The sequence below is a fragment of the Lutra lutra genome, chromosome 2 (assembly GCF_902655055.1).
Source record: "Lutra lutra chromosome 2, mLutLut1.2, whole genome shotgun sequence".
Classification (NCBI taxonomy): Eukaryota; Metazoa; Chordata; class Mammalia; order Carnivora; family Mustelidae; genus Lutra; species Lutra lutra.
Window position 1 is genome coordinate 118,399,394 of NC_062279.1, and position 103,684 is coordinate 118,503,077.

The 103,684-nt window shown below is 36.7% G+C and overlaps 2 protein-coding genes across 4 annotated transcripts; one reads left to right on the forward strand and one right to left on the reverse strand.

The window, feature by feature from the left end:
* Positions 1–13,900: 13,900 nt before the first annotated feature.
* USP53 (ubiquitin specific peptidase 53) lies at positions 13,901–79,804 on the forward strand. Of its 3 annotated transcripts, XM_047718323.1 has the most exons (16): positions 13,901–14,184; positions 25,597–26,266; positions 37,771–37,863; positions 41,910–42,044; positions 44,869–44,982; positions 45,126–45,208; positions 47,839–47,944; positions 48,760–48,906; positions 49,733–49,882; positions 60,468–60,630; positions 61,627–61,776; positions 63,284–63,430; positions 64,710–65,445; positions 66,547–66,623; positions 75,167–75,269; positions 76,210–79,804. In XM_047718323.1, the coding sequence occupies exons 2-16, from the start codon at positions 26,123–26,125 to the stop codon at positions 77,195–77,197; spliced, it is 3,336 nt and encodes a 1,111-aa protein (XP_047574279.1). In that variant the 5' UTR covers positions 13,901–14,184; positions 25,597–26,122; the 3' UTR covers positions 77,198–79,804. The 3 variants fall into 3 exon arrangements, with proteins under 3 accessions (XP_047574279.1, XP_047574281.1, XP_047574282.1); XM_047718325.1 differs by lacking the exon at positions 25,597–26,266 and having other exon boundaries at positions 13,902–14,184; XM_047718326.1 differs by lacking the exons at positions 25,597–26,266; positions 44,869–44,982; positions 45,126–45,208 and having other exon boundaries at positions 13,902–14,184.
* A 1,785-nt stretch (positions 79,805–81,589) lies between these two features.
* On the reverse strand, positions 81,590–84,098 carry C2H4orf3 (chromosome 2 C4orf3 homolog). The gene is made up of 2 exons (XM_047718335.1): positions 83,788–84,098; positions 81,590–82,286 (listed from the first exon to the last, which is right to left on the reverse strand). Coding segments are annotated over exons 1-2 (207 nt in total). The 5' UTR covers positions 83,994–84,098; the 3' UTR covers positions 81,590–82,285.
* Positions 84,099–103,684: the final 19,586 nt, after the last annotated feature.

The following is a 103,684-nucleotide window of genomic DNA, read 5'->3' on the forward strand; positions in this document are numbered from 1 at the left end:
ATGGACTACTAAATGCCAGGCAGTGTACTCACGGTTTTCTAAAGACTCCTTAACATATATTTGTCATTTTTTATTTGAATAATTATCCTGCAAGGAAGGTATAATAAATAATCTCAATTTTATATAAGAACATTGAGCCCTGGAGAACTAAGGTGATTTGCTTAATTCTCGCACAAAGTTTTGGTAAGTCTGGCTCTAAAAATATATGCTCTTGTCATTGTTTATCTTCTCTTTCAGAATAAAATTCAGCCTTAAGCTATTTTTTTACATTAGACAAAATAATGATAAATCTCCTTTATCTTAACTTGAGGCAAATACAGCTATAAACTGGACAATTTCAGAATTATCCTCCAAAGTCACTCAGGCACTCATGATCACAGGAGGCTGTGCTGCTAGGATGTGTTGAACGTGAACTCAATAAAACCAGCAATATGTATGTTTAATATTGAAATGTGAGGACCATGAAGGCAAACTCTGATTAAATTTGCTCATTTCTGGTCAGCATCATGCATCCTTTTTTTTTTTTTTTTTTTTTAAGATTTTATTTATTTATTTGACAGAGAGATCACAAGCAGGCAGAGAGGCAGGCAGAGAGAGGAGGAAGCAGGCTCCCCGCTGAGCAGAGAGCCCGATGCGGGGCTCGATCCCAGGACTCGGAGACCATGACCCGAGCTGAAGGCAGCGGCTTAACCCACTGAGCCACCCAGGCGCCCCTCATGCATCCTTTTGATCTGCGTAATCTTCCTTTTCTTTCCCCTGCAGAGGTGAAGGAGGAAAGAAGAGGAAAGAAAGGAAAAGAATGCATGACACTAAGAAATCTTAAGGTTGCAAGAAGTCATCTAGTGTGATAATACACCAAAGCCATTCCTTTAAAGGAAAATATTTTCTACTTCTCAAAACTTTAGATGAGGGGCGCCTGGTGGCTCAGTGGGTTAGAGCTTCTGCCTTTGGCTCGGGTCGTGATCTCAGAGTCCTGGGATCGAGCCCCACATCGGGCCCTCTGCTCAGTGGGGAGCCTGTGTTCCCCTTTCTCTCTGCCTGCCTCTCTGCCTGCCTCTCTGCCTACTTGTGATTTCTGTCTGTCAAATAAATAAAATTAAAAAAAAAAAACCCACAAAACTTTAGATGGAACTCTCTCCCTTTCCATTATACCGTTCAACAGACTTCCGGATCATGAAATTATATCTCCTATTTTATGTAAGCCAATTTCCTAATGATCAGCTGGCCAATTGTTCTCTAGATAATAACTAGAGCAGGCGCCTGGGTGGCTCAGTGGGTTAAGCCTCTGCCTTCAGCTCAGGTCATGTCTCAGGGTCCTGGGATCGAGGCCCGCATTGGGCTCTCTGCTCGGCAGGGAGCTTGCTTCCTCCTCTCTCTCTCTCTGCCTGCTTCTCTGCCTACTTGTGATCTCTCTCTCTCTGTGTCAAATAAATAAATAAAATCGTTAAAAAAATTAGATAACTAGAGCTACACTAATAACTAGAGCTATGGTTAAAAAGACCATTCTTGGCTTTTAATTCTACTCCCTTCAACCATTTCTCAAAGTTAGGATTTTCCATTTCTTAACTCACTATTCAAAAGCACTTGATAATTAAAAATTACTAATTACTGGTCATTAAAGAATCAAGGCAAATATAAACAATAATTTTGAGTCTAAGTGACCATTTATTGAATCCATTTAAACTTTTACATTTTCTAAATAGATCCATTTATAAATGTTTTAGCAGCTTGGAGATGGAGGGGGGGCAATTATTCTTGCAAAGGCTAATGTGGAGCAAAATGTCCAGTCATGAGTATGAAAAGAACATCCTGAACTTTCCAACTCGGGGCACAGCTGTACCAGCAGACTTATTAATTCTGGAATTTCCTCACTCTGCTGCTTATGCAAGATAAAACTTACATGACATCATTGCAGTTTCTCAGCCTCAACTGCTTTTTATTAAGCTTAGGAAAGTATTGCTTTGAATGTTGCTTTTCTTATGAAAAATACTTTCGACCTCCACATGCTCTATTCTGTAGGAAGAAGGGCAGTTCGCTTTCTATGAAAGGTGGAAGAATGCCAGCTTTCGCCCAAAGAACAAGCAAGGGCAATCTACTGATCAAAGCACTTCACCAACGTATCAAAGATTCTTTGGGAAATTATAATACTTTAAAAAGTTAGACTTTCCATAACTAAGGAAAAAAAAAATAAGTAACATTGTGTAAAGATTTCCAGGGCTGAAGCTGAAGCTGGAGTGTTTATTAGATAAAGAACCGGGTGTGTCTCTATTTGAATTCCTTAGATAGAAGGGCTGAATTTTAACTCAGGACAGAAATTTTTTTCTGCTTTCTCAATAAATGTGAGGTCAACAGGAAGATTTGGTATGTATGGGCAGACATGGGCGAAATAAGAATTTTAAGAGGTTATAGTTCAGAACTAAAAAGAATGTGCTTATTTTTCTGTACTGTGTTACATTTTGAAACACATTTCAGTGACAGCTGAAGGGGATGGAGATGTGTCAGGAAATAGGACCGGAAAAAGTCAGAAGGAAAAAAGATAAATTCAATGTCATACCCTATTTTAAAACTGCTGATTAAAGAGCTAGTATAGAAGCTGCAGGACTAGCAAAATAAATATAAATGAAAGGGGCAAAAAAGGAATGCCAGAATTAAGCAGTCTGAAAAGAAAGAAATACAGGCTAGCCTGCACAGGAATTAATTATTCCTGTTATTTTGTTATTTTGTGTTATTTTGTGCTTTCTGCAGGTTTTTCTTCATACCTTTTGAAGTAGTTCAGATTCTACCTGTGCACAATTGTCTAATGTGAATTGCCCCCAAACAGATACTCTCAGCACATCTTCTGTATCATTACTTACTTACAGATAACGTAAAAGCTGTTGTTTGGAAGGTGCCAGCTGGCTGCTGGTCTACTACAAATCAGCGATGTAATCTCAAGCAATTCACTTCACTCTGTCAGTCTTCTCCAATTCTTTATGTGGCTCAAGTGCTACCTCTGCCTGAGACCTTCCCTGACCACCCTTATTTCAGAACATATATTTCTAACACATTATTGTGTGTTTTTTTTTTTAAGATTTTATTTATTTATTTGAGAGAGAGAGTGCACGCACAAGTAGGGGTAAGGGGGAGAATCCCAAACAGCCTCCACACCCAGCATGGAGTCCAAGGCAAGGCTTGATCTCACAACCCTGAGAGCATGACCCCAGTTGAAATCAAGAGTCAGACACTTAACCAACTGAGCGATCCAGGTACCCAATTATTGTGCTTTTTTAAAACTCACGCTTATTATTCTCTAACACAATGTGTTAGTCTGGGTCCTCTGAGAAGCAGATGTCAAGATGGGGTTAAATCTGAAAATATTAGGAAAAATGCCCTCAAAAGTGAAAAAGATGAAGGAATCTAGAGGTCTAGGAAAGCCAAGAGACTTCAAACAGAAGTGCACTACTTGTTCCACACTACCATGCAGTTGAGGGAAGATGCAGTGCAGCTGTTGGAGGATCCTTGAGCCAAAGTCACCTGTAGGAGAGGCCCTGTGCTTCCCTGAAACAGTTCCACCTTAGTGTCCCTGTCATGGTCAGTCACTGGCTGGGAGTAGACTGTGGAAGGCAGCCTAGGCCTAAAGGAAGTGATGGAGGTCACAGTGCACCAGCACTGGGGCCCTTGGTCACTAATATTGTTGGAGATCTGCAAGGAGCATTCTTAGGGCCCACCAAAATAATACATGTACTTGTTTCTTCCTTGTTCATCTAGCCCACCAGAATAAATGTTCTCCCAGGGCAGAAACTTTGCCCTTTTTTATTAATTGATCTATCCTCTGTGCCTGGTACACAGTAAAGAACAATAAAAATGTGTTAGATGAATAAATGTATCTGAATTATGGGGATAATATTAGTTGCCATCTTAAAAATAATTGCATTATAAAGTATACTACCCCATATATAGTAAGTCCTCAATAAATGTTGTTATGAATATAATAAAAATATAACAACATCATGTAGTAAGATATCAAAGACACTTAGAACTAAGCTAGATTAGAGGTTATATTGAAAATTCTTTGGGATAAATACACTTTGCTCTGATTTGGAACAAACATGTTGGAGCAAGGAATTTATTAAATATAGACATAGAAAAACTAAACTGACTACCTTTTTAGGATAAGCATTAGCATTAACTTCGTTCTTCAGACTCAAAACTGCAGTTAGGATAGCCTTTTTAGGATCTTGTTAGAACAGTCTTATTTCCTGTGAGCTTTCACATATTTTGTATGTCATTTAAGAAATTTTTCTCAGGGCGCCTGGGTGGCTCAGTGGGTTAAGCCGCTGCCTTCGGCTCAGGTCATGATCTCAGGGTCCTGGGATCGAGTCCCGCATCGGGCTCTCTGCTCAGCAGGGAGCCTGCTTCCCTCTCTCTCTCTCTCTGCCTGCCTCTCTGTCTACTTGTGATCTCTCTCTGTCAAATAAATAATAAAATCTTTAAAAAAAAAAAAAAGAAATTTTTCTCATAGTACTTGGGCTCTACTTAATGTCACACCCCGGAATGAGAGCCAGCTTGGAACCCACAGTCAGAACAGAGCCACATGGCTCATGACTCAGCAGGACCCACGTTCTCCCAGCCCACCTTGTGCTGACATAAGCCAAGGGGCCTGCATAACGACGGTGTGGGACTTACAGGTTTTCGCAGATAACTTACAGGTTTTTAGAGCCATCCTAAAATGAGCTCCCAAACCAGCCATTTCTTGTAGAAACTCAGACACCAAGTGGGTGGGTCAGCTGGGCTCTGGTCTTCTGGTCTTCTCTGGTTTCAATCTAAGTGTGTTCCAAATCCTCTCCAGGGCCATTCTCCGCATGAAGAAGGTGATGGCAAAATTAGGCCGTGCCACTCTCTGTTATATCTATTATAAAACATGTGCTGCTGAAAATTTTTACTCGAAAATTCCTTGTAAAAGTCAGCAATTTCTTCTGCATACAATGTCTCTTTTTTGCTCTGATTCCGCTTCAGTTCCCAGGCCTTTAGCTTTTAGTCTTGAGTGAATAAATTCTTCTTTTTTCTTATGAAAAGCCAAATTCTGTTTTGCACAGAACTGTTGGGTTACAGCCTTCTGTTTTTTGTCTTAGTTCTCTTAGCTTTTATTCCAATGGTGATTCAATTTTCAGGGACGTCCAAGAGAACAAATCAAAGGTTTGCATTTTTATCTGGGATTCCTATCCAATCATGGCAAGATGTTCTTGGCAGAATCTTGAAACCCTGCTGTGTGTCATGCTTGCCTTCAGGGGTGGAGGGGTAAGCTGACAGCTGGGAACCAGTGAAGTGCTGAAGAAAGGAAGGAGAAAAGTCCTCTTTGGGGCAGCAAGGCCGCCATGCTCTGGGGGCAGCCTGCTGCTTAGGAATTTGTAAAAATTGACATGTTGGATACTTTGCTTGATCAGTGTACCTACCTCTTCAGAAAACCCATCGCACAATCAGAACGGAGTTTCCATGGAACTGATTGCTACATAACCCTTCCTTTTTTTTTCTCCAAATAAAATAATTTTTCATTTAAATTCCTGTTTGGAATGTTTCAAATCAAGGAGCATAATGGCCCTGGGGCACCTGGCTGGTTCAGTCCTAGAGCCAGCAACTCTTGATCTTGGGGTTGTGAGTTTGAGCCCCATGTTGGTATAGAGATTATTAAAAAAATAAATAAAAAAAAGCTATATTGCCCCTAGATTCTAATGTTTTGGTAAAAATATCTCTAGAGTATGGTGAATAAAAACAATCACTCCCATATCCTTTTAGGGCAGGGTGGGGAGGGGGGAAGATGAGGGGTGGAGGGTGTCCTGCCTTGCTTAAAGAAAGTAGGCATCTGGAGTTCATATCCAGGGAAAGGAGTTGATCCCTCTATGAGCTGATGCTAAAATAATGAAAAACTCACCTAAATGTAATCTACCTGAAATAACCTTTTCTTCTTTTCCACCTTACCCGGTAAAAGCAGGCAGGAATACCTTCCAATTTCCACTCTCAAGCTTAATTTTAAAAATTCACTTTCTAATATCCATTTTACCTTAATTCTACCCATGTGAAAAATTGAGGCTAATGAAGATTCTACAACAGAGCTGATTTGCCTTAGGTCCCAGGCTTCCTTTATAAGGCTCTGTTCTGGGCCATGCAGCATTCCAGGCTTGGCACCTGTTTTGAAACATAAAGTCAAATGTGAACATGAGCCACATTTATTTAAGAAAAATATTCTTGGGGCGCCTGGGTGGCTCAGCGGGTTAAGCCTGTGCCTTCAGATCAAGTCATGATCTCAGGGTTCTGGGATTGAGCCCTGCATCGCATCTGGCACTCTGCTCAGCAGGGAGCCTGCTTCCCCCTCTCCCTCTGCCTGCTTCTCTGCCTACTTGTGATCTCTCTCTCTCTCTCTGTCAAATAAATAAATAAAATCTTAAAAAAAAAAAGAAAAATATTCTTTACTTCTCAGACATAGAAAGAACAGTGGACATAGTATATGATTACAGTCACTTTTCTCACAAACTCATCAAAATAATAAAAAACACATTAAACTTATAAAGTTACCAAACTTATTTAGATAGAGACTGAATGTATGTGTCTCTTCTAAAATTCATATGCTAATATCCTTACCCTCAATGCCATAGTATTAGCAGGTGGTACCTCTGGGAGGTGATTGGATCATGACGGTGTAGCCCTCATGAATGGAATTAGTGCCCTTATAAAAAAGACATCAAAGCACTCCCTAACCTCTTTCCCCACATAAGTACACAGTGAGATAGCTGTCTATGAATCAGGAAGTGGGCTCTCACCAGACACTGAATTTGCTGGCACCTTGATCTTAGACTTCCCAGCTCCCAGAACTGTAAGAAGTAAATTTCTGTTGTTTATAAACTACCCAGTCTATGATATTCTGTTATAGTAGTCTAAACATACCAAGACACATAGAAACAGAAAAATCATATTTTTAGATGCATAGATGTATACACGTACATATATGGTTAATGATCATAATTATCAAAATTATTTGACTATGCTATTTGTACAATTCCATACCCTGATGTTTACTTAAGTGTTCTCTTGTTAGCATAGCAAGGACATTAACATTTTAGATATAATAAGAACAAGTAAAGAATAAGTTATTATTTTCCAAATATAATCCACCAGGACTATGTTAATAGCATAACAAAATACTCTCTTTGGTTTAAATAAACAATCATCAAAGAATCAAAGAACTTTAGATACAATCTTGAAATATTCTAGATTAATTCCCTCATTTACAGAATGGAAATTTAGAGGAGTTCAGAAACTAGCCCAATCTCATAATGCACATCTAAAATTAGGACACCAGAATTCTGCTTCTGATCTCACATTCCTTCCACTATCTTATTCTCTCTCTCCTATCTCAGTTGAGAACACAGTTGTCCACATAGACACAAGCTGCACACCTTCTAGTGGTATACTGTAAATATGATCTCATATTTATCTATAATTATATGGATATAGCCTTATATAATTTGCACATCTCATTTATCAACCATAGTTTTAATCACAGCTGTAAATAGGGGTAATGTTAGCAAAATGTGGAGCCAAAGAATAATGGCCTTTTTATAATGTTAGGAAGTTTTTAGTCAGCAAAAAATTGTTAATGTGATAATATCAAACCAAAATGAATATTTTTTCTAACTGGAAGGGAGTAAATTTCTATACTATATTGAAGGGGGAACTGCTCCTATTAAAAACCTCTTGTTCACGTCTTTCAAACTATAGTTTTGTTCTGTTAGGGGATCTAGAAAATCAATTTCATTGGTTATGATCAAAAGATTTTCATATGAGGGGTGCCTGGGTGGCTCAGTGGGTTGGGACTCTGCCTTCGGCTCAGGTCATGATCTCCGGGTCCTGGGATGGAGCCCTGCTTTGGGCTCTCTGCTTGGCGGGGAGCCTGTTTCCCCCTCTCTCTGCCTGCCTCTCTGCCTACTTGTGATCTCGCTCTCTATCAAATAAATAAAATTAAAAAAAAAGATTTTCATATGAAATAGAAAAGAATAAAACATGAGAGTGCATCACTCACAGTCATAATATTGTTTTAAGAAACTAATGATTTTGTTCTATACATGTCCATGTTAACTGGATCATAGTGTAAAATATACTGCTTTTTCTGGGTTGCAGCCTACAATGTTTGAAGGCTACTCTTCTACCTACTGCTAGCTGCTGTTTGAAATGGAAAGGTCAGCACAGTTTTTAGCAACTGAAATGACTTTTCTTCATCACGTTAAAACTGTTATAACTAATTCTATAAAGAGTTATTCAGAATAAAAAGAATTTGAAACAGTAACAGGACAAAACTTGTAGAAAACAATTTAATCAGAAAACTTTGATTTTAAAATGTACAAAGTCTAGGGTGCCTGGGTGGCTCAGTCCATGGAGTGGTTAAGCTTCTGACTTCAGCTTAGGTCATGATCCCAGGGTCTTGGGATTGAGCCCTGAGTCTGGCTCCAAGCTCAGTGGGAAGTCAGCTTCTCCCTCTTTCTCTGCCCCTCCCCCTGCTCATATTCTCTCTCTCGAATACATAAATAAAATCTTTAAAAAAAATAAAATGTAACAAATCTTTAACATGCATTCCTGGGATATTATTTCCCAAGAATTAGATTGTTTTCTCCCAGCACAATTTCAGTTTCAGGACTTGTTTTACAGATAAGAAAAAGAAAGACTCAAGAACACTAATAGTTGAGAATTAGAAACAAATTCAGTCCTTTAGAATTTCTGCTTTATACATACCTATAATTCTTTGAAGTATTTCTATCACTAAATATTTTCCAATAGTTTTATTACTCTATTAAAAGGTGTTGTATTTCCCTCTTTTCTTTTGACTGTGAAGTGAATTTCAATAAGGAAGTTCAACTTGAAAACACTGGTGCCCTGAATATTTTTGTCATCTTTACAAAGAAAAGTGCTCTCCAGGGCAACTTCCTTTGGGCTCAGTGCTTCAGCCAATATGCTATGAGCAAAAGATATGGTGTTATTCTACTATTGTATTTCTTAAAGAACTACTTTAAAAACAAGTCAATCCAAGATGTAAAGTCGTGTGTGTGTGTGTGTGTGTGTGTGTGTGTGTGTGTGTGTGCATGGCTTAGATTTGTTAGTTTCCCAGGGGTGAGAAAATAAGTTTGATAAATTCCCAAACATCTTAGTATTTTTCATCAAGTCAAAGTACTACTATAGATATCACAATTCAGAAAAAGAAAATCTTTACTTGTGAAATGCTCTCGATGACTTCCTTATGTTCTCCTTCCCTTGTCTTTCACAAGGGTACAAAGATGCCAAGTATGTTTATCACCAATGCTTGAAAATAGAAGAAATTTCATTGTACTTTAAGACACAAAAGACTATTATCTCTTATGAAACCTCAGACTATTTCAGGGAAAGTATTTCACACAGGCCAATTCCAAGTGTTTCAGAATTGGGTTTCAATTCTGGTTCTACTTAGCATCCAGCACAAACTTGGGTAACTTTACTTCCCTGAACTTAAGTTTTCTCACCTATACATTGAGAGACTTTAACAAACTAATCTCTAAGATCCTTTCCATCTCTAAGATTTTAAAAAACCTTATATGTAAAACATGTTATAAAACTTGTTTTATAAAAAAATTGAAGGGAAAGAATATTTATATACAAATCATAATTGGGCTAATTGAAAAAAATCTGTTTTTATTTTTGGGTGTCATATTTTTTCAGAAGTTGACAGCAAAAGTACATCCTGAGCTCAATTCACAGATGGTATATGAAGCCTGTTACTGCATTTTCCAGAGACATGTTGATAAGTCCATTGTCAGTGAACATAGATAAGAGCCTCCTTAGATGAAGGCCCACACGGGGAAAAACAATTTTAGGTGATGACAGAAAAATGTTTTCCTGTTACCAATAACTTAAATATCATATCCACTTTTGATTTCAGATCAGAGCCAAACAAGTTTAAGCTACAGGTTTGTGCATATTTTTGTTCTTTTGCTCTCTCTCATTCTTTACATTCTAATTGTATTTTAATTTCTCATAGCTCTGATTTGTCTTTTTACTTTTATTTTGTCACTATTTTATGCTATTTGTTTGAATTCACTTTATTATTATTATTCAGAATTCACTTTAAATACTTCTTTTAGGATGATGTGAATTATTATGAATGAATGGATTGATTAGCTTAATATTTACTAAGCCTTCAAAAAATTGTTGGGAGAGAACTGAGTATTTTTGGCTTGAAAAAACAAAAATATTTTCCCAGTGAAGTAGTGTCTTATAGAAAAGTGAATATAGATTTCTGTTGTTACAAAGAAAGAAATAAGACCAGTATGTGGAAATTACTGATAGATTTCAATTCATTGTGATGAAAATTTCTTAAGTTAGTTTTAAAAAGGAATAGGCTGTACCACGAACATCAAGTTTTCTACCATGTCACCATATTTGAACAGAACTTGGACAACCACTGGTAGGGATAATCCTTCAGTGAGTGGGAGGCTGGATCAGATGTAATCTAAAGCCTTCCACATCTTTGAGATTGTAGTAAAATACATAGTACTGCAAGAAAAACAATATATAGGTTCTTATAGCATCACATTGTCATTGATGACAACAGTATTGGTAATCATAACAATAGCACTAATGGCTGTAATAATACATTATAGGACTTGCTTTTATCAAAAGATATCATATGTAAGTATCAAAAGATATCATATGTAAGTATTATTTCTCATCACAGTTTTACAGACAAGAAAATTAGAATGTTTCAAAGTGAAATAACATACAAGAATAATGAAATTGCCTAAGCTGACAATAACTCAGCAAAAATTAAGGTCACTGGCTAGTCACTAGCTGTGGTTAACTAATAGATGTTGAATATAGTATAGTAAAGGCTTAGAAAGATTGGGATGTATGGCTAGTAAAGTTTTGATTAAGGAAGAGCTGGTTATGATGCTAAGGATATTGAATTTGACCTTCTGGTGTTTAACAAAATGTTATGCTGCAGAGCTTTAAGAAGTCTGGTAAACACTCAACTCCTGAATTTCCTATCTTAGAAGAGCCTAGAGGACTTTCAGGGATTCTCTTCTCTACCTCACTTCCTCCCATATCTGCATTATTCTTTCAGACCAACTACTCTAAATGGCAACGTGCATTGCCACAAGCAGCTCTGAGGTCCCATCTACAGCTTTACAATCAGAGAGAAGATCCAATATGAAACTGCTCTGAAAGGATGCTGATTAGCTTGAGTCACCCATACACCAATCACTGGGCCAGTAAAGGGTGAAATACTCCACTTGGAGTTATGCCCACCCTATGGCTAAGTTATTATTAAAACCTGTGGGTGTGTTATTATTAAAAGCAGGAAGACATTCCTACCTACAAAGTTTTCTGGGTGGGATACGTAGTACAACGTCAATTTCCCTTTTTCCCATCTGTTGGCTTCAGCCTGCCTTTTTGATGCTTAACTTATGACCTATTACAAGCCTATAATTTAAAACTCAGTACTTAGATATGCCAAGAACTGGTAGAAAGTTTGAACTTAGAGGATTAAAAAGTGTTCAGTCAGGGTTTAGTCAAATTCTCGAGCGGGGTGAAATAAAGGGCACTCTTCTGTAATCTCTAAATGAGGAGAGGAGATATTATGAGTCTATTATCCACAGTTCAAATTATTTTTCAAGAGTGGAGAGAGGGGTTGCCTTGTCAGTTACATTTGCAAATAAATAATTACTGTACAATATAATTTTTATAATAGAAATACGCCCAAAAAAGGTGAAGGAAAGGCAAAGCTGTCTTGGAAAATCATGAAAGGTTCCATAAAGGAGGTAAGTTTTCAATTCAACTGAGACCCAAAGGATCCTGAAAGAACGTGGTAGGATCACAGAAAAGCAAGGAGTTCAGTGTGGCTAGTGTGGAGTAAATGGGCAAGAATGGCAAAAGATAACAGTCTGAAGCAAGATCATGAAAGGCCTTATTGGTGATGGGAAGCCCCTGAAAAAATCTTTGCAGAGGAATATCGTGATCATATTTTCATGTTAGAAAAATTAATAGAACGTAGGTTGGAGTGGAGTGGGAAAGAACAAAAGGTATTGCAATTGTCCAAGAGAGATGAGTCAGGAGAGGTGCTAATTACTTGATGGACCGACAGTGAGAGTAAACATTGAAGAGGAGTGGATCTGAGGGATACTTAAGGAGATGAGTCAATAGAATTAGGATAGAGGAAGTTAAGGAAGTGTAATATAGGGGTACTCCTGGATTTCTGTCTTGGGTAACTGGGTACCATTATCTGAAATAGGGAATGAAAATGGGCTAGTTTCCAGATAGGTGGGGAGCGTTATGGTATTGGGAATAGGGAATGTTGAAGATAGCAGGATCAATTTAGTACCTATTTAAGATATCTGTGGGCTATTCAAATGAAGACGTTGTTGCTTAAAAGTCTAACCTGAAGATATACATCTGGGAGTCCTTGGTGCACTGGGACACCTGGTAGCTAAGTCCCTGATGGAAAAGAGATTGTTTAAGGATACAAGAGGAGTAATGTAAGACAACAAAAGAAAATGGAGAGCTTAGGAACACAGAGGGCCTTAAAAAAATATTTAAAGTGTATCAGAGATGTAGTTGCAGAACCAAGAAATAGTGGTACTAGGGAAACCGAAAGGAGAGTTAATAGCGTTGTTGTTTTTTTAAAAATTTTATTTATTTATTTGACAGAGAAGACAAGTAGGCAGAGAGGCAGGCAGAGAGACGGGGAAGCAGGCTCCCTGCCGAGCAGAGAACCTGATGCGGGGTTTGATCCCAGGACCCTGAGATCACCTGAATTGAAGGCAGAGGCTTAACCAGCCACCCAGGCGTCCCCAGTGTTGTTTTTTAATGAATTTTCCCCCCCTCTTCCTTCAGAAGTTTTGAATTTCTTGAAGGAAGAAATTATGTCTTAACTTTCACTATGTTTTCTTTAGTGCTTAATTCAGTCAAGGGAATATAGTGAGTGCTCAATAAATTCATTCATTCAGTCTCAAGCAAAATGCACCTATATCAATATAAAATGTTTCTTCATTCTAATTCTTCAAATAAACTTATAGTTGCCTATGAGTTTACTTACATCAACTTTCATAACCTGTATGGTCTACCTGCCTCAGCTTTGAAATGAGTTTCAAAATTTTATTACTTATTGAGAAGGATCTTTGATACTAAAGATGGCAGTGGGGTTTTTTTAACTTCTATTTAAAAAAAAAAAAACAATATATTACCAAAGTTTAGCCCAATTTCGAAGCAGTAGCTTGTAACTTAAAGCTTGTTCTGAAGCAGAGTAAGGAGACAGCCAAATTCTTCTTACCACAATTAACTATTAACCGAGTCAACACGTTTATCCAGGCTTTCGCTTTATTTAAAGTCACGACACAAACAGTTGGGCAATATACATTCATGCCAATGGAAGCCATTTAACTGTAAGCAAACGATAACGATTCACAGAAAGCTAAAAGAAATTGCATACCCACATGCGATTTGGAAGCCAAGCCGTACAGGTTGTTTTTTCTCCGGTCACAATACTTAACCCAGTCCTTCGTGGGTCCGCGTTCCTGAGAAAATACCGAATATACTGACCAAGAGCACCGGAATAATCTCCTCCACTCAGGAGACCTATCCCCTCCTTTCCTCTACAACACACAAGTAAGCCACACGCACCTTCTCCAAGAGCTGTCTTAACACTCTGCTCTTGCCTTAGGGGTAACTTCAAGCTCCTGCTCTCGCGGGATCTCACGCCTTGGAGTAAGTCAACTGGATGGCGCGCCCAATCGAACCCCCGCGGGAATACAGCTCTCCAGGTCCGGAAAGCCGGGAAATCGCGTGTGGGGCGGGGTTAGCTCGGCGAGCGTGAAGGCGGGGCCTTTCCCGAGGAGGCGGGTCGGGTCTCCTGGGACCTGTTGATCGCAGGTGTCACTGCCCTGACTGGCCCTTGGGTGTTGGGGCGTGTGCGCATGCTCCGTGCGCAGGGTCGAGTTCTGGGTGGCGAGACCAGACTCCTCTGCTTCAGTTCCCGGTGAACCTCGGCTGCGGTGGCAGCTGTTAGAGTGTCAGACGGGTGTTGGCGCGAGGCAGAGCCGGGCCAGGGGGAGGTAGTCCGGTGGAAGTGGAAGGCCCGTATTTCTTTATCTGGACCACACTCTCCCTCTCGTTAGGAAGGCAGAGCTCAAGGTAAGTCTCCGAAACTAGTTCCTGGATAGAGATCCAGCGACCTGCGACCCCCGCCCCGGGCCTGAGTGGGAGACCCTTTCCAATGCCAGACCTCGTTTCTCCCGTAGCAGCCCTGCGACATCCTCCGCCCCCGCTCGGCGGACTCTTTGCCGGGATTCAGGCACCCGAGGTCACTCGCCTTCCCGCCCCCTTCCCGCTGGGTCCCGGCCGGGAGGAGATGCGTCTGGCCAGGCTGGAGGAGCGCGGGAGGCAGGAGGAGGTGCTGTATTTCCTGGGTCGTGGTTATTCACTGCTGTTGTGTTTGAGGCCAGACACGAGGCAGAACCTAGGAGTCCAGCTGGGTCGCTTAGTGCGTTGGGATTATGAATATCACGCTTACTTGGCCCCTGCCCCTCGCCTGCGGAGCAGCCACTGCCTCGCCCCAGCAGCAGCTTTTCAAAGGGGTCCGGATGGTTGTGTTGCGCTCCTTGGAGAAGAGAGATGACTGGATTCGTAGAATATTTGGGCTGGTGGCTTCTGGGTGGTAGTAGTAATTTATAAAGTTAATGTTTAGCTTTTAAACGGCGACTTATGGGGCGTTTATCAAACTACTTTCAAACATCGTTGGAGAACAGGAAGTACTTGTACAGGTGTACTAGGGAGGCTTTCTAAAGCCTGCAATCTGAGCGTGTTCTGAGGTCTTGTTATCCTGCCACAGGGTTTTCTCTGTCAGTGCAAAGTCTGATTAATGCTTGCAAAATGTACAGCAAGGCTTTATTTGTTAGACAGCAGAGTATGCCAGAATGTTTCCTTATCTGGAAAAATATATGTATTTTTGCAAGGGATTTTTCAAGGCTATTTGTGAGGGATGTTTAGATTAGGGTCTGATTCGCTTTTAATTCTGTTCTTTAAAGAAAAGCCTTGCTAATTCTGTGTCTAAAAGAAGTAGCAAGTGCTAACACAAAATGCTGATTGAGTATACTTTTGGCTAAATTGATACTTTTAAGTTTAATTTCCTATTTTCAGTTTCCCGATGATGGGCCTAGGCAAAGCTCTTTCATCTTGTGAAAGAGAAATTAAACAAAACAAAACAACAACAAAAAAAAACCCTTATTTTGCAAAAGTCATTTAGGATTTATCTGCCATTGTCATAAGAATTCCAAATAGACAGAATCACTGTTGCTAAGAGTTAATTATAGTCAAACAAAAACACAGTTTTTGTTTTTGTTTTACATTTTAGAGGCTCTTAAAATAAGCTTTTTGGATAGTATGCCTAGGTTCATGATTAGTGGTGATAACCCATGAAAGTGATTTATTTAAATTTGTTCATAAATTAAAGTCATTGGTAGTTATGTGTATTTTTTTTCCTACAGTGTAAAAATAAGTGACCAAGAACAGATCTTTTTTTCTCTATTAATTTAAAAACTTTTTTCTTTTTAAGATTTTATTTATGTATTTGACAGACAGAGATCACAGGTAGACAGAGAGGCAGGCAGAGAGAGAGAGGGAAGCAGGCTTCCTGCTGAGCAGAGAGCCCGATGCGATGCAGGGCTCAATCCCAGGACCCTGGGATCATGATCTGAGCCGAAGGCAGAGGCTTAACCCACTGAGTCACCCAGGCGCCCCAATTTAAAAACTTTTTTATAAATGCATAGCGTTCATGGGAACTTGACATTAGTTTTTTAAAAGATTGCTATTTTACTGTGACGGGGTACCCTTTTCCGCCTAGTGTGTTCTTCTCCTTGAAAAAGGAAATCTCGGGGCGCCTGGGTGGCTCAGTGGGTTAAAGCCTCTGCCTTCAGCTCAGGTCATGATCCCAGGGTCCTGGGATCGAGCCCCACATCGGGCTCTCTGCTCAGCGGGGAGCCTGCTTCTTCCTCTCTCTCTGCCTGCCTCTCTGCCTCCTTGTGATATCTGTCTGTCAAATAAATAAATAAATAAAATTAAAAAAAAAAAAGAAAAAGGAAATCTCTTTTCAAAAACTTATAAGTTTAGTACGTACTGTGATTCAAGATCTTTTATATTATTTAGTGTCAAATGTTTCTTTTAAACTATAGTGTCAAGAAATATAATTTTGAAATTATGGTTTAGAAGCTTGTTTTAGCGAAACGGAGAGTTAAAAATGAAAAATTTTAGTTATTTTAAGGTGATGTACACATCAAAAAGTCAAAATCAGTGTTGTTTTTCCTGTTGAAACTGTTTGGAATTCACTCACCTACCATGCTAGGGAGGATGTTGCTTTACCCTACAATTTTCCAAAAGTATGTTTGAAATCTATGAAGTGGTATATTAAGCTACTCTACAAAGACCTTTACTTATTACAATACTTAGCAGATCTTGTTATTTGACAGCTTTAACTATAAGGTGTTTCTTAATTATAGACCCCAAAGACAACCTACAGCAAGGTTGTTTACGTAATGCATCTGAAAGTATTTTGAATACCAGAGTGTGCTAGGATACTAGGGCCCCCAAAATTGTCAAGCCTACTGGTTCTCTTGAGCTCTTGGATTAAGGGAAGAAGTGTACTAATTTATGTCATCTTTGGAGAACTAGCTAGAGATTGGTGATAATACAAATGTATATTATTATTAATTTTGTATAGATGTAATGATTTTAGAAGATTTTGCATTACAAAAGATGCACATAGTAGGAATAAGAAATGGATGCAACCTGTTCCACCACAGGTAAAATCTTCAAAGATTATTTAAACTTTAAATAACTTTATATAATATCCTAATCTTGATGACTGCTGGTTGGGGGCTCCTGGATAGCCTTAGGTTGGAGACTGGTTGCCAGGGGAACCAACTCTGTGATTAGAGGAATTGAACTCTCAGTTTGTGCACCTTCCTCCATCTCCAGGGAGGGGAGTGTGGTGGAGGTTGAGCTAATCACTAATGGCTAATGATTTAATCAGTTGTGGCTATGTAATGAAGGCTCCATGAAAAATCCTAACTGGGGGCACCTGGGTGGCTTAGTCAGTTAAGCGTCTGCCTTCCGCCCAAGTCATGATCCCAGGGTCCTGGGATTAAGCGCCACATTTGACTGCTCAGCAGGGAGCCAGCTTCTTCCTCTTCTTCTCTCCCTGCCTGCAGCTCCCCCTGCTTGTAGGAGCTCTCTCTCTCCCTCTCTGTCAAATAAATAAATATAATCTTTAAAAAAAAATCTTAACTGAAGGGGTTTGGAGAGCTTTTGGATTAGTGAACATGCGGAGATGCTGAGAGGGTGGTATGTTGGGAGAGGGCATGGACACTCCATGCCCCTTCCCATGTACTTTGCCTACACATCTCTTCCATCTGGCTGTTTCTGCCGGTCTACTCCGTAATCTGAGTTCTGCGAGCTGTACTAGCAAATTAATCAAATTAATCATCTTTGAAAAAGATTGTGGAGACCCCCCCAAATTATAGGCGATTGACCAGAAGTATGAGTGACAACTTGGGACACATGATCAGTGTCTGAAGTGGGAGGGATGGCCTTGTGGGACTGAGCCCTTGACTTGGGATCTGACACTAACTTCAGGTAGATAGTGTCAAAACTGAGTTAAATTGTAGGGCACCCTGTTGGTGTCCACTGAGAATTGAAGAATGGCTTGTGGAAAAACACATTTGGTCTCAAGTGCTGTGAGAGTATAGAAGAAAATGGTTTTTACTTTAGCAGTTAGTGCAGGGCCTCGCAGGCTATTATAAAGACGTTCTGGGGTTTACTCTGAATGTAATAAAGACCCATTGAAAGGTTATAAGAAGAGGGGTGACATTGTGATTTTATTTTAGAAGGATCTTTTTGTCTGTTCTTGAGGATAGATTTTGAAAGGTAGGGGCAGAAACTAGAAGACAATTAGGAGGCTATTCTAGCAATCCAGGCACGTTTTGAAGATGGGTAATAGAAGAATAGAAGTGGAGGTGGTGAGAATTGGTCACATTCTAACAGATATGTGAGAAAGAAGAGTTAAAGATCATTCCAAGTATTTGTTCTGAGCAACTGGAAAGATGATGTTACCATCAACGGAGATGGGGAAGGAAGGTATAGATAAAATAGGAGTTCACTTTTGGGTTTTGTCAAGGCAAAGAAATGTTATGTTATGCCTGCTTAGGTATAATTCTTTTCTGGAGATGGTATCCTAAAGCAGATTGCTATAATCCATTGTCTTTACTGTTCCTAGTCTATATTCTGGATACACATGAACTCATGTCTTTCTCTAGTTAGCTACCAGTGGGAACTAGTGAGTAGGTAAAAGCCATAAGAGATAAACATAGTTCTTTTCTGGACAAAAAGAAATAGAGCAAAAAAGTGCAAAACATTGAAAATTATTTAAAATTTGCTGTTTTTATTGGTGGCGGTACAGTATTTTCTTATTACTTTAATCTCATTTTCTTTGTTTTATAAATTTTCTAGTACACTCTTCTCTAGTACTTCCACTTGTAGAGTAACAGTGGTTTTGTATGTCGAAGGACATTTTTCTTCAATTATATCTTCTTTAATCCTTTAATTTAGAAAATGAAGATACTTCTATAATGAATTAGATTTTTAATTGTGTCAACTTGCTGTGCATCTTTACCTTCTTATCTAGTTATCGAAAATGAAACCTTAAATACTTTCACTAGTTAGATGAACTGTTGTAGTATATCTATAGAAAGTCTTCAGTGTATCCTTGAGCTGCTATATTTCTTATTAGTGAAAAGATGTTAAAATGAAATTTTACTTTACAGTGTGATGGCTCGGCTGGAGTATATTTCCATAGCTTTATTAGCAGCAGTTCTATACTTCTATAGCATTATGGGTATTTCTAATTTTCTTGATGTAATACTTCTGTGTTGTTTTAAAAGTCTATATAATATTCTGTTTTACAACCAAAACAAACCCCAATAAATATAAAAGAACAAAGGAGTCTCATGGCTTTATCAGCTATTATATTAGTTTTCTGGGGCTGCTATAATGAAGTACAACCAACTGGATGTCATAAAACAATAGAAATTTATTCTTTCACAGCTCTAGGGGCTTAGAAGTCCAAAATCAAGGTTTGGCAGAGTTGGTTTCTTTAAGGGACTCTAAGCAGAAGCCTTCTTTCCCCTTTCTAGTGATGGCTGTCAATTCTTGGTGTTCCCTGACTTGTAGCTGTATCATTCCAATCCTTAAGTAGTATTCTCTCTGTGTCATTAAATAGTATTCTCTGTGTGTGTGTGTGTCTGTCTCTTCTTCTAATGATAACTGCTAGTCTTACTGGATTAGGCCCACCCTAATGACCTCATCTTAACCTAATTACATTTGCAAAAGCCCTATTTTCAAATGTTCACAGGCACTGTAGGTTAGGATTTTAATATGCCATTTGGTGGACATAATTCAACTTGTTTTATAGCTTAATGTTCATTTTAAATTGAAGAAAAGGGAACACTTCCAAACTTATTTTATGAGGCTATTTTTACTCTGATAGCAAAGATAAATAAGGAGACTCTAAGAAAAGAAGATACAGGCCAATATCCCTGATGAATATAGATGGAAACATTCTCAAAAAAATATTAGCAAACCAAGTTCAGTACCCTATTGAAAGAATCAGAACGCCGTGATCATGGGGGATTTATCCCTGGCATGCAAGGATGGTTCAACATTTGCAATCAATATATATCATTTCCACATTAAGAGAAGGAAAGATTAGATGCAGAAGAAGCATTTAACAAATTCAGTGTTCTTTCAATTTAAAAATTCTCAGCGAAGTGGTATAGAGGGAATGTGTCTCAATAAAAGCCATATATGACAAGCCCACAGCTAACATCATTCTCAACTATGAATGTCAAAAGCTTTTCCTCTAGGATCAGAAATAGAATGGGTACCCATTCTCACCACACCTGTGAAAGTCCTAGACAGTGCAAATAGTCAAGAAAAATAAATGGCTGGGGCTCCTGGCTGGCTCAGTGGGTTAAGTCTCTGCCTTCATCTCAGGTCATGGTCTTAGGGTCCTGGCATTGAGCTGGGCATCAGGCTCTCTGCTCAGCAGGGAGCCTGCTTCCCCCTCTCTGCCTGCCTCTGTGCCCACTTGTGATCTCTCTGTCTGTCAAGTAAATAAATAAAATCTTTAAAAAAGAATGGTATCCAAATAAGAAAGGAAGAAGTAAAACTATTGCTATTTGCAGATGACATTATATTATATGTGGAAAACCTAAAGACTCCACCAACACCTGTTAGAACTAATAACTCGAATTCAGTAAAATTGTAGGATACAAAATCAACATACAGAGATCAGTTGCATTTTTATTCAGTCAATTTTATCTGACCCTAAAATTGCTACATCAAATTTCTTTTGGCTTATACTTTTCTGGTATATCATTTTAATTTTATAGTTGTGTGTATATACACATATATAACTTAATAATGCATAAATGTAACTAAATATAATATGTAAATTTAACTAATATACATACTATAGTTCTTTTTAGTACAGGTCTTTTTTTTTTTTCCACTTTAATTTTCAAGTTTGGTTGTCCATCCCCATTTTAACAAGATATATATATACTCCTTGCTCAGATGTTCATTGAAAGCATATAGATTTTTTTACATATATTATTTTACCGAATTAGGATTATATTACATTTCTGCATTTTGCCTTTGTCACTCAAAAATACCCTGTTATATAATTATGTCCCTACTTAGGGATATTCATTTTGTTTCTTTCCTTATTTATTGCACCTACCAACTATATATCAGTAAAGTAGTATTTTTGGGGGGTGGCATAGATTCTCAGTATTGGGGTTTTTAGATTGAATTGTGTTTTTAATTTTAACAGTTGTTGCCAGGTTGATATAATATTCCTACAAGTTTATTATAGTATAATTACATTTTTTATTAGTCAACAATAAGAGAAAGTACCTCTTTCCATTTATCTCCACCAACAGTGTTTCTTTTAAGTTTTTGTCAGCTGGTGGAAAGAAACAAATTACATCTTAATTACTCTCATGATACCTCTGTTGAGGTCTCCAAGATTCCTGACATTCCTAGGTTTGGTGATTTTGTAGAATTTTGAGCACTCAGCATATATTCATACTTCCTGCTCTGCTTTATTAATTATAACAAAAGGAAATAAAGCAAAATCAGCAAATGGATAAGAATCATGGGATGAACTGTGGTAGAAATCAGGCAGTTTCTCATGATTTTCTTCCAGTGGAGTCACATGAAACACACGAATTCCTTCAGCAACAAATTGTGGTGTCATATATAAAATGCAGTCTACCAGAAACCTGTTTAGAGATTCAGTCCATAGGATTTTTTATTGGGAGGGGGCCACATGGTTGTCCTCTATCTCAAATGTTATCAGCATTCCAGACTTCCAGAAGGAAAGCAGGTATTCAGGATAAACCACATTGTCTGCAGTTTGGGTATAGTGAGCAGCTCTCACTAGTTATTGTGGTGGGAATCCTCCTAGAAATTTAAATTCTAAAAGCCTAAAACCTTGCAAGCAGGCTTTCTAAGGATAACAGTCTCTGGCCTGCTATGCTGTCCTTTCTTTTTCCTTGTTTCTTAAGTAGCTTTATTGTAATATAATTCACATGTCATACAATTCACTCATTGAAAGAGTACAGTTCAGTGGTTTTTAGTATATTTACAGGAAGGTAAACCTATCACCACAATTTTAGAACATTTTCATCACCTCAGAAAGGATCCTTGTACCCCTTTGCTTTCACTCTTCCCTTCTCATCTCTATAGCCCCACTTCTCCAGTCCAAGCAACCACTTATCTCCTAGCTGTCTGTAGATTTCTCTGTTCTGGACACTTTGTATGAATGGAGTTGTAACATGTGGTCCTTCCTGAATGACTTCTTTCACTTAGCATATTGTAGCATGTAAAAGTACTTCTTTGCTTTTTATGGCTGAATAATATTCCATTGTTTGAGTATGTATACACACATACTCACTCATACTGTATGTTGTTTATCCATTCATTAGTTGATGAACATTTGGGTTGTTGCCACATTTCAGCTGTTAGAAACGTTGCTGTGTTAGCTCTTTCCTCCATAATCTCCCAAATATTTATTGAAAGAATAAATATAGAATCACATTTGCATTCCTGGAATTAAACCCTCCTTGATTATTATTCTTTTGAATAGTGTACATTATTCTTTTGACACATTAATAGATTATATCTGCTAGTGCTTTATTTACAAGTTCTGGATCCAAGTCACATTAGTCTGAGGTTTATCATGTTTTGATATTAAGGCTATGTTTGCTTCATGAAATGATTTGAGATACTTTGTATATTATTTTCCCTCTGGTCTGCAATAATATGTTAGAATTAACAGTTCTTTAACTTTTAGATAAAATTGAACTTTGAATCCATCTGATTCAGAAGGCTTTTTCAATGGGAAAACTTTTGTTTCCATATTATTCTAGATTTTGAAAATGTTTTCTACTTTTTCTTGGGTTAATTTTGTTAATTTGTATTTTGCTGGGAAATTACCTGTTCCTTTAGGTTTTAAAAGTTATTGCCCAAAGACTTAAGACATAAGTTGCTTATATATCTGTGGTCATTTCTCATTTATCAATCTCTTTGGTGTTGATATACCTCTTTTCCTTCCTTTCTTTAATCAGACTTGTGAAGATTTTATGTTATATTAGTTTTTACAAAAGTTTACTTTTGAATTTCTTTTTTCTTTCTGTTGTTTGCCTATAAACGGACTTGAAAATCTCTTTCTCTCTCTCTTTCCAGTGTAAGTCTTCATAATTTTCATCCTATTTCCTTCCCCACATCATGTTTGGATTTTTTGAGTTACCTATTTTGTCTCTGAGTTTTTTGGGCTTTAATTCTGGAAAAATCTTAGTCATTTCTTAAAATATTTACTCAATTTACTTTATCCTCTTTCTGGGAATCCTTTTAGGTAGTATTGATTTCATCCTTGCCTTTTAGCTTTTTCAAAATGTTTATATTTTCCACTTCTTTATTCCTTTTTTAGTGCTTTGTAGGAAAATTTCCTGACCTGAACTTACTACTCAATATGGTTTTTGCTCTATTAATTTTGCTAGTTAGCTCATTCTTTTCAAAATTTCAATTGTAAGTTTATTTTAAATTTGTGTTCCCTTTGGTCTGTTCACTCTGTTTTTTGTGTTATAGGATGTTCAGTTTGTTGCCTTTGTTTCACCTTGCTGGGCCTCAGGTGTCTGGTCCTCTTTTCCTTCGAGTACCAAGTTACAAACTAATGATATTTACATGAGAAGTGTGAAAGCACTAGGTTGTCATTTGTGTTTCTTCAGATGATTTCTGAGAGTAGTGGTGGGATTTGAGTAGAGGGGCTTGATTTGGAGTGATGCAGCTTGAGCGTTGGTTCCCAAAAGAAATTTCTGTTTCTTTGCCTAGCGGCATGATCTTTCCCAGATCCTGCTGTCCTCTGTTCTATTTCAGAAGTAGGGGTGAGGGCAGAACACACATGCGTCTAGCACATACTTGTTACCATTCCCAAATTGGTTGTGATCTAGGGCTTTTCTGCTGTTATAATCTCTCTTACCCTCCAGATGGCAGTAGGGTGGTAGCTGAACTTTCCTGTTTTGTTGCATTGTGTGAGGTGGGAATTCTCTGTCAGTGAGGAATGGAAAAGGTCTTAACTAGAAAGATCTTTTCCAGTCTGTAACACTTGGCCCTCTCTATATATTAGCTACTGTTTCCTTCCCACTTTAGAAGCCAGTTACTTTTGGTGTCCTTAAGGTTTCTTTTGTGTAATCTCCAGACTTGGGCTGCAGGTAGGGAACCAGAAGTATATACTAATTTGTTGTCTTGCACAAGAATGGAAGCCAGAGTATTTTTAAATTATCTGTTCCTGTCTTTGCTTTTCACAAAACTAAACTCAGTAAAGGTAGAGATTGTTTCATATACCTTAGGACAGTTTATGGTATGAACTGGGTGCCTAGTAAATGATGAAAGAATATAATTTCAAAAGGATTCTTTCATCAAAAATTTAAATTTACTACCAATATAGAGCTCTCTTAATGTTGTAAAATTATGCATTTATTAACAGCTTAATTTGTATGAAAGGTTTGGGAATCATTCAGATCACTTTAGAGAAAGTTGCAGCCCACAGAGTTAAAATAAAAAGAAAACAACTAACATAGTATAGTGTTTTGGATTTCCTGAAACATTTAACCTATGTTAATCGGGACTGTTATTGTTGTCTCCATTTTATAGATGAAGAAGCCAGGGAGGACAAGGATTTATCTAAGACTAAATAGCTAATAAATGATGAGCTAGTATATGGGGCTGGAAACAAGTCCTGACTTTAATTCTTTGGATAAGATGCTTTATTCCTCAGTGATTTCCTGTTTTAGTGGGTATTTGACCAATGGTATTGTTCTGATCCCTGCCATTCTGTCTTTTCTTTTTGTGCTGTGAAAATGGAGCTCATGACTTTAAAAGACTTTAAAGCTGAAGTCCTTAACAGAGGTTTTTCAGTATGCCCACATGATCTGTTTCCCATCCCTCCTTTTCACCTTCTCTTTGTTTATATTTCTCATGCCACATTGGGCTGCTTACTGTTTTTCCAGCATGCCAAGCATTCTATTCACTCTGCTAGAAACACCTTCTCCCAGGTGACATCTTCACCTCCTTCAAATATTTGTGCAAAGTTAACCTGTTCAATTAGATTTCTCATGACTATGCTATTTAAAAGTGCAGTCTCTCTCATATACATTTTCCATCCTCTTTCCTTGCATTGTTTTCCTCTTAGCACTCAGCACATAACTCTTCCAGTACAAGATATGATTTGTTATTTATTGTATTAATGTTTGCCTTTCCTCATTATTAAATTGTCCAGTGCCTGGCACAGTACCTGGCTCAGTAAACGTTTGTTCAGTGAATGGACAGAAGAAGGAAATTTAATTGGTTAAACAAGACCTTGTTAGTAATACTTGTTTTTAATGAAGTTTAAAGTCCTTTTACTCAAGATCTTGCATTCATGAATAGCATAGAAATTTACTTCACAAGTTTACTAAGATTTGTTTATCACTTTAAGGTTTCTTCTGAGTTTTAATGTATACCAATTTATGTAAAATCTACAGAATTTCTTGGAAAAATAATATGATTCTGTGCAAGACAGGTAACAACATAGAGTGTCTGTGTATTTGTTTTAATAAACAAAGCAATTTAGTGTTGACAACAAAGTTAGTATTTTTGAAAATACCGGCTGAGATCCAATTTAATTACAGTTTCCTTTAGAATATTTTCCTTATGAAACCAGTGACCACTGAAATCTTCAAGTATGTAGTGATTGATGTCACACTGATACTTTAAAAAATTGTTAAAGAAGAACAATGTTTTCTTTTTTATATTTTAGAACATTATTAATTATAATCCTTTTATGATTATATATTCAGTATTTGTGTTCAAATAGTAAAACAGGAATTTTCTTGTTTAGCCATTCTTGATTAGCTTTTGCTTTTATTTAAACATTTATTTTCTTTCTTGTAGATTTGCTTTGAGGTCACATTGATAAGAAATATGGAGCCACCTTTGATAACTTCACTTGTGAAAGAGAGAGTCTTCTTTTTTACTAAAAAAACATAAGGAAAACAAATGACCAAAGGAATCATGCCAGATGGGAACTCAACATCTTTTTCTATCATCTGTTTTTTAAACCATGAAGATAAATGGCTTGTGCTTTAAAGAATATTATTTGTTCATCGACATTGTTTTTAGCAGTTTAAAAAAAAATCTATTTTTACCTTAACTATACAACTCTCTTATAAAATTTAATGCATATAAAAATCTTTAAGATTTCTTTTTTTAGAACTTCAGTGTTTATATACCCTATTTTTGCTTGACAAAGTCATCAGAAATATACAGCATCAGGAAAGATAAGGTACTTGGAAACTTATGTTACTGTAATTGACTACAGTGAATTTAAGTGGACAATTCAAGACATCATCCCATTTATCATCAGAAATATCACATAAACATATAATTCTTGGCTTTAATGTAAACAATTGTCTTGAAAATGGCATGGGTAAAATTCTTACGGAAACCTAGTGGCAATCTTGGAAAAGCTTATCAACCTGGAAGTATGCTCTCCCTTGCCCCTACCAAAGGCTTGTTAAATGAACCAGGACAAAACAGCTGCTTTCTTAATAGTGCTGTACAGGTGAGACCATAATTTCTTGTTAAATTTACAAAAGTGCTTTTCAGGAAATCCTTTGTTTAATGTTTCTTAAAGTGTAAGATTAAAGTTTTTATTGCCTGAAATGACTTTTTAATATTACTTTTAATGGTATCAAAGATATTTTGACTTAGAATTTTGTTTTTTTATTATAAACAGAAATCGATATTATTTATTTAATATAAATGGGAATGGTTTTGCAACAGAATAATGTATTACTGTGATATAAAATATTTTGATTTAAAATGTTTACTTAGTAAATTAAAATTATGTATCTAAAATATATAAAATAATTTCTTAGAGTCTGCTAATCTACCCCCCCACTATTCCATCCCCACACACTTTTTTTTAAAAGGAATCCAATAGAATCCCTGTAGATAGCTTGGGTTGAAATGAGAATGCGGTTTTAATTCTCAGGACTCAAACTTCCTTCAGCCTCCACTCTGACCTTAAATTGCTTCTCTGGAATCATATTTGGACACCATTGTTAGTGGAGTTGAAGATTGATCCATTTTGCTCCAGTCCTTGTTGAAATTCTTTTAATTAACAACTATGTGCTAACCTGCTTTTCTTCTTTAGAAAAATATCCTTTCTTATGTAAGATGTACTTTTTATTCAGTAGTTCCAGATTTTGTAGGATCTTATGTCTTTCTGACCATTGACTGTATAGTACTAAAGATGAGGAAGATTTAGAATATTGCAATGTTGGAATGTTATTCGATTGACTGTAAGATATACCTTAAAAGAATTTATTTAAAATAAATCACTTCTCACATATTTTTCCATTTTTTTTTTTCTCCTGAAAACAGTAGAAAGAGAAATATTGGTTAATTAACTCATATGATAAATGAACATATACAGAATGTGTCACATGCTTACCCATCTGACTTAGACTTGTTTTCTCAATTGTTCTCTGTCTTAGACAGATGTTAAGTTGTCTTGATTACTTGAAAGTTCTGTAATTCGCTCAGGGAAAGAGATCTAATTGGCATTCTAAAGTGCATTGGGATCCTTAAATGGGAGACATTCTTCTGCCGTGGCCAAAAGATCTTACTGGCATTAAGTGCTATGAAAATTGCAGGAAAATATTTATTGAACATCACTGCATATAGGGAAATAGTTTATACCAAAAGACTTAGAAGTAAATGCTTTTGTTTAAATCAGGCTGTGAGAAAGGGTTTCTATCACTTTAAATCTTTTTCTGTTAACCCTTTTCCAGTTCTTTTTTTATGTTTATGTATTTCCTTCTATTTCTGTAGCTCCCAAATGCTGTGCGTAGTTAGTGAGATGAAAAGCACGTTATAACAAAATTCTGAGTAAGGACACTTATGGTAAAGAAAATGGAGAAGTATTCCAATGAGTATATATATAATATAATAATAATGTATATAATAATATAATCATTCCAATGATTATATATATAATACATATATAATACATATTTTTTTAATGAACAGTCCAGTGATCTTTACTATGAAGGTTGTTAAATTTCTGCTGCTCTTCACTCCTTTATGTAGATTCAGCCTTTCATCTGATAACATGTATTCTCCTTCAAGGACCTCTTTTAACATTTCTTGTAGGTCAGGTCTGTTGTTGGTGAGTTCTTTCAGCTTTAGTGTTTCTGGAAAAAAATCTTTCACTTTTGTTTTTGAAAGATAGTTTTCCTAATTAAAGAAGTCTAAGTTGGCAGTTTTTCCCTTTCAATACTTTAGAGATTTTGGTCCTTTGACTTCTACCTTACATTATTTCTAGTGAAAAACTATTGTCGTTCTTTGTCTTCTTATGTAATGTGTCCTTTTTTTGGCTCCTTTTAAGATTTCTCTTTTTCACTACTTTAAAGCAATTTGATATTGATGTACCTTGACATAGTTTTCTTTATGTTCCTTGTGTTTGGGTTTATTGAGCATCTTAGATCTGTGGATTTATAATTTAAAAATCAAATTTGTAAAGTCTTTGATCATCATCTCTTGAAATTTTTCTGTCTCTTCCTTTGAGGGACTGCAATTGCATATAGTTGTTTATCTTAGGTTGTCCCACAGCTCACTGATACTCCCTTAATTTTCATTCTCAGCCTTTTTTTCTTTCTTTCTGTTTCATTTTTTATGGTTTCTATTACAGTGTTTTCAACTTCATTAATCTTTTCCTTTGCAACGTCTAATCTGCTATTAATCCCATCCAGCATATTTTAAATTCAGACATTGTATTTTTAACCTCTAGAAGTTTGAGCTGGGTCTCTTAAAAATCTTTCAACTCTTTACTTAACATGTTCATTCTCTTCTATAGCATCTTGAACATATGAAATACAGTTATAATAATCTTTTTAATGTACCTGTCTACTAATTCTGTCATTCTGCACACTCTGGGTTTTGACTGATTTGTTTTTTTCTCCTCATTTGGGAATATATTTCCTTGTTTATTTTAATGCCTGGTAATTTTTGATTGGGTGTCAGATATTTTGAGTCTTATTTTATTGGGTGATATTTTTTTATTCCTAGGAATGTTCTTGAACTTTGTTCTGGGATAGAGTTGCTTTATTTAGAAGCTGTTTGATCATTTTACTTTTAAGCTTTGTTAGGCAGTCCCAGAGTTGTTTTTATTCCAGGATTAATCAGAATAGATTAATCTGGATAAGACCCTTCCTTCTTTAGCTAATGCTCTGTGGATTATGAAGCATTCTACATTGACTATTAGCAACACTATCCTAGGCAGGTAAGAGCTCTGGGCACTATCCCCTCTAATTTTGGGGAGGTATTTCTTTTTTCAGCCTCAGGTAGTTTCCTCACAGTATTTGCCTGAATACTCAACGGGGAGCCTCTGTAGAGCTGTGGTGTTTGTTTACTCTGTGTGCAGCTCTCTCCTCTGCTGTACTCTGCCCTGCCAACTTTAGCTGCTTTAGCATCTCTGAACTTCCACCTCTATCTCTTCAGCTCAGGAGATCTGTTGGCCCAAATATTAAAATGTCTGCCATAAACTAATTTGCAAAGCCAGTCTTCACTAACAAGACAGGTATGCAAATATATATTTTCTGATAGAAAAAGCCTGACTTCATTTTTTAAAATGCAGTCTGTAAATATTATTATACATTTTGATGAATAGTTTTTAAAATTGCTGAGAAATAAATTGTGGAATATGTCTTATAAGAAATTATTAAAAGTGAACATTATTAAAATGTACTGTTTTCAGTAGTTGCTGCACTAATTTACATTCCTACCAACAGTGCCTGAGGGTTCTCCTTTCTCCACATCCTCACCAATACTTATTATTTCTTTTCTTTTTTTGACAGTAGCCAATCTAATAGGTGTAAAGTCATATCTTACTGTGGTTTTGATTTGCATTTCCCTATTGAACATATTTTCAGATCTCTGTTGGCTGCCTGTATGTTTTCTTTGGGAAAATGTCTATTCAAGTCCCCTGCCCATTTTTTAATCAGGTTGTTGATGATGTTATTGATATTAAGTTTGATAAGTTCTTTATATATTATGGATAGCAGCCCCTTACTATATGTATGAGTTGCAAATATCTTCTCCCAATAAGCAGTTTGCCTTTTTGTTTTGTTGATGGTTTCCTTGGTGTGCAAAAGCTTTTAGTGTAATATAATCCCATTTGTTTATATTTACTTTTTTGCCCTTAGCAAAGAGACTGGTCAAAACAAACTATATATATATCTAAGACTGATGTCAGAGAGCTCACTGCGTTTCTTTTCTTCTAGAAATTTTATGGTTTCAGGTTTTACATTCAAGTCTCTAATCCATTTTGAAGTTTTTTTTGTATGTCATGTAAATGTGGTTCAGTTTCATTCTTTCCCGTGTAGCTGTCCAGTTTTCCTAACACCATTTATTGAAGAGACTCCGATATTTTCTTCATTGAATAGTCTTGGTTTCCTTTGTCACACGTTAATTGACTATATATGCATGTGTTTATTTTTGGGCTCTCTATACTGTTCCATTGACTTATGTGTCTGTTTTCCTGCCAGTACCATACCATTTTGATTACTATAGCTTTGTAGTGTAGTTTGAAATCAGGAGGCATGATGCCTCTAGCTGTGTTCTTCCTTCTCGAGATTACTTTGGCTATTTGGGTACTTTTGTGGTTCTATACAAATTTTGGGTTTATTTTTACTTCTGTGAAAAATGTCATTGCTATTTTGATGAGCATTGCATTGAATCTGTAGATTGCTTTGGGTGGTATGGATATTTTAACAGTATTTATTCTTCCAGTCCATGAACATGGACTATCTTTCTATTTGTATCTTTTTTATTTCTTTCAACAATGTCTTACAGTTTTCAGAGTATAGTCAGAGCTTATTTTATTGTGCTTTACCTTATTACACTTTGCAGATATTGCATTTTTTACCAATTAAAGGTTTTTTCACAACCCTACAATCAAACATGTCAGTGGACAACATTTTTCCAATAGCATTTGCTTACTTGGTGGCTTTGTCATATTTTTGTAATTCTTGCAGTATTTCAAACTCTTTCATTATTACTATATTTGTTATGGTGATCTGTGGTCACTGATCTTGATATTACTATTGTAATTGTTTTGGAGCACCACAAACTACTCCTATATAAGATGGCAAACTTAATTGATAAATGGTATATGTTTTCTACGTGCTCCATTGACCAGCTGTTCCCTCATCTCTTTTCATCTCCTTGGGCCTCCCTATTCCCTGAGACACAACAATATTGAAATTAGGCCAATTAATAACCCAATGCCCTCTAAGTGTTCAAATGAAAGGAGTTCATGTCTTCTTTATTTATATTTTTTAAAAAGTATGTATGTATGTATTTATTATTTGAGAGAGAGAGCACACACCATTGAGCACAAGTGGGAGAAGGGTAGAGGGAGAGGAAGAGGTTGAGAATCTCAGACAGACTCTGGACTGAGCATGGAGCCTAACGTGGGGCTTCATCTCACACAACCCTGAGGCCATGAACTGAGCCAAAGTTGAGTTGGATGCCCAACCAACTCAGCCACCCAGGTGCCCCTGTCCTCTCACTTTAAAGCAAAAGGCTAGAAATGATTAAACTAAGTGAAGAAGACATATCAAAAATTGAGATAGGCTGAAAGTGAGGCTTCTTGTGCCAAAAACAGTTAGCCAAGAAAAAGTTCTTAAAGGAAATGAAAAGTGCTACTCCAGTGGAAACACAAATGATAAGAAAGTGAAACAGCCTTCTTCCTGTTATGGAAAAAATTTTAGTGGTCTGGATAGAAGATCAAACCAGCCATGACATTCCCTTAAGTAAAAGCCTAATCCAGAGCAAGGCCCTCACTCTTCAATTCTGTGAGGGCTGAGAGAGGTGAGGGAGCTGCAGAAGAGAGGTTCGAAGCTAGCAGAAGCTAGTTCATGAGATTTAAGGAAAGAAGACATCGCTGTAACAGAAAGTGCAAGGAGAAGCAGGAAGTGCTGATATAGAAGCTGCAAAAAGCCATACAGAAGATCTAGCTAAGATAATTCATGAAGCTAGGTACACTGAACAACAGATTTTTCAATGTAGACAAAACAGCCTTCTATTGAAAAACGATACCATTTAGGACTTTCATAGCTAGAGAGGAGAAGTCAATACCTGGCTTCAGAGATCCAAAGGACAGGCTGGCTCTCTTGTTAAGGTCTAATATAGGTGGTGACTTTAAATTGAAGCCAGTACTTATTTGCCATTTTGAAATTTATAGGGCCTTTAAAAATTATGCTTAATCTACTCTGTCCATGCTCTATAAATGTAACAACAAAGCCTGGATGACAACACATTGTTTACAACATGGTTTACTGAATCATCCTGCTGATGAGATATACTGTTCAGAAAAAAGAATCCTCTCAGAATATTACTGCTTATTGACAATGTACCTGGTCGCCCAACAGCTCTGATGGAGATGGACAATGAAAGTGATATTGTTTTTATGCCTGTTAACATTATACCCATTCTGCAGCTCATGGATCAAGGAGTAATTTTCACTTTCAAGTCCTGTTATTTAAGAAATTACATATAGCTGTAGTTTTCTTAAGACTGTAGCTTCCATAAGTAGTGATGTCTCTGATGGATCTGGACAAAGTAAATTGAAAACGTTCTTGAAGACTGAATCTAGATGTTATTAGAAACACTCATGACTCATGGGAAGAGGTCAAAATATCAACATTGATAGGAGTTTGGAATAAGTCAATTCCAAACTTCATGGATGACTTTGAGGGGTTTAAGACTTAAATAGAAGAAGTAACTGCAGATATGGTGGAAAAAGTATGAAAACTGGAATTGGAAGTAGAGCCTGAAGATGTGACTGAATTGCTGCAATCTCATGATGAAACTTTAATGGGTAAGCACATCTTAATGGATGAGCCAAGAAAGTGGTTTCTTGAGATGGAATCTACCCTTGTGAAGATGCTGTGTACATTTGTTGAAATGACAACAAAGGATTTAGAATATTACAAAAACTTAGTTGATAATGCAGCTGCAGAGTTTGAGAGGATTAAGTCCAATTGAAAGTTCTGTGGGTAAAATTCTATCAAACAGCATTGCATGCTATGTAAAAGTAGTTGGTGAAAGGAAGAATGGAATTGCTGTGGCAAACTTCATTATTGTCTTATTTCAAGAAATTATGACAGCCACTCCAGTTTTCCACAACTACCAGCCTGATCAGTCAGCAAGCTATCAGAATCAAGGCAGGACCCTCTGCCAACAGAATGATTACAACTCTCTGAAAGCTCAGGTGATGGTTAACATTTTTAGCAATAAAATATTTTTAAATTAAGGTATGTACATTGTTTTCTAGACACAATGCTATTGCACAGTTAATAGACAACAGTATAGTGTAAACATAACTTTATATGCACTGGGAAACTAAAAAGTTTATGTGACTGACTTATTGCAATATTAGCTTTGTTAGAGTGGCCTGAAGTTAAACCTGCAATATCTCAGAGGTATCCCTGTACAGGTCTTTGACCTCCTTTGTTGAGTTTATTCCGAGGTATTTTATTCTTTTTGATCTAATTCTAAATGGGATTATTTAAAAAAAATTTTTTTTCTGATACCTCATTATTAGTATAAAACACAACTGATTTCTGTGTGTTAATTTTGTATTCTACAACTACAGAATTCATCCTGATAGTTTTTTGGTGGAGTCTTTAGGGTTTTCTATATACAGTTATCATGTTATTTGCAAATAGTGACAGTTTTACTTTTTCCCACTTAGATACCTTTTATTTCTTTTTCTTGCCTAATTGCTGTGGCTAGCACTTCTTGAATAACAGTTAGGAGAGTGAGTACTTTTATTTCTGATTTTAGAGGAAAAGCTTTCAGCCTTTCACTGTTGAGTATAATATTAGCTGTGGGTTTATTGTGACCTTTATTATGTTGAGGATGTTTCTTTTATAATCACTTTATTGAGAGTTTTTATCATAAATAATGTTGAATTTTTGTCAAATGCTGATTCTGTATAAAGATCATTAAAGATCATTATATGATTTTTATTCTTTGTTTTGTAATGTGGTGTAATATGGTAATTGATTTACAGATGTTGAGCTGCCTTGCATCCCTGGAACAAATCTCACTTGATAATGGCGTCTGATCCTCTTCATGTACTGTTGAATTTCATTTGCTAATATTTTGTTGAGGATTTTTATATCTATGTTCATTGGGGATATTGGTCTGTTATATTCTCTCTTTCTTTCTCTCTCCCTCCCTCTTTCCCTCTCACTCCTCTCTTCTCCTCTCCTCTCTTCTGTTCTCTTTTCCTTTCCTTTTTCCTTTTCTTTTCCCTTTCCTTTCCTGTTTTTGATATCAGGGTAATGTTGGCCCTGTAAAATGAGTTTGAAAGTGTTTCTTCCTCTTTAATTTTTTGGAGTAATTTGAGAAGGATAATTACCAACTCTTTAAATGATTAGTAGAATTCACCTGTGAAACTGTCTGATCCTGGACTTTTGTTTGGGGGAAGTTTTTAAATTACTGATTCAATTTCATTACTTGTAATCATTCTGTTCAGATTTCCTATTTCTTTGTGATTTGGTCTTAGAAAGTTGTTTTTTTCTAGGAATTTATCCATTTTTTCTAGGTTTTTCAGTTTGTTGGCCTATCATTTATAGTAGTCTCTTAAGATTCTTTGTATTTATATGGTGTCAGTTGTAACATCTCCTGCATTTCTGGTTTTGTCAATTTGGGTTGTCTCTTTTTTTCCTGATGAGTCTGGTGAGATAGTTTATTGGTGAGAAGTTTATTGATTTTATCTTTTAAAAGAACCAGCTTTTAGTTTCACTATTATTTTCTAATTTTCTTTTTTTTAAGTCTGTCATTTATTTCTACTCTGGCCTTTATTATTTCCTTCCTTCTACTAACTTTGGGCTTTGTTCTTCTTTTCTAGAGTCTTTACATGTAAAGTTAGTTTGTTTATTTGGACTTTTTTTGTTTCTTGAGGTAGGACCATATTGCCACGAACTTCCTTCTCAGAGCTGCTTTTGCTGCATCCTACAGATTTTGGAAAGTTGTATTTCCATTTTCATTTATCCCAGGGGTTTCCCCCCACACACACACCTTCACATTTCTAAGCACTTTTTTCCCCTTGTCTTTTTATTATTCAAGTGTATAACATGCAGTGTTATATTAGTTTCAGGTGTATAATATAGTGATTCAGCGATTCTGCACATTTCTCAGTGTTCATCAGGATAAGAGTACTCTTCCCCTTTATCTATTTCACCTATCCCCCAGACTATTTAAGAGTCCTTTTTTTTTTTTTATTTTTTATTTTTTCAGCATAACAGTATTCATTATTTTTGCACCACACCCAGTGCTCCATGCAATCTGTGCCCTCTACAATACCCACCACCTGGTGCCCCCAACCTCCCACCCCCCACTCCTTCAAAATTCTCAGATCGTTTTTCAGAGTCCATAGTCTCTCATGGTTCACCTCCCCTTCCAATTTCCCTCAACTCTCTTCTCCTCTCCATCTCCCCTTGTCCTCCATGCTATTTGTTATGCTCCACAAATAAGTGAAACCATATGATAATTGAAGAGTCCTTTTTTTTTAAATTTTTTTTAGTTTGTCTCTTTTTTTCCTTGTTTGTGCATTTTTGTTTCCTAAATTCCATATATAAGTAAAATCATATTTGTCGTTCTTTGACTGACTTATTTCACTTGGCATTATGTCCTCTAGTCCATCCATGTTGGTGCAAATGGCAAGATTTTACTTAATTTTTTTTTTCAATTTGTTTGTCTACCCATTTGTTGTTTATAATCAATATTTTAAAATGAAGTAGGATAAAAATTAACAATTAGAATAACTTTTGATATGGATTTGTTAAGAGAGGATAAACTATTATACTAAATAATGTATAGAAAAGTTACATAAATATTATTTTTTCTGTAGTTTGAATCCAGTATAACTTAAACATTTTGCTAATTCAGAAAACATTCCAGTTACATTTGAAGAGATACTTCACTGGCCTTATAAACAGATTATGAAGGGTATTCTCTTTTAAATATTAATTTTAAAATATTCTGAATATTTTAGAATTTTATCTGACATAACCATAATTAAGTAGTTATGACACTTGATGTGGTTTTATTTTTTTTATTTTATTTTTTTTAAAGATTTTTTTTTTTAAATTATTTGAGAGAGAGAGAGAAAGAGCATGAGAGAGAGGATGAGAGGAGAGAGGTCAGTGGGAGAAGCAGACTCCCTGCTGAGCAGGGAGCCCGATGTGGGACTCGATCCTGGCACTCCAGAATCATGACCTGAGCTGAAGGCAGTTGCCTAACCAACTGAGCCACCCAGGCGCCCCTTGATGTGGTTTTAAATCCTCTAAGTTAAAAGCAAAGTTATAATCTTTAATAACTAGCATTTATTGTGTTCTTGCTTGTGTTGATACTTACCTGAACACTCTATGTTCTGTCTAATCTAATTCTTACAACAGTCCAAAGGGGTAAGTACTGCTTTAATCTTCATTTTACTGATGAGAAAATTGAGTTTCAGGAAATATTTTGCTCAAGTCAACCCAAGACCTGATAAGCAATAAATCCAGAATTAATACCCAGGCAGTTGGCCTTCAAATGTTGTATTACTAAGCACAGTGCTATGCTACTTCCCAAGGTTGTGCTGTCCTGGTCTTCATCTTAACAGATGAATGAATTCCAGTGTCACATATTTTATGGTATGATCAGATATGTATGATATGCAAGAGAATTATTAGACATTTTCAAGTGTTTTGCAAAAACACTGAATTATTTGTAATAGATAAATGGATCCTATTAGTTTTCTTTAAGGAAAAGCAACTCTCAAAGGGAAATTCTGAAATGGCCTTTAGTTATTGAGTAATTGAAAATATAGGATATCTGTTAAAATCATTTGTTTTTCTTAATCTTTGTTTCTAGTTGGGAGAAATGAGAGATCATAAATAGATTTTCTAAGTTATATTATTTGAAGAAATGACTGAAAGATATAGGGAGACTTGGAAGTCTGTTTGTTGTAATAGTAATTGCAGCAACAAATAGCAGCTGGCGTTCATTGCATTCCAGTTATGTACTGGGCACGCCTCTAAGCATTTTATATAGTAGTACATACTGTTTAATCCTTACAAGAACACCATGAGGCAGGCAGAGTTATCCTCACTTTATAGTTTTCAGATTTTTTTTTTTTAAAGATTTTATTTATTTATTTGTCAGAGAGAGAGAGGGAGAGAGAAAAAGCACAGGCAGACAGAATGGCAGGCAGAGGCAGAGGGAGAAGCAGGCTCCCTGATGAGCAAGGAGCCCGATGTGGGACTAGATCCCAGGACGCTGGGATCATGACCTGAGCCGAAGGCAGCTGCTTAACCCACTGAGCCATCCAGGCGTCCCTAGTTTTCAGATTTTTTTAGATTTTAAATACTGGACTGATTTTATTTAAACACTTAGTGTTTTTTGTTTGCTTTTTTCTTTTAGTAGCAAATGATGAATGGATAATTGCAGCTAATTATATTCATATTATTCCTTAACTGATGCATTTTACTGTACTGTCCCCGTTACCACACAGCTGGCCGCCTTGTCATTCAATACACAAGGCCACAAACCTCTGCTCACCTTTTTTTCTGGCTGTTACTTACTGACCCTTATTTGATACACCCTGGCTTTCAACTCCAATTATATTTCCTTCCTAAAGTTCAGTCTGTTCCAAGTATTATAATCACTTCCTCTTTCATGTCACTGCCAAGACCTCCATTCAGTGTCCCATGTTTCCTGTTCATATAAAATCCTTAACTGAGGAATTAGTTTTTTCTTAACTCTATGCCTGTCAGTTTTGACATGTGAATCAATAGGAATACCTTCTAAATCCCTCTTTTATGTTTTTGTTGCATGTGTATAGCAGTTTCATAGTTGCTGTTTCAGTGCTTATATATGTCTGATTGTGCAAAGAGATTAAAATAAGTTGTTAGCCTTCTGCAGTCTAAGTCAAATCTGTCTTTTATCATAGGGAGAAAAATCTTACTGTATATCTTTCTTCACTGTTTCTTTCTTGTAATTTTTTAGGTTTTATGGCAATTGGATATATTCCGAAGAAGCTTGCGGGTTCTAACTGGACATGTTTGTCAGGGAGATGCCTGCATATTTTGTGCATTGAAGGTAACCTTTTAATATTATGGAAAATTACTATTAATTGTTTTGCCAAAAATTTAATTTTATTTGATAGTTTATTTGGTCAGTTTACTTGAAATTAAAGTTCATTGTCAAGTGACTTGAGCTTTGAAGGTGAATTCTTAAAGTTGATTTATTCAAGTGTATGGATTTTTTTTTCCACTCTTATGTAAAGAAAGTTAAAATTAATATTCTAAGTAGTATAAAAACATTAAGAATGTTACATTTTTCATTATTTTGGAACAATTCTTTTTTCATTTTATGAAATGGATTTTGAACTACTACTGAATTTTGTGCACTGCTTTGGTTACTGATGATACAGCAGTGAACAAGGTGATAAAAACTCTGTTCTCATGGAGCTTATATTCTTATAGGGGAGGAGTAAACAAGTAAGCAAAATATAAAGTGTGTTAGATGGTAGTAACTACAAAGGGGGAAAAATAAATCAGGGAAAGGGAATAATAGAGTGTGTTGAATAGTCAGGAAAGCCTCACTGGGAAAGTTTAAACCATTACTTGGAAAAGATGATGGAGTGAAGCATTCCAGGGAAGCAGGGAAACAGTAACTGCAAAGACCCTGAGGTGGGCGTACATGACACATTCAAGGAAACCTGGGTGTCAGAAGCTTTATGAGTAAGGAGAAAACTGATAAGAGGTGAGCTCAGAAGTAAAGTGAGTTGTGGTTATTTAAAACCTGTCTGCAGGGGTGTGTGGGTGATTCAGTTGGTTAAGTGTCAGACTCTTACTTTTGGCTGGGGTCATGATCTCAGTGTCATGACATTGAGGAGCTTCACCTTGGGCTCCTTGCTCAGCAGGCTGCTGCTTGCGGTTTTTTTCTCTTCCATTCTCCCTCCCCCCAACTCCCGTGAGCTCGAAATAAATAAATAAATAGATAAAATCTTTAAAAATAAAGTAAAACATGTCTGCACATTCTTTGCAGTTTTGTTTTGTTTTGTTTTTTAAGAAAGAGAGCGCATGAGCAGGAAAGGGGCAGAGAGAGAGAGAGGGAGAGATAATCCTAGACAGGCTCTCATGCCCAAAACGGAGCCCGACATGGGGCTTGATTTCAGAGCCCTGAGCTCATGACCTGAGCTGAAATCTAGAGGTGGACACCTAACCAACTGAGCAACCCACGTGCCCCTCTTCTGCACCCTTTTTATCAAAAAGTGGAGTCTATTCTTTGAATATGGACTGGCCTTAAGGATTCATTCCCACCACATAGAATGGCAGAAATGACACTGCAGACACTGAGGTTAGGTTAGATTTGAAAAGATGATAAAATTTCCATCTGGCTCTGTCTTTTGGGCTGGCATTCTTGGGAGGGAGCTGTCATGAAGTGAAGAAGCCAAGTTAGCCGCAACTAAACCAGAAGTCTAAGTGGACAGGCAGCGTTAACAACCAGCATCAACTAACTGTTCAGTGTAAGTGAGCAACCTTCAGATTGTTCTAGGTCCCAGTGTCTAGCTGTATTTACCAAAATTAATGGAGCAGAGTTGAGTTGTCCTTACCAAAATTAATGATTTGTAATCATAATAAATGTTATTTTTAGTAACTTAGTTTTACAGTGGTTTGTTATGGAGCAATAAATAACTGGAACAGGAATCCATATTGTGTAGTTCCTTCTAGACCTTTGTTAGGACCTTGGCTTTTTGTCCTGAGTAATTTAGGAAGTCTCTGGATTGTTTCGAGTGGAAGAGTGATATAATCTGTTTTATCTAGGTAGAATGTTTGGACTAGATCTCTTTGTCTACTTGGATGGAAATAAATAGAAGAGAGGCAAAGGCAGAAACAGGGAGTCATGTATCTATTAGCATCTCATTTACGTCGTTGAAATTTGCCCAAGAATTTAAAATTTTATTAACATGTTTGAGATAAATATTTCATTCTTTTACATTCTGGAATACTCTTACACACACATATACATGCAAGAAAATAAAGTGCCATTTTCCTGCTTTATTTTGATTTATACTCCTGAATATAAATCACCAAAGAAGGCAATTTTATATTCTCTTTTTTAGAAACTGGCAAAATAGGGTTATTGTTAGGGGATGAAGAATGAACTTAGATCAGATTACAGTATCGAATTTTATTTACACCACAGTCAATTTTGAATATTTTGTCCAATTGTAAAATGAATATAGTTAAAATTTCTAGCGTGAATCTTTCATAGCCTTACACAATCACCTGCCTGCCTCCCCACTAGCCCAAAACATTATCTCTCTCTCTTTCTCACTGTCTCAGATACTGCACTTTAGCCAGACTGGCTGCCTCTTGCAGTTTCTCAGAGCTGGCTTCCATCTCTGACTATTTTCATTATTATTCCTTTTGTCTACAGTGCTTTTCTTCTAGATGTTTTTGTGGCTAACACCCTGTTTCCTTTATGCCAGTCTTCAAATGAGGACATCAGTAAGGCCTTCCCTGACTACCCTAGGTAATAGTTAACCTCCTTCCTACTCTCAGTATCTCTATTTCTATTTATAATACTTTATTTTTCTCTCTTGTATTTTATTTCTTTATTTTTCTCTATTTTGTCACAGATTGACATACTATATAATTACTTACTTTCTCCTTACTATAACTAGAATGTGTGTCCCATGAGGGCAGGGTTTTTCTGTTTTCTAGTGAAGGTGCCTCACATATACTAAACAAAACAGATAACAAATGAGTGACATTCAGGCATAGGATTAATATTTCAAGCATTATCTTGAAAAGTTAATTACCTGAATAACCAATGACATCTGAAAATTTTTTTTATTTTTTCATTTTGTAATTATAATTAGAAAATTATAGATCTGGATATCTAATATCATTTAGCATCATTATTCTTCAATTTTTAATTTATTTATAAAGTACATTTTTTGGAAGTAGTGAAACAGATTTTTAAAATGTTTTCCTACCCTACCATATATTGACCTGAGGAAAAAAAATGTTTTTGAGGTGACATACCCCTTAGACTAATTAAGAATTTAATATGGCCAAGCCTTATTTGGTAGGTTGTCACTGAAAACCTTTCCCCCACCTAAGATGATTGTCATAAAACTGGAACTTATTAAAAAGTTTATCTTATTTGAATTCAATAAGGAAAATGAAAAACCAGATTAACACCTATAATCACATATTCTTGAGTGTTTCCAGTATTTCTTAGGCTTGGGTTAGAAATAATGCTCTAAGTGAGGAAAACTGATAATTTGAAAAAAAATTTTCTTTAAAAATTAAAAGTCAGGGATGCCTGGGTGGCTCATCTTTTCTGACTTCATGCAAATTGTAGAGTGTCAGTTTTTAGAGGCAAATTTAAATAGTGGGAAATTTTAATTGTATTGAAGTTATTTGATGTTTGTTTATTTTTAAACCAGGGTTTGTCATTTTCTGGGGTTTATTTAGGAAGAAAAAAAATTATTAAAGTTCATTTAAGCTATGTTTTTTGTTTTTAAGATTTTATTTATTTATTTGAGAGAGAGAGAGAAGGAATCAGGGGAGGGACAGTGGGAGAGGGAGAAGCAGACTCCTGCCTGATGCCAGGTTCAGTCCCAGAACCATGAGATCATGACCTGAGCTGAAGGCAGACGGGCAGATGCTTAACCAACTGAGCTATCCAGGTGCCCCAAGCTACTTTTTTTAAAAGACTAGTGAGTTCCTACTAATTTTTATGTGATTATGTATTTATTTTTGATTAACATAATTTTAATTCCTTATAGCATACTTTTAGACTTATAGCAGCTTATCTCAGAACTCTTCCTTAAACAGTTTAGATCAGAATAAGCTGGGAAATGGTTAAAAATTGTCCTCACTTCAGCATACTCAATTAGAAACCTCGAGGATGAGAACTGAGAATTCTCTGCACACTAACATTTGATTTTGAGGCTGAGGCAACCATTTCTTACATTACTGAGACAAATAATCTTTATATGGAATTTTAGAGCAAAAGACTACTAGTTTCTGGGTATAGCTGTAAGTTTCACTGTGTTATAATGAAGTTACTGACATGTTTCTTTAGTGGTTAGCTTTACACTTACTGATGTACTTGTTGCTCCCCAGAATATATTTGCGCAGTTTCAACACAGTCGAGAAAAAGCACTTCCCTCGGATAACATAAGGCATGCTCTAGCAGAGAGCTTCAAAGATGAGCAGCGATTTCAGTTGGGCCTTATGGATGATGCTGCAGAGTGCTTTGTAAGTATTTTGGATAATCCTTAAATCAGGACAGTAGCTTGTTTTCCTTAAATGATACGAATTTCAAGGTTAATGAAACATAAATTTCTGACAATGGAAACAAATCATAACTGCTCACTGGATCCATGTCTTACCTGCCCTTCGAGCTTAGTTTAAATCTCATGACTTTTGATTTTGGTTATTTGTGCTGCTGTCATTTTTATTGGCTATTAGACCCCTGGAATATTTTAAAATTTATTATTAGAAAAAAAACATTTATTAAACATGAATTATGTCACTTAAGTCAGTATTCTGCCTCCACTGTGTTGATATGTGCAATAATGCATTCCTAGCAGTAGCATTTCTCATTACATACAATGATTCTCTTTGGGAGAGAAGAGGAGCTTGGTGGGCAGCTATCAGGGGCAGCCGTTCTGCTATACACCTCACTCTGGATTGAGAATCATTAACTGGGGTTGATGTTCCAAGTCTCTGTTTTACCACCATATTGATACGTAGAGCATTCCTTTGAATAGTAACTAAACCATACATACCTTCTAAAATATGTGTTGATTATTAAATGTGTCAATGTTGCAGATGTTACTTATATTTAAAGAGGTAAACTTTTTTTCATAGTCTTATATCTATTTAAAAATTGTATTCATTCTTTCATCAGAAAATCTTTTAAGGTTTTCCTTGACACCTTGTTTTCCTCAAACCACTTCTTAATAGTTTGGGCCCTTACTCTCAGCATTATTTAAGCTTCCTTTCTTGTATCCTTTCAGCCTATCCCCTTATAGTGTTTTTTAGTGGCCAACAGATTAATAAAATTTTCTTCAGATTAATCTTTGCCCTTCAGATATTCTTGTGACTCCAGTCTGGACTCTTCTGACATTTAAGGCCATTTACAGTTAAACTCCAGTTTACCTCTTTATTTCCTCCTATAATTTTCCCTCCTAATGTAGGTTGTTCTATTCCTGAAGTATGTCTTTTAAATTCACTGGATTTCTGTAGAATTTACTATCTGTAGATAGTAAATTGGCATTTATAGGTTATTCTCATTTTTTTAAAGATTTATTTATTTGAGAGAGAGAATGTGTGCATGTGTGTGCTCACACTTGCACACATACACAAGTGGGAGGGGAGGCTGAGGCGGGGGTGAGGGGGAGAGAATCCACAAGCAGACTCCCCGCTGAGTGTGGAGCCCGAAACAGGGATTGATACCAGGACCCTGAGATCATGACCTGAGTTGATACCAAGAATCGGCCACTTAACTGACTGAGCTACTCAGGTGCCCCTGTTGTTATTTCCTTAACGATCATCTTTACTGTTTCCTTGGACAGATGCAAAGCTCTCTGACTAGTGCACTACTTTTCTTGTTGATTAAGGGGCGCCTGGGTGGCTCAGTGGGTTAAGCCGCTGCCTTTGGCTCAGGTCATGATCTCGGGGTCCTGGGATCGAGCCCCGCGTCGGGCTCTCTGCTCAGCAGGGAGCCTGCTTCCTCCTCTCTCTCTCTGCCTGCCTCTCTGCCTACTTGTGATTTCTCTCTGTCAGGTAAATAAATAAAATCTTTAAAAAAAAAAAAAAACAGCACACATAGTCATAAAATATGCTTTTCATATTTCTCATGTTTCTAATTGATCCATCACTTAAAATATAAATATATTTTGTATGATACCAAACTTTGTAGTTTATTTTCATTTAAATGAAATGTACTAATAAGTGAGATGATAATTCATGGACTATCTAGAAATTTAGGCTTAAATAATTGAATGCTTTTAAATTTCCTAGGGCAGAAGACGGGTAAGTTAGCTAATTAAAAGAATCCATTGGAGGGGTGCCTGGGTGACTCAGTCATTAAGGCTTTGCCTTCAGCTCAGGTTGTGATCCCAGAGTTCTGGGATCGAGCCTGGTGTTGGGCTCTCTGATCTGTGAAAAGTCTGCTTCTCTCTCTCCTTCTCCTTCTCCCACTCCCCCTGCTTGTGTTCCCTATCTTGCTGTCTTTCTCTCTGTCAAATAAATAAAAGAAATCTTAAAAAAAAAAAAAAGAATCCATTGGATAAACTTTGCAACCCAAAAAGAAGGATTACTTGTTAAATAAATACTCCTAATTGATCTGTATTACGAATTTGAAATTTCATATGAAATTTGTTTGCCAGACAGATTCCTTGCATTAGGATGTTAGTGTAGGTGTTGTAAACCGTTATGATTGCTATTTTTAATGTGAGTTATAGAGACTATAAAAATGTTCCAAGTAGGATTTTTGAAAGAATAACTGCTTTTCTTAATGTAAGAATGCTGGAAACATAGGAAACTTATGTTTTCTAATATTAAATTCTAGATGTTAGCCACCATGAATTGATTTTAAAGGATTTTTAAAATATTTATTAAAATAATGTTATATTATAATGTTTCTTTCATTAAATTTTTTTAAGAGCTAATGCTATAAAAGGTGAGTAATTGAACAGCATTTGAAGGGTTGATTAAAGAGGAAAGCTGAAAAGCTGACAGTATGTATGACACTGTTCAATTTAACACTTTGAAAAAATCTTAAAAAGATTCTTTTTTTTTTTAAGATTTTATTTTTTTATTTGACAGAGAGGGAACACAAGCAGGGGGAGTGGGAGAGGGAGAAGCAGACCTCTTGTGGAGCAGGGAGCAGGACCCTGAGCAGGGTCCCAGGACCCTGGGATCATGACCTGAGCCAGAGGCATACGCTTAACAACTGAGCCACTCAGGCAGCCCTTTAAAAAGATTCTTAAATTTGTAAAGTTTAAAAGAGTTATATTGTATAGTGTCATCTGTAAGTTTCACAACTCATTTGTCATTTAATTTTTTAAATTAGGAAAATATATTGGAGAGGATTCATTTCCATATAGTGCCAAGCAGAGATGCAGACATGTGTACCTCTAAATCTTGTATCACTCACCAGAAGTTTGCTATGACCCTGTATGAACAGGTGAGATGGCTCAACCACTTCATTAGTTACTCTGTTTGCATATGTTTATATATGTATAATATGTAACATATTTAAATATATGTAACATAGTATTATATTTATGTTTTATGGTTGATCAATCAAACATATGTTCTTCCCTGTAGTGTGTGTGTCGCAGCTGTGGAGCATCATCAGATCCTCTGCCTTTTACAGAATTTGTGCGGTACATTTCTACAACAGCCCTATGGTGAGAGCCTGTTAAAACATGTTTACCACATTGAGCATTTATTTTATAGAACAATAATGTATGTGAATATCAGCTCTCTGTCTTAGACCTGAAAATATGCAACCATCAGAGGTGCTGAGTGATGTCCAACTCAGCTAGCTGTTTCTGATTTGGTCAGAAACATATACTTGATGAAATTTCCAAATATTAGTCAAAATTTGTATCTCTTTATGTTTATAGCAAGTTTTGGGAATTGCAAAGGAGACCTTAAAATGACAAGCTCAGTGTTAAATGGAGCTGCATGTGATTTCTTCATTTTTACTAAGGTGTTATCTTTGTAGTAATAGTGTTTCCCTTCAGCTACATGTCCCTTCATGGTGATGGAAGCCAGGGTAAGGAGAAAAGAAAGAAAAGGTGAAATTAATTCTCCATTAGATTTATTGCATTTAAGGCCTCAACATTCACCTGAAATAAAAATTTGCCAGCTTGCCTGTCCCCTCCTTCCCTGCTCATGAAACATTAGTGAGTTAGGGATCCAAAAAGATCCCTAGACTTTACATAATAAGAGTAGTTTAAACACTTTTGAATAGGTATTTGAAAATATAAATATTTAATAGGAACATTGAATAAAGTCATAAATATTTATAGGTCTTTTGATATAAAAAATAACACATAGATCAATAATTATCAGTACATTAGTATAACAGTTACTAAATGGTACCAATATTTTTATCATTGTGCAAAATAAATATCAGGTGCTTATCTGTTTCATTATATTATTACACTTCTTGGCTTTTTTGGATATGACACAATATTTCTTAAAGATTATTGAATAATAGCAATTTGATTATTTGAGTGTATTTAGTGTCTTAATATATCCAGAGTTTGGGAGCATAGTTTTAAGGAACCATTCCCTAAAATTCAGTCAATTATAGATCCATTTTTTTTCACTTTGTATGAAAAGTAGGATGGCGTTTGAACAAGGATAGGCCACACATTAGAAACCGTAAAATTTTAAGTCTACTCTGAAACTCTTATATAAAATGACAGTGCTCTGATTCAGTATCTTATGTAACAAGAGTTGGAGCTCCATCAGTCTCTTCCTGGTCCACACCATCAATTGCAAGAAACCAGACTTTGAACTCTAATTATGGTTGACCCTTCAATAACACAGGTTTGAAGTGCACAGGTCCACTTAAATGCAGATTTTTCTCAATAATAAATGTACATTACTGTAAATGTATTATATTTTCTTTAGATTTTTTTTCTTTTTTTTAAAGATTTATTTATTTATTTTAGAGAGAGAGCATGCATGTGCAAGCAGAAGCAGGGGCAGAGGGAGAGGGAGAATCTCAGGCAGATTCCCTACTGTTTGTGGAGCCCAATGCAGGGCTTGATCTCATAACCCTGAGTTCAAGACCTGTGCTGAGATCAAGTAGACATTCAATTACCCGAGCCATCTAGTTGTCCCCTTTATAATTTTCTTAATGACATTTCCTTTTCTCCAGCTTTTTTGGTAAGAATACAGTATATAATACATATAACAGGAAGTGTGTGTTAATTGACTATTATTGGTAAGGCTTCCAGTTAATAGTAGGCTATTAGTAGTTAACTTTGAGAGGGGTGTCAGAAGTTATATGCGGATTTTGGATTGTGTGAGGGTTGGCGCCCCTTACCCCATGTTGTTTAAGTGTCAACTATAATCACCTTTGTATTGGTAATAAGTATTGAATACCAATTACAGAATTCCAGGCTTCACATAAATCATTATTTGTAATGTTAACAAAAACATCATTTTAAATGTACAGTTTGAACAAGCTTATCAGATTTAGCGCTTTCTAATATACTTGTGAAGTGTTTTAGAAGAATAGGTGCTTTTAGTTGTTATTGAATACTGTATATTAAACCATGGAACTGTAAAATATATCTAGTTCTAAGACAGTTAATATTATTACCACTAAGCAGAACCAGAGCATCTAGAATGGAAAGTAGTAAGGATGTTTGAACTTACATGACCTATCTTTTTGGAAGTGTTTAAATAGTTGTTTAAAGATACTTAATACCTTGCTATATAAAAATTTGATTCTAAAATAGACTAAACAAAAAGTGGCACAGATATCCTGCCTAGGCTGTAATAAAATGGTTAGCATAAGGCATAAGCCTGACCTAAATAGTTTTGGTTTTGACTTCTGCATTAATCAGCAAAGGAGCCTTCTTTTAGCTGAAAATGATAACTTTGTTTCTGAGAACTTTAGGCCTGAGGGGAAGCCTTTCCAACAATTTGTTGTTCTTGTTAGGCCAAAATTTAAACTCAAGTCCCTATTTGTTAAATAATAATGTAAAAGAAACATTTGACTTAGAACTACCTCCAGACAGAACTAGGATCATCTTATTACCTCGTTCATGTAGTTCCAAACGATGGTAAAATTTAGTGTTATTTTGTTCTTGACCTAATTTTTTTCATCATAAGTTAACCTGCCAAATTTCATAATTTTTCACTCTACGAAAATTCACTTTATGGTTAATTTTTCAAACAACCTGTTTTAAGATATAAAATACCCATATTGATAACTTAATATTCTTCATGCATAATTTGTTAGATCTTTCTAAAGTTCAAGGGACAAATTTGACACTGCTCCTTTGTTTTGTAGCAACGAGGTAGAAAGAATGATGGAAAGGCATGAACGTTTTAAGCCTGAAATGTTTGCAGAATTGCTTCAAGCAGCAAATACAACTGATGACTATAGGAAATGTCCTGTAAGTATAATTTGGAGAATATTAATGTGCTTTTATGTTTATAAATTTGAAAATAGATATTCAGAAATTACCATGTAAATACTAACTATACATGGGCTTGATTTTAAGAATTTATTTTTTCAGTATTATTTTAGGCAACTCTTTATACCAGGTGAGCTGTTTGAGCACTATTTCTTTAAAAACTCTTCGTGAAGGATTTAAGTTAGTGTATGCTGATGTTTTTTTATCTTTTTGAGAGAAAGAGGGTGCACTTGTGCATGCAAGGAGGGCTGGAGGGGAGGGGTAGAAGGAGAGGGAGAGAGAGAGAATGTTAAGCAGACTACCTGCTGAGCATGGAGCCCTAGGTGAGGCTTGATCTCAACCACCCTGAGATCATGACCTGAGTTGAAATCAAGAGTCAGGCACTTAACTGACTGAGTCACCCAGGTGCCTCCTGATTATTTTTTTTAGTTCTGAAATCTGTCATTTGTTTAAAGAGAAAGTTTTTTATTTTCATTATAAGCACTACAAATGGTACCATTCTTTTCTAATGTAATATTATTAATGACTTCAGTGTTCTATTTCTCATTTTTTTAGATTGAATTCTTATTATAGCTGATTTTAAAAATACCAAAGGAAAGTACTTTGATTAAAACAAACTTACCATTTAATCAATAATTAAGCAAATAGCTGGATAAAAGTGAATTTTAGTATCCTGAACAAAGAATTTTCTGATATATGTGAAGGTTGTTACTGTTTAATACAAACTGTAAGGTATTACTTATGGTATACCTATTTCAGTATTTTCAAAATGTGCCTTTTGTGTTTTTCTTTAGAGTAACTGTGGCCAAAAAATAAAAATTCGCCGTGTTTTAATGAATTGCCCAGAGATTGTTACAATTGGTTTAGTATGGGATTCTGAACATTCTGACTTGACCGAAGATGTTGTTCGGAATCTAGCAACACATCTTTATCTTCCTGGGGTATCTCAGCTGTTTTCATTCTCTTCCTTTCTGTTTTTAAATTATTATAAACGTATTCATATATTATAACACACTTTGTTTTTCAAAACTAAATTTTCTTTCTAAAGGAAATAGTATTCAGATATAATCCTGATAAAATTCATCAAATCGAGCTAACTGGAATGCCTTTCTTGCATAGACTGGGAATGACTTTCAGTTATAAACTGTCTCATGCTCTAGTTTTGTTTCACTCTAGAATGATGATAATGATGTGTGTGTGTGTGTGTGTATGTGAGTGTGGTAATGACAAAATATAAATATTAACCTAGAAAAGTAAAGAGTCAAAAATCATCTACAGTTGGGGCGCCTGGGTGGCTCAGTGGGTTAAAAATAATCTACAGCACTGATCTCTATATGCTTATTAACATCTTAATATTTGATTGGTTTATATTACAATTAAACTTTTAGATAATTAACTTTCAGATAATATGTTTAATGTATGTTCAAATATGTGATTCAATGAAAAATTATTGGGAATTGTGTAATTTATCCCACATTTCCAGTTTATGTATATAAAGTGTCAAGATACTGGGTTACTGAACTAAGTTGTAGTGAATTCATTTTATTGGAGGAATGCTAATAGCTACAGTTAATAGTAAGTAATAGTTAATAATAATTCTGTTCAATCCAATCTTAGTGGTACCTTCTGTACTGATGTAATATTGGATTAAGGAAGCTTGCATAAGAAATTTTTTCATAGATAGTCAAATATCTGACTCACCAAATTATTGTTCCTTGTTTTTTAAAAGATACAGTATTAAATATATATTTTTATTTTTTTGAACAGCTTTTTTATAGAGTTACTGATGAAAATGCCAAAAATAGTGAACTTCATCTAGTTGGTATGATCTGCTACACCAGCCGACATTATTGTGCCTTTGCTTTTCATACCAAGAGTTCCAAATGGGTATTTTTTGATGATGCAAATGTGAAAGAGGTAAGTTGACACTTTCACTAACCAGGATAATTATTGTGACTTCTTACTTTTTAGGAATAAATGAAATAATAATATAAAATGTATATTATGTAGTATTATTATGTAAAATAATGATTATATGTAAACATTTCTTATATAAAATAATAAATGACCTTAATGATAATAGCATTGTTAAGTCCATACTTCCTTTTATTAATTTTTGAAATCTGGTTTATTTTATTTATTTATTTATTTATTTATTTATTTATTTTTTAAAGATTTTATCTATTTATTTGACAGAGATCACAGGCAGGCAGAGAGAGGGGAGGGGAAGCAGGCTCCCTGCCGAGGACCCTGGGATCATGACCCGAGCCAAAGGCAGAGGCTCTAACCCACTAAGCCACCCAGGCGCCCATGAAATCTGGTTTATTTTAAAGCCAATTTTTAAACCAGTCCATTTCCAGAATAATAAAAAAGTTGACAAATAAATGTTAGAATGTAAATATATAACTGTCAGTGATCCATATGTCTGGTACATTTTGTCTGATACATAGTTGCTCTGTGAATTTCTTTGTGAATGATTCACAGTTGCTTTATATAATTAGTGATGAAAATCTGCTTATTTTTTAAATTATTATGATTGCTTTTTTAGACTTTGTATATGGTATTCAGAATTAGGTAGGGTTACTTTTTCTTTTGGTCAGTAACTTATTCAAACATCATAATATCTAGAAAACTAGTGAATAATAGTTTGTAATAAGGACTATTTATCAGAATCACCTTTGGAACTTTTGAAAAAATGTGTATCTGCCTGGACTCTTAAATTCTCAATTCAAAGGTATAGAGGCCAATACCTGATTTTTTTTTTTTAAGTTCTATAGGAGATTAAGATTTTGCCACATATGAAAACTATTGATCTTGTCAATACTATGCCTAGGTTTATTGGCTTTGAGAATCTATGCCTAGGTTTATTGGCTTTGAGAATCTTATTATTAAGCAGTAAATGGATTTAAAAGTACAAATTATTTCATTGTGCTAAGCAAATGATGTACAATTCCATTTCCTTTCATTTTAATGTATAAGAAAGGGCCATTTATCATCATTATGAATTACTAAGTCGGAAGTTCAAATATTCAGTATTTAGTGGATTTCTAATTGTTTCTTTGAAGGATGAACTGCTATGGAAATAGCCCTTCCAGTATTAAAAATTAGAAAATCAAATAGACAAAATAACTTTTTTAGACATTGGCAGCAGGCAGTTGAACAGAAAAAAGGAAACAAGATGAGCCCTACGGTTATTCCTGTTTACCACCTACAGGTAGTTTTTTTTTTTTTTTAAATATTTTATTTATTTATTTGACAGAGAGAGATCACAAGTAGACAGAGAGGCAGGCAGAGAGTGGGGGGGGGGGGGGGGAAGCAGGCTCCCTGCTGAGCAGAGAGCCCGATGCGGGACTCAATCCCAGGACCCTGAGATCATGACCTGAGCCGAAGGCAGCGGCTCAACCCATTGAGCCACCCAGGCGCCCTACAGGTAGTTTTTACAGTGCAGGGAGGCGGGATTCAGATAAAGCAGTCTCACCGAGTTGAGGAAACCGAAATTGGAGTTCAGGGAGGCTAAGATGGCTAAAATTCGCTGGACAGATTACCAGAAAGAACACTTCACAGAGGAAAGTTCTGGAGATTGGTAGAGGGGTCACCTTTAATCTTTGGCTGAATAGTGATCTGACATTGTGTTGCCAAACCTGCACAAGGTTGAGGAAAGAATTACTGGAAAGCAGAAGGTCAGGCAATTTTCAAAATTCATATAGGGCTAGGAATAGTTTGCATCCACACCAGCAAGAATAGAAAGATGTTGCAATGCAAAGAGCAACAGATAGAATCCTCAGGAAAGTATCACCTTAATTGTGGGGCTAAATTATACCTAGACTGAATACTACTCTGTACCTGACATAAAAAGCTTAAAATGAAGCCTTCAAAGCACCAGGATGGTCCTACATAATTTAACAAATGCCAGAATGAAGTACAGTACTTTTTAAAGGAACACAACAAAATTTACCCCAAAATATAAATTTCAATATGCCATTTGCTATTGAGGAAAAGGGAGAGAAACAGACTTGTCACACTGGGAAGACAAATCCCTTTAACATTTGGCTTTGAAAACCAGAAGGGCCAAATTTTGCAAGTTCTAACAACCAGTAGGACTTAATAATACCAAACTGAATCAAACAAAACATTAAAAAGAAAATCAATCACCACAGTCAAGTAGGATTTATTCCTGGGTTTGCAAGGGTGATTCAATATTCACAAATCAGTCAACATGATACACCACATTAATATAAAAGAAAGGATAAGAACCCTTTGATCTTTTCAGTAGAAGCAAAAACATTTAACAAAGTACAGTATCCATTAATGATAAAAGCCCTCAACAAAATCAGTTTAGAGGGAACATACCTCAACGTAGGAAAGGCCATATATAAAAATCCCATAACTAACATCATAATGGGGAAAAAACAGAATTTTTCCTGTATAGTCAGGAACTTAACAGGGATGTCCACTCTCACCACTGTTAATTTAACATAGTACTGGAAGTCCAAGCAATCAGACAATGAAAAGAAGTAAAGCAATCAGATAATGAAAAGAAATAAAGGCATCCTAATTGGTAAGGAAAAAGAAAACTTTATTTGCAGATAACATGATATTCTATATAGAAAACCTGAAAGACTCCACCAAAAAATTGCCTGAACTGATAAACAAATTCAGTAAAGTCACAGAATACAAAATATACAGAAATCTGTAGCATTTCTATATACCAATAACGAAGCAGCAGAAAAAGAAATCAAGAAATCAATCCCATTTACAATTGCATTCAAAACCATGAGGTACATCAGAGTAAAAGTAAGCAAAGAGCTGAAAGACCTGTACTCCAAAGACTATAAAACACACATGAAAGAAATTAAAGATGACAGAAATGGAAAAACATCCATACTCATGGAAGGACAAATATTGTTAAAATGTCCTTACTACCCAAAGCAATCTACACATTTAATGTAATCCCTATCAAAATACCACAAGCATTTTTCACAGAGCTGGAAGAAACCATCCTAAAATTTGTATGGAACCAAAAAGACCCCAGATTGCCAAAACAACTTTGAAAAAGATAAGCAAAGCTGGATGCATCACAATTCTGGACTTCAAGTTATATTACAAAGCTGTGGTAATAAAACAATATGGTACTGGCACAAAAACAGACATAGATCAATGCAACAGGGTAGAAACTAGGAAGGGAACTCAGAACTATATGGTCAATTATTCTTGATAGCAGGAAAGAAAATGCAATGGGAAAAAGACAGTCTCTTCAACAAGTGGTGTTGGGAAAACTGGACAGCAACATGCAGAAGAATGAGACTGGACCACTTTCTTACACCATACAAAAAATAAATTAAAAATGGATTAAAGACGTAAATATGAGACTTGAAAGCATAAAAATCCTAAGGGAAAACACAAGCAGTAACCTCTTTGACATTAGCCATAGCAACTTCCTTCTGCATATGTCTCCTGAGGTAAGAGAAACAAAAGCAAAACTCTTGGGACTTCATCAAAATAAAAAGCTTCTGTACAGCAAAGGAAACAGTCAACAAAACTAAAAGGCAGCCTATAGAATGGGAGAAGATATTTGCAAATGACGTATATGATAATGGGTTAGTATCCAAAATGTTTAAAAATTCTCTTTCTCTCTCTCTTCCCCTCTCTCTGCCCCTCTCTCTGGCCCCAACACACAATCCTAATTATGATACAATCTGAGGTTTTTTTTCTTTTGCTACTTTTTTGTGCCCTTATCTGTTTCCTTTCCTTTTTCTTTTTAACCTGGCCTAACAAGGGATTTTCTGCACTAAAAAAAATAAAAGATTTTTAAACACATAGTTTTAGTTAAATTCCTTGGATGAGAGTCTTTTTATACTAATAGTAGGCAGGGGAGAACTTTGTCTCAGATCCCTACCTCTCTGTACCCAATCCTTCACCATAACCACCATCATTCTCCACATTACTTTGCATAAAGTAGGAATTGGAGAAAAATTTAATTAATCTCATTTGAATTCATGGTAAACTCCATTATCTATCATGTTCTATAAGTATAGTAGTTAATATATGAAAGCATATAACCAGTATCCAAAGAATTTGAGTACAGTAAAATACACAGAACTAAAACTTTAGTAAATTTGCTTTGGGTTAATTGAGAAAGACTGGCTACCTCCAAATGTTCATGAACAGGAATGCCAACATATAAAGTTCTGGTTAATATAACACAGATAATGACTTACACTGTGAAATTCGATGTAAATGTGTTAAAGATTACTTTAAGATCCTTAACTGTGTTAATGAAATTGGTAGCTGCTGCTGACAATAAGAACTTCAAAAAATATCAGAAGATATTATTGCTCTACAGAAACAACTGTACCTTTAAAGATATTTCACTTAATATAGATAATACAAACTTTGTGCACTGACACTACATGAAATACAACCAGTTTTTAGTATCTACGTGTATTCCAATTGAAGGATGCTCTATAATATTCATTATAATGTATTCAAAAAACCTTTTAATTATTTTTTTAAGTCACAGCCACAAATAAAGCAAAAACAAAATTTTAAAAGTAAAAAAAAAAAAAAAGAATTTATAAAACTCACCAAAATGAATAACCCAATTGAAAAAATGGGCAGAAGACATGAGCATTTCTCCAAAGAAGACATACAGATGGTCAATAGACACATGAAGAGCTTCTCAACATCACTGAAAATCAGGGAAATGCAAATCAAAACTACAATGGAGTATCACCTCACACCTGTCAGAATGGCTAAAATCAACAACATAGGAAACAACAGATGTTGGTAAGGATGTGGATAAAGGGGAACCCTCTTGCACTGTTGGTGGTAATGTAAACTGGTGTACCCACTCTGGAAAACAGTGTGGAGGTTCCTCAAAAAGTTAAAAATTGAACTACCCTATGATCCAGCAATTGCAGTACTAGGTATCCAGCCAGTGAACACAGAAAAACTAATTCAAAGGGATACGTGCATGGCAGTGTTATCAATAATAGCCAAATTTTGGAAAGAGTCCAAATGTTATCGAATGATGAATGGATAAAGAAGTGGGGTGGAGGGGCGCCTGGGTGGCTCAGTGGGTTAAGCCGCTGCCTTCGGCTCAGGTCATGATCTCAGGTCATGGGATCGAGTCCCGCATCGGGCTCTCTGCTCAGCAAGAAGCCTGCTTCCCTCTCTCTCTCTGCCTGCCTCTCTGTATACTTGTGATCTCTCTGTCAAATAAATAAATAAAATCTTTAAAAAAAAAAAAAAAAAAAAGAAGTGGGGTGGATATATGCATGCATGCAATGCAATATTACTCAGCCATAAAAAATGGAATCTTGCCATTTGCAATGAGATAGATGGAGCTAGAGAGTATTAACCTAAGTGAAATAAGTCAGAGAAAGACAAATAGCATATGAAACAAACAAGCAAAGGGAAAAAGAGATAGAGGCAAAACTAGAAACAGACTCTTAACTGTAGAGAATAAACTGATGGTTATAGGAGGGGAAGGGACAAAGGAGTTTACTTGTGATAAGCACTGGGTGTTGTGTAGAAATGCTGAATCACTAAATTATGTACCTGAGACTAACACTGTACGCTAACCAGCTGGAATTTAAATAAAAACTTAAAAAAAATTAAATTACATAAACACATACACACAGTTGCTCACGATACATATGTGGCTTGCCTACCATTTTCCTTATGATACTAATCCAGAAATGGAGGTAGAGAAAAGGAGGGAATAAGGACCCCACAGGCAAACTTTGACATATAAATTTAACTTGAGGGTCTCCACATCCCTTTTCTTCTTCCTTTTGCCCAATTGTGATGTGTCCCTCTCCCTGAGAGCTCCTGTCCTCTATGACTCCACAACTGTTGATGCTCTCCTCCAGAAAAAGTTGAGTAGGTTTATTTCCAGGGTTGGTATTGTATTTTTTGGTGTTTTGACTCTACCAAAATTTTTTTTAGCAGCAAGGTCAAGTGAAAGGAAAATAGGTCCAGGAAGATCTACAGAGAGCTACCAAGGTCACACCATATTGTAGTTGTTCACCTTACTTACCTTTAGAAAAAGTCATGAGAAAAGTAAATCTGACTCAGGTATCTTAATATTAGCAAAGAAACTCAATAGTACTGTCACAAGGACTATGTAGGATGAGGACTTCTCAGGGCTCATTTAGCAATGAATGATTCCACAACCCAGAGTAACTCCTGGGTTTTTGGGTGTATCCACTACTGCATAGTACCCTGGTGCCTTCTGGGAATACATTAAGGGCAGTCTGGAAAGCTGGCATGGCAAGGTGAGACAAGTATTCACAGCATCTTCTTGCCTCACAGTTAGGAGAATCCCCTCATGGGCTTCTCTTCTCTTCTCTCCTGTGACATGAAGTGCATTTCGTTTTGGCTCATCAGGACCTGAACCTTTATAATACACATCAGGACTTGAGTAGCCAGAGAACCTAGCTGAAGGCAGACAGCTACTGATCATAGGAAGAGAGAGAGCAGGCATGGAAAGAAGAGAAGGGTGAGAGACACCATAGCCTTCCAAGTCTGAGTCTGTAAAACAAGGTCTTTTTGGAGTTTGGGATGAAAGAGAATTTGGGGTCCAGCCATAGGTATGAAAGAAGGAAAGAGATCAAAATGAAAAAAAGAGTTGCAAGGTTTTTGTGTGCATGCATTATTAGTTGTAATTGCTTTTTTTTTTTTTTTTTTTTTTGCTTAACTAAAATAAAGGTTTAGTTTTTTATTAAATAAAAATCCTGGAATTTAAAAAAATCTGTGGGCTCAGTGTGAGAGAGGTCAAGAGTGAAGAACCATAGGAAGCTGGGTCCCTACCCTTAAAAATGATATTCAGTAAATTATTAGGTATAAAGTAATACAAATTCAACTCACAATGAGATTCTATATCTCATGTGTAAGAATAGCTAAAACTAAAAGGACTGACCATACCAAGAGTTGGTGAAGATGTGAAATAGCTAGATCTCTCACAGAAGAGTGATGGAAATATAAAATGAACAGTCACTTTAGAAAACTTTATGAATTTCTTATGATTTAAACATGTACTTACCATAGATACTAGTAATTCCACTCCTGTAAAAACACACAAAACTTGTACTTGAATGTTTATAGTAGTTTTGTTCATAATAACCAAAACTGGAAACAACTCAAGTGTCCGTCAACAGGTAAATGGATAAACAAAGTGTGGTATAACCATTCAATGGAATATAATACTCAGCAGTAAAAAGTAATGAACTATTGATACATGCAACATTGTGGAAAAATCTGAAAAGCAATATGGTAAATGAAAGAAGTGAGACATAAGAAACTATGATTCTGCTTATTAAAACTCATGAAAAGGAAAAAACAAAGTGACAGTAAATCATTGGTCCAGTCACTGCAGAGGGGGAGCTACTTGATTGTATGTATATATTTGGCAGAATTCGTTGACTGGTATACTATAACTGAGTAGTTTTATTCCATGTAAATTCTACTCAATAAACCAAAGAAAAAATTTGGGTATTCTAAAATAAACACTTTGCTCATATTATAGTACTTTTATATTACAGTTTATCAGCAAGTTCTACATTGAATCAGTGTTTAGTAATATTTTGGCACTCCTTTCTATCTACGTAGTTTAAATGGTCAAAATTTGAAGGAAGAGTTGGATGTGTAGTCACTCTGAGGTTTAGGTTTGTTTTGTTTTCAAATTACTCTAGTTCCTCAAGTATCTCAGATTCCAAGGTAAGAAGGTTAAATAGCTAAATATGTGTGGTTTGAGAAAGCTCCTTAAGGACTTTTAAAGATCTCTTCTTTATACCAAAGCCAGTATTCTAGAATGCTTTGTTTTATATTTGGTTGGTTTTTGTTTTATTTTGTTTTGAATCAGTTTTTTAGAGGTATAGTTTACAAACATTAAAATGCACCTATACATAGGTATGGACAAATGTGTACACACCTATGTAACCTACACAGTTATCACCCAGAAAATTCTGTCATGTCCCTTTACTGCCAGTACCCCCCCCACCCTAGCAGCAAGGTCAAGTGGGCTCCAGGAAATCACCGATCTCACTATAGATTAGTCTGGTTCATTCTATAATTATAAGATCTATAATTCTATAAGAATGGTGTCTCACAGTCTCATTTCTCTGTGTTTGGCTTCCTTTACCAAGCATAATGCCTTTTAAGATTCATGTTCTGTTAGTGGTTCATTTTTATTGTTGTGTTCCATTACATGCCTATATAACAATTTATCCATTTACCTTTTGAATTATGAATAGTTTTTAAGTGAACATGATTTTTTTTTCCCCATTGCTCTTAGCTAATACTCAGAAGTGGGGACACCTGGATGGCTCAGTCAGTTAAGCATCAGATTCTTGATTTCAGCTCACGTCATGATCTCAGGTTCTTGAGATTAAGCCCCACGTTGCATTCTGTGCCAGATGTGTTGCCTGCTTAGGATTCTCTCTCTTCCCCTCTGCCCTTTCCCCCCAATTAAAAAAAAAAAAATATATATATATATATATATATATATATATATATATATAAAGATATTCAGAAGTGGAACTTCTGGGTTGTATAAGTGTAGTTAAACTTTATAAGGAACTGGCAAAATGATCTTCATAGTGATTCTAACAATTCACATTCCTGTTAGTGTATGAGAATTCCAGTTGCTCCACATTCTCAGCAAAGTTTTATGTTGATACTCTTTAATTTTAGCCCTTATAAAGAAAGTACAGTGTTATTTCAGTGTGGTTTTAATTTGCATTTTACTTATGATTAACAATGTTTTGAGTACCTTTTTGTGCTAATTGGCCATTCTTTCGTTTTTTTTTATTTTTGGTGAAGTGTATTCAGTTGTTTGCCCATTTTAAATTTGATCATCTTCTTATTAGTGAATTGCAGGAATTCTTCATTCTGCTCATCTGTCCATTATTCGATGTATGTGACTTCTTTTCTTCATTTTCTTAATGGTAACCTTTAAACAGCAGAAGTTATTAATTTATTTTTATATGAATCCCATTTTATAACTTTTTTCTTCTGTGGTTTGTTTGATATCCTATCTTCTTTTGTTTTATTTTTCTAAGAGAGAGAGAGTGTGTGTGTGCATGTTGAAAAGTAGGGGGAGGGGCAGAGGGAAAAGGAGAGAGAATGTCAAGCGAGCTCCACCTTATCACAGAGCCCTGGACCCCATGATCCCCAGGTCATGACCTGAGCCGAAATCAAGAGTCAGATTCTCAACCAGCTGAGCCCCCCAAGTCGCCCCTTTTTGATGTAGTAAGAAATCTTTATCTTCTCCAAGGTTGTTAAGATTTTCTCTTTTGTTTTTTTTTCTATAAGCTTTAAGTTTTTGTGTGACTCATTCTGATTTAATTGTTGTGCTTTATGTGTAGTGGTGTCAAACTTCATTTTTTCATATGGCCATCCAGTTGTTCCAGCACCTTGTTGAGTAGACTCATAGTTCTCCATTAAATTACCTTTAAATTTTTGTCAATCAACCTTGTACGTAGAAAAGCTTTTTAAAATTTGATAATCTAAGATGCTGGCGAGGATGCAGAGAAAGGGGAACCCTCCTACACTGTTGGTGGGAACGCAAGCTGGTACAACCACTCTGGAAAACAGCATGGAGGTTCCTCAAAATGTTGAAAATAGAACTACCCTATGACCCAGCAATTGCACTACTGGGTATTTACCCTAAAGATACAAACGTAGTGATCTGAAGGGGCATGTGCACCTGAATGTTTATAGCAGCAATGTGTACAATAGGCAAACTATGGAAAGAACCTAGATGTCCATCAGCAGATGAATGGATAAAAAAGATGTGGTATATATACACAATGGAATACTATGCAGCCATCAAAAGAAATGAAATCCTGCCATTTGCAATGACATGGATGGAACTAGAGGCTATTATGCTTAGCGAAATAAGTCAATTGGAGAAAGACAACTATCATATGATCTCCCTGATATGAGGAAGTGGAGATGCAACATGGGGGGCTTGGGGGGGTAGGAAAAGATTAAATGAAACAAGATGGGATCGGGAGAGAGACAAACCATAAGAGACTCTTAATCTCAAAACAAACTGAGGGCTGTCAGTGGGGAGGGGGGTCGGGAGAGGGTGGTGGGGTTATGGACATTGGGGAGGGTATGTACTATGGTGAGTGCTGTGAAGTGTGTAAACCTGGCAGTTCACCGACCTGTACCCCTGGGGCTAATAATACGTTATATGTTTATAAAAAAATTAAAAATTAAAATGAACATCAAGCAAAAAAAAAATTTGGTAGTCTAAATCTTGATATAGTGTGTACAATTTTTCTCAATTTTTAATAATGTTGAAAAGATGTTTATTAGACTAGTTTAAAACAAAAGTAATCCTATAATATGAACATTTAACTGCTAGTGTCTGAATTCCTTAAAATTTTTTAATATACAAATTAATTTAGTCTCTGCTATTCAAATATGTAACACATTGATTACACGATTTTGTCTTGCTTTTATTCATTGTGGTTTTTTTTTTTTTTTGAAGGTTGGGACTAGATGGAAGGATGTGGTCTCCAAATGTATCCGATGTCATTTCCAGCCATTGCTTTTGTTTTATGCAAACCCCGATGGCACAGCAGTTTCTACGGAAGATGCACTTAGGCAGGTCATCAACTGGTCACATTATAAATCCGTTGCAGGAAATATGGGTAATTTTTTTTTTTAAAGATTTTATTTATTTATGTGACAGACAGAGATCACAAGTAGGCAGAGAGAGAGGGGGAAGCAGGCTCCCTGCTGAGCAGAGAGCCCGATGTGGGGCTCGATCCCAGGACCCTGGGATCATGACCAGAGCCGAAGGCAGAGGCTTTAACCCACTGAGCCACCCAGGTGCCTCAAATATGGGTAATTTTTAAAAGTTCTTTTTAGTGTTCTTTGTAGTATCATAGTCATTAAGTATTAATATAGTGAAGATAAAATTAATTTTGAGAATAATCTCAAAATTTAATTTCAGTAAAGCAGAGTTCAGAAAAATTAAATTATTTTGAGTTAATCTTCATAAAGAAGCCTTTCCTCACCAGTGGCCTCTGAAACACCCTCAGGAACCACCCACTTCTGTGGTAATAGGCACAGAAGGGGATACTTGACTGGAAGCTCTTTCTAGCAATACAATTGAGAGTTAAAGTGAGTTCTACACTAAAAAAGTCCAAAGGACATAGGCCATTTTTTTTTTTAAAGATTTTATTTATTTATTTGACAGAGATCACAAGTAGGCAGAGAAGCAGGCAGAGAGAGATAGGAGGAAGCAGACTCTCTGCTGAGCAGAGAGCCCGATGCGGGGCTCGATCCCAGGACCCCGGGATCATGACCTGAGCCGAAGGCAGAGGCTTTAACCCACTGAGCCACCCAGGCGCCCCCATAGGCCATTTTTAATGTATTGCAAAGCAGGTAGAAATCCTTCAAAAATGTCAGTCCTTTGAGTTTATAAGCAGTTATCCACCACATTAAAAAAAAAAAAAAAAAAGATTCAGGGGAGCCTGGCTGTCTCAGTCAGTGGAACATGCAACTCGATCTCAGGGTTGTGAGCCCAAGCCCCACATTGGGTGTAGAAATTGCTTTAAAAAAAAAAAAAAAAAAAGATTCAGACTTCTTTTCTTTTGGTGGGGAGGAGGATGGGAATAATACATTTTTGTTTATCTTTTAAGGATGTGAAAAGTCCTCAATTTATAAGTCAGATAATTCAAAAGAAAATGGATTTGGTGATCAGGCGAAACAGAGAGAAAATCAGAAACTTCAAACAGATAATATTTCATCATTTAGCCGGAGCCACATTCAAACAAGTGGTAGAGGACCAGGTATGTGTTTAAATTGTCATTTTCACATTGTCCCTGAATAATTACGCTTCCCCCTTTCCTTTTTACTGAATCTGTAATTTCTGTTAAGTACCATAGAAAAAGAGGGTGCTTAACTGACTTCCCCTACAACTAGATAACAAAATTTTGTCTTTTACACATTTCTCTCAGACTTGTAGTTTGATTTGAACTGGACTTGACTATTATTTGGGTTTCTCCATACTCTCAGAGCTGTAGTAGGCTGGAGGCAATCTGGACGGTTACCAAAGAAAGTCATAATATGGCCTTCTTAGGAGTTAATTATTAACTTGGAGGGGAAAAACATGAGTTAATAATTTAGCACATATGCTAAATTTAAATTAACCATTAGTGAATGCAACAGTAGGAGTTCAAAGTTATTATAGTTGTAATTTGTACCTAACCTCATTTTTATTCAACTCTGTCTTCTTATTGTCATCCCACAACTTTAATTTTCACAAACCAAGTTCTGTGACTTGGGTCCAAATTGAGACATTGCAGCATGGTGTGTATAGTTATGGTTTAGAAATACATTGAACTCCGAGTAGGTGGATGTTCAGGATGATTTTATAAGCAGCTTTAAAATACATTAATGAGGGGTGCCTGAGTGGCTCAGTGGGTTAAGCCTCTGCCTTTGGCTCAGATCATGGTCTTGGGATCCTGAGATTGAGGCCCGTGTCAGGCTCTCTGCTTGGTCAGGAGCCTGCTTCCCTCTCTCTCTCTCTCTGCCTGCCTCTCTGCCTCCTTGTGATCTCTCTCTCTCTCTCTCTCTGTCAAATAAATAAATAAAGTAAAATACATTGATGAAGTAATGTCTAACCATAAAACTAATCCATTTAATCAAGGGTGGTAGGATCCAGGATTAACAGTTGTCATCAATAAAGAACTACAATAAATGCTTTTAAAAGTTCTTAATGGAACTATACCTTTTACCATCTGTGTTGTCATACTCTTAGAGTAAGCTGTTTGTCGAAAGATAACTACTTTTAAGCCCAGAAACTGTGTATGTGATAACAAACACAAACATTAGAACCAGGCAACTTGGGTTCATAAGCCAATTTCCAAATTTACAAGCTTTGTGAACTTGGGCAAATTTTTAACTTTTCTCTGCCTCAGTTTCCTGATCCACAGTGGAGACAATAATTGCCCCTACCTCAAAGAATTAAATGAGTTAAGACTTACAATGGTGTCTGACTTATAATAGTCACACATAGTGACCACTCACCTTCAGCCTTTATTATTTCAGTGCAAGATCTCTTTTTTCCTTTACCTGGCTTTAGGAGCTATACAAGAAGTTTTAAAAGCCAACATCCATCTCCAGTGTGAGGATAAATCACATTGAGTTTTTTGGTTAAACATAAAAATGAGTTCATAGTATACTTTATATTTTGTTTTAAATATATAGCATCTTAAAATTTTTATAGTTCAGTTCGTACTTTTGAGCAATTTGAAAACTGATCTATATCATTTATAAGAATGATTTCTTTTACAGTTAAGTTAAGTCACAGTGATCAAAGGGAAAAAATAAAAGACATTTCCAGAGAATGTGCTTTAAAAGCCATTGAACAGAGGAACATACTTTCCTCACAAAGGAAAGATTTGGAGAGGGAACAAAGAAAAGATTTGGGCCGACACAGAGGTAAGTTTAAGAGCTTAATAGTATTCATTTGAAAAGGAGTTGCTAAGATCTTATTTTTAAACTAGATTTTATAACTTTAATACAACTTAATATAATTTATTCATATTTGTTATATATATCTGTTTACATGTTATGTTACATATCTCAATATGATGTCTTTAATATACCTATTAAATCTATAAATACGCAATTTTTCTGGTTCTTACTTAATTCTGGCCTGGAATACTTGTGCTTGTTTTGATGGTTTAACTTTCCTTTTAGTTACACATTTAGTTCCCCCATATGGTACATTCAAATAAGAAGGAAGGTTATAAAATTATGTGAGAAAAGCAGCCTCTCACTTTCCCTCTGTTAATAGTGTGCAGTTCATTATGAGCATGCCTTACTCTTTATGGCTTTATCCTCTTTTCTTTATGGACATACCATAATTTAAATGATCCTTGCTAGACTTTGAAACCTGATTTAAGATTTTTGCTGCAGTGATATCCTTTTACATGCACCTTTGTGTACTTTTTTGTGTATAGCATGAAATTTTTGTGGAGAATTGCTGGGTTAAGGAGTGTTTATTCTTAATTTTGATGGCTGTGGCTCACCTGCTCTCCTAAAAGACTGAACCAGTCTGCACTCCCACTGACTGAGTGATTATCTGCTTCTTCACACTCTTAGCAGAAGTTGGCTTAACAAACTTAAAATCTTTACCAGTATAAGAGATGGAAAATACTTTTATTATTATAATTTTCATTAATGATGAGTGAGATAGAATACTGTTTGTTTGTTTTTTTAAAGCTTTAATTATGATCTACTTTAGAGGTCATTTTTTAAAATCAGTATATAACTGCTTACTTTACAAATGCCTCTCATAAACATAGAGAATGAGGAAAACACTTTTCTTTTCTTTTTTTTTTTTTTAAAGATTTTATTATTTATTTGACAGAGAGAGATCACAAGTAGACAGAGAGGCAGGCAGGCGGAGAGAGAGAGAGAGAGAGAGAGAGAGAGGGAAGCAGGCTCCCCGTAGAGCAGAGAGCCCGATGCAGGACTCGATCCCAGGACCCTGAGATCATGACCTGAGCCGAAGGCAGCGGCTTAACCCACTGAGCCACCCAGGCGCCCAGGAAAACACTTTTCAATGTCAAATCACTATGTGATATAATATGAATCTTATAATTACTATTCACTTATTACTGCTTAACATTTCTTCTCAAACAAGGTATTTGGCTTGTAACTAAAAAATATCTCTGAAGAGTATTCATTTGTATCTTTATTTAATTATTTAAAGATTTGGTTGATGAAGACCTTCCACATTTCAAGTCTGGATCACCTCCTGCCCCAAATGGCTTTAGACAATATGGAAACCCACATCTCTATCATAGTCAAGGAAGAGGACCATGTAAACATGACCGAGTTGCCCATCAGAGTCGAGCTTCTGCACAAACACTGGGTTCAAGTAAATCCCAGATTCTTGCCCCAGGAGAGAAAGTAACTGGCAAAGTTAAGAGTGACAGTGGCACTGGATATGATACAGACAGCAGCCAAGATTCTAGGGATAAAGGAAGCAGCTATAGTGGCAGCAGTAAAAGCCGGACCCGAGGTTGGAAACCTATGAGAGAAACATTAAATGTTGATAGTATTTTTAATGAAAGTGAAAAAAGGCAGAATAGTCCAAGACATAAACCAAGTATCAGTAACAAACCTAAATGTAGCAAAGATCAGACCTTTAACAATTGGCCAAAAGACAACCTAAAGCAAAAATGTTTAATGACCATATATGAAGATGAAATGAAGCAGGAAATAGGAAGCAGGAGTTCCCTTGAATCTAATGGAAAAGGAGCAGAGAAAAATAAAGGCCTCAAAGAAAAAGTTCATGGTGACAATTGGCAGATGCAAAGGACTGAGTCTGGATACGAAAGTAGTGATCACGTCAGTAATGGATCTGCTAATTTGGATTCACCTGTTATCGATGGAAATGGCACAGTAACGGATATCAGTGGTGTTAAAGAAACAGTATCCAGCAGGTAATGCGCATATTAACTGAATGATTTTTCCCCATCATTCTCTCCTGTTATGTGAAGTCATTTCAAAGTCTGGGTTCAATTAAGTGTAATGGAAAGAGCTTGACTGCAGAGTGAAGAGACCTGAGATATTGCAGGTTATTTGATATTTCAGGGGTTTTATTTTTAATATTTATTTCCTGATTCCAAAAACATTTTTAGGAAATTTTAGAAGTACAGAAATACATTGTTATTGTTGCCACTGATAACTATTAATACATACTGCAGGTTTCAAATCATAGTTTAAATTGGCTGCATCTCGGTCATTAAGCTAATTATTTAATTCTTTGGTCTCTTTAATGTCCATTATCCCATCTCTAACATCGGTAACTCAGAGCTGGGATATTTTCTACTTTCATAGCCAGTTTCATGGAAGAGAGATTTATTTCCTTTAGCAAATATAAAAGAATGCAGCCAAATAGCTAAGTCTGTGTTCAATTAATTTTTAATTAATTCTGAATGTATTTGTATATTATTGTTAGCAGTACATTTGCCCTTTTCTTTGTAACCTCTAAAATATGTCCACAGCTTAATTGGCTGATTTCTTACATCAGTTTAGTCGCAATTTAGTCGCAATTTCTGCTTTTAACCTACCTAAGACATCTTAATTTGTTATTAGCTGGTGTTTTGATCACATTTATTATTAAAAAGCCAGATTTGCAAAAATCAAATGTTTAGTATTTTATTAAAATAATCATTGCAATAAGGACTTCAGAAAACTTTTTTGTTTGGCAGGGTAATTTCATAACACATCTCAGAAAGGGGTAGCCTAGGGTAGTAGAAAGATCAGGGCTTTGCAACCAGATAGACTTGGATTTTAAGTATTGGGCAAATGAATTTGACTTTGACAACCTTAATCGCCTATTATAAAATGAGGATAATAACTACTTTTAAGTGTTGTTGTGGAGATATAAATTAAATAATGCAGATTAATCCCCTAGAACAACACATGTCATATAATAATTGTTTAACATGTGTTATTTCCTTTCTTCTTCTCAGATTCTAACTAAAGTAATAATTCATGATAGCTGATGTATTTGGTGTATGTTTTCTTCTGTGTTTTAGTGACCAGGTGAAGACAAACAACCTAAATATAGAATGTGTCAGCTCTTCCTCCCAACAGAGCAAAAACTACTTTGAAGGTAAAATTTTACTTACATATATTGTAATAGTAGCTGTAAAGAATAAGTTGTAATAAGAATAAAGAATCTAAGAACGGTCCTGTTACTGATAAGATACGAGTAACGGGGATGGAAGTTGATAGAGTTCATGCTTTTAAAGGCTTTGAAAGGATGGGAGTAGCCACTTCAGGGAACTGGCAAAGAGGGGAGTGTGTCAGTCAGGATAGGCTGGGTCTAGGATACACAGTGGTAATAACTGTTGATAGTATATGACCAGTGGAGGTCCTCATAGAGCCTCTTCTTACTACACTCAGGGCCCCACGCTAATGAGACTCCATCTCCATAGATGCTTCTCTGAACCTTGCGGTATTGTGGGGAGAGGAGATTGAAGGAGGACACAACAATCACTTAAAACTTCAACCCAGAAGTGATACATGTACTTCCACTCACATCTCATTTGCCGAGGCAGGTCTTACAGATAAGCCTAATTTCAAAGAGGGTGGAAAAGTACAGTCTTAACCTGTGCCTGGAAGGGGATCTGAAATGTGTTGGACAGTCCTAATGTCTGCCATAGGAGTTAGGGACAGGATAGAAAAATGGATAAGCAACCTGTTGGAAAAGTTCAGTTTGGAAGTAGTAATTATATTGGGGTGGCATTATTATAGGTGATCCATTACCCACATACAGCATATTTGAATGTGTACAGAATTCAGGCTGCTAATGAGAGGATATACCTGAAGGATTTGGGGGAGAAGGATGAAGGAAAAGGATGAGGAAGGGGATTATTGAGGTTGCAATCAAAAACAGTATTTTCAAATGTTAGAATTCAGAGGATTAGAAGAGATAAAATTTTTCACAATAAAAATAGCCATGAAGAACAAATTTTAAAGTTTGTTTTTAATCTTTATCATTCTTAAGGCTTTTGTGGGGATTATTTTAAGGTTACAGACTTTGAATATGATTAAATGTTAAATTATTTTGTTTTTATCAAGTGGTATAATATCAGAAGGAAACACTTATATTAAGGAAATAACCTTCCTTTCCTATATAAAATGTCTCGCCTCTTTTAAAAATCTGATAAGTCTGGTAAGCAAGTATTACAGGAAACAGTAAAGGGCTGGCCAGAAATCAACAGCAGAAGTCGGTGAAATTGAACAATAACTACAAGTTCAGTACTTTTTACAAAATGATGCTTGCTTCCTGATAGTACTAACAACACAACACCAGAGAGATTTTGATGGTCAAGAATGCATTGCTGTAAGAGCTTTGCAGTGGGTTTCCCCATTTAATATGAAAGAGTGTGTGTGTAACCTATTTAAAAATATTTTTTTTATTGTGGAAAAAAAGATATTTTTTATTGTGATAAAATACACATAACAAAATATGCCACTCTAATCATTTTTTAAGTGACAGGTCAGTGTTGTTAAGAACATTCACATTGTTACAACCATCATTAGCATCCACCTTCAGAACTCTTTCAACTTCTCAGACTGAAATTCTGTGCCATTAAACAGCTCTCTATTTCCCCCTCCCTCCCAGCCCCCAGTAACCACCATTCTACTTTCTGTCTCTATGAATTTGACTACTCTGGATACCTCAGATAAATAGAATCATACAGTACTTGTTTTTTGTGACTGACTTATTTCATTTAACATAATGTCCTCAGGTTCATTCCTGTTGTGGCATGTGTCAGAATTTAATTTCTTTTTAAGGCTGAGTAATGTTACATTATATAACACATTTTGTTTATCCATTCATCTACTGATGGACATTTGGGTTGTTACTGTCTTTTGGCTATAGTGAGTATACCTATGAACATTGGTATACAAATATCTGAGACTCCTGCTTTCATTTCTTTTTGAGTATATACCCAGAAGTGCAATTGCAGGATCCTCTGGTAATTATGTGTTTAATTTTTTTTTTTTAAGATTTTATTTATTTATCAGAGAGAGAGAGGGAGAGAGAGTGAGCACAGGCAGACAGAGCAGCAGGTAGAAGCAGAGGGAGAACCAGGCTCCCTGCCAAGCAAGGAGCCCAATGTGGGACTCGATCCCAGGACGCTGGGATCATGACCTGAGCCGAAGGCAGCTGCTTAACCAACTGAGGCACCCAGGCATCCCTGTGTTTAATTTTTTATATTTTTTTAAATTTTTTTTAGATTTTATTTATTTATTTGACAGAGAGAGCGAGAGACACAAGCAGGCAGAGCAGCAGAGGGAGAGGGAGAAGCAGGCTCCCCACCGAGCAGGGAGCACGATGCGGGGCTCGATCCCAGGACCCTGGGATCATGACCTGAGCCGAAGGCAGTTGCTTAACCAACTGAGCCACCCAGGCGCCCCCTGTGTTTAATTTTTTTGAGGAACCACCACACCACACTGTTTTCTACACTGCTGGGTTATTTTACATTCCCATCAGCAGTGCACAAGGGTTCCAACTTGATATTTTCACCAACACTTGCTCTTTTCTGGGATTTTGTTTTGATAATTATCATCACTAATCACTAATGAGTGTGCAGTTGTTTCTTTTTGTGGTTTTGTGTAGCCCACTTATTTAACCACATAAATTATGTTAAGGGACACCTGGGTGGCTCTGTCCTTAAGTGTCTGCCTTCAGCTTAGGTCATGATCCCAAGGTCCTGGGATGGAACCCCTGCACTGGGCTCCTTGCTCAGCGGGGAGCCTGCTTCTCCCTTTCCCACTCCCCCCGCTTGTGTTTCCTCTCTCACTGTGTCTCTCTTTGTCAAATAAATAAAATCTTTTTAAAAAAATTGTATTATGTTAAAATTATTTCTTATTTAGAAATGTCAAAGCCTGCCATAGTTCTTTAAGCTGGTCTTTGCTTTGAGAATCTTTGTTAATGTTCCTGCCTTATGGTGTCTCTTTGCATTCCCCTCCTGACCCTTTGAGAAGGTGGTATAGGAATTTTTTTTTCCCCAAGCTAAAAACATACCCTGTGTGGATTTTGTTTTCAGTAAGGCACAATTTAATTCTTTGTGATTTGGTATGACTTTCTTGGGCATGACTTTTCTCCTACTCATTTGTAAAATGGGGGCACACTTATTGGCCTGAAGAATTACTTTCTATAAATAGCTAACAGATTTAGAAAGCTAAAGAGCTTTAGAAATTTTTTTTATTTTCATATTTTCTTTGATATTTAAGTGAGTTTTAACACAATCCAAACAAGTTTGCTTGATGTCAGAGAACTAAAAATCTATAGTAGTGCCATTGTAATTATTTCATTGGTATTTTTTTCGTTGACGAAGATTTTACATAGGTTTCTCTGCCTATGTCATTATGGGTTTGAATGCTGCCTAAAGCCATTATTTGGGAACATTGTTCAAATTTACACAGTGCCATTTAGATTATTGTAGCTCCTCTTTTAAAATGGGTCACTGATCAGGAGGATTTCAGATGCCTTAAATGACATCCAAGATAGAAGACTTTATATGTTCAAAACTACATGGTTGGGAGAAAATATCATATATTGTAAGAATACAGGTAGTTTGGTCTATGCAAAGCTGAGAGCATATATGGAAATTGTAAGATGATAGTTAAGAGAGTGGACAGAAGCCAAATCATGATGAAACTTTTATGCTATTTTTAAATCCTATAGTAAGTGGAAAGGCACCAGAGGACAAGGAGAGTAATACACTCCAGTTCGCATTTCAGAAAGACTGGTGGCAATGTAGAGAGTGAATTTGGAGCAGTGAGAGAAACAGTAGTTAGATGACTGTTTGAACAGCCTGGAAAGAAAAGGTGAGGACATAAACTAAGGCAGTACCAATATCACAAAAGAAGATTTGAGAGTTTATAAGAAAGTATAGACAGTGGAGTCAGTTTTTATGACATATGTACAAAAGGGAGGAAGAGGAGAAGCTGGGGATAGCTGTTGAGACTTACATAAGTAGATCACAATGTACCAAATCAAAGAATATAGGAAGAAGAAACAACTTTTGGGGGATGAGAGGAAGATGCCAGATTTATTTTTTGATTTATCATCTAGGTGAATAGATTTATTAGGCTGTTAAGGACATATGTCTACAACTCAAGAGAGATGATTCGTTCGGTAACCAGCCACATATATGGGAATTGAATGCCATAGACATGGACTGCATCACTCAGGAGAAAGGGAGACAAAGGAAAAAAATAGACAAAGGAAAAAACGTGGGGTTTGCTAAATAAGAGAGATGAGCTAAGGATAGAGAGAAGGAGCAACTTTGGGAAGTATGAGGAGTAGCTAAAAGGATGAGGAAGAAAAAGGAGAGAAGATTATCACAGGGAAACCAGGAAAATGGGGAATTTCAAGAAGATAGGTTGCCACAGATTGAGTAGAATATGGATTAAAAAATGCAGGTCTGGGGAGCCTGGGTGGCTCAGTGGGTTAAGCCGCTGCCTTCTCAGGTCATGATCTCAGGGTCCTGGGATCGAGTCCCGCATCGGGCTCTCTGCTCAGCAGGGAGCCTGCTTCCCTCTCTCTCTCTCTCTCTCTCTCTCTGCCTGCCTCTCTGTCTACTTGTGATCTCTCTCTGTCAAATAAATAAATAAATAAAAATCTTTAAAAAAAAAATGCAGGTCTGATTAGCAGTTAGTAAGTCATTAGTGATAGAGGAAAAGCAGTATAAGAGGAACATTAGAAATAGGAGCAAGCTTGAGGTAGACTGAAGTATTTAGAAATAGTAAAGGGCCATGATGTTTGTAACTTAAAGTGGTTCAGAAAAAAATGTTAATGGGTGAATCTGGGCAAAGGATATACAGGTAATTTTTGTAGTAGTTTAATCTCTTGGTTTTTCTGAACTTTTTGAAATTATTTTCAAATAAAATGTCTTAGGAAATTATAGTACAATGTAAAGTTAATGAAACAGAAGTAAAGAAATGTCTGTTCAAAGAAGCAGTACTTAGAGGACAAAGAAGCAACCAAGAGCTTAGTTTTGCATTTATGTTTCAGAGCATAAGGAACTAATGATGCTTAAGAGAAAAGAAAGATGCTAAGATAACAATAGAACAGACCAGTAATTGATGGAGTAAGATCTCTGGAGGTAGAAGGAAAATGAAACAAAGAAGGTAAAGAGGCCAGTTAAAATCTTGTGATTTTTTCCAAAGTATTCAAATTTTATTAATACCTTTTTTTTTTTTTTTAAAGATTTTATTTATTTATTTGACAGAGAGAAATCACAAGCAGGCAGAGAGGCAGGCAGAGAGAGAGGAGGAAGCAGGCTCCCTGCTGAGCAGAGAGCCCGATGTGGGGCTCGAACCCAGGACCTGGGATCATGACCTGAGCCGAAGGCAGCGGCCCAACCCACTGAGCCACCCAGGCGCCCCTATTAATACCTTTTTAAACTGTAAATCAAATCATTGATTAGATTATTGCTCTTGTATGTTTAGGCTTTGTAATAGTAGTTTTGCTGTTATATTTTGAAATCCCTCTATACAAGAGTGAAGATTACATTGTCTAGAACAGCAGTTTGGTTTTATTGGTGCCTAAGCCTATTTTAAATATAGATCATCTTTTCAGATGAAACATATATTTTGGGCTTTTTAACTATTTCACTATTGGGCTTTTTAAAAAAATAAAGTATCAAAATTAGTATTATTAACTAAAGCTTCTTGCCTTGATGTTAAGGTGTCTTCTGTGCCAAGTGTAAAAATCAGACCATTTTAGATTTGCAAAGAACCTGGAGCCAAAATTCCCAGTAAAGACACATGGATGTTTATGTCAGCAGAAGAGAAAAATAACACATCTATTTTTAAGTTAGTTGGAATTCTGAAGTCAAACCACTTGGTTGAATGCCTGCCATAGTGATATTAAAATTTCAAACATATTTATAAGACCTCTGCTGCCTCCTGCTGTCTGTTATATGGATACATTAATAATAGTAAAGACGTTTTTAAGAATTGTTTTTTCTGGTGTTTGTGAATAATAAACCTGGAATTATGGATAAGTTAAGTAAACATTCTGAAGTTAAAATCAAGGTGAATGGATAATCATAATGTAATTTCAACTTAGATTTTCCAGGCTAAAGAATTATTGAAGTTCTTTTTGACATTACTAACCCCGCCCCCCATAAAGTAGCTATTGAAGAGAGGCTGTTTTTTGAGTCTTGGCAGTGGGTTAGGCTTCCAAGCAACTAACACTCTTTGGGATAAATTATACTGCCTTTTATTTTTAAGATTTGTATTAGTGTGGCAATTGATAGACTCAAGATAGGTCAGGGGGAAAGGTAAGAAGAATTTATCTTAGCTTATTCTTACCTAGTCCTGGTTCTGTGAGTCAAGAACATGGTGGACAGGGTGGGGATGATTTACAAGAAGAAAAAACAGTTATGTTTTCCATGTAATTGTTTATTCATTCTCTAGACTTTCACTGAATATCTTTTATGTGCTAGATATTGTACTGGGGGAAAATAACAAAAAGGGGACATATTGTCCAATAATAAAGAACTTACTGCAGTCTAGTGGATGTAGGAATGTGAAATCTTAAGCAAATGAATGCCAGACTTATAGTTCCCCTCATTCTACTATCTTGGGTTTTTATTGGAAGGTAACATTTACTGTGTGAGCAATAATATAGGGTATTAAATTCTCATATATATTATATAAGAAATTCAAGATATAACTAGCAGAGGCTGTTGATAATCGAATATAGATTTTTCACCAGATAATATTTAGATGTTTTGGTCAATTATATATTCCAGTTGAATTTTGAATGACAGAGTAGTTTTTAAAAAATGTACCTAGAAAATCAATTTAGGGATAAAAGCCATCTAAGATAAACTTCTTTGTTATTGTTTAAAAAATAAAGTTGCTGCTTTAATGACTTTTTGTTTTCTTTACATTCTTCAATTCATAGACTTGGAGTACAGTCAGGAGTATGAGAATGAAAGGAAATGAACATGATGAAAAAGCCATCTAAAAATAAGGGAGAATACTGAAAACTTACTAGAATTCTACAGAATTAGTTGAATATTTAAGCTAAAGCCATATATTTTTATATCGTCTGTGGGCCTAGTTTCCTCAGGGGTAGATTTGTATGATGATCTTGGATTTTAGTGGCATATGCAAAAGAGAGCTTGCAGGTAGTAGAAAGAGCACTGGCTTTGGAATTAGTCCTGGATTGGTTTAAATGCTGTCAATTACCAGTTATATAGCCTTACTTGGGTCACCTAACTTCCTTGGGTATAAAGAGGGGAACTGCTTCACAGAACAGTTGTGACTGAGATTTTTTAAGGACTATTTTCAATCAACTGAAGCAATTGCTTTGCCCTCAGGATATTTTTATACTATTAAAGAATATTGAGGACCTCAAAGAGCTTTTGTTTTGATAGGCTATATATGTTAATAATTACTGTATTATTTTTTAAAAAGGAAAATTTATTTATTCATTTAAAGAATGATTTACTTTACTCATGCATGATTTTGTAACATCAGTATATCCTTATTTGGAAAATACTGATTTGCTAAATTATACAAGTCTTCCAAATGTTGATAAATTTCTTTATATTTAAAAAATACATTTGTTAATATCACCACAATTATTAGCGGAAAGCTTTTCTAATTCTTGAGAAGCTAAAAACTCATGGTGGTGGATAAAAGTTTCCAAAATTCTTATTTTCATCTAAAAACTTAAATTTTATATGGCAATAAATAATGCTAGTTGTTTTCCTTAGAAATGACAGGTTCACTTTTACTTTCAAGAAAATTTCTGCCAGATACCCAAATCTGAGTAACCAAAGTTTATCTGTTATCTTTCTTTTTTTTTATTTTTTATTTATTTATTGGACAGAGAGAGATCACAAGTAGGCAGAGAGGCAGGCAGAGAGAGAAAGGAGGAAGCAGTCTCCCCACCAAGCAAAGAGCCCAATGTGAGGCTCGATCCCAGGACCCTGGGATCATGACCTGAGCCGAAGGCAGAGGCTTTAACCCTCTGAGCCACCCAGGCGCCCCTATCTGTTATCTTTCAAGTAAAAAATGATGTTCAGTTATAAAGATTAAATGAAATAATTATGAACTGCTTACAACTTGAGTCAGCAGTCAATAAATGGTAGCTACTGAGTGATAGTGTTAACATTTTATACGTTAACCATATTACCCTCCCACACATTTAATTCAGTTGATGTTCCTAATGTTCCTGTGAGGAAGGTAAAATAGGTGTCATTATCTCATATGAATGAGGAAACTAGATTCTAAGGGATTGAGAAGTTTGCTTAAAGCTACTAGCCAGTAAGTAGTGAATCCAGACTTCAACCCAAGCCATCTGTCTTCAAATGCAGGATTTCCCTGACATTTTGTCAGCAAAGACTATGTCTTAAGGGGAAACACATAGCTCCCTGCAGTCTAACAGCAATAGTGTTATCTGGGCATAGCTAATGTTTTCAAGTGATAATAGAAACAGCTATTTATTTTGTACAGAGTATTCAGAAAAGAGCTATTTGAGCTGAAACTTGATTAATCTTTGTTAGTTGTAAGAGAATAACCTATTTGTAGGAAACCTTACATAAATTATGGGGAAGTATATGCTCATTAAATTAGAAAAGATCATTTAAATAATTTTTTTTCTCTCTCTCCTAGCCTCAGCCTTTAAAAAAGAACTCAAGAATTTGGAAGTAGGCTATAATTCGCATGAGTTCCACCCAGAGTCACATCTACAAATAAAAAATCCTTTGATAAAAAGGTAGTCAAAGATATTTAGAAATACTAAAATCTTTTGTATTAAATGCATGTATTATAGGAACTCTATCAGGGTAAAAATCCGTATTATTACTCTGAAAACAATGGGTCTACAATGTTATGATGCCTGTATTATTGGGGATCATTAAATGGATATAGACCTAAGGATATAAGGCCTACAGAGTACCAGGTACAATACATGATTGTTGTAATCCTCATAGCATTTGTAGGAGGTGGGTGGTATTTCATAAGAGAAAATTAGGGGCTTTTATTATAAGTAATTTGCCCAAAGCATTGGAGCTGAAATTTGAATACAGCTCTTGTCTACCTAGCAAAGCTTCTATTCTTTTCATCATTTTGCTATCTGTGAAGTTTATGTGAGAAAAATAATTTTCATGACAAAAAGTAATTTGCAGTGTGATATCATTTATCTTCATCTGAGAAATTGTTATCTAAAAAAAGGTAATCTTCATTAAATTATTTTTAATTCGTCTACTATCCTTTTATAGCATTGTATATCAGAGTTGTCTCTATTGGTATAAGCTTTATAATGTTGGTCAAGAAGCCTTTTAGGGTATTGAAGTGTTTGCTTATAACATTTTTTTCAAATTTTTTTGTCACAAATTATTGTGACAAATTATTTTGTCACAAATAAATGTAATTTCAGTGTAAGTTGAAATGAATTTTTTTAATTATGCTAATTCTTAGAAATCTAATTTTGGTAATAACAGGTGTTTCTAGCATTCATGTATCTTGGCATACATTTTGGAGTCAGAGAGTGTAAAATGTTAATGGTTACAAATATCTTCCCATTTTTGTTATGTTACAAAAGTAACATCAGGTGTATATTGAGAAGTTAAACTACAGGACAAAAGTTTGTTTTTCCTACAATTTTGCCTATTTGTATATGGTGTTTTAGCTTTGTCCTTATTTTTATGTTACAGGTCACATATATGTGAAAACAATGGAAAGTTATTCCTTTCTTCAGGTACACAGATACTCCAGGACAATGCAGCAAGAGAGCATATCCACCAGTCAGGTGAACAGAAACTTGAAACCTCAAGTGAATGCAAATTTTCTGAGTGGCTTAATGCAGAAAATTCTGAAAGAACAGGTTTACTTTCTCATGATGATAATTCTGCTCCTGGAAAGAGAATGAACAGTAATGAAGTAGTCTCATCATCTTCATTGTGGTCTTCACACATGAGACATGTTGGGTTAAAGCCAGAAACTTCTCCCCTCATCCAGCAGCAAACTATGATGGAACAATGTTGTTCTGAGAACTCTCTGTCCAGGGAACATATAATTCAGTCAATCTATAGGTCTGATGATTGTCAGATGTCAAAATTTGTTAGCCATAATCCACCGCCTCCTTTGCCACCAAAGAAATATGCTATAACCAGTGTGCTACAGTCAGAGAAAAATAATCCCACACCTAATGTCAAACTTACAGAGATGTTTAAAGCTAATTCTTGTAGTCTTCCAAAACACAGTTTAAGTTTGGATTCAGAATCAGGTTCAGAAATGGGTACATATGTGCGTGATGAAAGACTTAAGGAAACATTACAAGTAAAAGAGGCTGTTGGCAACACAGCAAACCACCTATCAAGCTTTTCAACTAAAGATTTTCAGGCAGATTTGGGTACAATTGTTGATGCATTTTGCCAACCAGAAATAGACTCTAGTTCTACCTGTCCAAATGAGACCATTTCATTAACTACCTATTTTTCAGTTGATAGCTGCATGACTGATACATACAGACTGAAATACCACCAGAGACCCAAGCTCCATGTTCCAGAGAGCAGTAGCTTTTGTAATGATAATGCACTATCTCAGAGTGAAAGAGGGCTAGCACCTGTGTTACACAACAGTCTTGGTTCAAACTGCCCTTCTGAGCAGAGGTATAAACCTAGTATACACTGTAATAGATAAGTGATGAAACTGGTAAGCTTATACTTCTCAGAGGCCACGAAAATATAATAGGAATCGACTGACCAAACCTGGTGATATATGAAACTAAAACCATGGCATTTCTAAAGTTATTAATCACATTAATTTTCTATATATATATATTTTATTTGTGTTGATCAACTTATTGGGTATTTTAAAAATTCCCTTTGAACAGTTTTGGTGTGCCTGCAAAACAGAAAATAGAGGATATGCAAAAAGTCACTGCTGCAGTTAAATAAAAATGTGATTTGTTCCTTTGTATGTGGCTGGTAGACCCATAAGTATTAAACTAACCAGTACTCACATGTATAGATGGGTAAGCTATGCTAACTGAAAAATACCAGGTGGTACATAGTTTATGTAGTCAAAGCAGTATTTGCTTTATGAAGAAGCACTTTCTAATGGGTAACCAACCAAAAGAGGGCTTCACCCATTTGTTTTTGACTTCTGTGATAGTCTACTACTTATGATCCCTTTAAGTGTCTTAAAAAATATCAACCCATGATATGGTTATCATATGAATTAGAAGCATATATTCATATGGTATCATATGAAATGATAGCATTTGGAAGGGGGAAGCCTTAATGATAAAGCAGGTTTTTTTAACTAAATTCTTAAGGTCAGAAGAGAAGAAACTTAATTTTGCTCCTGGAACTTCAATCTTCATAATGCCTAGTTAACATAAATTAGGCCTCTCTTATATCATAAACTTACTTCAGGCATGTAAGCTAAAAGTAAGTGAAATCCTTAACGTTAGTGTATTTATGTGTTACATTTTTTCTAATTTTATAAGAAATGTGAAAGGTTTTATTTTGGTTTGGTTTACTTTGGGCTGCTAATAACCAGTGTTAGGAATTAACTTAGGGCCCACTGGGGATCTCACTGTGACTGCCTAAATTTTCCCTGCAATCATCTTAACCTCTCTTTATAGGCTGTCAACCCATTTTAATGATTTTCAGATTCTTGAATCCGAGTATTTCTGGGTTCCAGATCCAATTTCTACTTTCATATAGAGGGTTTAGTATTAATGAAATGTATTAATTTGAGCATCCCTTCCATTTTTCTTCTCTAAACAGTCATTTTACCCTACTTTCATGGAGAGGGCTTTTTTTTTTTTCTTTAAATAAAAGAATTTTCCATTATCATGATGACCTTCTAAATGAAATTAAGTTACATTAATTGCCTTATTTCATTAGTTGTCATTTTATTTTGTACTAAGTTGGTAAACTTATTGTGGCTAAGTGTTGTATTGTCCATGTAGGAAAATTGAGAACTGCAAAATTAAAAATTTTCTTACATTAATAAATTTTATACATATAACTTAATTCTGTAAACTGATTACTAAATTTAATGTTTGACCAACTCCATAAATTAAAATATCCTAAAATGTAAATGATTAAAAATGAGTATTCCTAGATAACTATAAAATAATTGCTTGTAAAAACCTAATCTTACCCAGTTGAGAAATCTTGGTCAATTATTGTCTTCCACTTAGAGAAGTTTTTACTTGCCTTTTCTAACCATAATAGTACGTGATTATTACTTTATATTCTCTTAACTTAGAAATACTTGAATATGAACTATATTAAACTTTTATCTTTTAAGAAAGCTTATTTTTAACATAAATTTTAATATGGAAGGCTTGTAAATGCTGTAAAGTTTTTAAAATTGTATTTAATTACTGCTTTTATAACATTGTAAAATATTACAAAATGGGTTTCAGCATTTTTAGTAACTTTGAAAAACATTGTCTAGTTTTTTTCTAAGATTTCTATTTGGTCAAGATGTCCAGTTAAAAATGTATTATTTGACACTTATAAACTAATATCTCGTATTTAACAGCAGTCTCATAGATATGTATTTTCAACTCAACATTTGAGTTGCAACATCAAAATAGAAATATCTCATTTTGGCTATTTTTAAAAGTACTGTCCAGTTGAAACTACCTGAATCATGTAATAGTACTAACAAAACCAGAAACGGTTTTTGTTGATTCAACACTCCAAATATAGATTTGAATACATAATTACTAACTATTCACACGTAAAATAAATTTCTAGAGTACCTAATTTTTGTGTTTTCTTCTTGTTATAAAATTATGGTAACTTCTGAAATAATGCAACCAATAATTATTGTAATGTCCAAAATACATATCTTCAGAATGTTCTATTTTTCTGTGAAATCAGTTTCTTTTGGTTCAGAATTATTTTTAGGATAAACTGATTTTTAAGTTAACATGTTTGGACTTTTCTGTGCATTCATGAATTATGGCTTCCTCTCCTCACATGTTGATTATGTATTTTATGAGAAATGTAAATCAACTTAAGTTCAAGGGTACTTGGACTATCACTAATCATAAAATGTTATCACTAGAGGCTCCTAAAAGTGTAACTGCAGTGAGGTCTAAAGCAGGGCTCCTATAGGAGTTGGCAAACTTTCCATAGAGCCACATAGTAAATAATTTGGTCTTGGTGGACCACAGAGTCTTTGTAACAAACAGCTACAGTTCTGCCACTGTAGTGAAAGAAACCATAAATGGTATGTAAATGAATGGCACGTTTGTGTTCTAATAAAACTTTGACACTGAAACGTGGGTTTCATGTAATTTTTATATCATGACATAGACATTTTTTTTTTCAACCGTTTTAAAATGTAAAAATCATCCCTAGCTCACAGGCCAGATCAAAAGAGGTAGTAGGCCAGATTTGGCCCATTGGCCACAGTTTGATGATCCTTATCCTAGAACATAATTTACTTAAGTAACGTTAAAGACCTTAAATAAATAATCCTGTAGTCTCTGAATGTATTCCCATGCCATTTAGGGACTAGATACATGGAGATGTTTCTATCCTAAATTTTCAGGTTCACAGACTCCTAAATCCTAAAGACTTTGCCACAATAACTGGTCAGCCAGTTCATTTCAAATGGTTATTAAAATAATCATTTCATTTATATGAAATTAAGTTTTTGAAATTTACAAAGGAATTTATCAGATTAAAATTTATCAGATTAAAACATTGATGTTATTGTTTTCATCATAGCAAGTTTGCCAAGTTTTCTTGGTGTCCCATTCATCCTTTAGCCTTACCCAGTTAGTTACCCTTTACCCATTTAGCCTTCAAGTGCGAGTGCTGTAAGAACTCACTATACTTGAGATGGCACAGTAGGTATAATTTCTTATTCATTAGCTGTAGAAACGATTCAGCCCTCCTACTGGAACCATTTTTGTATGCCATTTACAGTCCTGTCATAACAGCAAGACCTTGCTACATTCCCTCTGCTAGAAATTTCAGAATATTCAGTAGTTGTGGTACTCGGCTGATTTCAGGCTCAGAAACATAGTACGAATTATAAAATTTTGTGTATAACCCAACATTAAGCTACATGAGAACTGGTAATCCTTTCCAAACCCTGCTACTTACCAAGTAATTTGTTTAAACAAATGCAAAATCCAAAATCAGACCAAATTTAGCTACATAATAAACATTTATTGGACAAAATTATTAGCAAGCAGCAGAAAAACAGTTCATACTGTTTGGTATACTCAATAAAATTCCAGTTTTGTGTTTCTTTAGATGCATCAACCTCTGCATAAAAGGTTCTCTCTCAAGTAGATGCAATACCCTGGACGCATAATTGTTACCTTGTAGTTGGCAATAGGCAACTAAAATTTTCCAAAATCAGTCCTAGATTTCATTCTAAAATCATTCTAAAAGAGAGAAGGTATAGAGTTTACCAGATCTATGCCCTATTTCTAAGGGAGGTGAATATCCTCAAAATATTTAGGCAATTCACATGTATCAAATATCACCAATTTCTTCTTTTTTTTTTTTTTCTTTAAGATTTTATTTATTTATTTGACAGAGAGATCACAAGCAGGCAGAGAGGCAGGCAGAGAGAGAGGAGGAAGCAGGCTCCCTGATGAGCAGAGAGCCCGACGCGGGGCTTGATCCCAGGACTCCGAGATCATGACCTGAGCCAGACCTGAGCCGAAGGCAGCGGCTTAACCCACTGAGCCACCCAGGCACCCCAAATATCACCAATTTCAACAAGAGCCCCTTTCTAACATCCATTACATAAAGGAGTATCTGTTATGTAATAGGAATGGCTTCTGAAGGGCTTTTAGTAGCTGCTTTGGAAGTGTGACCTTTCTAATTAAACACTAGCTGATCACTCCTAGAATGTAAATTCTTATTAACACTGTTAGATAAATAAAAGAATGCAAGCTCCATGAAGGCAAAAAATTTTTGTCTTTTTTGCTCACTACCACACCTGGCCCAGAGTAAGTGCTCAAATATTTGTTGAAATGACTTTGTTGAAGTATTTAAGATACAGACATTATTTAAAAAACAAAACAAAACAAAAAGCCCCATATTTTGGCAAGCATTCTTTATAAAACCACAAGAAGAAAAAATGGGTTTCAAACACAATCCTATTTTAGGGAAGTTCAAGAACTTACAAGGAAGGAAGGGGACATCCAGGTAAGAGGACATGCACAGTTGGATAGTATATACTTTCTCTGGGACTTTATCAAACTGGTAACTGTTAACAGAGGCCCACTTAATTTAAAAATTAAACTGTTACTTACAGCCAGTACACTGTGGGCCTGCATTTTCTGTTCAGCTCTAACTCCTTTTTTTCACCCTTGTTTTTAAGTAATTTATTTTTAAATACTTCATCTTAATATTTTATCACATTTTTGCATCATACTAAACCCGGGCTAACCCTTAAACTGTTAAAGGCAAGACATTACCATATTTCTTAATGAATACCCTAAACCTTTACGTATAAATACTTTAATATTCAGCCCCTATAAAGCCATCAGATGTTTGAAAAGCTTTTAAACATGAATCAGAGTAATTTTAAGAACTTAGCTATGAATGGGTGAGATCATTACCCATTTAATATAGTCCCCAAAAGGAGTAACAAGAGTATGTAAAATCAAAGAAAAGTTCCTCAGAGTTTGAAATTCTGTTGCACAACCCTGTCTTCTTTGTTCAAGAAGTTTGCAGTCATTTTCAGAATCCACTCCAGGAGTCAACTTCTTAATCTAGACATCAGGCAAACCATTCTGTAAAAACCAAATATTTGTCAACAATGTTTCCTCCTTCCAGATTTTATACTTTAGACCCAATATCTGAAAATCTAGATTGTCTCAGTCACTGTCCTATTCCTAAATGATTTATGTATTGATAAGAGAGAAAAAAAAAAGCCCTGGACTATTCCTCCCACCGCTTCCATTTTCTTTCTTCTTCTTCTTCCTTTTTTTTTTTTTTTTTCATTTTCTATCCAGAGCTGAAAACTCATTTAAAAAAAAAAAAAAAAACAACAAACCTGTATTTGAGATATCAGTCTCTACCAAAAAAGGAGGGGAAGTAGAGGAGAGTGAAAACTCTACAAATAGTCTGGCAGAGTATTTTATAGAAATATCCACCTCTTCCATTCACTCCACTCAACCCTCTGCCTTCTAATCTGCCACATTCAAGAAATCAGTGACAATGGGGTCTTAGATACAAGGAGGTCATGCCCAAATCTTTGCCAAAATTTTGGGGCGGGGAAAGAAGACATAATTGCCTATCATGGATTGCAAACTCATAAGCATAATGACTGAGAAAAGTTAATTTATGATAAGTCAACAACTCCAAAGTCCAAGAGAGCTCCCTAATGTCCAAATGAGCTGCACTGCTTTTCTTCCCCTGGCCTGCCCTTCAACTCACTGCTTCTCTCCTGAACTTTTCCTATCACCTCAGTCCTTGTCCCTCTTGTTGTTCTGCTCCCCAGCGCCTTCTCTACCTTTCCTCCCCTTATCCTCTTCCAAAAGTGTCTTTTCAGAGTCAGTGGCAATGAAAATGGAGAGCAAGGATTTTGCAAGTGGAACCTACAGAATTTTGTGATTAACAGTTGGGTGTTTTGGGATGTGTGGGTGTAAATAAAAGGGGAAAATCTGAGTCCCAGGCTTCTGGAAGGAATACTGAATGAATAAAGTTAACATTTACTGAAATAGGGACACTGAAAAATAAGTACATTTTGGTAAGAAGTTAGTCTGAGTTCAGGCTTAGACCTGTTTGAGATACCTACCTGGCCTACTAGAGGTCAAACTATAGTTATAGTAACAACACCTTTAGTCAAGCGCTTACTGTTGCCAGGCAAAAATGCGAATCGCTTTTAGATAAAATACTCATTTAATCCTCGCTACACCCCTATGACCTTGTTATTATGGTCCCAAACGGTAAATGGAAAAATAAAGCTCAGAAAAGTTAAATAACCTCTTTTATTTGTGGTAGTGCAGATACTCAAACCCAGCTCGTTTCATTCCAAAACATAACAGAAATTATGAAGCCAAGTTTCTTCCATACCTCTCTGAAGACGCTCACTGAGGTGCCAAGGAAGAAGACTTTCATTCCAGCCTCAACCCGACCCCAATACCACCCGCCTCTCGACCCCGCCATTAACCAGCTATATATATATATTGGGCATACCATACTTTGTGGAATTCGGTTACCTTGCTCCCCACCCCCCAAACTGTGGTGGTAAACTCCCTACCAGTTCAACTCTGCGTTCAGAGTACTCACCATGGTAAAAGATAGACGAAGATAAACAGCACTACATCGAAGAGGAGGAAGAGCCAGAGATCCAACCAGTAGGAATGCTTTGGAAACCGGTCGGCCCGGGATTGAGATCGCACTTCGTGGTTCTGCTGCTGCCTCCCAGCTTCATCCAAGCCTCGCCGCTCCCGGAGACCGTCCGGACCATCTTCCGCAGCTGCGCCCGCCTCCATCTCGCACCAGGCACCCCACCACAGACCCAGCAGCCAGAAAAACAAGTACCCTACTTCCGCGTTCACCTTGCCCTAAACTGGCCACAGTCTGACCGCCTGCGCGTGCGCGTTCCTCATCTCCGGAAACGGGCCCGGTGCCCTCTTCTTCCAACGCGCAGGCGCCGCCCGAAAGTCCGCTGTCTTCGTGACAGCCGGCAGGCTGCTCGGCCACCACCCGGAAGCGGAGTAAGCCGTCTGCCCGCCCGCGGGTTCTGCTGCACCCTGGGGAAAACCTGGTTAGACAGGTTTCGCTGGAAGGAAAAGGCGCCTGCCTCGCCAGAAGTCACTATCAAGTCCCGTTCCTGTCAGGTGATGGATTCCACCCAGCCACTCCCCGCGGTCCCCTTTCCTTATCCCTGCTCTTTGGGGTCCCTTATACCAGGTTTAGGGCCCCCTCTGATAGGTTTTGTTTTGTGTATATAACACGTTACACTTATTTAATCCTGTAAAAGCTATAATGAGACAGACGTCATTATGAGTGTGAGTTTCTGAGGGGGCCAGAGAGCAAATCATGAGAATGTTGCATGTAGAATAACCCAAAGGTTTGGAAGTGTGGTCCCCTATGAGATTAGAGTGCTAGCAGAAAGAAAATAACTGACCATTGTAAGGGAGGGAAAATTCTCTACCTACCCTCTTTGGGTTTTCAACAGGGTCCAAAAATTAAACTGACATAAGACAGATTAACAGGAGAAATGCACACAAGTTCTATTAATTTTTTTAAAAACATGTACGTGAGAACCTTGGCAGTAGAATGAACATTCAAAGAATGACCAGAACAGAACGTTTTATACCTTTTAGACAAAGAATCAGGTGAGACAAAGGGTTTGGGTCAGGGGTAGCAAACTGTGGAAGAATGACTAGGAAGATAAACATTAGTGTAACAAGGTTGGTTTGCACAGATTTCTCAGCCTGATTCCCCATCTCTGGTGATAAGACTGTTTTTCTTCCTCCTGGTAGAGGGAGGGCACCTTTCCCATGAGAGTTTTATCTCCTGTCAGGAAGAATTCAGGAAAGTCGCAGTGACCCTCTTGCACCTGCTGTTTCTCAAGCTCCTTTAATTTAATCAGTATGCCAAGTTTAGGGTGTGTATTTTGGGGTGACATGCTCTGAACTTCATTTCCTCTGTCTGAAAATTCCTTAGATGTTTCTCATAAAAGCTGCATTGATGGTTGTGGAAAGAATTGGGTTAGCAACCAAGTGGGGAGGGATCTATCAGCAAAGGAAAAGAAGAGCATAGATTAGAATAACAATAAATAGGAAATGACAAATCCAAGCACATTTCCTCACACCCCATTAAATCAGTCTCCTGTCCCCGGAAATAGGTCAGTCCAACAGAATGGCTGGACCTCGTTTATCTGATGGAGGGCGTTTATCTTGTCTTTCAAAGGGTCAGGTTAGACACTATTTGTCCCAAGCAGTTTACACAGAAGAAGCATTCTTCAGCAATGATTGCATACACTTCTCCTTTTGGACTGTCAGTGTGTCCAGGGCGAGGTACCTTTGGAGTATAACAGAGCCTAAATTATTAACTTCTCCTAGAATGGCTTCCAGTGTTTGTGTGGTGATACTGAACTCTTGTTCCATTTCTATGGAAAGATTTAGAACAGGCTTTCCAACTCATAAGTTACAAAGCCTGGGAAAAGGGAGGTCAATATTCATAAAAACTTAGAATTGTGATATACAAGCCAGTTTTCTGTAACATCATGTCTAGTGTATTTATGTGGCTCTATTTTATGATCAAAGGAACCCAAGTTTGTAATTTGGCTGGCATTTAAGATGGAGTACCTGGTTATAGAGAGTGTCAGGAATCTGAGTCCACATCCTCTTGACCATCTAGGTGGAACTCTTTATTACCTTATCATCACCTAAGATAAAAAGACCAGTATTGTTCATGGATAAGGTCAGAATGAAACTTGTGACTTACTAAGTTGGGGTTTGGTGATCTTGTCACCTGTCATGTGGTGACCTGCCCATTTCCATCTTCTGTGTATCCCTGTCAGTCAATAGGAGCAGAACAGATTGTGAAAGATCAGATAGAAGAGGCCTGCAATTAGGCTTTAGCAGCTGTAAGGCTTGGTTTTGTTACGTGACCAGGTGAGTGCAAATTTTGGGGTTCCCAATATGTAATTTTTGGCCTTCGGCGGTGCAGCTGCTCCCAGGTTACACAAGGGTGGCTTTGGAGCCTGCTGTGAAATCTGGTGGTTTGGCAGGTGTTGATAGCATTAAGAGTCAGTAATGAGACCATTTCTGACCTTCCTGAGAGGCTTGAGGATGCTACCTGTGGAATCAGACCACAAGGTTTGGTTGTAATATTGCCTTGGTATGTCATGTGGGGAAAGTTCAGTACCATCACGATTTTCAGTGCAAAGGGGAAAAAAAGTCTTTTCTAATGTCTGAGCAAAGGACAGTCCTTGAGCTGCCACAGAGATTTTTCCATGTACAACTGACTCACAAAAAGAGAAGAATGATAATTTTTTTGGCCATGGGTACCATAACCTGTCATGCATCCATTTTCCAGAGCTGGTCCACCAGTTGGTCTTCTTGGCAGGAATAAAAATTAATTTCAGGTTCTTTTGCATGATCTAGATGCTGACATTACCAAAAACCAGAGTGTTTAGTTAATGTGGCCGGGGTTTGAAAAAAGTGGTTAAGGGGGTGTCAGGTCTGTGCATAACCTGCTGAGGGAACAGTAAGAGTTAGTAAAGTGAGAACCAGTTTGAAGGACAGCCTATAGTAGAGGATCAGAGGGAAAGTATGTTAGACTGAGACAATCAGTCTCCAGTCAACCTCTTTTTTTTTTTTTTTTTTTAAGATTTTAAAGTAATATCTACACCCAACATGGGGCTGGAACATACAACCCCGATATCAAGAATCTTGTGCTCCACGGTACTGAGCCAGCCAGGCGCCCATCCAATTAGCCTTTTAGTAATTGGCTAAAAGATAGGGGAAGCTTTGTTAAAAGGAAGATTTTTTTTTTTCTCTTTTTTATTTTCCTCTGGGAGTAGGAAGACCCAGTGGGGGAGAAAATAGGTGGAAGTGAAGTTTCTTGATCTGTGATCTTGAGAAAAGCTGTCTACTTCATGATTTTGTCTGCTTCTAGGACCTGGGAATTTGCCTGGGAAATCCTTACTTTAAGCTCACCTTAGGAATGGTCTTCCAATTGTCCTGGGAGTGCTGATCCTGGTCTAACTTGGCATGGCTTGTGTGAATCCAGAAGGATTTTTCTTTTATTTTGATAGCAGTGTGAGTCGTTAGTAGTCCTTTATAAAGGTCTTCTCAGTGAGATGATAATGTGTGTGCTCCTCTAGAAACATCAATGTACATCTAGTCTTCTGGTCAAAAGGGATGGCAAAGCTTGCCAGTCAGCAGAGCCCCTGCCGTTTTTACCTGTTGATGATATGCTCCATTTATACTAATTAGTTCTTATATATAGCTAGTCATAGTGACATGGAGAACAAAGGCAAAAGAATTGTAGATAAAATTAAATCGCTTTAAAACTTGCAGTCCCTTCACAAATTCTTGAGGCAGGTGGAGTAGGACACTCCTCAAGGAACCCACAACTGCCGTAAGGTTAGTGCGTTGCTAGAGGCAAAAAGCAGCCTTAGCTTGACATTAGTCTGACCTCCAGGATCCTGTAAGTCTTCCTTAATATATGAAAATCCTTTTGGAAACTTCCTGTATCTCTCCCTCTTCCAACTTGAAGTATATACTCAGTCATTGTTTACAATCACATTGCAGCTCTTGTTTGCCCACGGGCCCTGTCCCCTGCCATAATAAAAACGTATTTTTGCACTGTCTCAAGATTTATTTTTGACCGTTTGCTCCTTGCCCACATCAAATCAATAGCACATTTTTCACTTACACGCCCTATAATATTCATTCAATCAAGGAATAGAAGGTTTAGAGATGCCAGTAGGAATAGGGTGACCAAACATTATTTCAACAGATGTTATGTATTCTATTTGGAGTATTCCAGATGTTATAAGGTCCAGATGTAGTGCTCCTGGACATTAAATCCAGTTTCTTGACAGATTATTTCTAAAGTCCTTTTGATGTTTGGATTTTTATGTTCTGTTTGCCATGAGGATTAGAGATGATACAGAGTGTGAAATTTTAATGAGTACTCCAAAGTTTTGCAAATGGTTAATTTCTGCTGTAAAATTAGTTCCTTCATCTGACCCAATCCATAAAGGAATGCCCAAACAAGGAATAATCTCAGTTACTAATTCTTCACCACTGTTGGGGCATTGGTACTTCTGGCTGGGTAACATTCAGTTCACCCACTAAATACACAGATGATAACCAAATAGTGGGAATAGCTTGACACTGGAGATAAATCTATGGAATCCATTTTGGGATTCCACAAGGGGCAATGTGGGCCTTGGAGGATTTCCTGAGGTATGTTGGTTTCATCCAGAAACTTGGAGAGATTAATAAGTAGTAGTACACTGGGAGATAATTTGGTTAGAAAATTTGCGGATGCCAAGGGAGAATGAATTATCTTTTAGTTCCTTAACTATCTCCCATCTACCCATATGTCCCATCTGATGGAAAATAAATACAAGCCAAAAGGTCAAAAGAAAGGGGACCACAGGAAGTCTGTTTGACCCAATGTATAATCTAATTGTTTGTCACCTTTTTGTATACCTTTGTCTTTTTCAAGATTGTAGGATATTTGCCTGAATAGTTAATAATATCAGTCAGGGATAAAGGCAGGTTTATAAATTGGGTGGAAAAAGGGAAGGGGTTCTATTTTGGGCTGCATATTTAGCAGCCTTGTCAGTCCTATTGTTCCCTGGACATATAGTATGCCAATTTTAGGGTGTGTATTTTGGGGTGACATACTCTGAACTCCTTCACTATACTGCCTGGATTTTCCCTCATGACTCCAATTTTAAATATTTTCTCCCTTGTCACATTACAAATCTTGGATTATTCAGAAAACACAGGTATGTATTAGTGGTTCTTTTAGTGTGATATGACTGTATACCACTAAATTTTCATAAAACTTCTTTGAAGCTGTGATTCCTCTATTTTATAGAATTTGAAAATGAGACACAAAAGGAGTACATAGTCTAAGGTTACTAAAAAAAATTATAAAGCTTAAAATTGATTCCAAATCCAGCATTTTTAATGCTGTTCTATAGATGCTCAACCTTGCTCTAATTTACCTCCAAATCTGTTACCCAATAATAGAGACAAAGACAGTATACTACCTTAAAGAAAAATACCATTGTCCTTTTGCTTTGTAGATTCTGGGAATGAGAAGACCATTGCCTGAAAATTAGCTAGACTGTGTGTTGTAGCCCAGATTATAGGCTGGTAGTAGATTGGAAAAGGCCCTGATGGTAAGTGACACGGAAGCTTTACAAAAATTAGTGGAGACAAGTAACTCTTGCCCATGCAAATGATGGATGCATTCTTCTCAGTGGCAAGGTTGAATCAATTGCTTCTATTTATTGAAAAGGATTGATAAAAATTACTAAAATTATTAGAAATAGCTTGAAATGGTTTTAAATTTGTCCTTGGATGGGGTGCCTGGGTGGCTCAGTGGGTTGAAGCCTTTACCTTCAGCTCAGGTTATGATCTCAGGGTCCTGGGATCAAGCCGCACATCGGGCTCTCTGCTCAGCGGGGAGCCTGCTTCCCCCCACCTCTCTCTGCCTACCTCTCTGCCTACTTGTGATCTCTGTCTGTCAAATAAATAAATAAAATCTTAAAAAAAATAAATTTGTCCTTGGCAAAGAGTCACATGCTCATCTGTGAGAGATATTGGTACTAGAGTCTGACCTCTTGAGTCAGGTAGGTCTGTCACATTTGGGAGAGCAAATAATACAAACAGGGAGGGGTCACTTGAACTAAATTCATTTGAAAGAGCCTGTTACCTCTTCTGGCTTCACCCTTGTTAAAATTCCAGTAATTCTTGATTATTCCATGTGACAGAAATGAATATGGAGTATGTGGTGGAATTTGCGATATCCTTAAATTAAAAACAATTTAATTTCAAAGAAAGTACTTTACTGAAATCCAGGTACACTGTTAGTGAGGTAGGAACTCACCATTTTCCCCACCCCCTTAAACTTTTCTGCCTGATATGTCCAAGTGAAAAAGATGCACCAGAAACCATGAAATGAGTTATTACAACCAGTTATTACAACCAGTTATGCAACCATGATCCAGCACGTTCAAAATACTATCAACACAGTTTATTTGACTGGAGCTAGGGTAGTGAAGATAGGGTATGAGAATGCCTTAACAATCAGATCAAAGCTAGATATTTTTAGGAAGACATTCTAAACTTCTGAAGTTCAAGTGCATTAAGTCCTTACGAGGGAGGTGATAAATTATGCTTTAACCTAAGGTGATAATGCAGATTTCTTCAGACAGCTGTCAAATTAGTATGTCCATATAATAAATCCTCCATGTGATCATTCTAGGAATTAAACTAATTTTATAGAGTAACCTCTCCAACAGTAAAAAAAAACTTTGCTAATTTTCATCTGAAAACATTGTTTTTTCCTTAAGTTATCCCTTTCTTGGGAGGAGGAGTCAAGATGGCGAAGTAGCAGGCTGAGACTACTTCAGGTAGCAGGAGATCAGCTAGATAGCTTATCTAAAGATTGCAAACACCTACAAATCCAACAGGAGATAGAAGAGAAGAAGAACAGCAACTCTAGAAACAGAAAAGCAACCACTTTCTGAAAGGTAGGACTGGCGGAGAAGTGAATCCAAAGCGATGGGAAGAAAGACCCCGGGGGGAGAGGCCGGCTCCCAGCAAGCGGCGGAGCAACGGAGCACAAAATCGGGACTTTTAAAAGTCTATTCTGCTGAGGGACATCGCTCCAGAGGCTTAACTGGGGTGAAGCCCACGCAGGGTCAGCGTGGCCTCAGGTCCCGCAGGGTCACAGAAGGATGGGGGGTATCTGAGTGTCGCAGAGCTTACAGGTACTAGAACGGGGAAGCCAGCTAGAGACAGAGCCGAGGAGTGAGCTCTAAGCTCGGGGTTACCTTCAACTGGTCGCAGGCTCTGTCAGCTCGGAGCACGGCCGGAGGCCAGGTTGACGGGAGTAATTGGGCGCTGTTCTCTGAGGGCGCACGGAGGAGTGGGGCCCCGGGCACTTGGCTCCTCTGGGCCAGAGACCGGGAGGCCGCCATCTTCATTCCCGCCCTCCGGAACTCTACGGAAAGCGCTCAGGGAACAAAAGCTCCCGAAAGCAAACCCGATCGGATTACTCAGACCTGCCCCCGGTAAGGGCGGTGCAACTCCGCCTGGGGCAAAGACACTTGAGAATCACTACAACAGCCCCCCCCCCCCCAAGAAGATCAACAAGAAACCCAGCCAGGACCAAGTTCACCTACCAAGGAGTGCAGTTTCAATACCAAGGAGAGCAACGGAATTCCAGAGGAGGAGAAAGCAAAGCATGGAACTCATGGCTTTCTCCCCATGATTCTCATGCCTTGCAGTTAATTTAATTTTTTTTTCAATTTTTTTTTCTCTTCTTCTGCTAAATTTTTTTAACTTTTACCCTTTTCTTTTTTAACGTTTTTTTAACTAGTTTATCTAATATATATATATATATATATATATATATATATTTTCCTTTTTATATTTTTTCTTTATTGGTTTTCTTTTTTTAATTGTTTCTTTCTTTTTTTTTTTCTTTCTGAACCTCTTTTTATCCCCTTTCTCCCCTGTCACGATATGGGATCTCTTTTGATTTGGCTAAAGCATATTTACCTGGGGTTGTTGCCACCCTTTTAGTATTTTACTTGCTCCTTCATATACTCTTATCTGGACAAAATGACAAGGCGGAAAAAATTCACCACAAAAAAAAAGAACAAGAGGCAGTACCGAAGGCTAGGGACCTAATCAATACAGACATTGGTAATATGTCAGATCCAGAGTTCAGAATGACGATTCTCAAGGTTCTAGCCGGGCTTGAAAAAGGCATGGAAGATATTAGAGAAACCCTCTCAGGAGACATAAAAGCCCTTTCTGGAGAAATAAAAGAACTAAAATCTAACCAAGTTGAAATCAAAAAAGCTACTAATGAGGTGCAATCAAAAATGGAGGCTCTCACTGCTAGGATAAATGAGGCAGAAGAAAGAATTAGTGATATAGAAGACCAAATGACAGAGAATAAAGAAGCTGAGCAAAAGAGGGACAAACAGCTACTGGACCACGAGGGGAGAATTCGAGAGATAAGTGACACCATAAGACGAAACAACATTAGAATAATTGGGATTCCAGAAGAAGAGGAAACGGAGAGGGGAGCAGAAGGTATATTGGAGAGAATTATTGGAGAGAATTTCCCCAATATGGCAAAGGGAACAAGCATCAAAATCCAGGAGGTTCAGAGAACCCCTCAAGATCAATAAGAATAGGTCCACACCCCGTCACCTAATAGTAAAATTGACAAGTCTTAGTGACAAAGAAAAGATCCTGAAAGCAGCCCGGGAAAAGAAGTCTGTAACGTACAATGATAAAAATATTAGATTGGCAGCAGACTTATCCACAGAGACCTGGCAGGCCAGAAAGAGCTGGCATGATATATTCAGAGTACTAAATGAGAAAAACATGCAGCCAAGAATACTATATCCAGCTAGGCTATCATTGAAAAATAGAAGGAGAGATTAAAAGCTTCCAGGACAAACCAAAACTGAAAGAATTTGCAAATACCAAACCAGCTCTACAGGAAATATTGAAAGGGGTCCTTTAAGCAAAGAGAGACCCTAAAAGTAGTAGATCAGAAAGAAACAGAGACAATATACAATAACAGTCACCTTACAGGCAATACAATGACACTAAATTCATATCTCTCAATACTTACCCTGAATGTTAATGGGCTAAATGCCCCCAATCAAAAGACACAGGGTATCAGAATGGATAAAAAAACAAAACCCATCTATATGTTGCCTACATATAGGGAGGCAGCCAACTATATGAACCAATTAATAACAAAATCAAAGAAACACATCAACAGTAATACAATACTAGTAGGAGAATTTAACACTCCCCTCACTGAAATGGACAGATCATCCAAGCAAAAGATCAACAAGGAAATAAAGGCCTTAAATGACACACTGGACCAGATGGACATCACAGATATATTCAGAACATTTCATCCCAAAGCAACAGAATACACATTCTTCTCTAGTGCACATGAACATTCTCCAGAATAGATCACATTCTCGGTCCTAAATCAGGTCTCAACTGTTATCAAAAGATTGGAATCATTCCCTGCATATTTTCAGACCACAATGCTCTGAAGCTAGAACTCAATCACAAGAGGAAATTTGGAAAGAACCCAAATACATGGAGACTAAACAGCATCCTTCTAAAGAATGAATGGGTCAACCAGGAAATTAAAGAAGAATTGAAAAAATTCATGGAAACAAATGATAATGAAAACACAACGGTTCAGAATCTGTGGGACACAACAAAGGCAGTCCTGAGAGGAAAATACATAGTGGTACAAGCCTTTCTCAAGAAACAAGAAAAGTCTCAGGTACACAACCTAACCCTACACCTAAAGGAGCTGGAGAAAGAACAAGAAAGAAACCCTAAACCCAGCAGGAGAAGAGAAATCATAAAGATCAGAGCAGAAATCAATGAAATAGAAACCAAAAAAACAATAGAACAAATCAACAAAACTAGGAGCTGGTTCTTTGAAAGAATTAATAAGATTGATAAACCCCTGGCCAGACTTATCAAAAAGAAAAGAGAACGGACCCAAATAAATAAAATCATGAATGAAAGAGGAGAGATCACAACTAACACCAAAGAAATACAGACAATTATGAGAACATACTATGAGCAACTCTACGCCAACAAATTTGACAATCTGGAAGAAATGGATGCATTCCTAGAGACATATAAACCACCACAACTGAACCAGGAAGAAATAGAAAGCCTGAACAGACCCATAACCAGTAAGGAGATTGAAACAGTCATCAAAAATCTCCAAACAAACAAAAGCCCAGGGCCAGATGGCTTCCCGGGGGAATTCTACCAAACATTTAAAGAAGAACTAATTCCTATTCTCCTGAAACTGTTCCAAAAAATAGAAATGGAAGGAAAACTTCCAAACTCATTTTATGAGGCCAGCATCACCTTGATCCCATAACCAGACAAGGATCCCATCAAAAAAGAGAACCACAGATCAATATCCTTGATGAACACAGATGCAAAAATTCTCACCAAAATACTAGCCAATAGGATTCAACAGTACATTAAAAGGATTATCCACCACGACCAAGTGGGATTTATTCCAGGGCTGCAAGGTTGGTTCAACATCCACAAATCAATCAATGTGATACAACACATTAATAAAAGAAAGAACAAGAACCATATGATACTCTCCATAGATGCTGAAAAAGCATTTGACAAAGTACAGCATCCCTTCCTGATCAAAACTTTTCAAAGTGTAGGGATAGAAGGCACATACCTCAATATTATCAAAGCCATCTATGAAAAACCCACCGCAAATAACATTCTCAATGGAGAAAAACTGAAAGCTTTTCTGCTAAGGTCAGGAACACAGCAGGGATGTCCGTTATCACCACTGCTATTCAACATAGTACTAGAAGTCCTAGCCTCAGCAATCAGACAACAAAAGGAAATTAAAGGCATCCAAATTGGCAAAGAAGTCAAACTATCACTCTTCGCAGATGATATGATACTATATGTGGAAAACCCAAAAGACTCCACTCCAAAACTGCTAGAACCTGTACAGGAATTCAGTAACGTGTCAGGATATAAAATCAATGCACAGAAATCAGTTGCATTTCTCTACACCAACAACAAGACAGAAGAAAGAGAAATTAAGGAGTCCATCCCATTTACAATTGCACCCAAAACTATAAGATACCTAGGAATAAACCTAACCAAAGAGACTAAGAATCTATACACAGAAAACTATAAAGTACTCATGAAAGAAATTGAGGAAGACACAAAGAAATGGAAAAATGTTCCATGCTCCTGGATTGGAAGAATAAATATTGTGAAAATGTCTATGCTACCTAAAGCGATCTATACACTTAATGCAATTCCTATCAAAGTACCATCCATTTTTTTCAAAGAAACGGAACAAATAATCCTAAAATTTATATGGAACCAGAAAAGACCTCGAATAGCCAAAGCAATATTGAAAAAGAAAGCCAACGTTGGTGGCATCACAATTCCGGACTTCAAGCTCTATTACAAAGCTGTCATCATCAAGACAGCATGGTACTGGCACAAAAACAGACACATAGATCAATGGAACAGAATAGAGGGCCCAGAAATAGACCCTCAACTCTATGGTCAACTCATCTTCGACAAAGCAGGAAAGAATGTCCAATGGAAAAAAGACAGCCTCTTCAACAAATGGTGTTGGAAAAATTGGACAGCCACATGCAGAAAAATGAAATCGGATCATTTCCTTACACCACACATGAAAATAGACTCAAAATGGATGAAGGACCTCAATGTGAGAAAGGAATTCATCAAAATCCTTGAGGAGAACACAGGCAGCAACCTCTTCGACCTCAGTCGCAGCAACATCTTCCTAGGAACATCACCAAAGGCAACAGAAGCAAGGGCAAAAATGAACTATTGGGATTTCCTCAAGATCAAAAGCTTTTGCACAGCAAAGGAAACAGTTAACAAAACCAAAAGACAACTGACAGAATGGGAGAAGATATTTGCAAATGACATATCAGATAAAGGGCTAGTGTCCAAAATCTATAAAGAACTTAGCAAACTCAACACCCAAAGAACAAATAATCCATTCAAGAAATGGGCAGAGGACATGAACAGACATTTCTGCAAAGAAGACATCCAGATGGCCAACAGACACATGAAAAAGTGCTCCATATCACTCGGCATCAGGGAAATACAAATCAAAACCACCATGAGATATCACCTCACACCAGTCAGAATGGCTAAAATTAACAAGTCAGGAAATGACAGATGCTGGCGAGGATGCGGAGAAAGGGGAACCCTCCTACACTGTTGGTGGGAATGCAAGCTGGTGCAACCACTCTGGAAAACGGCATGGAGGTTCCTCAAAATGTTGAAAATAGAACTACCCTATGACCCAGCAATTGCACTACTGGGTATTTACCCTAAAGATACAAACGTAGTGATCCGAAGGGGCACGTGCACCCGAATGTTTATAGCAGCAATGTCTACAATAGCCAACCTATGGAAAGAACCTAGATGTCCTTCAACAGACGAATGGATAAAGAAGATGTGGTATATATACACAATGGAATACTATGCAGCCATCAAAAGAAATGAAATCTTGCCATTTGCGACGATGTGGATGGAACTAGAGGGTATCATGCTTAGCAAAATAAGTCAATCGGAGAAAGACAACTATCATATGATCTCCCTGATATGAGAGAGAGGAGATGCAACACGGGGCGTTAAGGGGGTAGGAGAAGAGTAAATGAAACAAGATGGGATTGGGAGGGAGACAAACCATAAGTGACTCTTAATCTCACAAAACAAACTGAGGGTTGATGGGGGGGAGGGGGGTTGGGAGGGGGGGTGGGGTTATGGACATTGGGGAGGGTATGTTCTATGGTGAGCGCTGTGAAGTGTGTAAACCTGGTGATTCACAGACCTGTACCCCTGGGGATAAAAATATATGTTTATAAAAAATAAAATTAAAAAAAAAAGTTATCCCTTTCTTATCTTCATTCCATTTTTGTCTACTTTCCAAATTGAATGAGCATTCCAATAACCCTGTTGATTGGTACAGCAAGTTATTTCTTTGTCTTCTGGGAATTTTATCCATTTGTTTCTTTTTTTCCTCTTCCATCATCATTGCTATACACTTCTATTATATTTTCCTCTGAGAATAGCATCATCATCATAGCTAATTGCTATTTGTTGCAGCTTCCCTTTTATCTTCATCTTGGCCTATAGCAGCTGCCATCCATGTATCCCACCATTAATCTACCTCCATCCTACTTAGCCAACCTCCTGTCCAGTAGGCACCCTTTGTTCCAGCCAGATTGCTGTCTTCCATCTTTTTCATGGAAACTGTTCTCTTCTTGGCCTTTGGGCTTTGGTGCCTGTTATTCTCATTAACCTGTAATGCTTCCCCACCCATCCTAATCCTATCCATCCTTTTTCAATTCAGATGTCAACTTCATAAAGTTTCCCTCTAGAATTCACATTGATCTCTCCATTCTCAGTATTTCTAACATACTAGTTGTGAAAACCTCACGTTTGTCTCTATTTTGTATACCAAGCTTTCTTCTTGGGGAGAGGGTTATCTTCTCAAGATCAAGGCAGTGAAGTATTCCATACTTTTCTCCTCCTCTTCTTCTTCTTCTTCTTCTTCTTCTTCTTCTTCTTCTTCTTCTTCTTCTTCTTCTTCTTCTTCTTCTTCTTCTTCTTTTTAAACCTTCCTCTGCATTAGTTATTACTCTCAGCATTGTGTAATAGCTACCTATGGATGAGGCTATCTCCTGGGCTGGTCATTTTTCAAAAATTTCTACCTTCAACTCAAAAAACAGCAGAATTTTCTTGAGATTGTCTGGCACATTGTCTTGTTTTATAACACAATATTATGTAAGTTTTCTCCCCTATTAGAGTACTAGGTATCCTTTAGAAGCTAAACTATACTTTTACCATCTTTGTAGCTTCCCCAGTCCCTCAAACAGTACCTTGAGCACAGAAACAATAAAATATTTATTCAATTATATTTTGTTGTATTCTGAAACCATTATTACAATCCTGGTCAAAAAATACTTGTTGAATAACCTCTGGTGTAACATAATATTATAATGATACCACTAAGATATGTTACTACTTATCTACCACTCTCAGTGAGGATACTTTCTGAGGTTTTTTGTTTTGTCTTGTTTTCAAGTACTAGTAATAGGTATGCACTAACCTATTCCCCCCTTTTGAATTTCTTGGCTTTAATTTCAATAAATACTCTTTGAATGCCTCCCGAGTGTCAGGCACTGTCTGAGGAGCCATAGGAAGTGGGGCAATAGTCATTCAATTCATTAGAGGCACTGACTGAGGACATTTAACCGAACAATGGGATATTCAAACACTCTGTCCCAGAGCCCCGAGAGGTTCTGCATTATGGTTTTGGTGTTAGGAAGGCTAAGCAGGGTTGGCTGTTGAACAAACTACCTACCCTCTTCTACCTACATACATGTGCACACTTCAATCATAAAAGCTCAGTTTTGTGTATTTTAATTTTAGGGTTTCATAAAAGATTTCATTTCAAAGTAAAGAAGGGATTCTGCTGCTTTTTAAAAGTTTAAAAACAACTTCAATAGGGCCAGGCTTAAATTGGTAAGCATAGATGATAAGATGTTGACATCTACAATCTTGAAATCTCATTATGTTAATCAACTGAGTGACCAACATGTTTTTGTTTTATTGAAAGGTGTTGGAAGGGACGGTCATTGAGGGTAAAGATTGACAGATTAGTCAACACATGAAAAGTCTTCCCTCATAAAGTTATATAATAGGCATCCAAGAGTAGACATGACGACCTTAACATAGACGTGAATAGAATAACAGTGTTAAGTAAATGGATGCAAAGGTGATAACTGCTATATGTAAAATGTTAACCAGAATTAGACTTATTTTGTAAATATGAAAAATGTCAGCATATTAACAGCAGTTATCTCTGGAAGATGGGATCACAGATCATTTTATTCTTGTGCTTTTTCCTGTTTTCCAAATTATCTCAGTACAAATGCATTAGAAGTTGGGAACACTGCATAAAAACTAATGATGTATTTTCTGGTGACTAATGTAACACAATAAAAAAAAGAAGTTGGGAAGAAAGTTTTTTGAAAATAGTAAGTCAAAAAAAAAAGAGATAGTCTATTTAACTCTCTCTCTCTCTCTCTTTTTTTTAAAGATTTTATTTATTTATTTGTCACAGAGAGAGAGCACAAAAACACAAGGAGGGTAGCCTGGGTGGCTCAGTGGGTTAAGCCTCTGCCTTCAGCTCAGGTCATGATCCCAGGGTCTTGGGATCGAGCCCCACATTGGGCTCTCTGCTCTGCAGGGAGCCTGCTTGCCTGCCTCTTTGCCTACTTGTGATCTCTATCAAATAAATAAATAAAATCTTAAAAAAAAAAAAAACACAAGCAGGGTCAGTAGCAGACAGAGGGAGAAGCAGGCTCCCTGTTGAGCAGGGAGCTCAATGTGGGACTCCATCTTCCGGACTCTGGGATCATGACCTGAGCCCAACGCAGATGCTTAACTGACTGAGCCACCCAGGCATCCCTATTTAACTGTTTCTAATACCAGATCATAAGCACCAGGCACATAGCTATCAGGGGGTTATAATGACTTACAATAGTGCTTTTCAAACTACATTTCATGGAGTTCTCTGACTCCTCAGGGGCTGGCATGAAATGGAAGAGCTGGATGCAGGGAATGAGGCTTCAAGCCCCTCCTGGAGAAGGTCAACTTTTATGTTCATATCTATAAATATGCCCTGTTGGAAAACATATTTACCTTTTTTCTACTCTGGTGAAAGCTGTGTCAAAAAGTCACCTTGGGAGACACATGTTCATGGTGGAGTAGGCCATGCCAGGCCTCAGGAAACATTGAAAAATAAGCAGAAACGATTTAAAGCAAATTTGTCAGAACTCTGAAAAATAGTCAAAGGTTTACAGCAACCAAGAAAATGCTGAATCAGGGGCGCCTGGGTGGCTCAGTGGGTTAAGCTTCCGCCTTTGGCTCAGGTCATGATCCCAGGGTCTTGGGATCGAGCCGCACATCAGGCTCTCTGCTCCCCAGGGAGCCTGCTTCCCCCCCCCCCCCACCTACCTCTCTGACTGCTTGTGATCTCTGTCAAATAAATAAACAAAATCTTTAAAAAAAAAAAAAAAGAAAATGCTGAATCAAAATATATGAGAGGATAAGGACTGAATTAAAGGGAAAACTAGCCAGTTCTACAGTAATAGAAACTTCCATACCCTACTTTCAATAATGGGTAAAATATCTAGACAGAAAAATCAGTAAGAAAATGCAGGTCTGGGAGCACCTGGGTGACTCGGCCAGTTAAGCACCTGACTCTTGATTTTTGCTCAGGTCATGATCTTCGAATCATGAGATTGAGCCCTATGTCAGGCTCCTAGCTCAGTATGGAGTCTGCTTGAGATTCTCTCTCCTCTGCCCCAACCCCCACTGATTCTCTCTCTCTAAAATACATAAATAAAATCTTAAAAAAAAGAGAGAGAGAAAATCAAGGTCTTGAACAACACTATAAATCATCAGACCTAACAGACATATATGGGATATTCCACCCAACTGTACTACATCAGTTGGTGACCCAGGCAGAGTAAAATATTCTACTGACTTCAGAAAATGGGAAGAATGAGTTCATGAAGTATTCAACATTGCCAAGTCACAAAGTAATCCTACACAAATTCCAGCTCAAAATAAGTGAGGAGGTTGTTGCTGGTTTAATAATGCTCATTCAGTTGCTTTATTCTGCCCTTCCTAAGCTAGCAGATTGGAGCCCTCACAGAATGTGCTAGTTAGGCCCTTTATATCATAAATCCCAGAAAGCCACTAAATGTAACTCCAGAGCTATTTTAATACTGTCTTGGGTCCGAGGATCCAAACCCAGAGCTCTTAATCTACTGAATATCCTATAAGACATACTTAGAATGGCACAGTCCCTCATTTCTTTCAAGTTGTTGCTCAAACATCACCTGCTCGAATGAACTTGAATATCCCATTTAAAACTGTATCCCCAGTGTCACCCGAGGCAGTCCCCATCCTGCTTCCTGGGTTTATTTTCTCATCTAATGTACCATATATTTATTTATGCCATCTAATGTACCATATATTTTACTTCTTGTATATTATCCATATCCCCTCCATGAAGACATAGATTTGTTTTGTTTTGTTTTTTTCACTGTTGTATCTCTAACAGCTAGATCAGCACCCAGATGTAATAAATGTTCAATTAATATTTGCTGGATGATATTTTGGAAGAAAATTTACTTATAACCACATTAAATTAAATTGAATCTGGACTCTAGAACACATAAACTCTAGAACCAGACTGCTTGGGTTCAAATCCTGGTACAGCCACTTACTGAGTGTTGACCTTGGCCAAGTTATATAACCACTCTCTGCCTCAGTTTCCTCATCTGTAAAATGAGGATAGTAATACTAGTTCTTATTGCACAGAGTTGTTCTGAGGATTAACATGAGCAGATACTCTTTTGAAAACATTATATTTATTTATTTGTCAGAGAGAGAGAGAGCACAAACAAGGGGAGTGGCAGGCAGAGGAAGAAGCGGGGTCTTTGCTGAGCAGGGAACTCAATTCGGGACTCAGCAACTCAATCCCAGGACCCTGGGATCATGACCTGAGCTGAAGGCAGAGGCTTAATCAACTGAGCCACCCAGGCATCCCAATGTGTACTGATTTTTATAAAGCACTTTGAACAATACCTAGCATATTGTAAACACCATCATGTGTTAACTTGTAGTGGTAGTAAGAGCTGCATTGAATGCATCTGAATTAGTGCTGTGTTCTGTGCATAAAACATTTGTTTGTTTAGATTTTGCAGTTTCCTCTTTGTATTTTAGAGCAGATTTGGATTTTGAAGATTTTGTAGACCCTGGGAACTAGCCTTTTCATGTATTGTTACAGATGAAAATAGGAGTGAAAAGAATCTTGGATGGAAGTTAGGCATCTCGGAATTCCTGAAAGGCCATATAATCAGGCATTTTAGGAAAAAAGAGTCCAAAAGAAAATATAATTCAAGATACTATCTGTGCCTATGGCAGGCTACACTATTTCTCTGTAACAACTTGACTGTTGTTTGTATTTGCTCAGTGTCAATGTTCTACCTCTAAATTCTAACCTTTGAAGGTAGTGCTCTATGGAAATGAAATAGATTTGTCTTGTTTACCACTAAAACTCATGTCACATCTGTCACATGGTAGGTGCTTAATTCATATTTGGTTAAAGAAATATGTACTCTTGGCCACCTGGGGTCCAAGGAAGCAATGGTGAACAAAGTTATACCTTTAACCACCAGAAGCAAGATTTTATTATTTCTGCCTCTAAGAACCTATGTTCATACTCTTATCTTCTATCCAGTTTTTTACTGGACTGCAGTCATGACCGCCCTTTGCCTCACAGCCTCTATTGCCTACGTTTCCCTCTGTGCCTTTGAACTTTATCCCATTATTACTAGCTGATAACTTTTTCTGTGTGTTGAAGTCAAATTTACAAGGGAGAGACCCCAACTGGCTTAATTAAGTACTATTATTGGTCTTAGACAAAACTCTCATATTATAGGCGGCTCTCAAGTATTATAGATTGACTGCCCTTGGATCATCTGGCCTAATTGATATGGCCAGGGTGGTGGTGATCTGGTTCAGAATAAGATTATCTGGGTATAAGGAATAGCTCAGGCTGATTCCCTCAGAACAGCCTTTGTGTATAAGTTCTCAGAGTACAGAATGGTGAAGGCTGGCTTGCTGAGGCTGAGGCTGTTCAGCATGCCCATCTATTCATTCAGTTACAATTATTAATGTTTACTATGATGTTAGAGGGGCATGGTGGGGAAAGGGGTAGAGATGTAATACTCAATCCTCTCTCCCCTACACCTCATAGACTAGTGGAAACAGTCGAGCAAATTGAATACAGAATAATGGTATGATACTGGTGAGCACATTGTGCTATGGGACCACAAATGAACCGCCACTAGGAACTGGGAATGTGAAGTAAGCACCGTCTGAAATCAGGTTTTTCTGTTCTAAGGATGTGTTGAAGAGAAGTCCTGTGTCACATTTATGTCCTTTAATAACCCTTGTTATCTTGATATCTTGTATAAAAAATTTTCTAAAGCAAAACCAAGAAATGGCATTAAGCATATACTCTTTCTGGGGCACCTGGGTGGCTCAGTGGGTTAAAGCCTCTGCCTTTGGCTCCGGTCATGGTCCCAGGGTCCTGGGATTGAGCCCTGCATGGAGCCTGCTTCCTCCTTGCTCTCTGCCTGCTTCTCTGCTTACTTGTGATCTCTGCCTGTCAAATAAATAGATAAAATCTTAAAAAAAAAAAAAAAAAGCATATACTTTTTCACCTAAAGGACTTTTTCTTTTTAATTTTATTTTAGTAATCTCTGCACCCAACATGAGGCTCAAAGTCATGACCTCAAGGTCAAGAGTTGCATACTCTTCCTGCTGAGCCAGCTAGGTGTCCTGGACTTGTTTGTTTTTTGTTTTTGTTTTTTGTTTTGGTTTTATTTATTTATTTGACAGAGAGAGAGAGAGAGTACAACTAGGCAGAGCAGCAGGCAGAGAGAGGGGGAAGCAAGCTCCCTGCTGAGCAGAAAGCCCAGTGTGGGGCTCCATCCCAGGATCCTGAGATCATGCCCTGAGCCCAAGGCAGAGTCTTAACCCACCGAGCCACCCAGGTGCCCCTGAACTTTTGTTTTTGAGTGAAGCAACAGAGTCTTTGGCTCTCAGATATTTTCCCCGGGAGTGTAGTGAGTGTATCAGAATTGTTTGAAAATATCCAGTTATAGCCCAGTAATCTGAGAGATGTGTTCATAAACTGGGCTGGGATCTGGGGAGAACTTCCTCGTCCTCATCCTGATTTCAGATTTCTGTTATTCTTCTCCCTTCATAGCAGTTCTAACCAGTAA

Coding starts and splice junctions, on each gene's coding strand:
- USP53 (XM_047718323.1), top strand. CDS start 26,123: ATGGCATGGGTAAAATTCTTACGGAAACCTAGTGGCAATCTTGGAAAA. Junction 60,631..61,626: donor ATCCGTTGCAGGAAATATGG/GTAATTTTTTTT, acceptor TTATCTTTTAAG/GATGTGAAAAGTCCTCAATT. Junction 65,446..66,546: donor AAAGAAACAGTATCCAGCAG/GTAATGCGCATA, acceptor TCTGTGTTTTAG/TGACCAGGTGAAGACAAACA.
- C2H4orf3 (XM_047718335.1), bottom strand. CDS start 83,993: ATGGAGGCGGGCGCAGCTGCGGAAGATGGTCCGGACGGTCTCCGGGAG.